Raw genomic sequence first — 144179 nt, 5'->3', positions numbered from 1 at the left:
CACCCTGTAAATTTCATTGTGGCATTTTATTGCCTGAGAGTTTCTGTATGAATGCAAGTTGTTGTTGAGCTCACGTGGGGCTTATGTCTATACCCTGGACATTACTACATGGTGAAATGATTGAGATCAATCACTACAAATGAGAAATCGGAACACTTTGACATGCTTCATTATCTGTAAGAGCAATAAGAGGAGGCAGACAATTAAAATTAATGATTTTGTCCCAATCCTCCACAGCCATATGAGCGCGATTTGGGCTGGAGGAGGGAAACTGACGGGAAAGTACAATATGCTCAAGTGTAAAAATGTGGCTCAACCAGCTCCTTATTTTGTGGTGAGTATGCAAGAGCATTCATTACTGCAGCTGCTGATTTGTCAGGACTGATGTAACGATATATAAATTTCGACATGCTACATTAGAAGACAGCAGGTCACCAGAATGAGGGCACAGCAGAAACTACAAACACGGCTGAACTTGCACGTACACAAACACCCCATAATAAGGCAGGACAATCGAAACAGAAGGCTTTAAGTTTGAGCAATTACATTTTAAACGAGCTGTACATCAAAGTCAGAAATCTCGATAAAAACAGATTAGCCATTAGAATAGTTCTTAAAACGAACGTTGTGTTTGTGCTCCAGTAATTGGCCTGCATTATGCAATTCTCACTCACAACATGGGGGGGGGGAGAAAGTGAGGTGATCAGTCTGGGTTCTAATGCATATGAGTCACTTATTGTCTCTCCAGATGCACTTAATAAAACGAAATGGTAGGGGATTAACCTCTTCCCTCTCCACAGTTTTGCATTCCTCACATTTGCCCAGGATGAAGAAGTTCTGCACAGTCTAAATTACCGGTTTACGAATATATGAGTTAGAAGCAGAAGTAGGCACTAAATTAAGAATGACTCTTAGCTGATTTTAACACACAAATCTATTGTGTAACGTGGAAATCATTCTGCAATTGTTAAGATTAAAAAGAAGACATCAATTTGAAGGTTAAATAAACTCTCTGTTAGCTTGAAACAAAATTGTGTAATTGCTACTTGCAATGTAACTGAGAGAGGTGTAAAAATGAAGCAGAAACTTTTAATTTAACCAGAAAATGGTTGCTGTAAGCAATATGCTGAGTAACTAAGGGGTTTTTCGTTGGGTGAAGTAAAGCACACTGTTAACCCTTTCCTTTTACATCATAATACTTGTCAATGAAAAGTTTAGCTAGATACATTCTTTACTATTGCCAATTTCATGCAGCACCAATCCATATGTTGTTTCCAGTTATGAAGTAATAAAGCTGCAGGAGCCAGAAATTTAAAATAGCAAGGTGGTTGAGTGGGAGAAGGGTGGTTCTGATTGGAATTTTTCAAACCATAGCTTTATACAGTCATAACGTATTCAATACAGAGGAGGCTTATTGTCCATCAAGAGCATTAGATGGATTTTTGATCCCAAGGGATTTGAGGGGTGAAGGAGATCAGTCAGAAATGTAGACTTAAGATCATCGGATCAGCCATGATCTGACTGAATGGCAGAGCGAGCTGGAAGTGATCACTGACTTACTCCTGCTTCTAAGGCATATGTTCCCATGTTATGGCTCTTTTGTATGGCTCTTGGTCCCTACTTTCATAGCCCTATAACTTCTACCATTTTGAATATACATGTAACTCCCTTTCAAAAGTTACTACACTATCCGCTTCCTGGTCTATGTTAAGTATTCAGTATGTATTTCAGGATCATAATGATTTACTCCTTAGAAAACCAATTCTCTCCATCACCCTTTAACAACAGGATACTGTTCTAATCAGCTGTGACCTCAGTGAAAGGTTGCTCCTGATCTATTCTATCAAAACATCTCATAATATTGAAGACCTCTATACCAATTCATTAGTCTTGTTTTTTGCAAATGTTTGCACCACAACTGATCCTTTCAGGTTCAATGATGTTTTGAGTTTTGCATGCTATGTAATCAACCTACAACATTGCCATTTCTGCGTTTTTTTTAAAAACCCACAAGTACGATCAATGCTGTACAACTTTACATGAATTAGTTTCACTCACATTTACATCTGTTTCTCAGGGGAAAGAAAAAATGTTCACTCCAGAGTCATATCTTGAGTCTGGTGAAGAGAACTGTGGTTAAATCAGCTCACAATTATGGTTCGTTCCATTTATAATCTGACAGATTGTACTTGATATTGAGCATGATGTCAAAAACTGGACCTCAAGCAGTTTTGTTAAGCCATTACTGTGTAACTGTGCTGTCCCAGCCCCTGGGAATCTGAAATATTGAACTCTGTTATTTTCAAATGCTGAAAACGACCAAGGGCTAATGTTGTTGCAGTGGAAATGAAACATTCTGGTTTTGCAAGTCCAGTGGGAGCAAAAATTGTTTGGATAATAAGAATCTAGAGAGGGAGATACATTACAATGCAGTGAACCAATGGATATTCAGGGAAATCTGGGACTGCCCTAGAAATAGGTAAAAGTTAAAGAGAACAGAGTAGGATAAATTCTGAAAGTCCTTTCAAGCATTCACAGCGGGGATCACTTACAAGCTTGTTCCAGCTCCGGCTAGATTATTTTTTCTGAAATTCTCCTTGTAGCAATCATTTAAAATACACAGCAATTTTATAGTGCTTGCACTCCACATTTAGCTAGTTTTTGCTGTGCACAGCCCATTTGTTGCACTGCACGGATCCTGTCTGATTGCCATTTGACTGTGCAAATAGCTTAAAGGGTCCACTGCTTGTGCAAGAGCTGTTGGTCCTCGTTGCTGTGGTGCTAGGCATCTGTGCAGCTTTATTTTGATTCATTCACGGGAAATGGGAGTTGCTGACAGGACCAGTATTGATTATCTATTCCTGGTTGCCCTTGAGAATGTCATAGTCAGCTGCCTTCTCAAACTTCTGCTGTCCCTTCATTGTACTCAATACCATGAGGGAGGAAGTTTGAAGATTTTGACTGAGCAACAGTGAAGGAATAGTGATATATTTCCAAGGCAGGATGATGACTTCCTTTGAGGGAAACTTTCAGGTGGTGGTCCCATGTACCTGCTGGCCTTGACCTTCTAGATAGTACTGATCGTGAGTTGGATGATGTTGTCTCAGGAGTCTTGGTGATTTGCTTCACTTCATCTTGCAGCTACACACTGCTGCTGCTACTGAGCATTGTGGTGGAGGGAGCGAATACTGGTGGATGATTTGCTTTGTCCTGGATGATGCCAGGTTTCTTAAGTATTGTTCGAGCTGCACTCATCCGGGAAAATGGGGAGTATTTTATCACACTCCTGACTTGTGACTTTAAGTGGTAGGCAAAAGTGAGGACTGCAGATGCTGGAAATCAGAGTCTAGATTAGAGTGGTGCTGGAAAAGCACAGCCAATCAGGCAGCATCCGAAGAGCAGGAAAATCGACGTTTCGGCAAAAGTCCTTCATCAGGACTGAAGGCAGGAAGCCTCCAGAGTGGAGAGATAAATGGGAGGGGGGTGGGGCTGGGGAGAAGGCAGCAAAGAGTACAATAGGTGGATGGGGGTGGGGATGAATGTGATAGGTCAGAGAGGAGGGTGGGGGAAGATAGCAAAGTGTACAATGAGTGGATGGGGGTGGGGATGAATGTGATATGTCAGAGAGGAGGGTGATTCGGATAGGTGGGAAGGAAGATTGGCAGGTTATGAGGATGGTGCTGAGCTGGAAAGTTGGAACTGGGGTAAGATAGGGGAGGGGAAATGAGGAAACTGGTGAAGTCCACATTGATGCCCTGGAGTTGAAGTGTTCTGAGGCGGAAGATGAGGCATTCTTCCTCCAGGCATCAGATGGTGAGGGAGCGGCGGTAGAGGAGGCCCAGGACCTGCATGTCCTTGGGAGAGTGGGGGGGGGGGAGTTGAAATGTTGGGCCACAGGGCGGTGTGGTTGATTGGTGCGGGTGTCCCGGAGATGTTCCCTAAAGCACTCTGCTATGAGGCATCCAGTCTCTCCAGTGTAGAGGAGATCACATCGGGAGCAACAGATATAATAAATAACATTGGTGGATGTGCAGGTAAAACTTTGATGGATGTAGAAGGCTCCTTTAGGGCCTTGGAGGTGAGGGAGGTGGTGTAGGCGCAGGTTTTGCAATTCCGGCAGTTGCAGGAGAAGGTTTCAGGAGGGGAGGGTGGGTTGTTGGGGGATGTGGACCTGACCAGGTAGTCACAGAGGGAACGGTCTTTGTGGAAAGCGGAAAGGGGTGGGGAGGGAAATATATCCCTGGTGGTGGGGTCCGTTTGGAGATGGCGGAAATGTCAGCGGATAATTTGGTTTATGCGGAGGTTGGTAGGGTGGAAGGTGAGGACCAGGGGGTTCTGTCCTTGTCACGGTTGGAGGGGTGGGGTTTGAGGGCGGAGGTGCGGGATGTGGATGAGCTGCGTTGGAGGGCATCTTCAACCACGTAAGACGTGAAATTGCAGTTTTTAAAGGAGGAGGCCATCTGGTGTGTTCAGTGGTGGAACTGGTCCTTCTGGGAGCAGATACAGCAGAGGTGGAGAAATTGGGAATACGAGATAGCATTTTTGCAGGAGGTAGGGTGGAAAGAGGTGTAATCCAGGGAGCTGTGGGAGTGGATAGGTTTGTTGAAACTGTCAGTGTAAAGTCGGTCGTCATTGATGGAGATGGAGAGGTCCAGGAAGGGGAGGGAGGTGTCAGGGAAGGTCCTGGTGAATTTAAGGTCGGGTTGGAATGTGTTGGTGAAGTTGATGAACTGCTCAACCTTCTCGCTGGAGCATGAGGTGGCGCCGATGCAGTCATCAATGTAACGGAGGAAGAGGTAGGGAGTGGTACTGGTGTAACTACAGAAGATGGACTGTTCGATGTAGCCGACATCAAGACAGGCATAGCTGGGGGCCATGGCTACCCCTTTAGTCTAGAGGAAGTGGGAGGATTCGAAAGAAAAAATTGTTAAGGGTGAGGACCAGTTGAGCCAAGTGAATGAGTGTGTCAGTGGATGGGTACTGTTGGGGATGTCAGGAGAGGAAGAAACGGAAGGCTTGGAGGCCCTGGTCATGGTGGATGGAGGTGTAGAGGAATTGGATGACAGGTTTTGGGCCTCAGGAGGTGAGTTACTCACTATAGAATTTTTATCTCCTCTTGTAACCCAAGTATTTATATGGCTAGCTCAATTCACTTTTTTTTGTCAATGATAACCCACAGGCAGGGGGAAATCATTGATAGTAATGCCATTGAATGTCAAGTGATGATGATTAGGTATTCTCATGTTGGAGTTGGTCATGAAGATGATAGACCAAGAATACGATACTAAGGCACTCCTGTGTGTTGACCTGATATGGTTGACCTCCGAAAAAAACCTTCCTTTATTTCAGGTATGGCAACAAACAATGGATTTTTATCACCTTAATTCCCATTGATTCCAGTTTTGCTGGAGCTAACTCGTTTGATGAGGCTTTGATGTCAAGAGCAGTCATTCTCACCTACCTCTACAATTCACCCTTTTTTCCAAAGATTGAGCAGCCCTGATAGATCGAGAAAGTGAGGACTGCAGATGCTGGAGATCAGAGTCAAGAGTGTGGTGCTGGAAAAGCACATCAGGTCAGGCAGCATCCGAGAAGAAGGAGAGCCCTTATGCCCGAAACGTCGACTCTCTCCTGCTTTTCCGACACTGCCTGACCTGGTGTGCTTTTCCGGTACTGCTCTCTTTAGCCCTGATAGACCCAAATTCAGTGTTAGTGAGTAGGTTATTGCGAAGCTAATTTGCTTTATATCATTGTTGATGCCATGATTTGGAGATGCCGGTGTTGGTCTGGGGTGGGCAAAGTTAAAACTCACACAATACCAGGTTATAGTCCATAAGGTCTATTTGGAAGCATTAGCTTTTGGAGTGCTGCTCCTTCGTCAGTTGTTTGTCATTGTTGATGGCACATTCCATCACATTGCTAAGATAATCTGCCTTTGTTGGATATGCCTGTGCAACTTTTCACATTGTTGAGTCGATGCCAATGTTTACTGGAACAGCTTGACTATCACATAATCATTACAGTGTGGAAACAGATCATTTGGCCCAACAAGTCCACACTAACCCTCCGAAGAGCATCCCACTCAGACCCGATACTTCCCCTGTAACCCTACATTTCCCATGGCTAATGCACCTAACATTATGGGTAATTTAGTATGGCCAATCCACCTAATTTGCATGTCTTTGGTACTGTGGGGAAAAACCAGAGCACCCAGCAGAAACCCACCCAGACACTGGGCGAACGTGCAAACTCCACACAGTCACCAGCAAAGCTGGGTTGCTGATGCTGTGAGGTAGCAGTGCTAACCACTGAGCCCCATGGCACGCCAAGTGGGGCAGTGGCAAATTCTGGAGAGCAAGTCTTCAGGATCATTGCTGTAATGTTGTCAGGGTCTACACTGTATCCAGTGTCATTTCCAAATGTCATGTGAAATGAATCGACTAGCTAAATACTGACATTGTGATGCAGGAGTGCTCCAGAGGAGACCAAGATGAATCATTTACATGGTACTTCTGGTTGAAGATTGTTGTGAATGCTTCAGCCTTATCCTTTGCACTGATATGCTGGGTTCCCTCAACATTGAACATAAAGATATTAAGGCACCTCCTCTTTAGTCAGTCATTTAATTGCCCACCGTCATTCATAATTGGATGCGTCAAAGAGCCGAAAAGCTTAAATCTGCTCCTTCAGTTGGGAAATTGCTTGGTCTTGTCTATTATTTGCTGTTTATGCTGCTGGCATGCAAGTAGTTCTGTTTTGTAGCCAAGTTGACATCCCTTTTTCGGATATTCATGTTTAACAAGTCGTCCTGCACACTTCATTGAAGCAGGGTTGATCCCCTGGCTTGATGGCACTCAAACAGAGGTAATATACGAGACTTTGATTTAACAGATTGTGTTGGAATACAATTCTACTTCTGCTGATCCTCACAGCACCTAATGTCCGGATCTGTCCGAAGATTATCCTATTCAGCACAATCATGTTCCCACACAGCACGCTGGTTGATATTCTTAATGCAAAGACAAGACTTTGTCCCTGTCAGATAGCTTCCCTTACTGATGTTGTCGTGGACAGATCCATCTTTGACAGACATTTTGGCGAGGATGAGATCTTGTGTTTTTTTTTCCCCCCTCTTGTTGGTTTCCTCTGCTGCAGACCCAGCCTAGCAGCTGTGTGCTTTTGCAGTCACCAGCTCTGTCAGTAGTGGCAGCTGGTGTGCCGCTTATGGAATTGCACATTGAAGTCCCCTACCGAGAGTACATTCTGTGTCCTTACCGCCCACAGTGCTTCCTCAAAGTGGTGCCTGAGATAGTGCAGCCCTGATGCATCAGCCAACATGGAGGGGCTATTGATTTGTGGATATCAGCAGATTTCCTTGCCTATGCTTGATCTGAATCCATGAGACTCATCAGAGGGTCTGGAGTCGATGTTGAGGAGTCCTAGAGCAATTCATTTTTGATTGCATGCCACTGTACAGAGACCCCTGATAGGTCTGTCCTGCTAGTGGGTGTGGCATGGTGATGGCATTGTGTGTAGGCTATGATTTTGCTGACTTGTAACTTTTCAGGGTTGACGGGACTGAGTTTGCCTTTGTCAATTCCAATGGCTTAGTTGATTCTGTCATTGCTGTAGATCAGGAGGCCTTTTAGTCCGGTAAGGATGGCAGTTTTTCTATCCTTAAGAGGCATTTCTTTGAGGGAAATCTGCTTGCACCATCTACTCAGAGCAGTGGGATCCAAATGCTGATTCCTGACAAACTACTGCTTCGTAATATCTCTGCTGAGTTGTTCTGATATGCTTGACCTATCCGTTGTTCTTTTGCAATCCTGCGTTCTCGTATTGTTACCCAATTAACCCCCTCAAACCAGAACACTAATCTTACAAGTTTCAGTAATTTAAGAAGTATACATATTGTTGAAAACTTTGATTTTAACTTTGTATGTGGGATGTGTCTCTCTGGTTGCCTTACTAAAGGAAGAATACGTTTACTATAAAGAACGTACAACAAGGATTTACTTGATTTGATTCTTATGATGATTCCTATTAGAAGAGATTGAGCACAAGTGCCCGATTTCTCTGATATTTTGAACAATGGTAAATGAGCATTGAAAGGTAATTGATAAAGCAGATCTGAGATGCTACTTCCCCTGGATGGAAAGTCAAGAAACAGGGGTCATATATGCAGTATAATGTAACATGTATTATGAGTAACAGTGCGGTGAAAAGAAATTTGTTCATTCAGACTGTTAAGAATCTTTGGAACTTTCTAACTCTGGAGAGTTGTGCCTTGCTCAGGGATAAGTATAGTCATTCCGAGGTTGATATATTCTTAGTCGGCAACGAATCACTGAAAAGTTACAGTGCTGAAGAAGGCCAGTCAGTCCCTCATGTCTGCACATCTCATCAAATGAGCATCATTAAGTATTTCCAATCTCCTGCCTTTTCCCCATTCACTTGCACATTATTTCTATCCAAAGAATTCCCCTAATGCCCTCTTGAATGCCTCCATTGAACCTACTTCAATTGTACCTCCTGACAGTGCATTTCAAAGAGACAAGGAATGACAGAATTAGTTAGGAAAATGGAATTAAGATTTTAAAATCAAGTATGTATGAGCTGAAATGTGACACACTGAGTCATTGAATCATACAGTATGGAAATAGACTCTTTGGTCCAATCAGTCCATGCTAACCATAATCCCAAACTAAACTAATCCCACCTGCCTGCACTTGGACTATATCCCTCCAAACATTTCTTCTTATTCATGTATTTATCCAAATGTCCTTTCAATGTTGTAACTGTACCCACATCTACCACTTCTTCTGGAAGTTCATTCCACACATTAACCACTCTGTCTGTAAAAATGTTGTTCCTCATGTCTTTTTTAAATCTGTCTTGTCACCTTAAAAATGTGCCCCAGTCTTGAAATCCCACAGCAGAGAGAAAAGACACCTCCTGTTCACTTCATCTATGCCCCTCATGATTTTATAAAATCTATATAAGGTCACCCCTCAACCTCCTGCACTCCAGTGAAAATAATCTCAGCGTATCCTGTCTCTCCTTATGACTCAAACCCTCCATTCTTGGCAATATTCTGGTAAATTCCGTTCAACTGAATAATATCCTTCCTGTAATAGGGCAACCAGAACTGGACACAGTACTCCAAAGTCCTATACAACCTCAACATGACGTCCCAACTCCGATACTCAAATGTCTGAGCAATGAAGGCAAGCACGCTAATTGCCTTCTTAACCTCTCTGTTACACAAACTTCAAAGAATTATGTACCTGAACACTGCACAACTTACTTCTGCCCCCACTTATTCTGTTCATATGCTCTGTACTCCTATTGCTCAGTGTTGTAGGACTTGATAATAGATGGAATAAGATTAATTTAACATTCAAACAGCCCTATTCCATGTTGTAATTACAACGATAAACCAAATCAATGTATGGATACAGAAAATGAAGTTGAATTTAATACATTTAATCCACTATTTTCAATATTCTTTTTGTTTCTCAGTGTGTGTTGTTACTACTGCTGGACTGTTGCTCCATAAGTGACAATTTTCTCACTAATATATGACGCACATTGGATCAAATTTTCAAAGAATGGAGAGATATGTCTGACAACTAGTTTAAGTTGCTACAACTGGAGCTACATGAGGAATTTAACATGGGTTTTGCATCCAGTGGGATATTTGGCTTGATGTAGGAATGCTTATGTTATCCCTGGTAAAACGTAAGAAACTAGAATGTGGATGATATGGTATTGAAGAATCCAACAGATATTTCTTAGAGTTGCATTCATTTACACATTGGGGTCTTGGTTAAAATAACGCAATTAAGTCATACAGAGCACTGTGGCTCTTGTAGCATATCATAATTCAAGTGTTCCAGGTTTGGATGGAGTCTGCGATCTTTGTACCTTTACGTCACATCTTATGGTACAGTGATGAGGTATATCAAGATATAAGTTGCCAGAGGAGATGATGCAGGCTGGTACAATTACCACATTTAAAAGGCATCTGGCTGGGTGTATCAATATGAAAGGTATAGAGGGATATGGGCCAAATGCTGGCAAATGGGGTTAGATTAATGGGGAATATCTGGTCAGCACAGAGGAGTTGCACTGAAGGGTCTGTGCTGTATATCTCTATGACTCTGTATATTGACATACTGTGCATGAGCACAACAGAACCCTCCTACACTCAGGCCAGCATACCAAGATTAGAAAGGAATCATAAGAAAAGAACGCAAGAAACAGGTTTTGATTATTACGCTGCTGCCATTCAATCCACTCGGAGTCTTCAAATCCTCTTTCCCACCCAACACTCATAATGCAGCCTCCAGCTAAAACATGAAGGCACAGACAGATTTCTACTTGTTTACAACTCATTTTGCTCCAGCCTTTGATGTTGTTTTCCATTCCATGATCATGATGACCAAAATGAAGCTCCATTTGTCCAGTGCATTATGGTTACTTCAGAATGTTTGTAGCTATCTTGTCGCAACTTCTTGTAGCAACTGAGAACCACAGAAAACACCTCAGATTTATGACAGATTGTAATCACCGCTGGTGAAGATGCTGAGCTATATTTCACTTACACTAAAATCCGGAATGGAATGTTAAAGCAATCCCCTCGTGATAACATTGCATGAAGAAGAATAGTCTAGTTGATGGCTCCAGCTGGTTTAACAGGTGTTAGCCTGAGTTTTATTTTCCTGATGACAATTCAGTATTTATTGCTTGCAGACTTTGGGGATATAGTGAGATTTGCCAAGTGATTGCTGCTGGAAGTAATTCTTCTGCTTACATTTTCCCCACCGCTCTCAATAACCCCACAACAAACATACCAGTTTTCAATTACCCTTTGGACCATATCCTTTCATGGATGAATATCCTAGATTTTTACACCGCCTCCTAAGGACTCCATGTAAATTGTCTTGGTTTTACCTTGGAGGAAGTGAGGACTGCAGATGCTGGAGAGTTGGAGTCTAAAAGTGTGGCGCTGGAAAAGCACAGCAGGTCAGGTAGCATCCAAGGAGCAGGAGAATCGACAGTTCTGGGACACTATAGTGGCAGGCCACCAGTTACGTGCTTTACTTGCAGCCATGTGCATTTTCTTTGTAGTTGTCCACTGCTATTAACCATAGAACATAGAACATAGAAAAGTATAGCACAGAACAGGCCCTTTGGCCCACGATGTTGTGCCGAGATTTAATCCTCATGTAAAATATAGTATCTTAACCTACGCACCCCTCAACTCACTGCTATCCACGTGCATGTCCAGCAGTCACTTAAATGACCCCAATGACTCTGCTTCCACCACCACAGCTGGCAACACATTCCATGCATTCACAACTCTCTGCGTAAAGAACCTACTTCTGACATCTCCTTTATACCTTCCTCCTAATATCTTCAAACTATGACTCCTCGTACCAGTCAATCCTGTCCTGGGGAAAAGTCTCTGGCTATTGACTCTATCTATTGCACTCATAATTTTGTACACCTCGATCAGGTCTCCTCTCTTCCTCCTTCTCTCTAGAGAGAAACGTCTGAGCTTATTCAACCTTTCTTCATAAGGCAAGCCCTCCAGTTCAGGCAACACCCTGGTAAACTTTCTTTGCACCCTCTCAAAAGCCTTTGTATCTTTCCTTTAGTAGGGCAACCAAAACTGGACACAATATTCCAAGTGTAGTCTCACCAGGGACTTGTAGAGCTGCAGCAAAACCTCACGGCTCTTAAACTCGATCCCCCTGTTAATTAAAGCCAAAACACCATATGCTTTCTTAACAACCCTATTCACTTGGGTGGCAACTTTGAGGGATCTATGCACTTGCACACCCAGATCCCTCTGTTCCTTCACTCTGCCAAGATTGCATTTATCCAGGTTGAACTCCATCTGCCATTTCTCAGCCCAGCTCTGCAATCTGTCCATGTCGCGCTGCAGCCTGCAGTAGCCCTCTATACTATCGACGGCACCCCCAACCTTTGCGTCATCTGTAAATTTACTAACCCACCCCTCAATCTCCTCATCCAAGTCATTTATGCAAACTACAAAGAGCAGAGGCCCAAGAACAGAGCCCTGTGGTACCCCACTCAACACTGTCCTCCAGGCAGTATGTTTTCCATCTACAACCACTCTCTGCCTTCTGTCAACCAGCCATGATGTAGGTTTTGCCTTCACCAGCATATTTTACCTAATACAGCAATGCTTCTGTTATTATTCAATTATTGCTATGGTCAGCAGTGGACATGAACCCATCAGTATTTGTAACTTAAAATGCATCACCATAAAGCATTGATGTTGGAAACATTAGAATCTACATTTTCTGGGACACAAAATTTTTCAATGCATGAACATAGTTTGGAAGAAGAGTCAAACTGGACTCAAAATGTTAACTTTATTTTTCTCCTTCCACAGATGCTGCCAGATCTGACTTTCTGCAGCATTCTCAATATTATTTCCAGCATCCACAGTCTCTTGCTTTTACTTTAATAGATATTATTCTGTCCATTTATCCAGAAAATCCGAAGAGAACACAACATTTAGGATGCTACTTGGATGGTGCTGTTGCTGGCAGTTACCATTTGAACTATCAGCACGCTCAGAAATTTTCCAGGATTAGCCTAAGATTACTGAAAATGTACCTGTTCATGTTGGCATAGCTGGCAAATTAACAGCCATGGGTAAGACAAGGCATGACAATCACCTTCATTTAGTGATGACTCAAATGCAACAAGGATTGGCATCTAATATATGAAATGCCAGGTCAACATCAACCTCTTTAGGGACATTTACTCTGCCCATGAAATTGTTTTGAATCGAGTAAGATTATGGGTGTTAATCAAATGCTGCCCTTGAAGCACAAAGATGATGTGTGATATTTCCTCAGATTCATAAACTTGCTTTTACTGCTTGCTAACAGTTTCATGGGCCAGGTATCTCTGCTGAGGGATTTGCTTAAAAAGGACATCCCTCACGTAGACCAAGATGGCCACCAATAAATCTTCAAATCTCTGACATCAATATCTTGCCTATTATAATACTACCACACCAAGAGAGAGACACATTTCAAAGGGGACTCATTGCAAAGAGGTCCCAGTGCTTTTTTTTAAAGACAAAAACCCCATTGCCTTCAGTTCCAAACACTGGCCATCTGCATAGGCCAACTACTCCAATCTACAACACAGACTTTAGGTTTGGTTTTCTGCATCATGTGGTTTCACACATATTTATTTGGCCAAAGATTCATGGTTGAAACAAAGCATACAGCATTAGAAATGATTTGCCACAGGCTGCTAATGAATGGGTGGCATGGTGGCTCAGTGGTTAGCAGCACTGTCTTACAGTGCCAGGAACCTGGGTTCAAACCCATCCTCAGGTGACTGCCTGTCCAAAGTTTGCACATTCTCCCCGTGTCTGCATGCATTTCTTCCAAGAGCTCTGGTTTCTTCCCACAGTCTGAAGGTGTGCAGGGTAAGTGGATAGGCCATGCTAAATTGCCCATCGTGCCCAGGGATTTTCAGGCAGGTGGATTAGCTGTGGGAAATATAGGAGGGTTGGCGTGGACTTGATGGGCCAAATGGCCCGCTTCCGTACTGTAGGGACTCTATGTCACCATCTTGTAACTTTTATGTATCAAGATGCAAGGCTATGATTTTGAAGTGCAAAAAAAGGCTGGTATATGGATGATTATATCTGATGTAATCAAGAATTACCCAACTCACACAATGACCAATGTATTCCACTTAATCCACATGTTGTTCCTTTAGCCTATGAAGTTGAAGATGTTTTCTGGTCAATGTCAAAATCCCAAGAAATATTTGGGAGTCTGTGGATGCCCCCAACAGCCAGAAACTAACGGTGCACTCTTTTACTGTTTAGTGAGTGAGTATAAAATTGTGGCTGAGCTACCAGAAGTGAGTGGCCACTGTAATCAATTGAGATTAAAGGTGTGTGTGCCTCAGTTTACAATTTCAGCTGCAACTTTGCTAAAACTGTTTTTCTCAATCATGCCCCAGTCATCCCATTCAGCACAAATTGCGTCAATGGTATGTTTGGCTGTGTCAGTCAAAATACATAGAATGGAACTGAAAAATATGAACTTTTATTGGAAGATATGTAACAGAGACAATGCACTGCACCATTCAGTCCACAGGAAGCAAGCATCCTCGCACTTATACAGAATAAGTCATGCAGTCCTAGGTGTCTCATTCACTGCACAATGATGCAGTTTTTCCAGTTGTTAATAGTTGCAGAGTGACCTATGATGTGAATTGACAGTTTTGTCAGCCTAAGCATTGAAGTCTTAACAAAATAATCAAATAATTCCTTCACTTGTGAAGAAGTTAGTAATTGTGTGGTAACATGATCTTCAGATCCATGCAGTTCTGTTGTCACTGTTAAGTCAACAGGAAATTTGACATTTATTCTCTCTGTTTGTGGACCCTGCATTATCTTTATCATTAATATTTGCAATAGAAATATGGTTAAAAGATGGAAGCTTGGTAAAAGTGAACTAATTCCCACATGACTTTTGTTATGAACTCTTTAATTCCACCAAGCATCAAAGTATGGCATAAATTTTACAAAATTACATACAACAAGGAATATTCCTAAATGTTATTCCTAAGTGTTCACCAATTAAAATTCCCAGTAAACGTATGAGGGATCAGTGTTACACAACTCCTGTTTTAAACCAGTACCGACACATTAAGCTTTGAAGATGGCAGATTCAAGCTACACTGAGCCTCCCACATAGTTTTCTCCTTTCAGAACCTCACTTCTAAAGGTCGGTTGAAGATATGTGTGGTGATCGTGATAGTGATTACACCGGCAATACATTATTGGCACTAAAATGGATTGAAAATAAAGTTGTCAAGAAATTGCCTTCGATTTTTTTTTGCATCTTGGTTTAACAGTGAACTGCAGTTATGCGGCAGGCCGGTACAATTCTAGTTCTAAAAAAGCTACTTCCTGAAAATAAACTAAAACCATCCTTGTGAGCTGTTCACAGAATAGATTGCTAGCCAGAATCCTCAGATTTACAACATTTTTGTTTTGGATCAAAGCAAAGCAGGAACAGTCTAATATTGATGAAAACTATTGGAACTTAAACACTGCTTGAAAAACAAAGACAATAGGTCAAAGTTTTTCAACTTGCCCTCATCAGGTCTGGAAATCAAGAAAGCCAACCAGAAAAAGGAAATAAACTGTGTCCACAAGAGATGAGGGTAATTGTTGGCTGTGCAATGTTGGCGTAAGATACAACAGGCATAGCTGACTGTCTTAGCTGCTAAATTCAAATCAGGTATCTTGACTGATTGGCTGTTAGAAGGCAACACTAATTGGCTGTCTTCAAAGTACTTTCCTCATTGAAAAGCTGCAACTCAGGGAGTCATTCTATTGTTACAATCCAGAAGGACCCATTATGTCTGCACTGGAACGTTAGCTGAGTGTTAATCTCCTGCCTTTTCATTATTACCCTGCACGTTGGTTCTATTCAGATAAACATCTAATGCCCCTTTGATTGCCTCAGTTGAACCTTCCTCCATCATGCTTCAAGCCAGAGAAATCCAAATCTTAGCTACTTGACGTGTGAGCAATCTTTTTATTTCTCATCTCGCATTTACTTCTTATGCAACATACTTTAAATCTGTGACAAAACCAGAAATTACTGGAGAAACTCAGTAGGCCTGGCAGCATCTGCGAAAATAAAGTAGAGTTCATGTTTTAAGACCCTGTGACGATGTTGTCATTTTACTCCATCCTGCTTTTTTTTGCAAAGAGGTTGTCAGCAGGTGTGCTGAGCTGTCTTGAAGCAAGTAAACAGTTCGTGAGGCCTTGGGTTTTTTTAAGTTGGAACAATAGAAGCAACCTGGGTATGGCCAGCACTCTCAGACCTGGATTTCTAGGGTTTTTTCTTTTAGTTTTTAGGTTTAATTTTAAGCAAAAACTGTTTGGTGTCTCAAAGGAGCTGGAAGCTTCAGTGAATGTCTCCTGGCTTCTATTCTCTATGAATCTTCTCTTGATTTTTTTTCCCTCTTGGATAGGAGAACTGCATCTGAGAATCTGTGTCTGAATTTGTCTTTTTGCCAAAGGGCATATTTATCGGACGTTACTACGTTGGACCAGTTAATTAGTAATAGGTATTGCATCTGTTAGTTGGTTAAGTTTTCCAATAATTTAGTTATCCTAAATTCCTCTTTCTTTTGTTTATATTTTAACTATAGTGTTTAAATAAACTGTGTGGAGTGTGTAAGGTGATTTCCGAGATACAGCTGCAGATTTAAATACAACAAATGAGTCATCTCCATTTTAGAGACTTGCAACAAGTAGGAAGTTAGAGAGTAATTCACTCAAGGACAGCTATTGTCCAACAGACCAGCGTTCTTTTCTCATGCTGTGTGATATGTTGTTCACTTTATAAAGTTGGTGCTCTTACTTTGCAGCTCTTATACGATTGTGCAGTTTGCAACTTTTAGACCCAGCAAGTAGTTACAATCTGGGAAAGAGATGGAAGCAAATTCAATTGTGGTTGTACAAAATAAATTGTGGAAGCACATGAAGGGTTAGAAAAACATCAGGGGTACAGGGAATGGACAGGAATCTGAGACAAACTGATTTGCTCTGGCAGAGAGGTGACTTGGTCAAAATGGTCCAAATGGCCCCATTTAGTGCCAAAAACATTCTGTGCCAAATAGCAAACATCAGTTGAAATGCACTGTGTTTTAGGAACAAGCTGTTTAGCATTGCCTTGTATTCATGGTAAATAAGATTCCATTTTCTGCTGTGAAGTGAAGACGCATTGTAGCCAAGTTGAATGTGAAAATTCAGCAGTTAAAAGTATTATTATTGCAGGAATCTTTGAAGGTTAATTTAACCCAAGCTAGCTTGGGGAATTCTGAGAATATAGAACCCTCCCACTGGGAGAAATACTGCAATGAAGTTAAATGCAGAATACAGAGATTAGGAATTAAGCCTTTCCCTTCTGGCCCTATCTCAGAGAGAAAAAATAAAGTATAGGTCACAATGTCCTGGTAGATGCTATGATTAGGTTTGAGGAGGAAAATGGGCATGTGATTGAGCTAGATTTTGAGCCATTGAAATATTAGATAAAGATTCAACTGTGGTAAAATGAAAAATACTCTCAACTTATTAACTATCCTGAATTAAATGACCTTCCAGTGAAAAGTATTTGTTACTCTCTGGAGTAAGTAAACCCTGTCAATTTTATCTCTTTTAGGGGTTAAAATTTCCGTGGAGAAATTGAGGACTGCAGATGCCGGAGGTCAGAGTTGAAGAGTGTGGTGCTAGAAAAGCACAGCCAGCCAGACAGGATCCAAAGAGCAGGCAGTCAACATTTCGAGCATCAGCCCTTCTTGATGAAGGGCTGATGTTCGAAAAGTTGACTCTCCTATTCCGTTAAAAATTCTGCACCAGGATTCATAAATGCAAAATGTAACCAGAGACTGATGACCTCTAATGCAACTGGATGGTTCAGGTTTGGTTCACGTGTTTAATCCTAATTTATACAAATTTGGTTAACCAGGATCTCTAGGAATGCAGCCTCAAAACACATGACCAGGAAGAAGAAAAGCCTCGCTCCTCATTGCTGTGTTAGCATTTTTCCTGAATAATTAAGTCAGGACAATGCGGATTAACTTCTGACGAGCCTGCAGCCAATCAACAATGGGTGTCTCAAGCGAATATTTGGGAAAGGCCCACTTGTGGTATGGTGGCAATGTCCCTATCCCTGGACTGGGAGGCCTGGGTACAAGTCCCACCAGTTCCAGAGGTGTGTAATAACATCTCTGAACAGGTGGATTCAGAAAAATAGGTTCAATAATATAAAAACAAAATCAAGTGCATAGTTACCAGTTATACAAATTACGCAATTATACAAATGCAGCAGGAAGCCAAAGCACAAGAATTCAACAAGTTAAGAAGTTTTTTTTTAATGTATTATTTCATGGCATGTGAGTGTCACTTGCAAAGCTAGCATTTCAGTTCTATTATCCTAATACAGTTCATATAGATCTGCCAATTCTGCATGCAAACATTTTTCACTGTACCTAGGAACTTATGATAATAATAAATCAAATCAAATCAAAAGTTCATTGTCTTTCAACCGACTTGTTTGTCCATTTAAGAAGTCATTTAAGAGTCAACCACATTACTGTAGGTTTGGTGTCACACATAAGTATAAGTATGAATTTTATTTCCATTAGGCCTGCGAATGTTTCTCCGTTGCTAATAAGACGTTCAGGGGCTCCTGTTTCAACTAATTAAAGACAATCGCTCGACCAGATAAGGAAGGCAGGTTTCCTTCATTTGCAGAGGCATTAGCTATAGTCTTCCCAATTCTGTTCACTTCAGGGGTGGAGGATTAGGGAGTTCCAACTATTGCATCTTTGTTCAAATAAAAGGTCTAAAGATAAGCTCAGTTTGACCTGTCAGTTCAAACCTTGGTGAGGGGAAAGCTATTGGAGATGATAATCTGGGAAAATATTAGCAGTCACTTCAGAAATATGGATTCATTAAGGAAAACCAGCATGATTTATTAAAAGCCAACATACGTTTAACTAAATTGATGAGGTTTTTGGCAAAGTCATCGAAAAAGCTAATCGGTTAACATAGTTGATGTACTGGACTTGAACTTCCAAAAGATGCATAATAAAATGCCAAATAACAGTCCCGACAGCAAAGTTGAGCCCATGGGGGAAAAAACTGTGACAACATGAATACAAAAGCAGCTGAGTGACAGAACCCTGATCATAGTGGTGAACTTTGGTTTTTGGGCTAGAGGGAATTGTTGTTAAGGTAATGGTTCTGAAAGGATTAGTACTGAAGACTACATGAAGCTCCAGCTCATCACTTGTTTGGGAAAAAGCAACACATCTTAAAACCTCGCCTGTTATCCTAGCTCTCCCAATAGTCTTTGTGACAATGTTGAACAAACTAAATGCAACTTGTATCTGCTTGGTACCATGCAATAAACTACATCTTGTTTAAAGCAAGAAGTCTTCTTTCATTAGACTATCTAGTTGTTTTCCTCTTCAATACTTGGTTATGTTAGTCTTATAAATCCCAAACCAAGATTAAGGAACTGACAGCAAATCCACTTTATGGTGGGTGAGAGTCCATCTAGTTCAAGCAACACTGTGCCAACAATGGTAATCTGAAGATTTAATTTAGCAACACACTTACAACAGAATGTACATAGTTGTATTCACCGGGATGGGGACTCAGACTGCTGCTTTTATTGATCTGAATTAATGATCTGGACCATTAATAGTGATCTAGACCATTAATAGGGATAGTGATAGATTTAATAAGGATACAGACAGTCTGATAGGATGGATGAAATTTAAGCTGAAAATGTGTTGCTGGAAAAGCGCAGCAGGTCAGGCAGCATCCAAGGAACAGGAGAATCGACATTTCGGGCATAAGCCCTTCTTCAGGAATCCTGAAGAAGGGCTTATGCCCGAAACGTCGATTCTCCTGTTCCTTGGATGCTGCCTGACCTGCTGCGCTTTTCCAGCAACACATTTTCAGCTCTGATCTCCAGCATCTGCAGCCCTCACTTTCTCTCTGGATTAAATTTAACTCCATGAACTATGAAGTGTTACATTTTGGTTGAAAGAAAGGAAAGGCAAGGCAAAATAGAGGAAACAGTTCCAAAGCATGTGCAGGAGCAGAGACAGCAAAGAATATGTTTGCAAAAATCATCAAAAGTAACAGGATTAAGAAAGGGATTAAAACGGCATATGGGATCCTGTGCTTTATGCATCAATGTTTATTGTACAAAAAATGAGAAGATGAAGCTTTATAAACTGTGTCTACAGTATTGTGTTCAATTACACAATCGCACTTCAGGGAGAATGCAAAGCCATTAGAGGTGTAGATGAGATTAACAAGAATGGATCCAGGGATAAGGGGCTTCTGTTATGTGGAGAAATAGCAGAATCTGGTGTTACTCCCTTCAAAGCAATGGAGGTTGAGAAGAGATTTGGTGAAGATGTTTAGCAGCCTGAGCAAACTAAAAAGAAGCAATTGTTCCCTTTGGCACATGGATCAAGGTCTCAGGAACAGATGTTTAAAGTGAATGGCAAAATGGAAAGCAACAGGAGGAGTTTTTCTTTTACCACATCAAGCTTAGTTATGGTCTGGAATGCATGATCTGAGGTTGTGTTAGATGTAGATTCAATTGTAATTTATAAAAGGAATGGGAAAATGTAAAGAATTTGGAGTGTGGGATTAAGTGATTGCTCTTGCCAAGATATCATGGTTTGGATGGCAGCTTCCTGTGTTGTAACTAGTTTCTGACACAAGTTGTCAGATCGTATATTTCAGACAAGGGGCATCAGAAATACATATGGGAGATTCTAGTTAAATAATCTGGAACAGGACTATAAACACAATACCCATTGAAAGTGTCAGTGCAACTAGACATAAACATACAAAACAGGCCAGTAGGTGGTTCGGATTTTGCATGTAAAACAGAGATTCAAGAATGAAAAGGCAATCAAATAATACAATATTGAAGATACAATTAGAGTACATATTGGTCACTCATTACATACAGATGTTTTTGTTAAGAAAACCTAAATAATTCAACATAGAACAACATAGAGAAAGAATGCCAATAGGATGAGTTTTTGGTTATTCTAATAAACAGCTATTACTGACATGCTGGGACAACTAGTTTCTTGTGTTTGAAGTGTTTATAATTCTATTGAGAAGATTACTAATAAAGAGAGAAAGGAAATGTGGAGGAGGAAGGTGTTGAGGACATGGAGCTATGAGCATTATTTTTGTCTCAACTTTGATAATCTGTACAAGTATACTGCCAGTTGTTATCTGTTGAGATACATTTAGCATGAAAACTCCAACTTGATTGTTCAAGAAGAAATCAATATTTGCATACTTTTGCGTTTAGAAAGAATTTTTTTTTTGACTTGGACCGATCTTACATACAAAATAAATGGAGAAATTATATTCCATACAATCAGAAGATGGAAAGTAGATTTCAGAGGCAGTGATGTCTGTGAACAATTTTGAAGAGTTATTACCACAGCAGACTCAAGGCAAAATAAAGTAGCTGTTTAGAATAATCAGGAGTTTAATTAGAATTGCTTTGTTTAAGCCTTCTGTCAAATTTCTGCTTGGTATGCTGATAAAATCTGATGGTCTTTAATTAGTTGGACCAGGAGCCCCTGAGCGTCTTATTAGCAATGGAGAAACATTTGCAGGCCTAATAGAAATGAAATTCATACTTGTACATTAAACACAAGATTTTTTCCTTTTCTCATTACATTTTGCATTTGTACTCCACAGTAATCTCCTGTTATTGTGAATTGGGAGTGAGGCCTTCAGGGTGAGGGGGAAGTTCAGATTTATTTCTAACTTGTATGCTCATTCTACCATCATTTGTACCCTGTGACCTTAATCATTTAGTAATGTCTGTAAATGAACATTGTAAATGCAGTTGTTGGTTACAACATACTCTCCATTGGGAAGTAATGAGGCTTGTGAAATACTGCAGCTTAGACCAGTCAAAGTCTATGAAGATAGACTGAAGGAAAATGTGACCGCAACAAAATTAATAGAAAGAGAAGAGAAATTTAATTATGACAATGTAAATGTAAAGAATGACAGTTAACAGGCTGATTATGAGTCTGCAATTCTCGAAGTTATTCCACATAAACAGCTCTCTTTCTCATAACCCTTCAGACAAAATAGGAAAGTTGTCAGCTAAATATCTCAGACTAGATGAGTTTCATTTTCCTAATGATAATGATTTTTCTGTCTGATCAAGTAATTTAAAGCAGGGCAATGAAAAGTTCGGCTCATAGTGAGCTCATTGTTTCCAGGTGAATTTTTATTTTCAAGCATGCAATGCAGTCAACTTTAAGGATCGCATTTTGAATGAGCTCAAGCACAAATCGACAGAATCAATAGAATAGATAATGTAACCCGAGGGATTCTGATATAATGAAGCCACATCTTTCAGCTTCATTCTAAGACTTTTCTTGCATTCTTAAAGGGAATAATTATGGCCGCTTTATGAAAGATTAGCTTTTTTGACTTGTGTTACTGACAACCTTTTATAGGGCAGTGACACTGGGAATTGGAGTTTGGTTTAAAATCTTCATTGCAAATGACTGCTCACTGTACACACATTGGCAGCTCCAGTCTCCTGGACATGACATGGGATGAATAAGCAGCCATGTCTCTGATGTTCTCATGATTTTCTCATGGGAATTAAACTGTTATTAATCAAGGAACCAGCTAAGTCAAGGGCAGTTATTGTGTGGAATCAACTAAGGACAAGCTGCTTCTTTTTTCCATTGTTGCAAAGGATGCTCTTTTTTTAAAAAAACTTGATGTCTTAAATGGCTATTTAGATAGAGACTTTTAGCTAGGGAATCCTTGCATTTTCCCAGTACTGTAACATTTGCTGTAACACTTTCTCTTACTGATAGCAATGTTAATGCTAGTGTTGTATATGCTACAAAAACAATAACTACTAATTAATAGTGCAGACCAGTTGCTGACACCAATCCTGCTTTTTACAATTTAGTCTTAGAACTTATTGCTTAATTGTGGAGAGAATGAACTATGAGTAAATCTCAACAAGAAGAGAGAATTTTCTCAACAAATTGTAGTTTATTGAACAATAACAATAGATTCAAGTTGCATTGGCTATTAAGACATAATAACTAAGATTATCAGGAGACAATGATGACACCTGATGGCGTGTGGAGCTGAATGCCAAATCAAAAGTTACCACATTGGGAACCATTACCTGATTTAATATCTTCCCCATATTTAACACTTGTTGATTCATGAATATAACAATATTTACAAATTACACTATTTAAACCGTCCTCATGTCTCTGAATTCACAAATTCAGGTGGTTGGAATATTTCAGTTTCCTTTTCAGCACATACTCTCTTCTGACTTGAAAGATTATTGCCCAAAGGACTATTAACCTTGACCCTTGTTTGACCTTTTAAATCATTTCTCCATGGAGGATATTTTATCTCTTTGATATTTTTCATGCAGGATGCCAATCCTGCCAAACTGGTATTTGGTCAATAACTTATTTGGAGATCCCTTAATCACCTGAATTTCCTCACCTTCCTGCTGACTCAGGTATTTACTCCATGACGTTATCTGGGTTACATCATGGAAAATGACTGCTTTGTGGAAACTTGCAGATTTTGCAGCAGCTTTTATTTCTGAGCCAGGTAATTTCTTCTTAACCATGTCCTGAAGCTATGGACATTGATTTGGCTTCCATGCTTGCAGTTTAGGTTTTGTGTAAGCAATCTGCTAACTGATCTGTGGTGAAGTAAATCTATAATTCTTTACTTCAACTTGTTGAATAAGTCTTCATTTGGCCAAAATGGATATTTTCCTGGTGACCTAGGTATTTTAACATCCTCAGACAATCTAATACTGAACATTATGTATTTAAATTTGAAGGATTAAACGATTGAATTTGATGTGTTACCTCATCTTCTGAAATCGAATATAAATCTTCTGTACCAATTTATTAACCATATTGTTTTGCTGCCTAAACAACTTCAGCTAAAGATTCATCAATGAGTTCAAGTGGTTACACTCCTTATTCTTGCTCTTACATCTTCTGGAAAGCTTTGCTGATCTTTGTCATCTGATCGTCTTGAATATTTGCAGAAATGCTTTGCAGTCCTGACAATCCTATTTAATTGCAGATTTCACAATGAATTATGAGATTTTTACTTTATCTTAACATCGTTGGCCACTACACTGGTGACTGAGCCCTGACTATATATTTAGCAATGCGTAAAAATCCTGGTGTATCCTATTATTTTGAAGTACTGTTAGTGCTCAAAGGATATGCTGCCAACCATGTCACTAAACTTCTCATCTGGCCATCCTTCAACACAATACCAGAGAATGGTAGCTTATTCTTAGTCACTGTACAGCACGGATACAGACCCCTCCGTCCAGCTCATCCATGCTGACCAGATATCCTCACTTAATCAAGTCCCATTTTCCAGAATTTGGCCTATATCCCTATTCTTATAACCATCTAGATGCCTTTTAAATGTTGCAATTGTACCAGCCTCCACCATTTCCTCTGGCAGATCATTCCATACACGTACCACCCTCTGCGTGAAAATGTTGCCCCTTTTATATCTTTCCCCTTTCACTTCTGCCCTCTAGTTTTGGACTCCTTTAAGATCTTGCCTATTTACCCTATTCATGCCCTTCATGATTTTATAAATCTCTATATCACTTCTCAACCTCTGACACTCCAGGGAAAATAGCCCCAACCTATTCAGCCCCTCCCTATAGGTCAAGCCCTCAAACCCTGCCAACATCCTTTTAAATCTTCTCTGCACCTTTTTAAGTTTAAAGACCTCTTTCCTTTCATAGGGAGACAATAATTGAATGCAGTATTCCAAAAGTAGCCTAACCAATATCCTGTATAGCCGCAACATGACACACCAACTCCTATACTCAATATATTGAACAATAAAGGCAAGTGGGCCAAATGCCTTCTTCACTATCCTGTCTACATGTGATTCCACTTCCAAGGAGCTATGAACCTGAACTCCAAAGTCTCATTGTTCAGCAACACTCCCTAGGACCTTACCATTAAGTGTGTAAGTCCTGCCCTGATTTACTTTACCAAAATGCAACACCTCAAATTTATCAAAATTAAACTCCTTTTGCCACTCCATGGCCCACTTGGCCCATCTGATCAAGGTCCTGTTATACTCTGAGGAAACTTTCTTCACAGTCCGAAACACCACAATTTTGGTGTAATCTGCGAACGTACTAACTATTCCTCCTGTGTTCACATCTAAATCCTTTAAATCAATGACAAAAAACACTTGCCCCAGCACTGATCCTTGAGGAACAGTGCTGGTCACAGGCCTTCAGTCCAAAAAACAAACCCCCACCATTACCCTCTGTCTCCTAACTTCAAGCCAATTATTTAACTAACTTGCTGGCTCTCCCTGGATTCTGTGATCTAACCTTCCTAACCAGGTGACCATGCAGAACCTTGTGGTATGCCTTATTCCTTTGAATTTGCTTAGCACTTCAGTCCTCCCCTCCTAACACTCCACCCAGCAAAGTGTTTATAACAACATGAATCATCTGATTATGTTGGTTCAACAAAAGCACACATCAGTAAGAACTTTAAAATATTTGTCAATTATTTCATCAATAATGGTTTTTTAAAATAGATGTTTGACAAAGTGATATCTTCAAAAATGACCTGTTCAGTCCTTCAAATTGTCAATTTTCAGATTCCCATTGGTTCCAAATCTCCTGACGTTTTTATCTCCCAGTAGGTTTCAACAAACCTTTTGACCATTTCCAAATAGTTTTCATAATCTGACTCCCTTAGTTTATATTGAAGTTGTTAAGGTTAATGCTATTTAAACCGTACCAGACTTCTAGACTGATAACTTTGCTTTCATGTTTTCTGTATGATTCCGTTCATGTACAATGAAATCTATTGGTTTATGTTGTCTGAGTGAGTGACATTGTAATCTCAAATAACACAAAAACACACACATCTCAGAATTATTCCCAGAGTTTTGAGGAACACATTCTCGGAAAACGACAAACCAGCCTAGTTACTTATGTTCCATCAAAAGACAAGCCTTTCTGATAAAAGGCATAAAATAATCACAACCCAATTTTTAAAAACATTTTGACAAGCAGAGTCTTTAGACACAGATTGAGAGTTATAGGCTATTCGAGGCATTTTAATAACTTGGCTTGTTCCTTTTTAGTGATTGGGGTTGAATCAAGATGATGAGCCAGGAGCTTTATAAAGGTTTATCTTGGGAAAAATAAAATACACACATATCTTACAGATAACATGCTCAAATCTACCCATTTAGGGATCTGAAAATGAAATTCCCCTGATGCTAATCCAAGGTATTTGATACAATTGTCTTTTGTCAGGAAAAAATGTTTAAAGCTATTCAAAATTTGCTATGAATATGAATTCCCTAAAGTTACGCTACCAATCTGCTCCATATGTGTTTGTTTATTGAAAGTTCCATGGAGCTTTTCTTTGAAAGAAAGTTAAAAATAAAATCAATGAAATGATTGATGAAATGCAATTTTTTGTTCAACACTTTTGGTCACTATTGCATTAGATTCTTGACAGCATTTTGATTTATGAAACACTTCAGCATTTTTTTTTCAGGTGGTCTGTCTTTTTGACTTGAAGACAGGCTGTATCCAGAGTATTGAAAAATCTGATTGATTGGGCTGGTGAGCTAGAAGATCAGTGAGTTTGGCAGAATAAAAGCATTACTTGATATCCAGAGGAGTCGATGGTCAACAGCTTAAATCCCGTCAAGAATAAGACCATAAGAAATATAAACCTGAGCAGGCCATCGAGCCTTTCAAACCTGCTCCACTGTTCAAAAGGAAGAGTGGCATCTTTACTTTCATTTCACCTCCCCCTACGATCTGACTATCAATTCCTTCCCTTAGCATCGAAAGACTTTTTTTTTGTTTTGCATGTATGAAACTCATATCTCCTAACTCCCACCCTCTACTTCAAAATAATCAAGGCATCTGATTAAACCTGAATTGATTCAATGTCAATTCTCAGCTCAGCTCAAATCCTCAGTGGTCAGAATGCAGCATTTAGTGAAGGGTTCAAATAACATTATATTTTGAATGTGAAATCTGTAGAATGGGTACTTATCACAATTGTCCACGCAACTATTTTTCAAATGCACTTTTTTTTGGCATAATGCTGAGTAAAATATAGCTTTCATTGGTAAAAATGCTCTTGTAAATACTTTAGTATATGTTTATGTTGATGGTGAATTGATCATAGTGTATATGCTTCTGCCTTTTTCGATCCCCAGTTCTACATGCCAATATTGCAAGAACATTGTATCCATCTTTCACTTAGTTCCAATGCAATTGCTAGTCAGAACTCAATTGGTGGGTCCTGCTCCTTATCAGATTCTTGTGCAACAAATTGCCTGCCTATTGTTACCTCTTGCCTGTGAAAGAAAAAGCTAAAGTAAATTATAGAATTCAGTTTCACAAGCAAACTGAAATTCTGCAACTGGAATGTTGAGAAGCTAGTTTCGTAAACATGATTAAAAAAATGACCAGTTGACAGCATTTCCAGATTTATTATTTATTTTCCACCCTTTGTAACTTCTGGTGGATTGGAGGATAGTTTAAAAATTTGAACCACTGGCCTCCTGTTGCCATCCTGGATAACAGGGAGAGCAGCCGTCATACTTTGAAAGAGGATTTGATGTCTCTGACTGCTGCTTCAATCAGTTCTAAAGCAGCCATTTGAATTGTCAATCCCAACCAGAACACATTGTTTAATCATAAAAAGCAGCATCCTAAAATTACCGCAGTTTACCTGATGACAACACTCAAAAAAAAGTAAACAGAGTAGGTCTCTAGATATTACGAGTGGCCTAGCACTGAGGGGTCCATTAAATAGTATTCAATGCTGAGGTCAATAGATTATTGGATAGTGAGGGAATTAAGGGATATGTTGAGAATGCAGAAAGGTGGAGTTGAGGTAAAGAATCAATCATTACCCAAAATGGTTTGAGGGGCTAACACACTTCTTCCAGCTTCAGATTTGTTTTGGGCTTATGAATTGCCAGAAGCTTCCACAAAAAGTAAGAACTTGTTTTGAGTTTGGAGAAGCAACAGAAGTACAAAGATCTTAGAACCAGCCACTAACATAAGTTGTGCCCCCTGCCACGTTATCCCTTTCCCATATGGATCTTTCTGCAAGCTGCGGTTGGCTAATTCTTCACCATTTAATGTCTGTTTGAACACAGCTCAAGCCAAGTGAAAACAAAGCTGCTCAGTAAACATTCACCATTACACATTCCATTGACATCTAATACGAATGTTTGTGTATGGTAATAGAATATTGAGAGGAACCTGGAGCGAGAAACTTTATTTGATTCTCTCCTACACATTCTCCTAAAAAAAAGACAATAAATGCAATCAGTGTTCAACACAAAAACGTTGTAAAAGAAAAACAAATTAGAGTAGATCCTTATTTTCAACAATTCACCAATTACAGAACCTGATGATACAGCTTGCCTATTTCTTAGAGATCAAAAAACTGCAGATGCTGTAATCCAAGATAGACAAGCAGGAGGCTGGAAGAACACAGCAAGCCAGGCAGCATCAGGAGGTGGAGAAGTGAAAGTTTCGGATGTAACACTTCTTCAGGAGGTCCTGAAGAACGGTTACATCCAAACTGTTGACTTCTCCACTTCCTGATGTTGCCTGGTTTGCTGTGTTCTTCCAGCCTCCTGCTTGTCTACCATGTTTTTACAGAAGCCACCAAAAACGCATTGAAAGCCGAGGAGTGAAAATCAGGCTGATTCTATAAAGGACGTGTCAACCACTCAGCAAAATTACTGCTCTTGCTTGAAATCAAAAACTTCCTGTTTGAAAATTTTTGATTTGAATACTTGTTTCTGTCTTAATTTTCACAATGATTTTACACAGAATTGGCTGCTTCAAAAGTCACACGTTAACTTGTCAGTATTATCGATTTATCTATATTTGATCGGTTTAGAACATCACAGAGGTGATTCCATGATTTGGTACTCATGGTAGGTGTAGCTTTAAGGATAGTTTGCTTGGTTAAATAACCGGTGGTGTATTTGCCTGCTGTTTACACGTGATTAGCTCTGTTGGCTGCCTGTCTGTATGGCAACAGTGTGGTTTCAAATCCCACACCAGCTGAGGTTGCCATGCAGGGCTCTTCCTCTCAATATTTCCTTTTGCCTAAGATGGTAAGGTCCTAGGGAGTGTTGCTGAACAAAGAGACCTTGGAGTGCAAGTTCATAGCTCCTTGAAAGTGGAGTCGCAGGTAGATAGGATAGTGAAGAAGGCATTTGGTATGCTTTCCTTTATTGGTCAGAGTATTGAGTACAGGAGTTGGGAGGTCATGTTGCGGCTGTACAGGACATTGGTTAGGCCACTGTTGGAATATTACGTGCAATTCTGGTCTCCTTCCTATCGGAAAGATGTTGTGAAACTCGAAAGGGTACAGAAAAGATTTACAAGGATGTTGCCAGGGTTGGAGGATTTGAGCTATAGAGAGAGGCTGAACAGGCTGGGATGTTTTCCCTGAAGCGCGGAGGCTGAGGGGTGACCTTATAGAGGTTTACAAAATCATGAGGAGCATGGATAGGGTAAATAGGCAAAGTCTTTTTCCTGGGGTCGGGGAGTCCAGAACTAGAGGGCATAGGTTTAAGGTGAGAGGGGAAAGATATAAATGAGACCTAAGGGACAACTTTTCCACACAGAGTGTGGTATGTGTATGGAATGAGCTGCCAGAGGACGTGGTGGAGGCTTGTATAATTACAGCATTTAAAAGGCATTTGGATGGGTATATGAATAGGAAGGGTTTGGAGGGATATTGGCTGGGTGCTGGCAGGCGGGACTAGATTGGGTTGGGATATCTGGTCGGCATGGGCGAGTTGGACCGAAGGGTCTGTTTCCATGCTGTACATCTCTATGACTCTATGTGATGACCTTCAGGTTAAACCATAACCAGGTGATTCTTTTGAATTTGTGAGTGGAGGTTATGCTGATTTTACCTTCTCCTCACAGAGCTGAGCTCCTGATGAGTGTTGTCCCCAGCTGACCATGATGGATTCCTACTCTAGCCACACAGTAACAATTCTCTATTTACTTTGCATGCAGCTCATCACAGTCTTCTCAAGGGCCAGTAAGGATGAGTGACAAAGGTCTTTCTAAATCCTGTGGAAGAAATAAATTAACTGTTGGATTTTCAATTTCTGATGAATGTACCTCTACACTGTTCCAGCATATTGATTAGACTTCGTCAAATTAATTGCTGTGGAGAGTTACTCAGTGCAATTTTCTTTTTTTGCGCTTTGTTTTGTTTCAGGTCAGTCACACAATATGGAGTTGAGCAGCATGCCAAGATTTCAAGATGTCATTGTTAGTTATGTAGGTTTAGCATCAAATTAGCAATCAACTGACATAACTGTTATTTGTTCTCAAGAGCTGTTACGTCGACAGTATTACATTATTCTTTTAGTCTAATCTTTTTAGCTTTTGGACTGTATGTGAGCCAAGAGTGCTTTTATACCAGCAACATTTTGTTTGCAAAATTCTTTTGGATGGGCATGAGCAGAAAACATTAGTCTGGAAAGTGAATTCAGGTTTGGGATCTCCCTCTTGTTCCCCATCCCTTGATTATTATTTATTGTTGTTTTAGTGAGTACAGTAAGACTCCATTAGATCCTTTTCATCATCATCTTTGAAAACTTTTTCAAATCCATCAACTTTTGACGTGCAGCACACATCATTCATCATATTCGTAACTGACTGCTCAGAAATTCTATCTCTGGATTATTGAAAGCAGATTCATTGCTTTCCTTTTCATATACAGTACAAGCTTGCAGTTATTCAAGAGAGCAGATTTTCCACCTTCTCAAGGGGAAATTATAGGGAATAAACTTTGCCCTTGACTTTGTCTGCCTTTCTAGTCTTGTGTTACCCAAAGTAATGCATGTTTCCATTGGACCTCATGTGTAGAGACAACAACTCCTTTAATGTTTTCTTGTAAAAGAGGCAAGGAAACGACACATCTCTTTGAGTTATTATGATTGATAATGCCCTTCCTGTTGTTTTTCACCTTTGGCTTCTGTAGTTGAAAGAACCATGCCATCTTCTCCTTAATGGGTATATTGACTATCACTTGGCATGCTTTCACGTCCTGCTCCTGGATTGTTACCTCTGGTGTTCCCTGTGGATCAACTGTAGAAAGAGAATGATGTTTGTAAAAGCCTGGGTCTAAGCTCCATAAAGAAGATAGAAATTGTGTGAATCAGTTCACAGTAAGAGTCATGTCAGCAGCAAGTGCTCCCTGACCAGGTGTTAAACAAAATAAATGTAACATAAAACTTCCCTCAATTTAACTCCAACAATGCTCCTTAAGCAGATCATCTGGAGAGTTCTTGTACCATTACAAGATTTCAATAATTCACAGTCAATGTGTGAATTTAATACCAATTTAACTTTGCCAAGGAACAAGAAATGTTTATGACTAGCAGATTTATTTCACTTTAGATATTTTCAGGAGAGAAGTTATTCCCTTCTATCACTCTAGGTTATATTCAATACAAGTTTCACCCAGCTCACTTTACACACTTATTTAAATTACAATAAATGTGAAGAGTGTTTACATGTTTTTATGACTTTCTCCGGGCAAGATATCATTCAGAATATATTATGTTTTTAATTTTTGATTTGATTCATTGTAGTCACACGTAATTAAGTACATTGAAAAGTTTTGTTTTGCAAGTAGTACAGGCAGATCGTAGCAAACAAGGACATACACATCATAAGGTGCTTAGACAGAACTAGGCATTCAAGGTGAGAGCTGCACAGGAGGTACACAAAGCAAGATCAACAACATTAGCAAGAGCAACATTATTTGATGTTAAAGAGGTCCAGCCAGCAGTCTAATAACAGCAGGGAAAAAGCTGTTTTTGAACCTATTGGTGCATGTGTTCAAGTTTCTGTATCTTTTGCCTGATGGAAGGTGTTGGAAGAGAGCATTTTGGAAGCCATCTTTGAATGTATAAATCTTCTCACGAGGAAGATTTTTACATTAATACCACTCCAACTCAAATCTGCTTCACAAAATTTAGTTTTTAACGTTCACGCTGTTCTATAACTTGCATTCCTATAAATGTTAACAAATTTTTCATGAAGCATCAATGATATTTGAGCATTGGAGGTGTTTGTTATCTCCGGAAAAATGCAAGACCAAGTAATTAATTTGAGATTTCAAGACAATAACATTTAAGTGATGTTTAAGTGTATTTTTTTTTAAATTCTCCTTCATTCTATTCAAAATCAGTTATGAGGTGAGGATTCACAGTTTAAAAAAATGTTTTGTCTGACCCCAATAACAACAAATACAGTTAGAGAGTTGATGTATTCCAAAACATGATCTTCAGATAGTTCTGTTTGTAGTTTTCCTGCCATTTACGTAAATAATATTGACCATACTCTATATTCAATATTTCCCTCTAAGAATTCCCCATGTAACAGCACTGTTGGTGTATGTACAGTACAAGCTTGCAGTTATTCAAGAGGGCAGATTTTCCACCTTCTCAAGGGGAAATTATAGGGAATAAACTTTGCCCTTGACAAAAATGCCTGTAACCCATAAGATGTAATACAAAACTCTGACTTTGTTCTCTAACCAACCAGTTGTGTTTTTTGCTCCATCTCCATCTCCCTGGCAGAGACAAGTGTGCAACAGTCATGATATATGTTCATTAGGATATCTTTGTGCAACATCAGGAATTTGTAATTTGAATAATTAAATTAGGATTTACAGTACTTAAGTGTTGAAGTTGGGATGCTATAAATGATGTCAACATTTTCCTATTAAAGAATATAAAGTATCGATTTAATAAACTCATTCATGAATATTTGAAGACTATAATAATTCAGAACTTCAGCACTTGAGCTGGAAAAGAACAATTTTATGGGTGTCAGGAATTTGATATAATTCACCAAAACGCAATGCTTTAATATCAACAGAATTCAATATGCGTGCATAAATTGTAATGAGTGAATGAGAATTTTCACTGAGTTAATAAAAATTACTAAATGCTGACTTTGAAAGTGAACATTTCAGGCTATGTGAGGAAATTCATAATCTAAGTATGGCATTTATTGAAAAACATTGGCATTTTACAACTGATATTTTGTGTCAGAGTTGCAGAGGCAAGGAAGAATTAAAGTGATGTGCTGGGCTTCTTTTGTATATGTGTGCAGAGATCTGTATGCCTGTGTGTGCATGTGTTTGAACAATTACATTCCTCTGAGCTGAAATCTGACACATACGCTGGACAGATACAATTATTTCCTTGTGTGCCTTGGCTGTAAAATGTCTGGCTTTAAACATTCAGTGCCAGAGCAGCAAGCACTGTAGCTGTTGCTAATACAGCAGTAGACCATTTCTCAAGATCAGTATAATGTGCAGTATACAATAAACATGCAGTTTGGTCATAACCAGCAATGCGTGCTGAGCTGTCAGAAAACAACTCCATCTGTAAGCCTCCCCCATATGTCTGGAAGACACAAGGCTCACATTCTTACTTAGACGATCATAGAATCCCTACAGTGCTGATAAAGGCCATTTCGGCACATTGAGCCCTCTGAACAGCTACTCACCCTGACCCCCCTATATTCCCATAACCAAACAAGGGGTTTTGCCCCATTGCGAACCCAGATAGCTTGCACATCCCTGAACATTACGGAACATTCAGCCTGGTCAATGCACCTAATCTGCACATCTTTGGACTGTGGGAGGAAACCAGAGCACCCGGAGGGTACACACACAAACGGAGGGAGAATATACAAACTTCACTGTTATGGACCAGACCAACGCCCCCCTCTGAAAATGTCAAGGAGATAGCTTAGACCCTAATGTTTTCTTATTTTAAACACAACTGCCAGGTGGATGCAATTCAATTGGCCAAACTATCAGGCTTGAAGCAAAACACAATTTATTCATGTCTGATAGTTAAAATGCAGAGAAACAAAAAAGAAAAGAATTGGCTGAACTACACTTCAATTGAAATACTTAACAAAATAATAAATTACTAATTAACTGTTCCAATATATTAACATCACATTAGCACACCCTTGGCAAAGGCAAATTCAGTAAAATAGATCATCTCACATGCAATTCAAACAGCAGGAGGAGAACCCTAGCTTTTAGCTGTGGCAAAGAGATGTAGCAGCTAATACAACCCCAACTGCTACTGAAAGCTAAACTAAAAATCCTGGTTCTGTGAGAGCTTGACCCCATCCATTCAGGCTGCTTCTATTCATCCAACTTTTTAAAAAACTTAAGGCTTCATAAGCTGTTTACTTTACTGATTTAAGCAGACTGCTCACTGCCCCTCTCTCAACCTTTCTTCATTGAAAGACACACAGGCAAAATACATTTCTTACAGCCATAGTATTGTCCCGCTACATGGACTGTCACCCAAAGCTGGGATCGAATTCAGGTCCCTGGCATTGTGAGGCTGCAGTGCTAAACACAGTGCCACTATGCTGCCCTTACTGTGCCACAGTTTGCTAAAAGTATAACGGGATCTTGATTAACTGGACTGGTGGCCGAAGAATGGCAGATGGAGTTTAATTCAGATAAATGCAAGGTGTTACAGTTTGGTAAGACCAACTAGGGCAGAACAGATAATGCAGGGCCCTGGGGAGTGTAGTCAAATAGAAAGACCTAGGGGTACAGGCGCATAATTTCTTGAAAGTGGCATCACACATAGAGAGAGTGTGAAGAAGCCATTTGACATACTTGCCTTATTGAGGAGGAGGAGTTGGAGAACATCCTTTGCAACTGTCTAAGACATTTGTATGTCCAGATTTGAAATACAGGCAGAGCTCTGAAGTAACCTCATAATTACCAGGTTCCCTGCAGACAATCTGGTGTCAGTGTCAACATATGAGGTCTGGTCTTAAAGTTTCCAATATATTTTCTTGTTTGAAAGTCCAGGGCCCTAATTTTAGTTGAGGTCCAGTTTCCAGCCTGTAAGTATTGATGTTCTCGGTGGGGAGTGACCAAAATTTGTAAGTTCCAGAATTTACTCATTTCACTAACATAAGGGACAGTGGTTCAGTGGAATGGTTGTCATAGAAGTGCTGAAGGTCACAAGAGGAGACCATTATGCTTTCACTGTAATTATTCTTTGAATAGTATCCATTCCCCTTCTAGCCCTGGTCCACTCCATTGCTGGTTTGGTCTTGTTGGAATTTCACTCTTATCCATTGTCAAGTGTTGACCGATGACAACTGGTGTTGAGTCACATCGAAAACCAACTCAGAATCAGAAGGGAAAAGTTACACTGGTTCAGTCCCAAGATGGGTAAGTATTCTGGCAATTCTAACTGCCCCATCACTTCTTTCTACAAAATTAAAATCACCCCCGTTATTGCACATAACAGATAGCAACCAACCTGAAAGTGCGGAAGGCTTTGTAGTTTTCAAGGTTCAGGATTCTTCAAATAGAAAATGTCAGGCATTTGGAAATGAGAACATTGAAGACATGAGGTGATCTTAAAAATAGAATTCTTTCTGAAGCTAAATATGAGTATCACATTTAACAGCATTCTTTCTCCAGTCCATGATTTAGTCATTCAGCCATCGGCTCACTCGTACAGTTATGTCCATTTGGAATGCTACTATGGCATGTAATCCTTTCCCTGGAGCCGACCTGATCTATTCTAGCATATAGGAAAGCATTTTTGACACCTTGCACCAAGTCCTTCACCCACAGAAAGTGCCAGTACACATTTCTCGAAACTAATACATTTTGTAGTTTTAGGAGGGTGCGGAAGGTGAATAATTGTGCCTGCGTGAAATAGACTGTATGATGGAGGGAGAGGAGGAGAAACTGATTAACTGGAGGACAATATAAATACACAGAAGGCTCCTTTTCTCAGATTATGTTGCTTTCCTTTGCACAGATTTACCACTCTCATAATCTTCAATTCTGAAAAAAAGTCAAAAAGTCTGTTTCTCTCTCTCCCGAGACATTACCACACTCACTGAGTTTCTCTTCCAATTTTTGTTAACTACTCACATGCATATTGCTGCCTAAGTTAAATTTAATTGAAAGTCTCAAAGAGGTAAACTTAACAGGCAAACTGACAATTTGCAGTCGCAGCACAACTTATAGAAACACCCTTAGTCTATCTTACTGCTGCTCGGACATCGCTGCTTGTCATGTGATGTCATCCTAGCTCTTCACTCATTAATGTAACCAGCTCTTAAAACAGTAATGATATCACTATACCTTTTATTAAATTTCAAAACTATACTTTATTCATAAAAAAGATATCTTTATATATATATATATATATATATATATATACATTGCTGCTATTTGGTTCTGTACAGTAGCACATGAAGAAACAAACATTGAAAGTTGACTCCATCCGACAAACAAACCCAAGGTATTTCTTCATTGTGCAAGATTATATTTACGTATATTTGAGGCACTAGGAGGATGCAATAACTGAACAGACCCCCATTTAACGTTAGCAGAAAGACCTCAGATAGCGGTCTTTCCCCACTGCGCTTTGGCAGCAGCTGCCCCAAGCTTTAGTGCATCCCTCAACACGTAGTCCTGGACTTTGGAATGTGCCGGTCTATAACATCAGCAGAGATGCAAATGCATGAATTAATGAATGCCCCACAGGCTATAGTTATATGCCTTCTTAATTTAATCTAATCTCACATTGCACCACTCTATGGTTGTCAGTTGAGTGCCAATTAAACAGGAATACAGTGATTTGTGGTGTGAAGCAAGAGATATATTCATTTCCTGTTGCATTCAAAGATGAAGCACCAAATTGCAGCACAGCACAGAAAACACAAGTGACCCTCTATAGGGCCAGTGATCATTTCAGGAACATTTACTAATGGGAAAGTAGGAAGGTAGAATTATTTCTTGTCACCCCTGGATTTAAAACTAGCATGTGAGATTATCTGCCTACCATGGAAAGCATGATTGTCATTTTATTAATTGCAATAGAAATTAAAATCAGAGTGTTTTAATAACATTGACCCTTTCAATGCTGCTGTGTGCTAGTTTCACATTCGAATTTAATGCAGAACATTCCATTTGATTTGAGCATTGCCATACGTAAAGAATGATAAATATACATTTCTTTATATAATTTAATATAACATCAGCTTCAGTCCAATTTCAGCGGGAATGTGCAGAAAGCAAGCACTTAAAGCATGGGTTTTGGAACAAATGTAAATAGAACATGCTTAAATGTTGCATATTTTATCATTAATTGCTCTTTAATTAATATGCACAATAACTGATAGCCTTGTTTCGTGAAATGCGAATTACACTAGGGAAGGGAAATGGATCAATTGATAGGAATGTTAATTTTAAATTGCCCATTACACCCTGCTGCTACAATCATGAATCCATAAACAGCACCACAGGAAATCCATTTACAGTGGGCTGTGAGTAGCCTGATATTTCTAAATACTGTCTTGCACGTCCCCAAAGTAATTATGAATCCACTTGATTATGTCGCATATGTTGTCCATGTAAATAAAGCAGCTTTTTCCTTCAAAGACTCACTGCTGTACATTACACAGATAATCTTTCCATTTGATCTTTTAGTCAGCAGATTTTGAACACGTCGGACAGAACATAAAGAAGACTGAATGAACTTAAAGCTGAAATAAAGCTGACTGTTTAAAACCATTTCTGAATTTTTTTGAGTTCTGTCAGCTTGATGCAAAGTTACAAATGACTGCTGGAAATCAAAGGATTTACAGGGCATTCTTTGACTTCAAGGAGCCTCTGGTGAGTACATGTATTTGTCAGCTATCCAGGACTCTTCACATCTGAAACAAAACAAAACAAACATAAGCTGAACTGTGGAGTAAATGAGTATTTGTATCTGACATGATGCGATTTACAGTGATAGTTTTAACAGCTTTTGGAATGAAGTGTTGTTTGTGTTATGAGCTCTGAACAAAGGTTTAAGGTGGGTCAGTTAAATAATGCATTGCAAAAATATAGCTACAAAATTGTTCATTGTAAATTTATATTTTTCCTTAATCACGTTCAAATTTATTAACCTATCTTTAAACTCTGATACCTCGTAATTATGATGTGGCTGGAATAACGATGTGATAAAACTGAACTTGAATTATGAGGGAATTGATTTTTTTTTCAAGTTATTGTTGAGCAGTGTCAAAGTTTATTCCAAATTCTGGATTTGACTTCAACAGGAATAGCAATTCGCTTACCTTATATCAAAGATAGAGTCATAGAGTCATAGAGATGTACACCATGGAACAGACCCTTCGGTCCAACCTCTCTGACCAGATATCCCAACCTAATCTAGTCCCACCTGCCAGCACCTGGCCCATATCCCTCCAAACCCTTCCTATTCATATATCCATCCAAATGCCTCTTAAATGTTGCAATTGTACCAGCCTCCACCACATCCTCTGGCAGCTCATTCCATACACGTACCACCCTCTGCGTGAAAAAGTTGCCCCTTAGGTCTCTTTTATATTTTTCCCCTCTCACCCTAAACCTATGCCCTCTAGTTCTGGACTCCCCAATCCTAGGGAAAAGACTTTGTTTATTTATCCTATCCATGTCCCTCATAATTTTGTAAACCTCTATAAGGTCACTCCTCAGCCTCCGACGCTCCAGGGAAAACAGCCCCAGCCTGTTCAGCCTCTCCCTGTAGCTCAGATCCTCCAACCCTGGCAACATCCTTGTAAATCTTTACGATGTCACAATTAGAGTCAAAGAACAATGTCTAGCCAGTTAGAGAGAGACAGAGAGCGAGAGAGAGAATGTGAGTTTATTTTTGAAGAGAGCTCACATTTATTGTCCACTCCAGGTATCCGTGAGATTGTAATGAGGGCAGGGTTACTGTGTCACTGGAATCCTCATTCATGCTGGGTAGGGAATTTCATCTTTCAATCCAAATGAAAGATTGGAGACAGATTCTTAAGCCAGTGACTTGGAAATGATAGAGTTCTCATGATGTTGCAGCTCTGTTTATTTTAATGTTTGATGTAAAGTTCATAGGTTGCTGTGGTGAATCCTGTAGATGCAGCAGCTACCAAACGCTGGTGGACAACAGATTAGAGATTGTATCCAATATCACCAATCTGTTTGCTTTAGCAGCTTGTTTAGAGTCTCCTGAGGGTTTCATTTGAGCTATGAGCTTTTGATCTGATTCAAGTTTTCACATTTCGAACTGAATAAGAAGGCTTGGACTGAGCAAACGATGAGAGGTTTCTTACAGAGCACTGAAATGATGTCCTCCTTGTGAAGTCAAATTTTGATTTGGCTGGGCCTACTTTAACTATGAGTGAGTAGTGACCACTCTACAATGGTGATATTGGTGGATATAGCCAGGGTAATACTGCTGAAGGTTGGGGCATTGCGGATGGGCTCTGTATTGTTGGAAAAAGGGTTAGGGTGAGGCTAACACTAATCCCAACCCTATCGCAGGTCATTAGCAGAGTCACTTGCATAAAATGAGCATTGTCATTTGTCAATCCAAGCTGGGATGATTTTCAGAGCCAGTGATATGGGCTGCTTTATATCCTCTCCGTGAACTGAACTGTCAACCAACTGTGGATATTAGAAAAGACTAAAAATTGTTTAGCTGTTGAGTATACTTTATTGTCACTTGTACTCAAGTCCAGAAGTACGGTGAAATATTTTTACAATGGCTGCTTTTAATGGTGCCATCATAGGTACAAGTACCTAGCAACAAATCTTACGAGTTAACAAAAAGTATTGGTATATAAAAGAGGATTAAAAGGAAAGCAGTAGCATTATTTATAGTGTCTAAGAATAACTTAGAAATGAGGTTGTTATAACACTACAGTACAGTCCGGTAAGCATTCCAAACAACAGCAGCTCAGCTCATGGAACCACAGGCCCAAGTCCAAAATCACCCCAGTCACCAGTCTGCTCCTAACTGGCACTCGGTAGCAACAAGGGAAGTCACGCTGTGCCGGGACTCACTTCACCTTGCACTGCTCTGGGATTCCGGATTCCCCTCATGCCGCTCTGGCACTCAGTATGCACCACGGAGAACTGTGGGACTCGGTATTCCCCACGCACCGCTCTGGAATTTGGCATCCCCCAGGCACCATTCCGGGATTCAGTATTCACGACACGCGTTGTTCTGTGACTGCTGAGAGAGAGAGAATAGAAGCTAAAAAGAACAAGCAGAGCAGAGGAGCTCCTGTTGGAAATTCCAACTCTGCCACCAGTTTGCCGGGTACTTTTACAGATATTTCTTTGAGGGATTCTTGCTGTCACATTCCAGGGGCTTGGATAATTAACTTTGCTGGGAATAATTCCAACTACTAGAAGATTTTCTCTTTTCCAACAATTAAGAAATTCAAAAAAAGCTTCCCAGCTCCACTCAGTGGTAAGAGTGTGGAACTGCAGCAAGGAACGACCATCACAGAACAATGCATATTGCAGACACACATTGAGGAAACCTACTTTTATAGGACTTCTCGGTATAGTGTAACTGGCCACTTATTAGTATATCAATCATTGTCCTGTAAACATATTTGACGTCAATTGTAGTATTTAGGTGAAGCAAATTTGGATATCAGGGAATAGCTAAAAATCATATTTCATATCCAAATCATTTAGAGTTCTATTATAAATCATGCATCAATATTTACAATGGTAAATGATCATATAACCTTGTTACACTAAAATTACATTGCCCAAGATACAACAGTACAATAAGTCCAGCAACACTGTGTTTGGAACGTGGGAGGAGGTGCCACAGAGACAGTAAGCACTGCAGATGCTGGAATCCAGAGTCAATCGATGTGAAGCTGGAAAATCACAGCAGGTCAGGCAAGGAGCAGGAAAGCTGATGTTTCAGCCTGAAGCATTGCCTTTCCTGCTCCTCGGATGCTGTCTGACCTGCTGTGCTTTTTCCGCTTCACATCTATTGACTCTGGGAGGAGGGGGCAAATGGGAAGTGGTGATGAGGAATATTCCCTTCATACTTAGCTCCTAACTCCAGTCAGAAACCACGGCACAGCTACAGAACTGGCTGACGGTGAAAGCTATACTTCCTGATCCATAGCTCACCAAAAGCTGGAGTGCTTAAGTAATGCTTCTGCAGCCTGGGCTGTTCAGACAAACAGCTGGAGCTTACCCCTGCATGGTATCGAGACTTATGGTAACCGGCTAAAATGCTGCATTAGCTTGCAGTCACGAGGGAATAGTCCTGCTCTGTCTGATGAGAGGATAAGATATGGCACAAAGACAAAAGCTTCAGTCTTGCCAAAATTTATAGAGGAAATGTTTTCTTCTCTGATATTGTAGGTTATTACTCCTACCTCTCCTAGTCTATCAGCCTTACTCTGGATATTGTTAAACTAAAACAGTCCTAATAATGGGGTATCCCTAGCTGTCCTTTATTGAAGCAAAGTGCATATCATCATGCTGCAATGATGGGAATACATCACAAGCTTTCTGAAAAAAATACAAGTGAGCTGTGAACAGAACTGACAATCAGACCAGAAAAAGTGATCAGCCTCCTCCATTCCAATCACTGACTGATGACTCCTGGTTCAGAGATAGATGAATATCGCTTACGAAGCACATTCTGTTAGCCTCCTTTCCATGCATGCTGCCTGTGTGATCAATCCTTCACACTGTCTAGTCTTCAGTGATAGATCAATTGACCACTGACAAAGTCTACCGCATCTACCACGCTCAGTTGACTTTTCACCTGTTAAACCACCTGTTTGTTTTCCCTGGAAGGAGGCTAATCTCTCAGTTTTAACAAAACCAGACCAACCTGCTCACAGTTGCTCATAAAAGCTATTACCTTCCAGTTTTTGTGTCTCCCAAACAACCATTTGGTATCTGCATAGCACAGCCCTGTTGTCACCCATACTTTATTTTGTCAACAAGTTGTCACGAGTTCAGTACATCTCCTAATGAGTTACATCACTAAATTTCAACACACATACATATCCCTTCCAAAAACTACTTAAGAGATGGCATAGCAGCCTTCTAATGATTAGATCACCATCTGACTGACGGTGGCACAGTGGTTAGCACTGCTGCCTCACAGCGCCAGAGACCCGGGTTCAATTCCCGCCTCAGGCGACTGACTGTGTGGAGTTTGCACCTTCTCCCCGTGTCTGCGTGGGTTTTCTCCGGGTGCTCCGGTTTCCTTCCACAGTCCAAAGATGTGCAGGTCAGGTGAATTGGCCATGCTAAATTGCCCGTAGTGTTAGATAAGGGGTAAATGTAGGGGTATGGGTGGGTTGCGCTTCGGCGGGGCGGTGTGGACTTGTTGGGCCGAAGGGCCTGTTTCCACACTGTAAGTAATCTAATCTAATTTTTCCTCATTTTGGCTGACCCAGCAAATCTAGGGAGACTACATTCAATATGAGATGTTGGATCAGTAGTGAGACTTACTAGAGTGGTGGAGGTGTTGAAAGTCGTACTGGTGAAGTAGAGTTGATGCCATCTACATTCAAATAGAATCCGGCATCACGTTTTCAGTTAAATTTGCCAATGTGTAGGTGAGAAATTGGACAGGCAAAAGATAGAGCCTTGTGGTGCTCCAAGTATAAAAGCGCAGGAGCGGGGATCCAAGATGGCGGCGACCCAGCAAGTCTGAGTCTACATGCTCCTCCCAAGACTTGGGCAAAGGGGTCACCCACCCCCACCACACTCAACAAATCATTTAAAATAGTTTTTACTTAATGTAATTAGTTGCTTAGTATTGAATTTAAACAATTTAATCTCCAGTAAAAATGACTAAAGGGAAGGGAGCCCGCAGCTCTCAGCAAGCAGGAACCCCTCCCCACCCTGCCCAGCTACAGCAGAGGCATCCGCAGCCGCCCCGGGGGACTTACCTACGGTGGCGAGCCTTTGGAAATAATCTCCAAACTCGATGCGAAGATCAACGCTTTCATTGAAGAGTCCCGAAGCCGATGGGACTCACTCTCGGCCGCGCTGCAAAAGCACTGGACCTTAGAGAATCACATTGATAACCTCAAGAATTGAGGTCATCGAAAAAATATTTGTTTGCTGCGCTTTCCCGAACGGGAAGAAGAAGGCCAGCTTACATTGTTCCATGAACAGTGGCTTCCACAGCTTTTAAATCTGGAGGCTGGATCAGGCCAGGTAAGGTTTGAATGGGCCTACCGCGTTGCAATATGCAGGCCCGGCTCAAACCAGCGCCCACGCCCGGTCCTGTTCCAGTTGCAGAGCTACAAGGAGAGGCAGATACTCTTAGGAGCTTCCAGAAATCTTGGGAAAGATCCCCAAGCCATGATTTATAAAGGATCCAAGGTTATGTTATTCCAGGACTTTTCCCCAGCTCTGGTCCAAAAATGGAAGGCGTTTGATGAAGCAAAGAAGTGTTTAAGGGACTTAAATATTCAGTACTCCTTGTGCTACCCAGCAACGCTACACTTTAACCATGAAGGATCCGTGTATAACTTTGGATCGCCAGAAAAGGCCAAGGAATTTTTGGACTCTCTTAGATAAATTGTAAGAGTTAAATGATGTTGTTTTGCTTTCCCCCCACTCCAGTTTATATCCTCCTTTTTTTATATATTAATCTTTTTTTTAACCTTACTGTTTAATATTATCTTGGGGGGTGGGGAGAGGGATTTATTTATTTGTTCTCTACTTAACGATTTTTCCCCCTTTTTTTAATTCTATATATAGGCCGGGGGGTATAGTTAATGTTGGTGAGGGGAGGTGGTTACCTTATTCTATTTTATCTCTGTCTTTAGGAGCGGGGTTGTTTTCCCTTGTTATTTTGTATTATTATATTCAATTATTACTTGTCAAGCTGTAATTTTATAGTTATATATGTTTATACATGGTATTAACTTTACCAAATATATCCAGGTGTTGGTGCGGGTGGGGGGGTGGGGTTGACAGGGTGCTCACTGTTAACTCTCGCTCTGTAGTATATTTGAATTTTCTTCATCCTATTGAGGAGCGCCTGGGTCAAGGGTGGGACACTGGTTGGGAGAGGATACAATGGATTTTTGGAAAGGAAGTGATACCCCCTGGGAACAAAGGGGAAAATCTCCATTTAAATACATTTTATTTTTTTTATTTCGAAATAGTTTTTTATTCTTCTGTTGTGAGTGTATTAGAGAGCCTTTATTTTTGTGAATTTTATATGTGCTATGCTCGGGATATTCTGGATAGGGTTTCCCATCCCGAGGGGTCTCGGATTTGCCCGGACGATTATGGTTGATCAATCGGTTAAGTGGTGCACCTGGAATGTCAAGGGGAGTAATTCACCAGTCAAAAGGAAGAAAATATTATCAAACCTCAAGAAAGAAAGGGTTGATATAGCTCTCCTACAGGAGACACACTTGTTGGATAAAGAACACTTGAAATTACGACAGGGTGGATTTGATCAGGCCTTTTTTTCTTCTTTTAGCTCAAAAAGCAGGGGAGTTGTGATTCTTATTCGGAAGAATTTCCCTTTCGAAATCCTAAATCAGATAAAAGATGAATCTGGACAATATATTCTGATTAAAGCCCTTATAAATGGAGAGGAATATGGGGCTTTAAATTTGTATTGTCCCCCCCCCGGCACATCCTTTTAAATTTATAACAGAAGCCTTCTCAAAATTGATGGCTCTCGGTGCTCATCATACAATTATAGGGGGAGACTTTAATTGTATAATGGATCCGGAAATAGATAGGATTCCCAAGAGTACTGCAAGAGTATCTCCCAGATCTAGACAATTGGTGGATTTGAACAAAGAATTAGGACTAGGAGACGTATGGAGACGCCTTCACCCATAGGACAGAGATTTTTCTTTTTATTCCAATCCACATAAATGTCATACCAGAATCGATATGTTTTTTGACCCTTCGATTTTTTTAAGTTCCATATCATCCTGTAAAATAGGCAGGACAGCAATTTCTGATCACGCTGCTGTATATATGGAAATCAAGGCGAGGAACAATGAGACATCCCCCCGGCATTGGCATATGGACCCCTTCCTGATGAAAGATAGTAAATTTGTAAAGTACTTCTCTCAAGAATTTAAAACTTTTTTAGAAATTAATTCAAGCCATCAATGATGTGGGAGACCATCAAAGCTTACGCGCGAGGTTTGATCATCTCATACTCAGCGTCCCAGAAAAAATTAAAGGGAGAACAACAGCGTCTGCTTGAAGCTCGCTTAAAAGTGGCTGAAACAGCATACGCTAACAGACCTTCTATTATCAAATTGCAAAGGATTACGGCCCTTAGGATAGCTCTAAACACCACGCTTACCCAAATGGCTAAGAGGGAAATATTATTTGCAAAACAAAGGTTATATGAATTTGGCGATAAACCTGGTAGATACTTAGCATTTCTTGCAAAGAAAAAGAAGGCCCCTCAAACTATCACGTCTATCAAGGAAAGTACGGGTATTTTGACTCATGATCATTTTTTAAAAACCTGACCTTTCCAGACCCAACTCCGGAACAGGTGTCAGTCTTGAATGTTCCCCCAACAATCCAAGAAATACTTGATGCAATTAGGCAACTTCAGAGCGGTAAGGCACCTGGCCCAGATGGCTTTCAAGCTGAATTCTATAAAAAATTTACAGGAATATTGGCTGGTCCACTTATGGACATGTATAACTATTCATTGATTCCTGAAGAAGGGCTTATGCCCGAAACGTCGATTCTCCTGTTCCCTGGATGCTGCCTGACCTACTGCGCTTTTCCAGCAACACATTTTCAGCTCTGATCTCCAGCATCTGCAGACCTCACTCTCTCCTAACTATTCATACAGTCAGGGCTGTCTCCCACCTTCGCTGAAAGAGGCGAATATCTCTCTTATCCTTAAAAAAGGAAAGGACCCAGAAGATTGTACGTCATACAGACCAATATCCTTGCTAAATGTAAATTTTAAAATCCTTTCTAAAATGTTAGCATTGAGGCTAGAAAGGATATTGCCACATATCATAAAGGAGGATCAGGCGGGGTTTATTAAGGGTCGTATATCATCTAATAATGTCAGAAGGGTTTTGAATGTGATTCAAGCCTGCCATCAGGGAAAGATACCAGGAGTAGTAGTCTCATTAGACGCGGAAAAAGCATTCGATAGGGTTGAATGGTCATATTTGTTTTACACATTGGAAAGGTTTGACATTGGAAAGGTGTTTACCAAATGGGTCTCAACATTATATAGTAATCCCAAGGCAGTTGTGATTAACAATGGATTAGGCTCGGATAGCTTCAGTGTGGATAGGGGCTGCCGTCAGGGATGTCCTCTCTCGCATTGCTATTTACGCTAATAATTGAGCCACTAGCAGAAGCTATGCGGGCTGACCCTAATATAACGGCCCCGGGGATTGGTACAGGTAAACATAAAATTACCCTTTATGCAGATGATGTTCTTCTATTTCTCAGTAATCCTTTGATGTCCGTGCCTCCCTTAATCCAAGTTATTAATACATTCAGTGTATTTTCAGGCTACAAAATTAATTTCTCAAAATCGGAGGCTATGCCAATGGGTGGCCTCACTAGTATACCCAACTTATTGGACGGATCCCACTTGCCCTTTCGGTGGTCCCTGGAGGGTTTCTTATATTTAGGCATTTTTATTACCCCAGTATTTGGTCAGTTATACAAGGCTAACTTTGTGCATTTACTGGAAGGGATGATGGAAGACCTCCAGCGATGGGGAGACCTTCCAATTTCCTGGTTAGGTAGAATAGCACTAATTAAAATGAAAGCCCTGCCCCGTCTCCTATACCCTATGAGAATGCTTCCGGTGATGCTGCCGAGGCTGGCACTACATAAATTATATGACTGGTTGGGTTCCTTTATCTGGAATCATAGACGGCCCCTCATTAAGCTGAAGAAGTTACAGCTTCCACAGGCAAGGGGAGGATTGGATTTCCCAGATTTTAGGAAGTATCAGTTAAGTTCCCTATTAAGTTACATAGCTGATTGGGTCTTGTCTGACCCGCAATCAATCTGGCTGGACATCGAGGCTTCTCAAGTAAAATGCTCACTTATTAACCTTTTATTTTCAGACAAGACAAAAATCATTACGGATCACTGTAAAAACCCTACAATACTAAACACAATTAAAGCTTGGAATATAATGCGGCAAAATGAGGGCAACTCACATAAAACATCCCCTAAGCTCCGATAGTGGGAGCATAGGATTTCAACTGGGGCTTACAGATGCCATTTTCAAACTCTGGAGATCCAGGGGTATCTCCTGTTTAGGCGATCTGTTTAAAGAAGGGGTCCTGATGTCTTTTGAACAGCTGCGTCAGAAATTTGGATTACCTAATGGAGACCTCTTTCGATACTTCCAAATTCGAGATTACATACAGAAGAAGACTATGTTAATAGATAGTCTTTATAAATCAGATAGAGAACGTAGAGTGCTATGGCCAATGGGGGTATCTTCCGTTAGTACTATTTATCATTTATTACATGATGAAGTATCGGGAGATTTCGACAATCTGCTTAAAACATGGGATCAGGATTTGGGACTAGAAATCTCTATAGAAATATGGAATGACATTTAGGAAAACACCAGAAGAATCATCATCTGTAACAGAACTCAGGCTATTCAGTTGAAGATACCTCATAGGGCACATATAGCACTGGATCGATTGGCAAATTTTAAGGCAAGAACACCTCCAATGTGTCCCAAATGTAAAATAGAGGTGGGCAGTCTTGTACATTGCTTATGGACCAGTTATAAGATCCGTAGATATTGGACTAAAGTAGCAAGTGCTCTGACAGAAATCTTCGGAACGGAAATTAGAGTGGACCCTGTATCTCTCCTTTTGGGCTTTTTGAGCTTACTCTCCTTGGATATACACGGGAAGAGATTATTTTCTATTCTCTCTTTCTGTGCAAGGAAAAATATTTTGTTAACTGGGTGGCTGAGGGCCCCCTGGACTTTCACATTGGCACAGATTAATTATGGAATGTATTCCCTTGACTTCCTTACAAATATGGTGCACCAAAAGACCGCATTATTCCATAAAATATGGCAGCCCTTCTTGAATTGTATAAGTACAGATATTTCGGCCATCCTAACAAGGGCTTTTATTTAATTAAGATTGCGAACCTGGCTGGTCCAGGGCCCCTTGGGAGAGGAATCCCACACGAATACAGATTTTGTTACATTTGATGTTAATACATTCCAAGCATGTATCTCACTACCCAATTTCTGTGTTATCCGTTTTTTTTTTCTCTTATTTGAATAATGTAAGAGACTTAATTATACACTCTGGTTAGTTATAGGTTAGATTAGTAGTTAGTTGAGTTTTGTTTTTTTCTCTCTCTATTTTTCTTTTTTTAAATTTTGATTATTATTTATTTAAGAGTTAATTGTATATCAATGTTTATACTTGGGTTTTTTTTTATTTGTAAACTTGTAAAAATATGTTAAATTTTTAATAAAAATATCCATTAAAAAAGCGCAGGAGCAGATCAATAAGTAACAGCAGATGATTTGCTGCCTACGGCAGGACAATAACAACATAACCAGAATTGAGATCAATGATTGTCAAATAGATAATGGAGGTTGAGGTGTTTGTGGAGGCTGGTGCAACAGGTAATTAAGAAGACAAATGGAATTTTGTCCTTCATTGCTAAAGAGATTGAGTTTAAAAGCAGAGAGGTTATGTTGCAGCTGTATAGGGTGCTGGTGAGGCCAAATGCAGTTTTGGTCTCCTTATGTGAGAAAGGATATACTGGCACAAGAGGGGTGCAGAGGAGGTTCACTAGGTTAATTCTGGAGTTGAGGGGGTTGTTTTACAAGGAGAGACTGAGTAGACTGGGATGATATTCATTGGAATTTAGAAGAATGAGGGGGAATCTTACAGAAACATAAAATTATGAAGGGAATAAATAAGAAAGAAGTAGAGAGGATTTTCCACTAGCATGTGAAACTAGGACAAGAGGGCATAGCCTCAAAATTAGAGGGAGCAGGTTTAGGACTGAATTGAGGAGGAACTTCTTCACCCAGAGGAGAGTGAATCCGTGAATTCCCTGACCACTGAAGTAGTTGAGGCTTCCTCGGTTAGTGTTTTTATAGCTAAGATAGATAAATTTTTGAACCGTAAAGGAATTAAGGGATACGGTGAGAAGGTGGGTGAGTGGAGCTGAGTCCACTAAAAGATTAGTCATGATCTTATTGAATGGTAGAGCAGGCTCGATGGGCCAGGTGGCCTACTCCTAATTAGATTAGATTAGATTAGATTCCCTACAGTGTGGAAACAGGCCCTTCGGCCCAACAAGTCCACACCCACCCTCCAAAAAATAATCCACCCAGACCCATTCCCTTACCCTACATTTACCCCTGCCTAACACTGTGGGCAATTGAACATGGCCAATCCACCTAACCTGCATATCTTTGGATTGTGGGAGGAAACCGGAGCACCCGGAGGAAACCCACTCAGACATGGGGAGAATGTGTAAACTCCACACAGACAGTTGCCTGAGGCTGGAATCATACTCGGGTCCCTGGTGCTGTGAGGTAACAGTGCTCACCACTGAGCCACCGTGCTGCCACAGCTTTTATGTTCTTATTTTTAAACACATTAAAAGTCAGAGACAGTTCCAGAAGATTGGGAATCAATAATGTATTTTAGCCATAGTCATATAGGAGCAATGTTCCTTCTAATCTGTGTGACTAGATGGATGTTGGGAAACCCCACACACATTGATCATCATTCTATTCACAGGAGAAAGAAAAATTAGAAGAAACGGTGCATGGGAGATGAATTGTACGCTTGATAGGAACAATCATTTTTATCAGCAAATGCACCTCCATTACAGGCAGCACTGTTCTGATCTTGCAACTGACCATATTGTCCCTGCTGGATAGAATTTTCTGTTGCTTTGAGTACTGCCCTGACATTTGTTAGACTTTAAGCATTCCATGCTCTGTGCTATTCTGCAGTGTCATTGGCAGGATGTCTTTCTGGATGTATGATCACTAGCCGTCTCTGATTCCCTGGTCTCTTGACTGCAGCATCTGACCTCTCTGTATAAGACCATCTCTGTAATCTTACTTTCCGGGATCCTGACTCCTGCCCTAGCTCCGACACACTTTGACCTAGTTTACTAGCCATAGTAAGATATAAAGCAGCCATTTTTGACTTCCAACATTGGATTTCAATTCTCATGGACTAAAATAGTTTTACAGAAGGAAAGGCTCTGACTTAAGATGCCTGTAGTGATCACCTGATCACAGGTTGAATTAACTCATGAAATCATCACTGAACAAGAACCAGTCTAAGATGAGATTAACATCAGGCCAAATTTTAAATTCTTTTAATAGAGTGCCAGTTGGGTTGAGTTTGTTGCAAGCTTTCTTGCTGAGACCTGGTGGAATTTCTCACCCTATCTTACCAAACTTACCTTAGTAACTACTTGCCCCATCTCTATAGCAACCCTGTAGCCTGATTTTAGTCCATCTTACCACACACCATTTCTGGAATAACTTGTCATTCACCGGATGTCTGCCAAAAGAATCATGGAATCACTACAATGTGGAAGCAGGTCATTTGGCCCATTGAGTCCACAGCAACTTTCTGAACAGCATCCCACCCAGACTGACCCCACCCCCCCCATTCCCGTAACCCTACATTTTCCATGGCTACCCTGCATATCTTTGGACTGTGAGAGGAAACCAGGGCACCTGGAGGAATCCCACACAGACATGGGGAGAATGTGCAAACTCCACACAGACAGTCGCCTGAGGCTGGAATCAAACCTGGGTCCCTGGTGTTGTGAAGTAGCAGTGCTAACCATTGAGCCACCTGAAAAGACTGGAATCACTTGCAGCTTTACCAACTTTGAAAGGTGGTCGTGCAGTTGGACAAGTGTTGGCAATCCACCATTGGAGTGTCTCACCAGTAATGTAATGGCGTAGCAGTCCAGTGACTCAGCCAAATACTTTGGGGACCTGAATTCAAATCCTGCCATGGTAGATGGAGGAATTTAAAATCAATGACAAAGGGTCTAATGATGACTGTGAAACCATTGTCAGTTATTGGGGGAAAAAATGAATGCCCTCTAGGGGAGGAAGATACTGTCCTTACTTGGTTGAGTCTTTATGTGATTCCAGATCCACAGCAGGGATGGTCAATAAATGCAGGCCTGCCAGTGACTCCCACTAAAAGAAAACTCTCCTGTGTCCCTAAGGCCTTTACTCTAGTACTCCCTCCCTTCAGTAATGTTGTACAGTGGCAGTGATGTGTTCCACATGATGTGGCGCAGTAACTCACCAAGGCTACTCTGACAGCACCTTCTGAACTCACAATCTTGATGATGTGGAAGGACAAATGGCAGCAAATGCATGGGTACACGGAAAGGTGTACATCAATGTCACACGCAATCCTGACTTGGACCTATATCACTGTTCCTTCACTGTCATTGGGACAAAATCTTGGAACTGCTTTGCTAACAGCTCTGCGAGAGTCCTTACACCCTATGAAATATCAACACTTTAAGAAAACAGGTCATTTTTCTTAGCAATTAGGGATGCACAACGAATGCTGGACTGGTTGATCAATAATGCCTACATCCCATAAACAAATCTGGAAAAACAACTGTTTTCTGTCTGGGCAGAGAAGAGAGAGGGGAGAAAAATGATTTGCAATGATAGAACTGGAGAGTATTGTCTCCCTGCTTTTACTTTCAGCCTCTCTGAAGAAAATGTCCACAGAAGAACAAATCAGACACGTCCATTCACTCTGACCTCAAAGATGCTTACAAACAACAAATTTTACTACTGCTGAGGACACAAAACATCAATTAATAATTGTAGTGTCAGGTTAAAACCTACCACCTCAAGGATGATAAAATCCTTTCAACTGTAATTCCTTTTGTCTGTACTGAGCACTCTCTCCTTTTAAAACTTCACTGCTGTGTTTGTATTTTTGTTTGATATCATGTTTTATTGTTCATTTCCAGGGTTAGTAAGTAATAAATTTCTTTTTTTTGCACTCAAGAAAATCTTGAACTTGGCTGCTTAACTTTTGAACGAGGGAACCGAGTTTCGATTATTCGCTTGGGAACTCTACAGCCTTAGAACATAGAACATAGAACAGTACAGCACAGAATAGGCCCTTCAGCCCATGATGTTGCGCCGACCACTGATCCTCATGTATGCACCCTCAAATTTCTGTGACCATATGTATGTCGAGGAGTCTCTTAAATGTCCCCAATGACCCTGCCTCCACAACTGCTGCTGGCAACGCATTCCATGTTCTCACAACTCTCTGTGTAAAGAACCCGCCTCTGACATCCCCTCTATACTTTCCTCCAACCAGCTTAAAACTATGACCCCTCGTGTTAGTCATTTCTGCCCTGGGAAATAGTCTCTGGTTATCGACTCTATCTATGCCTCTCATTATCTTGTATACCTCAATTAGGTCCCCTCTTCTCCTCCTTTTCTCCAGTGAAAAAAGTCCGAGCTCAGTCAACCTCTTCTTATAAGATAAGCCCTCCATTCCAGGCAGCATCCTGGTAAACCTCCTCTGAACCCACTCCAAAGCATCCACATCTTTCTTATAATAGGGTGACCAGAACTGGACGCAGTATTCCAAGTGCGGTCTAAACAAAGTTTTATAGAGCTGCAACAAGATCTCACGACTCTTAAACTCAATACCCCTGTTAATGAAAGCCAAAACACCATATGCTTTCTTAACAACCCTGTCCACTTGGGTGGCCATTTTAAGGGATCTATGTACTTGCACACCAAGATCCCTCTGTTCCTCCACACTACCAAGAATCCTATCCTTAATCCTGTACTCAGCTTTCAAATTCGACCTTCCAAAATGCATCACCTCGCATTTATCCAGGTTGAACTCCATCTGCCACCTCTCAGCCCATCTCTGCATCCTGTCAATGTCCCACTGCAGCCTACAACAGCCCTCTATACTGTCAACAACACCTCCAACGTTTGTGTCATCTGCAAACTTGCTGACCCATCCTTCAATCCCCTCATCCAAGTCATTAAAAAAAATTATAAACAATAGAGGCCCAAGGACAGAGCCCTGTGGAACACCACTCACCACAGACTTCTAGGCAGAATATTTTCCTTCTACTACCACTCGCTGTCTTCTGTTGGCCAGCCAATTCTGTATCCAGACAGCTATGTTCCCCTGAATCCCATTCCTCCTGACCTTCTGAATGAGCCTACCATGGGGAACCTTATCAAATGCCTTGCTAAAGTCCATATACACCACATCCACAGCTCGACCCTCATCAACTTTTCTAGTCACATCCTCAAAGAACTCGATAAGGTTTGTGAGGCATGACTTGCCCTTCACAAAGCTCTGTTGACTGCATTTAATCAAGCCATGCTCTTCCAGATGGTCATAAATCCTATCCCTCAGAATCCTTTCTAACACCTTGCAGATGACAGACGTGATTGCTGGAGATTTCCCTATTTCCTTTCTTGAAGAGAGGAATTATATTTGCCTCTCTCTAGTCCTCAGGTATGACTCCAGTGGAGAGCGAGGATGAAAAGATCTTTGCAAGTGGCGAAGCAATTGCATTTCTCGTTTCCCAAAGAAGCTGAGGACAAATCTGATCCGAGCCTGGCGACTTGTCAATCTTAATGTTTTACAAAATTTTCAGCACATCAGCTTCCTCTATCTCTATCCATTTCAGCATGCACACCTGCTCTTCAAAGGTTTCATTCACTACAAAGTTTGTTTCTTTCGTAAAGACAGAAGCAAAAAACTCATTTAGGGCTTCCCCTACCTCCTCAGACTCCACACACAAATTCCCTATGCTATCCCTGATCGGGCCTACTCTTTCTTTGACCATTCTCTTATTCCTCACATAAGTGTAAAATGCCTTTGTATTCTCCCTAATCCGTTCTGTCAAGCCTTTCTCGTGCCCCCTCCTGGCTCTCCTCAGACCATTTTTGAGCTCCTTCCTTGCCTGCCTGTAATCCTCTAGAGCTGAGCTTGACCCGAGATTCCTCCACCTTATGTAAGCTACCTTTTTCCTTTTATCGAGAAGCTCCACCGCTCTCGTCATCCAAGGTTCCTTTATCTTACCACTTCTTGCCTGTCTCAGAGAGACATATTTATTCATCACTTGCAACAACTCTTCCTTAAACAGTCTCCACATGTCTATAGTGCCTTTACCATGGAACAATTTCTCCCAATCCATGCTTCCTAACTCATGTCTAATTGCATCATAGTTTCCTCTTCCCCAATTAAATATCCTCTCATTTTGCCTAATTAACTCCTTCTCCATAGCTATGTAGAATGTGAGGCAGTTGTGGTCACTATCACCAAAATGCTCTCCCACCACAAGATCTGACACCTGCCCCGGCTCATTGCCGAGTACCAAGTCCAGAATGGCCTCTCCCCTCGTCGGCCTGTCAACGTACTGAGTTAGGAAACCCTCCTGAACATTCCTTACAAAAACAGCTCCATTCAAATCTTCTGCTCGAAGGAGGTGCCAATCAATATTGGGAAAGTTAAAGTCACCCATTACAACAACCCTACTACGTCGACACTTTTCCAAAATCTGCCGACCTATGCTTTCTTCAATCTCCCTGTTGTTATTAGGGGGCCTGTAGTAAACCCCTAAAGAGGTGACTGCTCCCTTGCTGTTCCTAATTTCCACCCATACTGACTCGGTAGGCAGATCTTCCACGACAATGGAAGCTTCTGTAGCTGTGATACCCTCTCTGACTAGTAGTGCTACACCCCTTCCTCTTTTTCCCCCCCTCCCTATTCTTTTTAAATGCTCTAAACCGTGGAACATCCAGCAACCATTCCTGCCCCTGAGAAACCCATGTCTCTGTTATGGCCACAACATCATAGCACCAGGTACTGATCCATGCTCTAAGTTCGTCACTTTTATTCCTGATACTCCTTGCGTTAAAGCAAACACACTTTAACTGATCCCTTGGTTCCTTGCCAGGAAAATCCTTCCCACTAGCTGGTCTACCTCTTGCTATTGCCTCATCTGCATCAACTCTCACCTCCGGTATACAGCTCAGGTTCCCACCCCCCTGCCATACTAGTTTAAACCCTCTCGAACTACTTGTGCAAACCTTCCACCCAGGACATTGGTCCCCTTCCAGTTCAGATGCAACCCGTCCTTCTTGTACAGGTCCCACTTTCCCCAGAAGGCATCCCAATTATCTACATATCTGAAGCCCTCCCTCCTACACCAGCTGCGCAGCCACGTATTAAGCTGCGCCCTCTCCCTGTTCCTCGCCTCGCTATCTCGTGGCACCGGTAGTAAACTAGAGAACACTACTCTGTTCATCCTGCTTTGCAGCTTCCATCCTAACTCCCTGAAATCACTTTTTATATCTTCGATCCTTTTCCTGGCTATATCATTAGTGCCAATATGTAACACGATTTCTGGCTGTTCGCCCTCCCCTTTTAGAACCTTATACACCCGATTGGAGATGTCCCGGACCCTGGCATCAGGGAGGCAACATACCTTCCGGGAATCCCGATCCTGACCACAAAATCTCCTGTCGATTCCCCAAACTATCGAGTCCCCTACCACAAGTACTTTTCTATTCTGCCCCCTTCCCTTCTTTGCGACAGTGTCAGGCTCAGTACCAGAGAACTGACTGCTATGGCTTTCCTCTGGTAGATCATCCCCCCCAGCAGTATCCAAAATGGTATACTTATTGCTGAGGGGAATGTCCACAGGGGATCTCTGCACTGTCTGACTGTCCCCTTTCCTCCCCCTAACTGTAACCCATTTATCCTTGTCCTGAGCCTTAGGAGTGACCAACTCCCGGTAACTCTTCTTAATTACCAGCTCCAGCTCCAATTCCCTAACACGGTTTTCAAGGAGCTGGAGTTGGGTGCACTTCCCACAGACGTAGCCAGCAGAGACATGTGCCACGTCTTCCACCTGCCACATTAGCCGCCTTGCTGATATATATACTCACTGCTTTCCTTCCCAGCTGTCCCTCTGGTTCTCGTCACTTCCTCCGCTGCTCCCGCTCCTTCTGTGAAAGTGAAAACACTGCTGTCCGCTACTGGTAAGTAATTTTAAAAAAAACTGCCTTACCTTAGCTGCAGTCTTCCGGGTTCGTCTTATCTCCGCTGCTGCTCGCACTCAAAAATCAATATTGGACTCAACAGTTCAACAGTTCAACAGTTTTGAGTTCAACAGTTTTAAGGCTTGAGGCATCTTCTCCCATATCCTTACCCCAACTCTCACACACCAGGCCTTGCTATCACATGGTCCCCAATTACACACAACTCATTGTTACACACTAAACGTCCCCATTTGCTGCTATTCACTCTCCCGGGTCACATTTTAACCACTCCTTTTTCTGTCCAACTGTCCTCTTTTTTTGGGCTCTGATTCTACCAATTGTTCACTCCTTACCCCCTCCTTCACCGTGTACTCTGTACAAAAACAACCTTTTCCTAGCTACCATCGGTACTGAGGAAGGGTCACTGGACCTGAAACATTAACTTTGATTTCTCTCCACAGATACTGCCAAATCTTCTGAGCTTTTATAGCAATTTCTGTTTTTGTTTCTCATTTCCAGGATCTGTAGTTCTTCAGGATTTTATGTTTCAATTAACATTGTTATAGCTGCAAGCTAAAATTAAAAAAAAAACAACGATCTTGTGATGCAGTGGTATTGTCCATACCTCTGAGCCAGGAGGTCTAGGTTAAAGTCCCAGTACTAACACCTCTGAACAGCTTGATGAGAACAGAATCTCCATCCTGGTAATCAGAGACTTTGTCCGTGCACGCAGGGACGAACAGGGGCAGCAGATTGGTATGTGGGAGGCAATGGTCTTCATAACCCAGACACTTCCATGAATCATGTGACTATCTGGATACCTCCATGAATAGGCTGCAGGCTGCCATGGAGACCCTCGGGTCTGCTGTTCATTCTCATCCACCTGCATGCAAGACTTCAGGCATGGCAACAGAGGAAAATAGGAGATATGGAAGTCATTCCAGATGGCCCTTCCACAAGGAGACTGTGAGGGTGGGGAGGGAGGAGGTTAGGTACCAGGTATCCAGCCTAAAGAGGAACTAATCTCCTCTCGAGACTCTCTGGAGCTTTGCAGGCCCTCCACATTCACCCTGCCAGCCCCATTCCAACCCTTGGGAGTTCAAATCAAGGCGGCTTGAGCAGCTGATGGGCCAATGGTAGTGTCTGCTAATTCAGAGACTCACATAATGTTCTGGGGACCTGGGTTCGAATCCAGCCACGGCAAATGGCAAAATTTCTATTCAATGAAAATAAGAGTCTAATGTAGATTCCCTACAGTGTGGAAACAGGCCATTCGGCCCAACAAGTCCACACTGACCCTCCAAAGAGCAACCCACCCATTCCCCTACATTTACCCATGACTAATCACCTAACACTATGGGCAATTTAGCATGGCCAATTCACCCAACCTGCACATCATTGGATTGTGGGAGGAAACCGGAGCAAACCCATGCAGACACAGGGAGAATGTGCAACCTCCACACAGACAGTTATCTGAGCCAGGACTCGAACCCGGGTCCCTGGTGCTGTGAGGCAGCAGTACTATCCACTGAGCCACTAGATAGGGAACACCTATCCAGTTCATAATCTCCTTTAGGGAAGGAAACTGCCATCCTTACTTGGTCTGGTTTACATGTGACTCCAGACCTACAGTAATGTGGTTGACTCTTAACTGCCCCCTGGGCAATTAGGGATGGGCAATAAATGCTGGCCAAGCCAGAAACTCCCTTATTCTGTGAATGAATTTTGTTGTCTCATAGGAAGGTCTTTAGCGTGTTGGGGCCTCCCAGAGATAAATGCTCTCGCGGATACCCAAACAAACTTCCAGAGCCAATGTCCTCATTGCTGAGAGGGCTGCTTCTGCCTCAAATGGGAAAGCTGAGACAACACTAAACCATTGCAGGTGAGAAAGAACAAAACACACACCATCTGAGGTTGATGCCATAGCACAAGTGACAGTACACTGTGTGTGGAGTATCACAGATATAGACAGTTGATAGGTTTTGCACAACACCTATTGTGTAGGTCCAATTGTAACCATGTCAGTATGAAAGCACCAACACCATGCTATTCCTTGGATGAACCCTAATGCAGATCTAACTCTAAGATATCTTATAACCATTCTCTCATCTAGTGCACGGCCTGTGCAATGTAATCTGTGTGTCTCCGTCTAAGTCTTTTTGATCTATACATCCTTGCAGACTATGGTCTGCCTGAACTGCTCACAAACAAAGCTCTCACTGTACTTTGGTACACGTGACAATCAATCAATCAATTAACTTTATGCCCACACAGGATGTCGCATGAATTGATACTTGCTGCTACAGATGAATGTGATGCATATAGGGCAATGGGTTTCCCCTAATAGTCAAATATCATTGTTCATTCCCTAGCCTCCATGTGCACATGTATTAATAATAATTTAGTGGTCAGTCATGTGTGGATCAGGGAGGTGTAAAGCACATAAAGTGCCAATGCATTTGGATTGGGAGGTATTACAAGGCAATAGTTCAACATGATGTTTATTTGATGTCCACAATAAACCTGCTATTTTCCTCATCATTGTTCGTTGATTACAGCTTCAGATAGCAGGGTATGGACCAGAATAAGTATAACATTGATTTCTGAATAAACTTGTCCTATATTGCAAAGTCTGTCAAAAGAATTGCGAACATCAAGCATTAACTCTGTTTTTTCCAAAGTCCCAGCCCATTCAACCCCTCCTTATAGCTCAAACCTTCCAATCCTAACAACATCCTTGTACATCATTTCTGAACCCTTTCAAGTTTAACAACACCTTCCCCATAGCAGGGAGAACACAGTATTCTAATACTGGCCTCACCAATAACCTGTACAACCGCAACATGACAGCTGAATTCCTGTAGGCAATCCACTAACCAATGAAGGCAAACATAGCAAACGTTTTCTTCACTATCCTGTCCATCTGCGACTCCACTTTCAAGGAATTATGAACCTGCACCTCTAGATCCCTTTGTTCATTAATAATCACCAGGATCTTACCAATAAGTGTAAATCCTGCCCTGATTTGCCTTTCCAAAATACAACAGCTCGCATTTACCTAAATTAAACTCCACTTGCCACGCCTCAAGCCATTAGTCCATCTAATCAAGATCCCATTGTATTCTGAAATAACCTTCTTCAATGTCCACTGCACCACCAATTTCAATGTCATCTGCAAACTTACTAACCATTCTCCCTATATTCACATAAAAATCATTTATATGAATGATGAAAAGCAGTGGGACCCTACACTGGTCTCTACAGCATAGCACCTGGTCATTGGCCTCCAGTCTGAAAAACTGCCCTCCACCATCCCTACTATCTCCTACCTTCAAGCCAATTTTGTATCTAAATGGCTAGGTCCCCTGGATTCCATGAGATCTAATCTTGCTAATGAAATCCATATAGACAACATCTACTGCTCTGCCCCCATCAATCTTCTTTGTTGTTTCTTCAAAAGAACTCAGTCAAGTTAGTGAAATATGATTTCTCACACACAAAGCCATGTTGGCTCTCCCTAATCAGCCCTTGCCTTTCCAAATACATGTAAATCCAGCAAGTTAGCCATCACTGATGTCAGCTCTTTGGTCCAAAGTTCCCTGGCTTTCCCTTACCAACTTTCTTAAATAGTGGCACCACATTAGACAACTTCCAGTTTTCCAACACCTTACCTTGTGCCTATCAATGATGCAAATATCTCAGCAAGGGGCTGAGCAATCTCTTCCCTAGATTCCCACAAAGTCTGGGATACATCTGATCAGGTACGAGAGATTTATCTACATTTATGTGATTTAAGCCGTCGAGCACCTTCCCCTCTGCAATTTGGATATTTTTAAAGGTATCACTAATTATTTCCCCAAGTTCTCTAACTTCCATATGTTTCTCCACAGTAAATACTGACATGATAGACTCATTTAGTATCTCATCCATCTCCTGTGGTTCCACATATAGAGAGCTGTTGATCTTTAAGAGGCCCTATTCTCTGCCTAGTTACTCTTTTATCCTTAATGTATTTTAGGATCTCTTCGGATTCGCCTTAACTCTATTTGCCAAAGATATCTCGTGCCCTCTTAACTATACTCCCACTGCACTTATACTCCTCTAGGGAATCACTCAATCCCAGCTGTTTAGATCTGCCATACGCCTCCTCCTTTTCTAGTCATGCAACATTCCCTACACCAACCAGCATTGCCCTTCGCATTAATAGATACATGCTGTCTCTGAAATCTTGTTCTCTCATTTTTAAAGGCCATCCATTTTCCATAAGACATAGGAGCTGAAAATAGGTTGTTTGGCCCATCGAGACATTTCCATCATTCAATCATAGCTGATAGGTTTTTCAATCCCATTTTCCCGCTTTCTCCCCGTAACCTTTGATTCCCTTGACAATCAAGAACTTACCTGTCTCTGTTTTAAATATACTCAATGACCTGCCTCCATAGCCTTCTGTGGCAAAGTATTCCACAGATTCACCACTCTCTGGTTAAAGCCGTTTCTCCGTTCTAAAGGGTCTTCCCTTTACTCTGAGGCTATGCCCTTGGATCCTCATCTCTCCTGCTAAGGGAAACATCTTCCTAACGTCCACTTTGTCTAGGCCGTTCAGTATTCTGTAAGTTTCATTCAGATTCCCTCCTCATCCTTCAAAACTTCATTGAGTATAGTCCCAGAGTCTTCAAACATTTCACATATGTTAAATCTTTCACTGCTGTGATCGTGAATCTCCTCTGGACCTGCTCCAGGGCCAATATGTGCTTCCTGAGGTATGGGACCCAAAATTGCACAAAATACTCAAAATATGGTCTGACCAGAGCCTGATAAAGCCTCAGAAGTACATCCCTACTTTTATATTCTCGTCCTCTTGAGATGAATGACAACATTGCTTTTGCCTTCCTAACTACCGACTCAACCTGCAAGTTTACCTGAAGAGAAACCTGGACTAGGAGTACTAAGTCTCTTTCCACTTCAGATTTATGAATTTTCTACCCATTAAGAAAATAGTCCATGCCTCTATTCTTCCTACCAAAGTGCATGACCTCACACTTTCCCACGTTGTATTTCATCTGCCACTTCTTTGCCCACTCTCCTAACCTCTCTAAATCTTTCTGCAGTCTCCCTGCCTCCTCCATACTACCTGCCCCTCCACCTATCTTTGTATCATCTGCAAACTTAGCCAATATGCCCTTAGTTCCTTCATCCATATCATTAATGCAAAAAGTGAAAAGTTGTGGTCCTAACACTGACCCTTGTGGAACACCACTAATCACTGGTTTCCATCCTGAAAAGGATCTTTGTATCTGCTTTCTGCCAGGCAGCCAATCTTCTATCCATGCCAGTATCTTGCCTCTAACACTATGAGCCGCTATCCTACTCAGCAGCCTTCAATGTGGCACATTATCAAAGGCCTTCTGGAACTCGAGATAGGTAACATCCATTGGCTTTCCTTGGTTTCACCTATTCCTTTACCTGCAAATAGCCTCTCCCAATCAACTTTTGAAATTTCTTGCCTAATACTGTCAAAATTAACCTTACTCCAACTTAGAACTTTAACTTTTAGATCTGGTCTATCCTTTTCCATAATATTTTAAAACTAATAAAATTAAGGTCACTGGCCACAAAGTGCTCCCTCACTGACACCTCAGTCACCTGCCCTGTCTTATCTTCTCTAGTAGGTACATCCACAAAGAGATGAAGAACATTTTCTTGAACACACTTAACAAATTCTTCTCCATCCAAACCTTTAACACTGTGGCAATTCTTAAAGATATCTGAGATCACCTTACATATTTGCTTCTCAATTTCCCACTGACTACTGAGCGTCCTGTAGTACAATCCCAAAAAGTTGATCATCTTTTTGATATTTCTCAGTTCCACCCATATAATTTCACTGGATGTTCTCCAGGAATATCTTCCCTACATACATAATGTTATCCTTAACAAAAATGCTACACTCCCTCCTCTCTTGCCCCCTTTTCTAGCCTTCCTGTAGCATATATACCCTGGAACTTAAACTGCCAGTCTTGTACATTCCTGGGCTGTGATTCTGTAATAGCTGTGATATTCCTGAGTTCATCTGCTTACCTGTCAGGCCTATTGATTTGAAATAAATGCAGTTATACTTATCAATCTTATCTCATTCTCTGCCTTGCTGTTGTCTGTCTTGACTATTTAACCTACTCCTCTTCTCTACTGTACCAGCCTCAGACATATCCCTTTACTGACTATTTCTTTGGGTCCTGACCTCTCCCTTTATAGTTTAAATCCTCCTGAGCAGCTCTAACAAATCTTCCTGTCAGGATATTGGTCACCTTCCAATTCAGGTGCAAACCATCCTTCTTATGCAGGTCACTAGAAGAGATCACAATGGTCCAAAAATGTGAGCCTTTGTCCGTTATACTATCTCCTTAGCCAAGCATTCATCTGCCTTATTTCTACTCTCACTTGCACATGGCACTGGGTGTAATCCAGATATCACTACCTTAGAGGACTAACTTTTTAACCTCTTACCTAATTTCCTGTATTCCGATGTCATTGGTACCAAAGTGTACAATGACTTTCTGCTGGTAACTCTCTCCTTTGAGAATATTCTGCACCCTTCCAAGAGATCCTTGACCTTGGTACCAGGGAGGTAACACACCATTCAAATGTTGACCACAGAAACATCTGCCTATGCCCCTGACTCGAGAGTGCCCTATCACAACTGATCACTTGGAATTTGATATACTCATCATTACAGTAGAATCAGTCTTGGTCCATTGCTTAACAGAGACAGACAAGTTCTTGACTGCCAACGGGATCAAAGGTTACAGCAAGAAAGCGAGAAAATGGGAGCGAGAAAGCGAGAAAATGGGATCGAAAACCTATCAGCCATGATTAAATGGCGGAGCAGACTCGATGGGTCGAATGGCCTAATTTCTGCTCCTATGTCTTATGGTCTTCTGGTACCATAAACCTAGCTGCCAGTGCTACATTCCCCTGACAGCCACGGTCTTATCCAAAACAGCATACTTGATTGAGGTGAGGATAGTCTAAAGAGACTCCTGCACCACCTGGCTCCCTCTTCTACTCTTCCCAGTGGTAACCCATCTACTTGACTGAATCTATGGATTTTCTACCTTCATGAAACTATTATCCATCACGCACTCGGGTCCTATCAATGAAGGAGGTGCTCTCATTGTTTGATTAGATTAGATTACCTACAGTGTGGAAACAGGCCCTTCGGCCCAACAAGTCCACACCGACCGGCCGAAGCGCAACCCACCCATACCCCTTCACCTAACACTACGGGCAATTCAGCATGGCCAATTCACCTGACCTGCACATCTTTGGACTGTGGGAGGAAACCGGAGCACCTGGAGGAAATCCACGTCGACACAGGGAGAATGTGCAAACTCCACACAGTCAGTCGCCTGAGGTGGGATTTGAACCGGGGTCTCTGGCGCTGTGAGGCAGCAGTGCTGGCAGCAGTGCTAACCACTGTGCAGCCGTGCCGCCCACTGGTGCTTAATATTTTTACTCACTTGAGAATGGTATATTTGCAGTTCATAGTATAGAAGTGTTCACAAGCATAAGGGAAAAAAAACTGCTTGTAGATAGAGACTGCTCTGATTTGCGTGTTTAATTCAAGCCATTGTTTCCTTGACAACAGGTGTCAGTTATAATTGACTACAGTGGCACCAAGTCATGAACAAATTACAAAGATGGATAAGAAATTGATTTTTAATGAGCACTTCACAAATGGAAAGAATTACACTAATGATGAAATCATGTGCTGACCTAGAGATCTAATTTCCTGGACACCTAAAAAGCTCTGATCATCATTTTTGCATTCTGTCATTGCATGTAGCACATTATTGTGAACTGTTTGAGCTTATTCCAGTTGAGGTGTGCTTTGTAAATGTTGTACTGCTCTTTAAAAAGAAATTAAATTTTGTGCCACACATCTAAGAGAATTTACTACCTCAAGGCTTGTAGAGCAGGATAATAATGGGCCAGATTTTGTTGCAGCGAGACATTGTGCAACATATGCTATTTGTTAAACATGTTTTTTTTCCTCATTATCATTTCTCTACTCTATTGCTGGACTTGTGAACTGGTAATGGTGCAGTAAGAGAAACAAGGCATCTGGGACATGAGGGAATAGGACAACCAAATGGGTATATCCTTATGCAATGAGACTGAAAAATTGGTTATCAAGCAGCAGATGGACTGGGAAAGATGATGAACTGAAAGAATAAGGGTTTGAATTCCATCATCGTGGATGATGAAACTTGAAGTCAGTTAAGAAATCAGGAACTGAAAGCCAGTGCAATGGTACAAAACTATTGTTATTAACAAAAACACACTTTGTGCATCCCAAAACTACTTTATTGAATCAGGTTGAACAGAAATCTTACCTTTCCTGTGATAAATTAATCCATACCGTCATTCAATAGCTATGTCATAACTTGCTAATCATCTGCAATACAACCAGTAATTTGCCAAGAGAACAACAGAATTCCCTCCAGGGATGTGGGGATTAAAGGAAGTACTACAGAGTCTTAGCAGATGCACTGGTCACAATCTCCCACGAAGTGTTAAATTCTGCAAAAGACCCAAAGGATAGGAAAACTGCAAATGTTACAACTTTATTTAAAATGTAAATGAGATTTTAAAAAGACAGAAACACCAGCTAGTCTATTATTGGGAAAATGTTAGTCTATTGGTAAGCTTATAAGAGCATATTATTTAGAAATACATAATATGCTGAAAAATGTGATGCTGGAAAAGCGCAGCAGGTCAGGCAGCAAAGGAGCAGGAGATTCGATGTTTCGGGCATAAGCCCTTCTTCAGGAATGAGGAAGGTGTGCCAAGCAGGCTAAGATGAAAGATAGGGAGGAGGGACTTGGGGGAGGGGCATTGGGAATGCGATAGGTGGAAGGAGGTTAAGATGAGGGTGATAGGCCGTAGAGGGGTTGGGGGCGGAGAGGTCGGGAAGAAGATTGCAGGTCAAGAAGGCGGTGCTGAGTCCGGGGGTTGGGACTGAGAAAAGGTGGGGGGAGGGGAAATGAGGAAGGTGGAGAAATCTGAGTTCATCCCTTATGGTTGGAGGGTTCCTAAGCGGAAGATTAGGCGCTCTTCCTCCAGGCGTTGTGTTGCCATGGTCTGGCGATGGAGGAGGCCAAGGACCTGCATGTCCTTGGTGGAGTGGGAGAGGGTGTTAAGGTGTTCAGCCACGAGGCGGTTGGGTTGGTTGCGGAACGTTTCAGAGAACACCTGGAGGAAGAGCGCCTCATCTTCCGCTTAGGAACCCACCAACCACAAGGGATCACTGACTGACCCCGCATGGACTCCGGACTATGTTCAGACCAACAAAATTTGGACCCAACCAGGACAACCAGTATCGACAACAAATCCGAAGCCTCCAACAACAGACCTCCCTCCGGATCCTCCGATCCACACTTGCAGGATGCGTAGCTACCTACATTCCCTACAGTCAGTCCTTCCCTAGCTCAGGACACTACTCTCACAGGACCTCTACTGTTCTTCATCCACAGAAGAATCCACACACTAAACAAACAGTTCTTCCTAGCCATATCGGAAATTAAAGACAGTAAGTACTAAAAACTTACATGTACTTACCCCCACACTCCGGATTCCTCAACCGTTCCAGAATCTTCCATCAACCTCCGGAACTGTTCGGGCACCATTAACCACGTGGCCGCTGCAGCAATCGCCGCTGGGAACCATGACATCACTTCCGCCCCCACCGACCATACAGCCTCCACGATCGCCAGGAAGACCATCACCGACAGACTCGCGGCCTCCGCGGGGTCCACAACCACTGGGAACAACACCGTTTTTGCATTCGCTGCAGCCACTTCCGCCCCTGGAGTTGCCGTCGCCGCATCTACTTTCGCCCCCGGTGACGTCACTCGCCTGCACAACAACCATGCCGCATGCGTCTCCACCCCCGTGCTGATCTCCGCCCCCACACCTAACCCCGCCTCCACGCCAATCTCCGCCCCCATGCCGATCTCTGCCCCACACCGATCTCCGCCGCCACGCCTAACCCCGCCCACACTCCCAGGTCCAACCCCTCACCAGGTCCTAGCTCCCAGCCCTGCCATATTTTCACATCCCTCCAGACCTCCCCCTCTCTGAGGATGAAAGATCAGTGCTCAGCAGAGACCTCACCATCATCCCCCTACGCTCACGGATCAACACACGATGAGACATCGAACAATTCTTTCGCCACCTTCGGCTCCGCGCTTACTTCTCCAACCAGGATTCTCGTCCACCTTCTGATGATCCCTTCTCCCACCTCCAACACACCCATCGACCTGGACACCCTGTGCTGGCCTCTTACCCGCCCTCAATCTCTTCATAGCCAACAGCCGCCGCGACATTGACCGCCTCAACCTGTTCACCCCTCTCACCCACTCCAACCTCTCACCCTCACAACGCGCAGCCCTCTACTTCCTCCGCTCCAACCCCAACCTCACTATCAAACTGGCAGACAAAGGAGGCGCGGTGGTAGTTTGGCGCACCGACTTTTACATTGCTGAGGCTAAACGCCAGCTTGCGGACACCTCCTCCTACTGCCCCCTTGACCATGACCCCACATCCCACCACCAAACCATCATCTCCCAGACCATCCATAACCTCATCACCTCAGGGGATCTCCCATCCACTGCCTCCAACCTCATAATCCCACAACCCCGCACCACCCGTTTCTTCCTCCTGCCCAAAATCCACAAACCTGACTGCCCCAGCCGACCCTCTGCCTCAGCCTGCTCCTGCCCCACCGAACTCATCTCTGCATACCTTGACATGGTCCTGTCCCCCTTAGTCCAAGAACTCCCCACCTACGTTTGGGACACCACCCACACTCTCCACCTCCTCCATGATTTTCGCTTCCCCAGCCCCCAATGCCTTATCTTCACCATGGACATCCAGTCCCTGTGCACCTCCATCCCCCATCACGAAGGCCTCAAAGCCCTCCGATTCTTCCTTTCCTGCCGAACCAACCAGTACCCTTCCACTGACACCCTCCTTCGAATGACTGAACTGGTCCTCACACTGAACAACTTCTCTTTCCAATCCTCCCACTTCCTCCAAACCAAAGGAGTAGCCATGGGCACCCGCATGGGCCCCAGCTATTTTTGCCTCTTCGTCGGATATATGGAACAGTCCATCTTCCACAGCTACACTGGCACCCCCCCCCACCTTTTCCTCCGCTACATCAATGACTGTATCAGCGCTACCTCGTGCTCTCACGAGGAGGTTGAACAGTTCATCCACTTTACTAACACCTTCCACCCGGACCTCAAATTTACCTGGACCATCTCAGACTCCTCCCTCCCCTTCCTAGACCTCTCCATTTCTATCTCGGAAGACCGACTCAACACGGACGTTTATTATAAACCGACTGACTCCCACAGCTACCTAGATTACACCTCCTCCCACCCTGCCCCCTGTAAAAATGCCATCCCATATTCCCAATTCCTTCGCCTCCACCACGTCTGCTCCCGGGAGGACCAATTCCAATACCGAACAACCCAGATGGCCTCCTTCTTCAAAGACCACAATTTCCCCTCAGACGTGGTTGACGATGCTATCCACTGCATCTCCTCCACTTCCCGCTCCTCCGCCCTTGAACCCCGCCCCTCCAATTGCCACCAGGACAGAACCCCACTTGTCCTTACCTACCACCCCACCAACCTCCAGATACATCGCATCATCCTTCATAATTTCCGCCACCTCCAAACAGACCCCACCACCAAGGATATATATCCCTCCCCTCCCCTATCAGCGTTCCGGAAAGACCACTCCCTCCATGACTCCCTCGTCAGGTCCACACCCCCCCCCCCACCAATCCCACCTCCACTGCTGGCACCTTCCGCTGCAACCGCAAAATGCAAAACTTGCGCCCACGCCTCCCCCCTCACTTCCCTCCAAGGCCCCAAGGGATCCTTTCATATCCATCACAAATTCACCGGCACCTCCACACACATAATTTACTGCATCCGCTGCACCCGATGTGGCCTCCTATACATTGGGGAGACAGGCCACCTACTTGCGGAACGTTTCAGAGAACACCTCTGGGACACCCGCACCAACCAACCCAACTGCCCCGTAGCTGAACACTTTAACTCCCCCTCCCACTCCGCCAAGGACATGCAGGTCCTTGGCCTCCTCCATCGCCAGACCATGGCAATACGACGCCTGGAGGAAGAGCGCCTCATCTTCCGCTTAGGAACCCTCCAACCACAAGAGATGAATGCAGATTTCTCTACCTTCCTCATTTCCCCTCCCCCCACCTTTTCTCAGTCCCAACCCTCGGACTCAGCACCGCCTTCTTGACCTGCAATCTTCTTCCCGACCTCTCCGCCCCAACCCTTCTCCGGTCTATCACCCTCACCTTAACCTCCTTCCACCTATCGCATTCCCAATGCCCCTCCCCCAAGTCCCTCCTCCCTTACATCATAGCCTGCTTGGCACACCCTCCTCATTCCTGAAGAAGGGCTTATGCCCGAAACGTCGATTCTCCTGTTCCTTTGATGCTGCCTGACCTGCTGCGCTTTTCCAGCAACACATTTTTCAGTCTGATCTCCAGCATCTGCAGTCCTCACTTTCTCCAAATACATAATATGACCAAGTAGAGTCAGCATGACTACAGGTAACAAGCAGGATAGATAAAGGGGAAGCAGTGGTTGTAATATATTTGGATTTTGAGAACACAATTAATAAAGTACCACACTTCAAGCTACTTAATAAAATAAGATTACTTGACATCAGTGGGAGCACATTAGCATGGGTGAAGGATTAACTAACTAAGAGAAGACAGAGAGTTGGGATAAGGGATCATTTTCAGGATGGCAACCTATAACTAGTGGTATGCCAAAGGATTCAGTGCTGATGCCACAATTATTTGCAATATGCGCTAAAGATTCAGATGAAGAAAGTGAATGTGCTGTAGCCAATTTTCCAGATGTCCCAAAAATACATGGGAGGCAAAAGGTTGGGAAGACATAAAAAGCCTGCAAAGGAATATAGACAATTTAAGAGAGTGGGCAAAACTTGGCAAATGAAATATAACATGGAGAAATGTGATGTGCATTGATAGGAAGAATAGAAGAGTTGAATATTATTTAAATGGGGAAAGACTGCAGAAAGCTACAGAACAGAGGGATTCATCCATGAATTACAAAAAGCTAATATACAAGTTCAGGGGACAATCAGGAAGGCAAATGCAATGTTGATCTTTATCACAAAGGGAATGGAGTATAAACGTAGGAAAGTCTTCTTAAAACTATACAAAGCATTAGTCAGACCACAGCTGGAATGTGGTGAACAGTCTTAGGACTCTTACCTCAGGAAAGATATACTGTCATTTCAGGCAGTCCACAGAAGGTTCACTAAGCCGATACCAAATCATAATGAAATGTCTTCTGAGGAGATGTTGAGTAGGTTGGCACTGTACTCATTGTAATGTGGAAGATGTGACCTTTATGAACCATACAAGATTGTTAGGTAACTTGAGATGAGAGATGAGGAAAGATTATTTCCCCATGTGAGAGAGCATATTATCTCAGAATAAGGGGACACAGATAGAACTTAGAACAATACAGCGTAGAATAGGCCCTTCAGCCCTTAATGTTGCACCGACCTGTGGACTTTTCTCAGCTCGGCCCCCTACACTATCCCAAAATCATCCATGAGCTTATCTAAGGATTGTTTAAATCTCCCTAATGTGGCTGAGTTGACTACCTTAGCAGGTAGGGCATTCCATACTCTCTGTGTAAAGAACTTGCCTCTGACATCAGTCTTAAATCTATCACCCCTCAATTTGTAGTAATGACCTCTCGTACAAGCTGACGTCATCATCCTAGGAAAACGTCTTTCTCTGTCTCCCCTATCTAATCCTAAAATCATCTTATATTTAAGACAGAGGTGTCTCAGGGTGTAGTGAATCTATAGAATCCTTTACTTCAGTGGGCTAATAAATTTGGGTTGTTAAGTGTTTTCAAAGATGAGATTGACAGATGTTTAACAGGAAGAGAATCAAGGGTTATGGGGAAAAGGCAAGAAAGTGGAGTTGAGGATTATCAGATAAAACATAATCCTTTTGAATGGCAGAGTAGACTCGATTGGCTGAATGGACTATTTCTGCTCCGACATCTTATTGCCTTATGATCTGCTGGACACATTTAGAATAAATAATATAAGCAAGTAACCCTGGACATTATTGGGAATGTTAGTCTATTAATAAGCTTATAACACAACTCCTTAAGCAAGATAAAAGTGGCATGGAATACAGCTAGAACAGAGTTGAAACCTTTGAGTTTGCTTAGCAAGAATGTGAATCATAAAGGTTACTCTCTTTTACAAAATATAGTATCTGTTGCTTGTAATTAGCATTTTACATAATTTTATTGTTTTAAGTTTTACTTTTCTTGATTCATTAACAAGATTCTGGATCCTATCAGCAGGGATGAACTGACTGTCAAGAGCTGCTAAACTTTTTACTGTTAAACCTTTTAAAAAACAGTGCTGTAGCTAGAGGTCTGAGAGCCATAGGTCCATCTTAAGGGCCCACTCAGTTTCAGCACATGTATATCAATGACGTTTCTGATGTCCTGGGGAGGTCTGGAAAGCAGGTGAGATTGAGATGTACAAAATAATGAGAGGAATAGATAGAGTCAATAGCCAGAGACTTTTCCCCTGGGCAGGATTGACTGGTACAAGAAGACATAGTTTGAAGATATTAGGAGGAAGGTATAAAGAAGACATCAGAGGTAGGTTCTTTATGCAGAGAGTTGTGAATGCATGGAATGCGTTGCCAGCTGAGATGGTGGAAATGAAGTCATTGGGGACATTTAGGCAACTGCTGGACATGCACATGGATAGCAGTGAGTTGAGGGGTGCATAGGTTAAGCTATTATATTTTACATTAGGATTAAGTCTCAGCACAACATCGTGGGTCAAAGGGCCTGTCCTGTACTGTACTTTTCTATGGTCTGTGTTCTATTAGCAAATAACTCTTCTAATTTAGAGCTGTAAAGAGCTCATAGATCTAAATCTCAGTAGTATAAATAAGGAGGACTAGAGTGTAAGTCTGTACATTTCGTGAGTAAGAAAGTATGGTAAGGAGGTGAGAGATGCTGCTTTATTTCTAACCTAACCTAACCTTCAGGAGAATAGGCATTGAATATCTACATTAGAGGGGACAGAGAGTCAGTGGGTGTTCAGCTGGACACTTCATTCCAGAAGATAGGCACACCCCTTAGGATAGGACCTTCTGATTTGGTCTGTTGGTGAGGATAGTAAGATGTGACTGTATAGTAATTAGAATCAAAGAGTCATAGAGCATGAGAAAATCCCTTTGGTCCAATTCATCCACATTAACCATGTTTCCGAACCAAACTAGTCCCACTTTCTGTGTTTGGCTCATATCCCTCCAAACCTTTCCTCATCATGTACTTATCCAAACGTCTTTTAAATGTTGTAACTGTACCTGCTTTCGGCACTTTCTCTGGCAGTTCATTCCAGATATGAGCCACTCTCTGCGCAAAAAGGTTGCCTTTCATGTCCTTTTTATACCTTTGTCCTCTCTCCTGAAAAAATGCCCTTGAGTTTTGAACTCTCCCACCCCAGTGAAAAGACCTTTGCCATTCATTTTATCTGTGCCCTTCATGATTTTAGAAATCTCTAAGGTCACCCATCAGGAGGTTTATCATCTACGCCTCTTTTGTCCCTTCAGGGGATGGGATTTTAGGTTTTCCCCTTTAATAGTTCCTGAGAGGATTCCAGTCTGTCCCCTTTAGCAGTCATCTCAAATGGTTCCAGTCCGTCCCCTTTAACAGTTCCCAGGGAGGGTTCCAGTCTATCCTCTTTAATAGTCCTCCCCTGGAGAGTTCCAATCCATTTTCTTTAGCAGTACCCCACCCACAGCCCCTCTTTGAGGAGGGGGTCCTAACTTTGGTTCCTTATTATTTGGTGTTAAAATACAATGGTGCTAATGGCACTCACATTCGGGTTCAGTAATGTCCTTTTATGAAGGAAATCTTCCATCCTAACCTCTTATAGTCAACATGTGACACTAGAATTGCATCAATGTGGCAAACTATAATCTTAAAAGCTCTTCAAAATGACCTAGCAAGCCACATAGTTCCATCAAAAGCTAAATAAGTCTGATATTAAAAGTAAGGCATCAATGGCACACATAACCCGTAAAACCATCCCTGACATATGGGGCTGTGACAAAATTGGGCTAGCTGACCCACAGTCAAGTCAGTCAACAGCCTGATATTTGAAAATGATTACATCACATACACCAATTTGAACAATTTGATTTTTTGGATATCCAACAAGACAGCTGTGGCAGGCACAGAAGTCTGTGGTTAGCAAGTGGTTTCCTTCAGAGTCCTCAATTTTGAACTGTGCACCCCAGGAAATCTCATGGCATCAGGTCAAACATGGGCAAGTAAACTACCTACTGATTATTAACTCATGCACCAAGTTAGCTATGAACGAACATTCCTCTCTGCTGAACACCACTTGGAGGAAGCACTGAGAATGGCAAGGGCATAGAATTAATTATCCTTTGCTAAGTGTGATTCAACAGCGCCACTTCTCACAGAGCTGGTCAAGTGCTAAAGGATATTGCTGCTTGACTGGGTCAGTGATTATTTCAGGGTTCCATCAAAAACCTTTTTTTAAAAATGAATGGTCTTTGAGAAGACTATAGTTTTTTCATGGATGGCCTTCAAGGTGTCAAAAACTTTTCGTCAGCTAGGTATCTGTGAATTGATAAAGATCTTAAAGCATAAGTGAAAGGGAAGACAAGCATAAAAGGTTTTGCTTCATTAGGTGAGGAAAGTGATCACACATGCATGAAGAAAGTGGTAGCGTTGACAGTTTTCAAACTGTGTTCATCTCGGACAAGTGACAAGAAAGATTTGTGTAGTTTCTCCCATTTACTTGACCAAGTCTGACAGAGGTCAGAGTGCAGCACAGAATCTGATAGAGGAGCAAAAGGAATGGAACCCCAACTGCGTGGACTGTGTAGTGATGATATTATGAAGTTTCACAATTCCACCTTGTTAATCTTTCCAGCAGCATGACCTTCACAGCTGAGGGAAAATGTATTTACAACTAACATAAACTGCAACCTTGTGCAGTTGTACCAATGTACAGAAAAGCAATTACACCTCCTGCAGTAACTCTTCACTGCATTTTGGTCAGCAATGACAGATTCAATTTCAATCATGCCTGTGTTGTGTTCATCACATTCGATTATTTTCACACATGGAATCAAACTAATTCTGTGTCAATTATGCAGGGTAAGCGCTATCTCATGAAACTAGCAACACAATGGACATTGATACAAGCTGCCATTTGTCATTTATTAATTATAATGTAATTGTCCAGATAATAAATGTAACAGATGCGAATAAAATCACTTCATCATTGAACTACAATTGTTTGAGGCATCTGTTCTGTATTTTTGAACTTCCCCTGTTGTGACATTCATAACATTGGGCTTGTTTTCAGTTTCCCTTCTGTTGCACAGCTGTACTTGAGCTGTGAGGTGCTTATGAATTCCTAAATTGACAGGTGGAGGTGTTAATTTGTGCACTGACTTGTCTTGTTTAATCGCTGTAATGATCATCATTTTGATCTCTTCAACCCGTGTTTTTTCTTCTATTTGGGGCTTTCTTAAGTGGATTGATAATCTTTCTTATGTTTTATTTTTTGACTTGGCAGATACTCCGTCCGGCATTTAGATCGTTGTTGTTTTCCTGTGATGTTTAAACTCACACATTTATTTCTCTTCTTGTTCTTTTCTTTTGCTTGAACTTTGATGTTCATTTGGTACTGAGCTCTCGACCAACTATTCACATGCTCAGCTTGGAAAAGAAAAGTTACTTCCAGGGACAGATGGGTGTTGTTGATATAACCACTAATTATTGCCCATCTCAAACTCTATATAAGAAGAGAGTTGTATTTCAGTATGACAAATTGCTCTTCTTGAGGGAAAACTCAGCTATACTGTATTTACCAAAAGCTTAAATGATCATTGTGGAATATCTTCTTTTGTAAATTCTAAAGTGTAGGTTTTGAGTTTGCTATATGTTAATATAGAAGTGTAATCTTAAAGGGAAAAACATGTCAAACATAGGACAGCTATTGATCCGCTGCAATTATTTACAGTGATTATAAATATCCTGAGATTGCTTTCAAAATTATGGCATGGAAGAAGAATAGGAATATTAAGAATTGACTTTCACTCTTCCCTTTGTTGCAGATCTGTTATTTTAACCATTTTCTAGTATATTTGATTTATTTTTCTGAAGAAGTTTAAAACTTAATAGTATTAATCATTCCCAATCATGTTTTAAAATCAGTATGTGTCAAGAGTGCAGATGCCTACAAAGCTTCTTGAAGTGTTAGTGGACATTCTAGCTGTGATTACCATGAAGGTCCTGCTGGAGATGGTACAATGCATCAATGATTAGCACTGCTGCCTCACAGTGTCAGGGACCTGGGTTCAATTCCACTTTCAGGTGACTGTCAATTTGTACATTCTCCCTCTATGTGGGTTTGCACTGGATGCTCTGGTTTCCTCCCCCAATCCAAAGATTTGCAGTTTGGTGGATTGGCTATGCTAAATTGTCCTTAGTTTTCAGGGATGTGCAGGTGAGGTGGATTAACCATGGGAAATGCAGGGTTACTGGGATTGGCTAAATGGCCTGGTTCCGCACTGTATGGATTCTATGTCGAGAGTGTGGTGCTGAAAAAAGCACAGCAAGTCAGCCAGCATCCGAGGAGCAGGAGAATCGATGCTTCAGGCATAAGCCCTTCATCAAGAATGGGGCTTGTGGGCTGGGGCTGCTGAGAGATAAATGGGCGGGGGAGGTGGGGTTGAAGGGGAGGTAGCTGAGAATGTGATAGATAGATGAAGGTGAGGGAGAAGGTGATAGGTTGGAGAGGAGGGTGGAGCGGATAGATGGGAAAGACAGGTCAGGATGGCAGTGCCAAGTTGGGGACTGGGATAAGGTGGGAGGAGGGGAAATGAGGAAACTGTTGAAAACTGCATTGATCCCATGTGGTTGCAGGTTCCAAAGGCGGAATATGAGGCATTCTTCCTCCAGGTGTCGATGTTAAAGGTTTGGCGATGGAGGAGGTCCAGGACCTGCATCTCCTTGAAGGGGAGTTGAAGTGTTCAGCAGGCATCGGGTGGTAAGTTATGAATTTTATGAATCTCAACCTTGTCCCTCTTACTATAATCACTACCAGTTGTCTCTCTCTGCTGACAGTGCAGAAACTGGGAACTTTATCTCCCTTTTAAAGAGTAGCAAAAGGCACTTCTGCAAACTTTACAGGTTTTGTAGGAAACAAGCCAGCAATCACAGGATTCTAAATTTCTGATACCCATTGCCCTTGCATAGAAATGCTTGGGTACTGCTCAACATATCTTCCATAAAACATTAACCACATTCAGAAAAATTAGGACAGTGTTGAATATAAACTCACTTGCCTGTTTTCTGCCATTCAATTAAGTATCAAGTTTGTGCTGAAATACCCATGAGCACTTTACCTCTCTAAGATAAACGATTCAGTTTTGAAGAACCATCATGGAAAAGCAATATGCCTTAGACACATCTTATCTCATCAATTATTTAACCAGAGCCCAAGATTGTCAGCTGTGGCATGCAGTTCTTAATTCAAACCAGTATTACACTTTTACTGACCTCAAAGTCTTCAGACTGAAAGGGAAGGTCTATAGTCTATCTGCGCTCAGAGATTAAGTTCATTCTTTATTAATGATGAGTCAATCAGGGTAAAAGTCATTCTCAAGTATGTTCTTCACTATTTTTGCAATTAGAAGTGAAAGGTTTGATTCCTTTGTGTTTAGCTTTACTGCAAGCAGAAGAGATTGCATTACTGCTCTGCTTGAGAAGCTGTTATAGAAATTCTGGTATCAATTGCTGTCTTATGGTACACTATGGGATACAATGTAACTGGAAGTAGATCAGGTTCAGTGGTTAATAACTTGACAGCGATGTGAAGGAAGTAATGGTTCAGGAAGGCAGCTCACCATCACCTTCTCAAGGGTATCTAGTGATTGGCACAAATGCTGGCTGAGCCAAAGTTCTGTATTTCATCTTATGGTTTAAGATTATGTGGACCACACGTTTGATTCCAAGTATATGTTGAGTTAGTTCACAACAAAGTGAAAGACTTTCATTTACATTGTACCATTCAAAGCTTGGTTTGTTTAAAAGCAATTTACAGTCAATGAAGGAAATATAAGTTTGTAGGAAATATATAAGAAAATTTTCTGCACAGCAAGTTCACAAAAGCAGGTATATGATGATGACCCAATAGTCTGTTCCTGCTTTATTAAATGGAGGCAAGGAGGGTGAGTTAGTCTAGTTGGCAGGACAGCCGGTATCTGATACAAGAGTGATACTAACTGCACGGGTATCTGACACACGAGTAATACTGACTGCATGGGTATCTGATTCAGGAGTGATATTAACTGCATGGATATCTGATACAGGAGTAATACTAACTGCGTGGGTATTGTTAGGAAGATGTCGGTGTACTGTGCCTTTAAGAGAGTTAAAAATTAGCAGTGACAGCACCAAGTGTTCTCAATAAGATACATTATAGACATGCTGTCTATCTACTGATGTATCTAGTTGCCTGGAGACAAAAAAGAAACAGATTTGAATATACCCCAAAACAAATACCAAATTCCAATTCAGTTTAAATTGAATATATTGATAATCTTAAAAGCCATTGACACAATTCAATGTTCTTTTGGGGTAGAAGACTGGGAAAATTGAGTAGTTGAGGTGAGAACTGCCAAGCCAATGACATTGCACACTGCCCAGAAAAATAGCTCTCTTAAATCAGTATATTGATCAGTAACCTGTGTAGCAGAATCCCAAATAAGAAGAAAAGAAGACAGGAATACAGAGAAAACTGAAAGCTCTCTGGTTTTGAGATAATAAGTTTTGTTTTGTAAATATTAATTGGGGCTTTTATTGGATCAGTGTTGTGGAAGGGCAAGGTAAAAGATAGGTTAGAGGAAGCAGTTGTAAATAGTTGTTAGTTAATTATTCTCTGTCACATTTTAAGAAATAAAGTTGTTAATTTTACTTTAAATAGTTCTTGGCTTCTCAAATTTTCACAGATTACTGCACAGGATAAATCTTTTCTGTGTTGCTGTTTTAAATTACCCCATTGCATCACAGTATCTAATACAGGAGTGATATCATCTGCATGGGTCCAGTTCCCATTCCAGTGAACATTACTCTGAAGGACTGTCCTTCTCAACCTCTCCTTCCATCTGAGGTATGGTGACCCTCAGGTTAAATCACCTGCAAACGTTTCTTCCTCTGTTTCTAATAAGAAAAGTGCAATAGTCTGTTAAAGACTTTGACAACCTTATTTTTTAGTAGAACTGCATGCAGTACTTCTGGCTATTGTTTTTCTCTACTCATATTTGCATTTTTGCCTTTTCTTGTATGTGTGGGAGTTTTACAATGGTTAAAGTTTAAGAGGCATAGAACATAGAACATAGAACATAGAAGAATACAGCGCAGTACAGGCCCTTTGGCCCTCAATGTTGCGCCGATCCAAGCCCACCTAACCTACACTAGCCCACTATCCTCCATATGCCTATCCAATGCACATTTAAATGCCCATAATGAAGGAGAGTCCACCACTGCTACTGGCAGGGCATTCCATGAACTCACGACTCGCTGAGTAAAGAATCTACCCCTAACATCTGTCCTATACCTACCCCCCCTTAATTTAAAGCTATGCCCCCTTGTAATAGCTGACTCCATACGTGGAAAAAGATTCTCACTGTCGACCCTATCTAAACCCCTAATCATCTTGTACACCTCTATCAAGTCACCCCTAAACCTTCTTTTCTCCAATGAAAACAGCCCCAAGTGCCTCAGCCTTTCCTCATACGATCTTCCTACCATACCAGGCAACATCCTGGTAAACCTCCTCTGCACCCGTTCCAGTGCCTCCACATCCTTCCTATAGTATGGGGACCAAAACTGCACACAATACTCCAGATGCGGCCGCACCAGAGTCTTATACAACTGCAACATTACCTCAGTACTCCGGAACTCAATTCCTCTACCAATAAAAGCCAGTATGCCATATGCCTTCTTCACCGCACTATTTACCTGGGTGGCAACTTTCAAAGATTTGTGAACATGGACACCAAGATCTTTCTGCTCGTCCACACTACCAAGTATCCGACCGTTAGCCCAGTACCCCATCTTTTTATTACTCTTACCAAAATGAATCACCTCACACTTAGCTACATTGAACTCCATTTGCCACCTTTCTGCCCAGTTCTGCAGCTTATCAATATCCCGCTGTAACCTGCCACATCCTTCCTCACTGTCTACCACTCCTCCGACTTTCGTATCATCCGCAAACTTGCTCACCCAACCTTCTAACCCCTCCTCCAGGTCATTTATAAAAATGACAAACAGCAATGGTCCCAAAACAGATCCTTGCGGAACACTGCTAGTGACAGCACTCCAAGATGAACCTTTGCCATCCACTACTACCCTCTGTCTTCTTCCAGCCAGCCAACTCCTAATCCAAACCTCCAACTCACCCTCAATGCCATACCTCCGTATTTTTTGCAGTAGTCTACCATGGGGAACCTTATCAAACGCCTTACTAAAATCCATATACACCACATCTACTGCTTTCCCCTCGTCCACCTCCTTAGTCACCTTCTCAAAGAATTCAATAAGGTTTGTGAGGCACGACCTGCCCTTCACAAAACCATGCTGACTATCCTTGATCACATTATTCTTATCCAGATGTTCATAAATCCTATCCATTACAATTCTCTCTAAGATTTTACCCACAACAGAAGTGAGACTCACCGGCCTATAGTTACTAGGGTTATCCCTACTCCCCTTCTTAAACAAGGGAACCACATTTGCTAGCCTCCAATCTTCTGGCACTACTCCTATAGACAACGAGGACATAAAAATTAAGGCCAATGGCTCTGCAATCTCCTCCCTTGCTTCCCAGAGAATCCTAGGATAAATGCCATCAGGCCCAGGGGACTTATCTATTTTCACCCTTTCCAGGATTTCCAACACCTCTTCTCTACATACCTCAAAGCCATCCATTCTACTTAATTGTGACTCGGTACTCACATCGACAACAATGTCCTGTTCCTGAGTGAATACTAACGAAAAGTATTCATTCAGTGTCTCCTCAATCTCTTCAGCCTCCACACGCAACTTCCCACTACTATCCTTGACTGGACCTATTCCTACCCTAGTCATTCTTTTATTCCTGACATACCTATAGAAAGCCTTAGGGTTTTCCCTAATCCTACCAACTAAGGACCTTTCATGTCCCCTCCTTGCTGCTCTTAGCTCTCTCTTCAGGTCCTTCCTGGCTACCTTATAACTCTCAATCGCCCCAATTGAACCTTCACGCCTCATCTTTACATAGGCCGCCCTCTTCCATTTAACAAGGGATTCCAATTCCTTATTAAACCACGGCTCCCTCACACGACCCTTTCCTCCCTGCCTGACGGGTACATACTTATCAAGGACACAAGCTCCACATATCATTTACACTCTTGCCTTGAAGCTTACTTTTCCAGGCCACACATCCTAAGTCATGCCTCACCGCATCATAATTTCCCTGCCCCCAGCTATAACTCTTGCCCTGTAGTGCACTCTTATCCCTCTCCATCACTAGAGTAAAATTCACCGAATTGTGGTCACTGTCCCCAAAGTGCTCACCTACCTCTAATTCTAACACCTGGCCTGGTTCATTACCCAGAACCAAATCCAGTATGGCCTCACCTCTTGTTGGCCTATCTACATATTGTGTCAGGAAACCCTCCTGCACACATTGGACAAACACTGACCCATCTAACGAACTTGAGCTATAGCTTTCCCAATCAATATCAGGAAAGTTAAAGTCCCCCATAACAACCACCCTATTACTTTCACTCTTCTCTTGAATCATAGATGGGAATTCCTGTTATTTTGCATGTTGTTGTTAAAGTTAAGCATGTCACAATAGGTAGCTATTTTTCTTTGGTACTGAAAGAACCTCAAAGGATTGTTTTTAACCTAAGAGATGGTCAGTGAAATAACTCCACAGGGGATGGTAGTCAGTCACCAAGCCATCCCTTATTTGCACATTGGCAAAAGTGAAAACTGCAGACGCTGGAAACCAGAGTTTAGATCAGAGTGGTGCTGGAAAAGCACAGCAGGTCAGGCAGCATCCGAGGACCAGGACAATAGACAATAGACAATAGGTGCAGGAGTAGGCCATTCTGCCCTTCGAGCCTGCATCACCATTCAATATGATCATGGCTGATCATTCTTAATCAGTATCCTGTTCCTGCCTTATCTCCATAACCCTTGATTCCACAATCCTTGAGAGCTCTATCCAACTCTTTCGTAAATGAATCCAGAGACTGGGCCTCCACTGCCCTCTGGGACAGAGCATTCCACACAGCCACCACTCTCTGGGTGAAGAAGTTTCTCCTCATCTCTGTCCTAAATGGTCTACCCCGTATTTTTAAGCTGTGTCCTCTGGTTCGGCACTCACCATCAGCGGAAATACTGCCTGCAGAGTGTCCAATCCTTTAATAATCTTATATGTCTCAATCAGATCCCCTCCCAGTCTTCTAAACTCAAGGGTATACAAGCCCAGTCGCTCCTGTCTTTCAGCGTAAGGTAGTCCCGCCGTTCCAGGAATTGACCTCGTGAACCTACGCTGCACTCCCTTAATAGCCAGAATGTCTTTCCTCAAATTTGGAGACCAGAACTGCACACAATACTCCAGGTGTGGTCTCACCAGAGCCCTGTACAGCTGCAGAAGAACCTCTTTGCTTCTATACTCAATCCCTCTTGTTATGAAGGCCAGCATGCTATTAGCCTTCTTCACTACCTGCTGTACCTGCATGCTTACCTTCACTGACTGGTGTACAAGAACACCCAGATCTCTCTGTACTGCCCCTTTACCTAAATTGATTCCATTTAGGTGGTAATCTGCCTTCCTGTTCTTGCCACCAAAGTGGATAACTATACATTTATCCACATTAAACTGTATCTGCCATGCATCTGACCACTCACCTAACCTGTCCAGGTCACCCTGTAATCTCCTAACATCGTCCTCACATTTCACCCTGCCACCCAGCTTAGTATCATCAGCAAATTTGCTAATGTTATTACTAATACCATCTTCTATATCATTAATATATCTTGTAAAAAGCTGCGGTCCCAGCACTGATCCCTGCGGTACCCCACTGGTCACTGCCTGCCATTCCGAAATGGAGCCGTTTATCACTACTCTTTGTTTCCTGTCAGCCAACCAACTTTCAATCCAAGTTAGTACTTTGCCCCCAATATCATTGAAATCAACGTTTCAGGCAAACACCCTGCATCAGGAAGAGAGGCAGGAAGCCTCCAGGGTGGAGAGATAATGGAATCTGGACAGCCAGATCAAAACCAGTCTCTAGAATCAAGACACTCTCTGAGACTCCTGTTAATTTTTTTTCTTTTTTTTAACACCCAGGTGGCCAGTGACAAACACTGCCCTTCACATCAAAGGGCAGTGCTATGTGATCAAAACAGTGAAGGGGAGGGTAGGGACTAAATCAAAATAGAGTTGGAGGGAGAAATAATGCACTCCACTCCCTGCAGCGCCCACCTCTCCCTGAACAACTCCAGGGTGTTGGTCGACACCGCGTGCTCCTTCTCCAAGGACACCCGGGCTCTGACGTAACCGCGGAAAAGACTCCTGTTAATATCTGTCAACATGGGCTCCCTGATTGGCCCAGGTTAACACTGCAATCAAGGATGTCATTATCAACGAAATCCACTTTGTTCTCATTCCAATCACTGCAGTCAATCAGAGGCATTTTGGGATATTTTGTTATTTCATTAAATAAAATATAAACATAGAACAGTATAGCGCAGGACAGGCCCTTTGGCACTCAATGTTGTACCGACCTTTTATTGACTCTAAGATCAAACTAACCCATCATTTTACTATCACCCATGAGTCTATCCAAGAGTCGCTTAAATGTCCCTAATGTATCTAACTCTACTACCACCACTCCAGTCCAGGCTGCAACCTGGTAAATCTCCTCTGCACTCTTGCTAAGGCTTCTTCATTCTTCCTATAATGAGGTTGCCAGACATGAACACAATATGCCAAGTGTGGTCTAACCAGGGCTCTGCAGAGCTGCAGCATAACCTCACGGCTCTTAAACCCAATCCCCCTGCTAATGAAAGGGAACACACCATACACCTTCTTAACAACCCTCTCAATTTGGATGGTAACTTTGAGGGATCTATGGACATGAACCCTAAGATTCCTCTGTTCCTCCACGCTGCCAAGAATCCTGCCTTTAATCCTGTATTCTGCATTCAAATTCAACCTTCCAAAATGAATCACCTGACATTTTTCCAGGTTGAACTCCATCTGCCACTTCTCAGCCCAGCTCTACATCCTGTCAATAACTCCTTGCAACCTACAATGGCCCTCCACACTATCCACAACTCCGCCAACCTTTGTTTCATTGGCAAACTTACTAATCCATCCTTCCATTTCCTCATCCAAGTCATTTGTAGTGTGGAGTCATGGGGCACACTTTCCAATGTGTTACCCCAGTGAGTCATGACACAAGGAACAAAAACAGAAATTGCTGGGAAAACTCAGCAGGTCTGACAGCATCTGTGGAGACAAAGCAGGGGTAACATTTCTCTCCACAGATACTACCAGACCTGCTGAATTTTCCCAGCAATTTTTTTTATTTTTGGTTTTGATTTGCAGCATCTGCAGATCTTGTTCTATTTTGAGTTATGATATTAGTTTATGTAATGTACCTTTATTTTAATATTGAATATATTTAAACCTACAATAAATAATAAAGCTGCTTTGTCATAGTGAAAGTGTAATATTTACAGTGCAATATGAGAAGTTTGAATTTAAGGAGCTGTTACGACTTAAGCTGGAACACAGTCAAAGCAATCAAAGTGTTAAGGGAGAGTAAGATAATCAGTTGCTTTCTATTGATTCCTTCTGATTTCTCAATCGACAAACTCCTTGCACTGGTAGCTAATGTCAAATTAATCCCAGTATCGACCACAGCAATTAGGCTTTGTGAGCTTGAAGAGACAGACTATTTAGATGCATCGGTATTTTAGTTAGAAAATTGACAAATGCATCTCCATTGCCATCTCAAGACATCACATCACCTGAGTTATGATAATTCTGTGGTTGACCCACCCTTAGCAGGAAAATGAGATTAGAAAGAACTCAGTGGAATATACTGTATATATTTGAGAAATTGAGGACAAGATATAATTGGTTGTATTTTATCATTCCATCAAAATTATACAGAGTGAATGTGATAATGGCATTGGTATTCACCTTGACAAAGAACAGTAGAGCATTGGTAGTTTTGTTAAAATGTTAAATACAAAAAATGTGACCCCAACATGCCATGCTCACTTTACTGCAGTGAATATATGTGTATTTAAATTTCCTGATGGACAGAGATGAGACACTGCATTAACACACTTGTGTTCTGCTCCGAATTTGCTAATTAGCTGCTACATACTTACCCTGTGGTCGAGATATATACCAGTGAAGACAAGGTGGGAGTTGTCAAGTGCACAAGGACTGAATGTTTTATTTCATGGTTAAAAATCACACAACACCAGGTTATAGTCCAACAGGTTTATTTGGAAGCACTAGCTTTCAAAATGCTGCTCCTTCATCAGGAAATTAGTGGGGCAGGATTAGAAGACACAGAATTTATAGAATCCTAGCATCCCTACAGTGTGGAAACAGGCCCTTCAACTCAACAAGTCCACACTGACTCTCCAAAGAGTCACCCACCCAGACCCCCTCCCCTACCCTATTACTTTAGATTTACCCTTGACTAATGCACCTAACCTACACATCTCTGAAAATTATAGGCAATTTGGCTTGGCCAATTCAACTAACCAGCACATCTTTGGACAGTGGGAGTAAACTGGAGCACCTATAGGAAACCCACGCAGACACAGAGAGAATGTGCAAAATCCACACAGACAGTTGCCAAAGGCTGGGATCAAACCCAGGTCCCTAGTGCTGTGAGGCAGCAGTGCTGACCACTGAGCTACCCGAGGTGGCAATAGATCACAGTGTCATGCAATTAAAATGATATATTTAACAAACCTAGATTGCTATTAAGTCTTTCATCTTTTAGAATGGGTTGCAGGTTTTGGTTCATTAATATGTAATATGTTTATTTCATGGCATCTTGTGGCCCAAATGGAGTTCTCCAGCATGACGAAACTGTCACTTTAACAAGGTTATTTTGTTACTGGGTTATTTTAAAAGTGTGGTTGTAGAGGCAGAGGTGTCAAGGAGTCTAGAAAGAGCCTAAGGAGAGCCAATGGCAAGGCAGTGGCCAATTAGGCTCAGGTTTTTTCTAGTTCAGGTTTTTTCTAGTTTGGTTTAGCTGTGGAGGTCACAAGATGCTGGAGTCCAGGGAAGGTTGCAAGCTTCAGTGAATGTTTCCAGGCTGACTTTCTCTCTGAAATCGCATTGGAAGTTATTCCCTCCTATCTGTAAGAACTTGTGTTTGAATTTATCTTTTTGTCAAGGGGCATGTTTATGGGATGTTACTGAATTGGAACAGCTCCTTAGTTAAGTTGCTGTATCGGGTCTGATCATTTGTCCAATGATTAGGTTATTCTAAATTCCGTTTTCTTTTGTTTGTGTTTCAACTGTAGCGTTTAAGTAAATTCTGTCTTGCTTCAAGCTGAGTGGTTTGACCAGCTGCATCACACCTGAAATATCCAGTTCACATCTACCTTTAAAATAAGGAAAGGTTAGGGTCTAACCTACCTTCTTAAAATATTTTTGAGGTGTTCTGGCCTTGTCCAGATAACATGTTGCTCCTCAGGGTAACTGTTGATTTTACCGCCAGCCTTTACCTTCCCCAATCCCTCTCAGCTATGCCCTTTGACAACCTTCTTTCATCCACCCCTATATTTGCAGATGAGATTCATGTCATGACTGCTAGCACAATTGCTGAGGGTTTCCCATCCATCTGGAACCAGTCATGAGGTGGAAATAACACATTTTGTTGAGATCCTGCCATCCAGTTCAGAAGAACCTTGATATCCCCAGACTTTGCTATGTTCTTCGAATTTTTTCAGCCTTCTCCCGTGCTTCACCTTGCTCATAAATCCTGCGTTTAACAGAATTAAACCTGGAGGTGAGGTTTTCAAATTCTCATTCTTGTTTCCAAAGCATTCCATGTCATTGCCCTTCCCTATGTCTGAACTCTCCTCCTGCTCCACAACAATCTCGACAGCTTCTTCTCTAATGTGTTCGGGATTTATATAATTTCTTCATCAGTGGCTGTGTCTTCAGCTGCTGAGGCCTTGAATACCAAAACATCCCCCTAAATCTCTTCTCATCGAGCTTCATCGGGTTTAAGGGCAAGTTTAACGCAGCAAGTTCAATTGCTCTTTTAAAGCAATTTTGGAAATGTTTTATTTTGTTAAAAGCACCAGTTGTTTTTTTTTTTAACTGAAATAGTGTTTAAATAACACCAAGGTTGAAAAGATCGAAAAACTAATACTAATTTTAAAAGAGAGTACCAGTTGCTCTTGGCGCAATTGAAGAAGATGGAGATGTAATAAAAATAAACATAACCTCAGATGTTTCCATATTTTTGGCAACTATAAGAAAGCTCAAGAAATTGCATCCACTGTTGCTAGTGAAAGAGGTGACACAATGGGATTATGTACAATATTGAAGGCAATCGATAAGGTGGATGTAGCAAAATCTTTTAAATAGAAGTGGACAGGTAACCTGAAGTCATGATTAGATGCTCAAGAAGCCTGGAGCCAAACTACACTTGACAAATAACTACAAACTACGAGTTGTCAGATTCTGTAATAGGTTGTCATCAAATGGAGTAAGTAATGGCTCATTTGAAGCTTTTGAGGGGGAATTGAATCAATTCTTGATTGAACAGGTTGCAGACAGATGCAGGTTTTACAGTGGAGGAAAGGAAAAGTAAGTGTCAGATGGGCTTGTGAAGCTGATTTGAATGGTGCTTTCTTGTTCCTGCCTTCTTGTGCTTTTGTATTTTAAATTCAGAGCAGACATCAAGGTGAAAGTGTGAAATGAAAGGCTTGTGAAGAATGTGGTGTTCCTGCTGGAATGGTTGCAGCATATTGCTGCAAACTGCTACATTGTACATTGGTCTGTGTGCACAGAGAGGGTTGGCTCTCAAACACTGGCTTGATGAAGTACTTTCCTGTAGTGGACTGAAACGCAAAAGAAGTTGAAACATTGGGGATAGGAAAAAGGCCATTTTGCTCATTCTGTATCATCATGTAAAGGTGCTGAGCTGTGAACATGTATTCGCCCACACTGACCACACAAATGTGGGCATTAACCACCTTGTGGCCCCGGTCCCTGATTGTCTGATCCAGTTTATGGCAGTTTGCCTTCCATACCACTTGCTCCCACTCCTTTCTGAAAGTCATCTTTGAAATCATTGCTCTTGCACCCACCTCCAACTAAAAACCGTGGAATCATGGAATTTCCTCTCCAACAAGAGGAGCAGGCTGTCTGGATCATGTGGTCTACTCTTAATAACGACTGGCCCTCTTGAAGGTGGCAGAGGCTGCAGACAGCATGTATAATTGGAGAGAGCAATTTTGGCCAAGACTATAGCCATTCTTTGAAACAGATGCACTGTCTTTTTGTACGGCCCATCATGATATGAGCAGGTGTGAAGAGATGCCAAGAGTTCCACAGCTAAAAGAAAATGAGGGCATTCAATTCTCAGCCTGGAAAACATTACTCTTAAGTTGCTTTCCAAGTATCACTAAGTTCTATTCATATTACAATTAATCCCACTTTGAATTTAGCTAACATGCAATACTTAACAAAAATCTGTGTTGAGTTTCATCTATCATTTATCTTTCCACTTGTAGAATTGATCTACATCATTTTATAATTTGACCAGATTATTGCAAAAAAGTATGCAGTGGAAATTTATCAAGAGGCACAGCCTAATAGCGTTATTTACTTAGCTATTCTTTCGGCCAATATGATGGCTATCATAATCTTCCACTATCGCGTTTTCTCTAATTATTTTCAAGTTTAATGCCTGCCTGCTTTTGTTGTTTGCCATTAAGCTTTTAATATCTTTGCAATCATTGAAGCAAACATTACCCTGCTTTATTGGTAAGATAATCTATCACTAGCTTGGAACATTAAAAGCATATTTTAAGGAACTGCATAGATGCGTTGGGCACTACTGCTTTTGAAAGTCAGTACTGAATCTGCTTCACTATCTGTTCAGCCAGAGCATTGCGTATGGTTGACAACTGAATGTATACATCTTAAATAATCCCATAGCTTTCTCTACTTTTTGGAGAATGCCCTAAGTTCCTCTTGCCTTTCCAAATAACTGAAGTCCCTGGTTGCCAGTACCATTCCAGTAATTCTCCTCTGCACACTTAGAATTGACTGCCATACTCTAGCTGAGGCTTAAGAAGTAACATATAAAGGTTCGCATGACATTTCATTAGCTTTGGGATTATCCTTCACAGAGTGGAAGGAAAAATAATTGAAGAGAAATATCTTGGTGGTCACATGCACTTGGTGTTGGAAAGTGATCAGGGATGTCGAAAAGAGAAGAAGAAGGACATTCATCCTATCAGGTTGATATATTTAGTACCTTGATACTATATCTAAGAAGCTTGAATTCAATTTCACTGATTAACCAATGTATGAGCACATATATTAAGATTAACACAACCTTTTTGGTCCTAATATTCTGCAGAGTCGGCAAAGACAGTCCAAATTCACTCTGCTCTTACGCTTTTCCATTCAGGCTGACCTCTACATTTCTCAGTAGGAAATCTGACCATGGATCCTCCAGAACCGGAAACACAGCTCTAATCCAACAGTTCCCCTTTACAGCAGGATAGTCAAGTGAAATCAGACCACAACCCCTTTTTCAAAATTAACAAGTGCCACAATCTGTGATTTAACTGTCTGACAGTGAGAGGATATATATAAAACTAAGTAGGGGATTTGGCTAGCCGTTAGTTAAGCGATTGAGCCATCAAGTTGGCAGGGTGGCAGTATACTAAGTAAAGTGCTAAGGTAATAGTTGGATAGGATGCCAATTAAATAGTGGAGTGTCTAGGGTGGGTTGGGGTGGGCTAAGATGTTTGATCTAGTGGGATAAGTGGTGACGGTGTGTTAGGACAGATAAGGAGGAGTGGAATCAGGTCCAGTTAATTAAAAAGTTAGTGTAACTCTTGGATAGCTGCTAAACTGACTACCCAACTCACCAAACATACAGCCCTCCCCCATATCCTGACAACGAACTACCACTACCACCCAGCCAGACCCCTGAAATAAATAAAATTTCACTCACTTCAAGCCTTTACACCTACCACCCCTACTGCTGCCTTGAACCCCTGGGACATAGCTCGCAGCCCTTTTCCTGCAGGATCTGTCACCTCTCCCCATCCCCTCCCCACCTTCTGAACAGACCCGATACCCCTCCCCTCTCCCCCTACCGTCTCTCACCTGCACACCTGGCACTATAACGCTTTACCCATTTGGCACCCCAACTCCACACTTATCTTACGTACTTACCTTGTGAAGCGGGAGGGATTGGTATCATCAGCTTGAAATGCAAAACTAATGGCAAAGAAAAAGTTGGACCAGATGGCAATTTGACTGTTGATGCCATTCCTCAGAATATTCAGAGATAGCTTTTCAATCCATTAACGTTTCATGGATAAATATGAGCTTAACGGAAGCGGGACCCTCCAAATACGCTGGCTTCAATGTAGTCTTTCAGAGGGTTCGAGATCAGGGCAGTTGCCCATCCACAGTTTCCCAGATAATTCCCACAGAATCTGTTTCATTTGGGATATGCACAATTCTGACATTCACCTCCAGTCTGCAAAGCTCCAGCAACTATCTGGCTACTGGGACATCAGGACTGTCATGTCATCTGACTGAAACTGTAATAGTTTTCTTTTATTTACAGGGTGTAGACATTACTGACAAGCTCAAATTTACTGCCCGTCCCTACCCCCCTCAAAGGTGATGGTGAACCACCTTCTGAACAATTGAATAACTTCCTATGCTATTTAATAAGGTAGTTAAAAAACAGCCATATTGCTGGCGATTTGGGGATACATATAGGCCAGTCCAGTGTAAGGATGGTAGATTTTCTCCCCTAAAGAACATTAGTGAACCTGATGGGCTGTATATGGAAAAGCAATCATTCCATGCTTTCCTGCTTACAAGCGTTTTATTCCCCATATATTTAATTTTCTGAATTTAAAGTCGCAAGCTGTTTCAGTGGGATTGGAACTTGTGTCTCTGGGATAATTATTCCATGTCTCTGGATTACTAGACACATCACACAACTACCATGTTAGTCTTCTCAAAATGTAATATAACATCGAGAATTCAAACACAACAAAATGTATTCATGTGATGAAAGTCCTATGGAAATCATTTACAAGGTTTAATATTTCTCAATTGTCGACATTGAATCTAACACATTATAACTGAAATAATTGCCAAATATTTGAGCATATTTTGTGTTTTTTTACGGTAATATAGTTATTGGAGGTGCAACCTTTATAGAAATTGTATTGCTGTAAAAGGATGCCCTCCTATTCTTTGTGTGTATTAAGTCATTACAGATCAAGATGCTTCTAGGTATAATAGTCAATGACAGTGAGGTACAATCGTTGACCAAAGCACTCCTGGACTAAAAGAGATTTCTGGTCAAATCTATTAATTCGAAACTGAAGTACAAATACATAGCTGTCAGGTGAGGACAACAGTTTTTTTTCAGTCTTGGTCATCTGTTTGGAATGCTCAATAGTTACTTGAGTAAGGTAATGGGGTTGGAAATGTGTTGCTGGAAAAGCGCAGCAGGTCAGGCAGCATCCAGGGAACAGGAGAATCGACGTTTCGGGCATAAGCCCTTCTTCAGGAATGAGGAAAGTTTGTCCAGCAGGCTAAGATAAAAGGTAGGGAGGAGGGACTTGGGGGAGGGGCGTCGGAAATGTGATAGGTGGAAAGAGGTCAAGGTGAGGGTGATAGGTCAGACTGGGGTGGGGGCGGAGAGGTCGGGAAGAAGATCTCAGGTTAGGAAGGCGGTGCTGAATTTGATGGACTTGACTGAGACAGGATGGGGGGAGGGGAAATGAGGAAACTGGTGAAATCCGAGTTCATCCCTTGTGGTTGGAGGGTTCCTAGCCGGAAGATGAGGCGTTCTTTCTCCAACCGTCGTTTTGTTGTGGTCTGACGATGGAGGTAATGGGGGTTTTCTTGTACTTGTGAAAGATTACCCCAGCAAGGAATGAATGCTTTCAGGTCAGAATAGCACGGGTGAGAAAAGATTTTCAAAGGAAAATTATGGCAATTCTTGAAAAATAAAAATCTGGAATAATTTGAAAGGGATCATGTGTATTGTTATTTGTTCAATTATAAAAGACCCTTTGACACAATCAAACAAAAGCACCCCCGAGCAAAGCCAACAGACAGAAATTCTGAGCATTTAAAATCAAACGTCACAACAATTCATTACATCTTTAATTAGGAAATATAACTCATAGGATAAAAACCAGGAATGTCCTGGTTTTGTACGCTTTCACCTTTTGCAATGTAACAAACCCTAATTGGAGACTCCCGTTCACACTGTTTTTGAGCTGTCTGTCCCAGTTAGTTTGTTCTGTGTAACCCAGCACAGAAAACATTTTCTAAGTGTTAATGGTTCACACACACAGAGCTATGGCTACATTACTGGCCGTGAAATGGGTTTGTGAAGGGAATTACAAGAAGCAGATTGACTAGAAAAGCGAACAGTGTGATTAACTAACTACATCTGAGAGCTGTAAACATAGTTAGCACAAATGAGCTGTATCTGAAAATCTGTTGATGATGAGAAAGACAAGTTGACTGGGACTGAAACTGTTCTGAGGTATGCAGAACAGACTGAGTGGGACTGACAGCCTGAAAATAACATGAGTTGGAGACTGTTTGCGATTAGGACTGACGAACAGATTGAAAGTGAGAGAACAGTATGCCTGGGATTGAGAGCACATTGTTGATGAGAGACTGCTTGGAACGGAGACAATGCAAACAGGAGGCATGATATCAAGTTGATGCCAAGATACAAAATAGCTGGTGTGAGGAACAGAGTTAGAGTGACTGATAGCCTGAAGAAAACATGAGTGGCAGACATACTGGGAATAAATGCAGATGGTCAAAGGACTGAGTGATTGGAACCGAGTTCATGTTGGCAATGAGTCATAACTGAAAGACTTTGGAGAGAACATTGACTTGATGTTTGAGGAAGAGAATACTCAGGAAAATGGACAGTTGATAGTAGAAAAGATTGTTTTTGAGTTGAAGCATACTTTCAAGTTGTGCAGAAAAGGAACAGATTATTGCATCACATAACTGCTATCAAATTGTAAAGACTAATACTAAGGCATAATATAAAATTTTCGAATTTGAGTGAAATTCTAATGCCTTCAGGTCAAAGTGATGAGGATGGGAAAAGATTTTCATCCATTTTGGCTTTTCTGCTTCAAAGTACAAACCATTCTGTAGTAATGGGAAAAAGCTTAGTTTGGGGATATAGCACTAGCTCAGTGGAACACAATGTGTTTCAATCATTTCACCTTCCTCAGAGGTATGCAAAATTTAACAGTGAAGTTAATCTCAGGAGTTTCACACTTTGGCTGTTTGTGACACAGCATTACTCTTCAGCTTTTCACTTTACATCCTCACTTCCTTTTCTGTCAGTTACTTCAATTCCTGCTCAGTTTATACTACATTAGAGCACTTATGATCTTAAGATGGTATCAATTTTATGGGCTACTGATAATGGAATGTTTTACAACCAAATCTGGTCATGGGCATTATTGAAGTTCAGAGAAGCCCACTTTCCTGACACAGGCAAAGAAATCAATTGCAGCATAAATTCCATTTCACCTGGCTCAGCTAATGTGGCATTGACCTCACTTTCTCTCAGAAACTGAACCAGTGTCCTAACTCCCTGTGTTGCTTAATAGTACTTCTCATAGATGGTATTTTGGGTAATTGCTGTCAGCAAACCTGATCAGATGGGAGTGTTGTGTCATTAGTTATGCATTACCTTAATATGGAAGATAAAACATCTTGAATCAGAAGTGTGAGGTTATAAAAAAATCAATTGAACTGAATGTTAGACTGTTCATTCAATAACGGATCAGGTTTCCTGAGGATTGGCAATCACATGTAGCTTGCCACTCTGCTCCCTCTTTTATATGTGAACAGAAAGTTCCACATTTCTGACAGGAGATTTCGATCAGGACTCCTCCAGAAGGGCAGCTTGTACGTTAAACCTGACAGGTCTCATGAAGTGGAGGATAGCTGGGAGCAGGCAAATTACACACCACCTACAGCTGTCGCTGTGACAACTGATGTAAAGGTCCAACATCACAGACAGTCACTATGACAGCTCCTGTGAAAGGGTCAATATAGAAGATAAATATAAGGGTAGGGTATCTGTTGCCAGATTGGTAGCATACCATGGTACAAGCATAAAGGCGCCCAAGTGATGGACTGTTTAGGGAAGGCCAGAGTGGTCAGAGGAGATCAGCTGGGTTGGTGGCTGGGATGTATGGGGCATCAGTTAGACTAGATTTCAATAGTTTAACCTTTCCTGGGGTGACTACTTTCTAAATTGCGTGGAAAGCCTCCAAACTCTCTGGTTTAAATTGATACTTTCGAAGGGTTACAAGCAAAAGACAACTGCCCATTAGAATCTTCAATACCCCAGATAATTTCCTTGGAGTCTGCTACGTTAAATAATTAATTCAATCTACACTGGAATAATGATTATGTGGCCAATGGAATATCCAGACCAATGTTGGGATTAAATATGCTGGTGCATTTTTCAGTTCTGCTGAGGTCTGTATGTATTCATTAGCAGAATATACTGAGATATAATGATTTTAGGTTGAATAACCAAAACGTCAAATGACTTGGAGGGAAGTTTGAATGTGATGGTTTTCTCATATGTCTACTGCGTTTGTTCTTCTAGGCAAACAAGTCCCTAACTTTGGAAGACACTGTCAAAGAAACCTTGGCAAGTTGATGTGGTAAATTGTAGATGGTACACACAGCACCCACAATGCACCAGTGATGGCGGGAGTGATGTTCAATGTGATGTTTGGTGTGCCAATTAAGAAGGTTGCTTTGTCCTAGGCAGCTTTGTCTCTTCAGTATTGTTTGATCTCACTCATCGAATCGTGTGGAGTTTATTTAATCACACTCCTGACTTGTGCTCTGAAAATGTTAAAAAGGCTTCAGTGTATCAGTGAATGACTTACTATCAAACCTTTGACCTGATATTGTAGCCACAATATTTATGTGGCTGGTTGTATTAATTTTAGGTGATTGAAATGCTATTGAATGTCAGGGACAGGTCATTAGATAGTCTCTTGTTGGATATTTTCATTGTCTGGCACTTGTGTGGCCCATATGTTACTTGCCATTTATCAGCCAAAAGTTGGATGCTGTCCAGGTCTTGCAGAATGTGTGCATGGTCTGATTTAGTATCAGAGGAGTAGCAAATGATACTGAACACGACACAATCGATAGCAACATAACCACTGCAGGCTGGATGATGGATGGAGGGTCATTAATGAAGCAGCTGAAGATATTTGTGCATAAGGCGCTACCTTGAGAAATTTCCCATAGTGATGTCCAGAAACTAAAATCGTTGGCCTCCAGAAACAAAAAGCATCTTCCTTTGTGTGATGTACAACTCAAGTCATGCTTGGTCAAATGCTGCCTTTTGTTAAGGGAAAGGCTAGTCATTCCTTCTTTACTTCAAATTTCAGTACTGAGTGTAAGTAAGCTGAGACGTCCTGAAGAAAGCCAAACCATCTACTGGTGAAAGATTTGTTAGTAACAAAGTGCCACATAATAGGACAATCAAAGGTAACTTCCATCCATGTGTTGATAATTGAGAGTGTATTGGTGAGCTGGATGGGATTTCTGTTTCTGGATGGGCACTGACTGCACTCCATGCTCGCAGATCCAATTCTGACTTTGTAACTAAGCCTGCCAAGAATGGTGGTGCCATTGTAGTCTAGTGTACTGTTCTCCACATGATAAAGGCTGAAAGCAGCTTTCAGATACCTCCTCCTATCTCCCCCGGATCATGACCTCACCCTGGAACATCAGGCTACTGTGTTCACAACTGTCACGAATCTCTTTTCATCTGGTCATTTCCCCCTCCACCCACCACTGCCTCTGAGCTCACAGTCTCCCAACCACGCACAACTCGCCTTTACCTCCTTCCCAAAATCCACAAATAGGACTGCCTGTTTATGTAGGTTTCATAATTTCCAGTTCACGGGCTCCAGCTGCCTCCTTTTCACAATGGATGTGCAGTCTTTTTACACATCTATCCACCATCAGGATGATCTCAGAGTTCACCACTTCTTCCTGGAAGAAAGGCCTAAATCATCCTCATCCTCAGCCTGAACAACTTCTCTTTTAACTCCTCCATCTTTCTCTCGGTCACGGGGTAGCCATGGATACTCACATGGGTCCCAGTTCTGCCTGTCTGATTGTCAGGTACATGGAATTTTGCTTGTTCCAGTCCTGTTCCGTCCCCCATCCACAACTCTTTCTCCGGTATATCAGTTATATCATTGGTGCTCGTCCGGAATTGGAAAAGTTTATCAATTTTGTTTCCAATTTCAATCCCGCCCTCACTTTCATTTGGTCCATCTCTCACTCCTCCTTTCCCTTCCTCGACATCTCTGTTTCCATTTCTGGGGATAGGCTGGCCACCAATATCCACGATAAACCCACCAACCCACAGATACCTTGATGATATATCCTCACATCTTGCTTCCTTTAAAGATTCCATTCCATTCTCCCAGTTTCTCCATCTCCATTATATCTGTTCTGATTATTCCAACTTCAACAACGGGACCTCTGAAACATCCACCTTCTACCTCAAACAAGGATTCCCCAGTACTATAGTTGACAGGGCCCTCAGCTGGGTCCAACTGATCTCCTACACGTCAGCCCTCATCCCCTCTCTTCCCTTCCACAGCAGCAAAAGGGTTCCCTTTGTCCTTACCTAACATCCCACCAACATCCACATTCAGAAGATCATCAGTCACCATTTCTGCCACCTCCAATAAGGTGCCACCATCAGACACATATTCCCCTTCCCCTCCCTTGTCAGCATTCTGCTAGGACCATTCCCTCTGGGACACCCTGGTACACTCCTCTTTCACTCCAAACACCCTCTCCATAGCCCTATGGCACTTTCCCCTGCAATAGCAGAAGATATAACACCTGCCTGTTTACTTCCTCCCTCTCCGGTATCCAAGAGCCATTGCACACATTCCAGGTCAAACAGTGCTTTCCTGCACTTCACCCAGTTTAGACTACTGCACTCGTTGCTCACCATGTTGTCTGCTTTGCTTTGGGGAAACGAAGCACAGGCTGGGTGCCCGCGTCACAGAACACCTATGTTCTGTCTGCAAAAGAGTCCCTGAGCTTCTAGTTGCCTGCCACTTTGAAACACCACCATGTTCCCTGCCCCACATTTCTGTCTCAGGCTTGCTGCAGTGCTCCAGTGAAGCTCAGCACAAGCTGGAAGAACAACACCTCATTTTTCACTTGCAAACTCTTTTATACTCTGGAGTTCAATAATTTTAGGGTTTGAGGCACCTTTTTCTATGTCCTAGCCCTAATCCCCACACACCATGCCTTTTATTACATGGTCTGCTATTACACACTGCCCATTGTTAGTCACTAATAGAGCTCATTAGCAGCCATTCATTCACCTAAACTAATACTTATCCACTCCTTCATCTTTCCAACTGTTTCCTCTCTCTTTGAGCTCTATCTACATCTATCATTTACTCCTTACTCCGTCTTTCCACCCTAGATTCTGCATAAAAGAAAACAACTTTTTCCTAGCTACCCTCAGTTCTGAAGAAGGGTCTCAGGACCTGAAACGTTAACTCTGATTTCTCTCCACAGCTGCTGCCAGACCTGCTGAGATATTGCAGCAATTTCGGTATTTTGTGAGAGAGACCTAGGGTTTCAGGTGCATAGTTTCTTCAAAGTGGCATCACAGGTAGAGAGGGTGGTGAAGATGGGGTTTGGCACGTTTGCATTCATCGGTTAGAGCATTGAAAACAGGAGTTGGGTCATAATGTTGCAGCTGTACAGGACATTGGTGAGGTCACTTTTGGAGTACTGTGGACAGTTCTGGTCACCCTGCTATAGGAAAGACATCATAAAATTGGAAAGGGTGTAGAAAAGATTTACCAGGATGTTATTGGGACTGGAGGCTTTGAGTTATAAGGAGAGGATGGATAGGCTAGGACTTTTCTTTCCTCCAAGTTTAGAAGATTGAGGATGACCTTATAGACGTTTATTCAATCATAAAAGATTAGATTAGATTCCCTACAGTGTGGAAACAGGCCCTTCAGCCCAACCAGTCCACACTGCCCCTTCGAAGAGTAACCCACCCAGACCCATTTACCTCTGACTAATGCACCTAACACTATGAGCAATTTAGCATGACCAGTTCACCTAACCTGCACATCTTTGGACTGTGGGAGGAAACCGGAGCACCAGAGGAAACCCACGCAGACACGGGTTGTGACGATTTGCCACGGCACATTCGCTGCCGCCGATTAGCCACTGCCGGTTCACCACTAGCGTTTCTCCACTGGGGTCGTTTGACCTCTGGAGAATATTCATCACCGAAAATATATATATGTACTGATTGTTTTCCCTCCCGCCTGTTCTTTCATACTTCTCAGTTCCCTTTATTTATGCAACAACATAGTACATATTGATAAAAGAAGAGGTGAAATACATATCATTTTATTGGTTTATACATAAAAATGAGTTACAAACACTTGCGGTGGCGAATCATCCTCAGCGGCCAATGGGCGGTGGCGAAGCGTCCTCGGTGGTGAAAGGGCAGTGGCTAATCTGCAGTAGACATGGAGAGAATGTGCAAACGCCACACAGACTGTCACCCGAGGCTGGAATCGAACCTGGGACCCTGGTGCTGTGAGGCAGCAGTGCTAACCAGGCATAGATAAGGTGAATCATAAAGGTCTTTTCCCTAGGGTAGAGGAATTAAAAACCAGAGGGCACAATTTTAAAGTGAGGGGGGAAGATTTAAAAAGGGGCAACAGAGAGCATAGTCCGTATATAGAATGAACTGCCAGTGGAAGTGGTACACGCAGGTACAGTTACAACATTTAAACAGCATTTGGACAGGTACATGAATTGTAGAGGTTTAGAGGGACATTGGACAAACTTAGGCAAATGGGACCAGTTTAGTTTGGCAAACCTAGTCGCATGGACGAGCTAGACTGAAGCCTCTGTTCCCCGTCCTGTACAACTCTATGATTCTGTGAGGCAGCAGTGCTAACCATTGAACCACCAATCACATCACTATGCCACTGTCATCTTAGAGATTCACCAACAGAAAGTAAGGTCCAGCAACCAGCCATATGCCAATGTGCAGAGATAGGAATTAGCAAGACCCTTCATGAGACTTGTTAAAATGAAGCCAAATGCACACCAGATGAGGTAAGAATGGCAGATTTCCTTTTCTGAAGTACACAAATGAACCAGTTGAGCTTATACAATAATCAGGCAGCTTCATGATTTTGTTTTACAGATAAGTTTTATTACCAATCTTTCAGACTGCCTTAGTGGAATTTGAAGTTATATTTACTTGATTCTTAATCTAGCTCTCTTGCTTATCTGTCCTGTAGTGTGAACCCCCACATACTGGACCATTACTAGTTTTCGGAACACTTGCTAAAAAAGAATTGAATAAAGTCAGCTATTCAGAATTTAGTGATTGCTGTGATATCTTAAAGCATTATAACAATTATCTGTTTCACTCTTTGAAACTAGTGCTGTCAACATAGCTCTCGAATACGGAGAATACAGAGCACGATGCACACTGATACTTGGCACATTTTGGGCAAGGTTGAGGGTTGGAATAGAAATTCAGCTTGAATCAACCCAAGTCAATCAGCAAAATGCTTTCTGATTATCCCAGCTCCATAGTGCTCACAGAAATAGCAGAAAGAAGCATCAATTAAAAATTAGGATATGATCGATTCAATTAAGTGACCAATTAAACTGATTTGTCTGCATACTTATTCATTCAGAAAGTTTGATCTATGAACTCCCCCATCCCTCTTTTCAAGTATGATTCAAGGTTGGATCAACATCAAGCATAAAAATAAATTTCTCTTTGTTTGAACACCGTGCTTAAGGACACTTAGTTTCATAAGGGATTTGTGTGTAATTCAATCTATCAGATCAACTGTCTCAAGTTGGAATGATTTTAACCTGCTGTGAATGCTGATGTGCATCTTTTTTTGTTCCCATTTTCTAAGGTCAGCAGATGTGTATATTTACTAACCTGACAGGGGTAGTGGAATTTGATTAATTCAGCGTTAGCATAAGTTGAGGAGCAATTGAAAAATGTCTATTCACCAAACACAGAAAAATGTAACTATTGAAGGAAATTGAAGGGGCAGCACATTGGCCCAGTGGTTAGCACTGCTGCCTCACAGCACCAGGGAACTGGGTTCGAATCCACCCTCATCTGACTGGCTGTGTGGAGTTTGTACATACTCCCATGTCTGCATGGGTTTCTGCTGGATGTTCCGGTTTCCTCCCACAATCCAAAGAGGAACAGGCTAGGATTAGCCAGGGTAAATACAGGAATTGGATAGGGGGTTGGGTCTGGTTGGGATGCTGTTCGGAGGGCTGGTGTGGACTCACAGGGCTGAGTGGCCTGTTTCCACACTGTAGGGATTCTGTGACAATACTCTCCTAAGCTATAAGATTCGGATTAACATTTAGTGCATTGTCACAGTTGTCCTGTTCCCACTGATACACTAATAACTCTGGACAGCTGACCAACAACCTGAAGGACTAGATATGAATTCTTGCATAACTTCTGATGAAGCTTGCTCAGAAGGTTAGCAAAGATTTGAAGACATTATGCGCTGTCAAACTGTTTTAATTGACAGATAGTTGGTGATCAAAGCTCAGAGATTTGAGGTACTAGGCAAAAGAGCCAAGGTGAGATGAGCATTTTTCCTTTTGCACATTACGTTACTCTGATACAGAGTGGTGCTAGAAATCTCGGGTTAAATTCTTGCACTAGCTGAGAATACCAAGAAAGACTCTCCTCCTTAACTTCTCACCTTATTTCAGGTGTGATGACCCTCAGGTTAAACCACCACCAGACATCTCTCTCTGTCTCTGCCACTGTCTCTCACTATCTCTCTCTCTCTCTCTAACTGAGATAAGACTATGGTGATTTTACCACTGTCAGGGGAACTGTACATCAAACATCTGGGAAACTTCCGAAAGATGAATGGGATGAACTTGACAATATGCACACAATTGGAGATAACCAATGAAAGTAATTGTGTTATGATTTTCAGTGCCACATGAAGCAAACGTTGTCAGAAAGAACTTACATTTGTATTGCACCATTTCCGATCTTTAAAGATTCTTTGTGGTCCATTAGTTGTCAAGTGTCATCACTTTGGTTACTCAAGCAAACATAGCAACTAGTTTGTGCATATCAAGTCTCATAATGTTGCTATTGTTTTATCATAGAGCTGTTCTGTCATTAGAGGGAGATGACTATTAGAGATTTAACCTGAAGCTCACCATGCCTGAGGTGAGGGGAGAGGTTGAGAAAGAGAGTCCTTCATGGTAACTTAGCCAGTGCGGAAATTAAATCCATGCTGTTTGTATCAATCTGCATCACAAGCCAGTTGTCCAGCCAACTGAACTAAACCACCCCTCAAACTCCCACAATCAATTCTTAGCGAAAAGAGCTGTTAGTACATTTTGGTACTATAGTTTCAGAGCAACTGTTGACCAGTGTCACACGGACTTCAGATACAAGATCTTCCTCAGACATATTGGAATTAGCACAGCCTTCTTTCAATAGCTGGTGTGAAAAGGCAGCATCTCCAAACAAACAGGACAGTGCTGCAATGTCAGTTTAATTGTTTACTCAAGTTCTGCAAGGAGATTTGCATAATTTGAGTCCAAGATATAACAGTCCAATCAATAAGCCAAGGTTGGCACTAAGACAGAACATCTGTACAAAGCAAGTCACAAAATGACAATTCAAATCTAAGATTTTAAATCCTGCAAGTTGATGACCTGAATTCTTATCTATATATGCTGTTAATTTATTTGCGATTAACTTTTAAAATAATGTGAGGGCCAAATGTAAATCTACTCATTGAGGATATGGAAAAGGTTAAGATGGTGTTAATGCTTTAATTAAGTCATTGATAAATACAAGTTCTCAAGATGTACTGCCTGTAGACTTCTACAAAAAGGTGACTAAATTCCATTGGAAGAGTCAACTTTAATAATTAATGTTAATAATGAATCACATAAAACCTTGACTTAATATAAGAAGATAAATTAGTGACATTTAACGTTATGCATGAATTCTACCCAAAACACCTCCCAGCAGAAAATTGGTAGGATCTGGAAGAAGCAGTTTGTTCAACAATCTTTCTGAATGCTCAATGCTTGTTTGTTAAAAATGCTTGTTTGTTGGGTGTCCTCAATGGCAGGTCAGGCTCACCAGCATCTGGCCTTTTGTTAGTCTTACCTCTGAACTAAATGCATCAAAGGGGTTTAACCTCAGTACGGCCAGGACCAACTGTCTCTAGTGAATTCATTTATAAAGACAGCAGGTGCTTAACAGATGTTAAGCAAGAAAACAATGTACATTTGTGGGGAGAGAAATGGAATTAACACTTCAGATTTAGGACTTTTCAGCAGAATTGAATGCAACAGACAATTCTTATTTCTTCCTGTTTAGCAGCATACCACAACATTGTGTGTGTGTCTGTGTCGGTGTGTGTCTGTGTCAGTGTGTGTATCTGTGTGTCTGTCTGTGTTCAGCGGGCGGGGTGGTGGGGGATATGTGTGTTCTTTTACATCATTTATCGATTTATTTGCTCCTTTCAATACTAGGAACCTCTCCAGAATAATTCGACTGTACCAAAATATGTATGAAACAAATTTTGATGCAATTAAGTACTTTTTGTGGCTTCATAGAATCATTATCTCATACTACACAGGAGACCATTCAGCCCAATGCACCTATGTCAGCTCTTTGAAAGAGTTAATCATTCACCTTGCTCCCCTGTCCTTCCCTGTATTTCTGCAAATTTTTCCTTTTTAAATAAATACCAATTCCCTTTTAAATGCTACTATTCAACTTGCTGCCTGGTAGTGCATGTTACATCATAAAACTTCTAATGGAAATAACTTAGACTAGCGACTGTATTTAAGGGACTTTTTTTTCAAATGAACAAAGCTTGTTCACTTTACGAAATTGGAATTGAGCTGTGGAATTGTTCTATATAAGGACTCTACGAAGCAAAACCAATTCTTACTGGGGCCAGGACATAACAAGAAAAGAAAATTGATAAAGATTCATAATCTGCCTATTATCTGGTTTCCTGTTATAAATTTATCCAACATAGATATCTCCATGAATGAAAGCTTTCGCACCTTAATGTCAAAGCATTAACAATGCTAACTGACTGCAGTTCAGTCGAGTTCTGCTATAACATGAGTTTCTTGAATGTGGATTAGCTTTAACACGATTGAAGAATTTTGACAGATATTTGTAGAACCTGAATTTTCCTTATCTGGATTGGCTATAATGCAATTCTGGCCCCATTAGTTTAAATGGCGGGGCTTTTGCACGATTTTCTTATAATGCGAGACTGCACGAGAATGGAACTATCGCATTATATCAGAAGTGACTGTTTTTCTATCTTTAATTGCTCAGATTTGAACTTTTCCCCTTCCTACTTTTCTTTGGTATATCTTTAAAATTACTTTAGACTATATTCATGCCATGGCAAGTTTTCTTTTACCAATTTTATGATTTTTACACCTATGGCATGATTTTCACTTGAGCAAATTCTCAATTGGCATTTGGTTCAATTGGTGAAGTTGTAGAATGAAGCTTTCTTAAAATGTTTAGAACAATAAAAGTAAACTTATGTTCCTCATAAATAATGCACTAGATGTCATTTCATGATTGGAATTGTTAACATTGGGCAAATCCAGAACATGAAATTTCCAGAAATTACAGCTCCAACAATGATACAGAAAGAACTGCTGAGTGGGATAATACTATGGCTTTAAAAGCTGTATTTTATCCTTTTTCTTGAAGAGAGATTTTAAGACAAAGGTGCTGAACTACCTATGTAAAGCCAATAAAGCAAACAGCTTGTGAAGTCTTAGGTTTCTTTTTTAAAGTTGGAACAATAGAAGCAGCCTGAATAGATGGTGTCAAATTCCCACCGTCCCAGAATTTTTAGTTTTTCAGTAGCGGTTTTTGCTGGAGTCTTGAAGTTGAGTTTAGAAGCTACTGTACATCTCTCCTGCTACTCTCTCTCTCTCAGAGTTTTCTCTTGATGTTTTCCTCCTGGACTGCAAGGTTCTTTGAGAGACAATCTGATTTACTCAATTTGCCTTTGCATAGGGTGTGTTTATGGGATGTTACTATATTGGAACAGTTACTGTTCAGTAGTTAATTAATCTGTTATTCTGTTAAGATTTCCAATAGAATTAAATTATTCCAAATTCTTCTTTCATTTGTTGTATTTTAACTGAACAAAGTGTGTTTTGCTTAACTTTATGTAGATTAAAATCTTTGAGGAGAAAGTGAGGTCTGCAGATGCTGGAGATCAGAGCTGAAAATGTGTTGCTGGAGAAGCGCAGCAGGTCAGGCAGCATCCAGGGAACAGGAGAATCGACGTTTCGGGCATAAACCGAAGAAGGGCTTATGCCCGAAACATCGATTCTCCTGTTCCCTGGATGCTGCCTGACCTGCTGCGCTTCTCCAGCAACACATTTTCAGCTTCATGTAGATTAACCAATCAAATTGCATCTGGAACACAACACAAGGTTTATTAAGTTTATTAAGTTAAAATACAAAAAAATTTTAAAAAGTCAGGGTCTAGACTATCTTCTGAATATAGTTTCAGGTGTTTGGTCTGGTCTATATTACAATCGCAATTAATATTGCCCTTTTTTCCCTCCTGCTCCCCCATTTTCCTCCGTCTGACTGTAGGATTTGCAATGTAGCATTTTCTTTCCTGTAATTTATTGTAACAAACATGAACACATTGCCATTGTGCTGAAACAGACGCGCACGTGACTTTACTGCAAAATTCTGGAATTTGGTGGACCTACATTTACATCCCTTGAACTGACTGACTGGGAGAAGGAGATTTGGGTATCAAAGTGTCTTCCAGCAGACAAAAAAATAATAATGGCTATGTGGTATGTGATTTTCCATCCAGGATTTCAAAAAAAAAATCATCAATCTGATGGTGTGAAAATTTATGTTAATTTTGCCAACAATTCTTGGATGAAGTTTAGCTGCATTAAAAATGATGACTTGTTGACAGTCAAAATGGCACAGCATTAAAATTTTTAACACTGTGTTTTAATGTTGCATGTGTTATACAAAATGACACCTGTTTTTATTGGCATAAAAGTGGAGAATTTTATTATGCTGCCAAGTTCCAGTTCATCATAGTTATTTGCATGGTTTAGGCATACATTAGTATTTTACTTTCATCCAACTTTATTTCTGCTTTCTTGAGTGCTCCTAGATTTTTATTTTTGCCATTTCACCTATGTTATTCGAATCATTTTGCTCAGAATTGTTCAGCTTAACATTGGAAAGGTTGGGAACTATGATGATTAACCTCAATACTAACCAGTTTAAGTGCAAAGTCACTCAGTATAAATACACTGAGCTCACAAAGAAAGCAGAGCTACCTTATATGTCAAGGAGGTAAAAGAAGTAACTTATATGGAAAGTACGCAGCAACAAAATGACCTATTCCTGCTGGAAATTGCAGTGTTCAGCTATGGCTCAGTAGGTATATTCCCCCCTGAGTCACAAGATCTGAATTCAAATCCCATACCAGAAACTGGAGCTTAGAATCTCCATTGATTCTCCACGAGTGTACTTCAGGAGTGCTGCACTGTCAGAGGTAGCGTCATGTGAATGAGACTTTAAACCAAATGACTTTCTGCTCTCTCAGGTTGGCTATAAAAATCCCACCACCCTATTTTGGAAAAGGGTACGATATGTTGTCCAATATTTATCTCTCAAGTGACATCACAAAAAGCAACTTATCTCTTGATTATCGCTTTGACTTTTTTGTTGGAAAGTTTTGTCTGAAAATTCATCTTACATTTCAAAAGATTTACCATCGACTGTAAAAGAAAACTTTGGAACATCAAAGATTGTGAGAAGTGCTATATAAATGCAATCTCTTGATTTTGAAATGGTCATATTTATATCAGAGATACATTACTGATCGGCGTAAGAAGGACATTTTATTCTGTGCAAATGTGTGTGAAATCAGGAAATTATTCTCATGCGAGATTCCTCCCTATCATTTGCAAAGATGAAAGCCCCGCATTGTTTCAAGACGGACCTACTTGATGTAGCGCATACAACTTCTTAAGTCAGTATGTGAAAGACCTCATTTAAAACAATGTTCATCACAGCCCAGAAATTATATTGGAAATGGAAGGGAGCCTTGGAGACAGATCAGAGAATGGTAAACCTTACATCATCCATCAGATATACTGAAATTTAAGAGCAGGGGAATTTCTAATAGGAACAGAATCTTAAAAATAAAACAATTAATTCCTGACAAAGGGCAACAAAGGCTAATTATGAGAGTAAAAAGAAAATAAAACTTGTTCAGTACAATAACTGCACAAAATAAGTTACTGGAGTATTCCGTACCATTCTGATGCCACATTATAAGAAAGATGTGAGTGCATTGGGGCGGTGAAGAAGTGATATACAAGAATGTATCTGGGAATGAGAAATTTCAGTTACTAGGAAGACCGAAGACTTTGGGACTGTTATCCTTGGAGAGAAGGGGTTGGAGAGAATATTTAATAGAAGTTTATACATTTAGGAGAGGGCTGGATTGATTAGGTTCAGAGAAGCTGTTTCCACTCATAAAAAGAGCAAGAATGAAACTTAAAGTGATGTGCAAAATAAGTAAAGGTGAGGAGTGTAGTTAGGATATGGAATGCATTGCCTGGAAATGTAGTAGAGGCTGGTTCAGTTGAGGATTTACAGAGAACAATGGATGAGTATTTGGATAGAAATGGTGGGCAAAAAAATGGAGGAAAAGCAGGAGAATAACATTGGGTAATGTTGCTCCTTCAACAAGCCAGTGTAAGTCCAATGGGCTGAATGCACCCCCCCCCCACCCACACCTTAACAATTCTATGGTTCCATGAACAAGTCAAGAAGAGATGAAAGATATCGAAGACTTGGGTAAGTTTGAAACTGTGGATAAGCATAATAGATGAAATATTCTGGCTACAAACTTCAATATTCATCAGGGAAATCCCTTTCCTTCGAAAGCATTGTCCAAGTAAAGTGAATGATGTTATTTTGAGTTGGAAATGCTTGACAAGTTAAAGGGGTTCAAAACTGCTAGAGAACACTTGTGGGCGGCACGGTGGCACAGTGGTTAGCACTGCTGCCTCACAGCGCCTGAGACCCGGGTTCAATTCCCGCCTCAGACGACTGACTGTGTGGAGTTTGCACGTTCTCCCCGTGTCTGCGTGGGTTTCCTCCGGGTGCTCCGGTTTCCTCCCACAGTCCAAAAGATGTGCAGGGTCAGGTGAATTGGCCATGCTAAATTGCCCGTACTGTTAGGTAAGGGGTAAATGTAGGGGTATGGGTGGGTTTCGCTTCGGCGGGTCGGTGTGGACTTGTTGGGCCGAAGGGCCTGTTTCCACACTGTAATGTAATCTAAAAACATACAATGTGTTGAAGATTGATGAGAAACCAGAAAACTGGGAAGCCTTTAAAAACCAGCAGAAGATAACTATGACAAAAAGGTGGGATAAGATAAAATATGAGAGTAATCTAACTAGGAACGCAATTTTTGTTTTCGATATCTAAAAGGGAAGAGAGTGGCAAATGTTGATATTGAACCATTGGATAATGAGGCGAGAGAAGTAGTAATGGGGAACAAAGAAGTTTTAAAGTAACTGAATAGGTACTTTGCATCAGTTTTCACATTGGAAGACACCAGCAGCAAACCAGAATTTTAAGAGAGTCAGGGGCAGAGGTAAGTGTAGTGGCTAGAACTAAGGTAAAGGTGCTGGAGAAACTGAAAGACTCAAAGGTGGATAAATAACCTGGACCAGATGGCCTATATCCCAGAGTTCTGAAGGAGGTAGCTGAGGAGATTGAAGGGGTGATGATCTTTCAGGAATCACTGGAGTCAGAGAGGATCCCAGAGAATGAAAAAGTGGCTCATGTAATACCCCTATTTAAGGGAGGGTAGCAGAAGACAGGAAACTAAAGGCCAGTTAGCCTGACCTCGGTTTTTGATAAGATTTTAGAGTCCATTACTAAGGATGAGATTGCAGAATACATGGAAATGATTGATAAAATAGGCCTGAGTCAGAACAGCTTCATCAAGGAAAGATCATGCTGAAAAATTTGGTAGAATTCTTTGAGGAGATAATGAGCAAATTAGACAAAGGAGAGCCAATGGGTTGTGAGCTATTTGGATTTCCAGAAGGTGCCATACAGGAGACTGCTAAATATGATGAGCATCCATGATATTTTAAGGCAAGATATTGGCATTGAAAGAGGACAGGCAGAAAGCAGAGTGTAAGGATAAAGCGGTGTTTTTTAGGATGGCAGCTGGTGATTAGTGGAGTTCTGCAGGGTTCAGTGTTAGGGCCACAGCTATTCACGTTATATGTTAATGATCTGGACAAAAGGAACTGAGGGCATTGTTGCCAAGTTTACAGATGACAAAGATTTAGGTGGGGGGATAAGTAGTGTTGCGGAAGCTGGGAGGTTGCAGAAGGACTTGGACAAGCTAGGTGAGTGGGCAAACAAGTGGCAGATGGAGTATATTGTGGAAAAGTGTGAGGCTGTGCACTTCGGCAAGTAGAATAGAGACATGTACTATTTTCCAAATGGGGAAAGGCTTCAGAAATCTAAAGCACAAAGGGATTCAGGAGTCTCTTAAGGTTTAGGTTTTGCTCATAAGACAACCCCCAAGAATCGCTTGGCTGGTGGTGGTGTGAGATCCTTACTGTATGTCTGGTCTGTCAGTGTCTCACCACATTCAGCCCTCGAAGCAACTGCAGGGACTTAGAAACTGTCACACATCTCCTTCTGGAATGTGCCTTTGCAAAGAAAGTCTGGAGAAAGATGCAGTGGTTTTTGTCAAGGTTCATCCCAAGCAGTTTTGTGACACAGGATTCTGCTCTACAGACTGTTCCAGGGACGCACACCAAAATAAAAGATAAAAGATGCTCTTTGGTCTGCGCAAAAATTTTTTGTTTTCCAGAAGAAGGAGTTGACCCCGACCGAGTGTTGCAGACTGATGCGTTCCAAGGTCCAGGACTAAATGCTCAGGGACACACTAAAGCTTGGAGCAGCCACTGCTAGGAAAGACCACTGTCGGAGGTCCTCCTTCTGAAGTTAAATGGGAGTTAGTCCACTGACTGGGACTCTCCCAGTGCCTCAAATGCATGTAAATATAGTCTTGTACATGCAAGAAATGCCTTTTGGTTTGTTTGTTGGATAGAGTCAAACTCCAATGTTTTGTTGTTTCTTCATATGTTACGGGGGTACCCGCACGGGGAGAAGGTACAGAAGCCTGAACACACGCACCAGCCGGTTTCCGAACAGTTTCTACCCTACTGTTGTTAGAATACTGAATGGACTCACAAACTCTTAACATTCACCTGGACCTGTGTTTGTTTTTGGTTTTGCCGCTGTTTACCTATTATTTACTATCTATGCTACTTAACTCTGTGATCTGCCTGTATTACTCGCAAGACAAAGTTCTTCACTGTGCCTCGATACACGTGACAATAAATTTAATTCAACTCAATTCAGTTCAGTACTGAACAGAACCAAACTGTTTTCATGACTTTTTATGTGTACATTTGTTTTATGAATAAAATATATGCTTAAAATGAAAATAGTTACAAGCCAAGTGTTTTGTGTCGGAGAGCTGTTGATCAGATGTTCAGGCTTCTTGACTGCCTGAGTACTTTATATCTCCCAGCATGGTAACAGTGAATGGTGTTTGTGTAACCTCATTGGATGATTTGAACCCAGCTCATGCCCCCATTGGCCAAAGGCCACAAACATTCTGGAAGTTTCAAGGGCAACAGAGGAAAATAATACACATCTGGACACCACCCCATCAGTGAAGAATCAGCAAAGACTTGCATGGAAGACTCACAGCAAGACTCAGGCTACAGAACATTCTGGAAATTCTCGGTGTGAGATATTGCGTAATGTGATATTATGTTATAGGGTATTTTTACTAACTCACTGACCAGCTCGCTATATTCATTAATTCCTGTTCAATCATTCATAACCCTTTACTAACCCATTTTTACTATAATACTTTCATCCATTCATTCTTAAAACCACGGATCTGTAGTATCTAAATTTAAAAACAATCCTCTTAAACCCATTACTACATTTCCACATTTTATCAGCAAACAGAACAATACCATCCCCATCAAGTCTCCATAAAATAATAATATTAATCAGCTCTTGCCAACCATCTCTTGGACCTGAATAGATTAAATACCTGTTAAGATTAGATTATCTACAGTATGGAAACACATCCTTCAGTCCAACAAGTCCACACCAACCCCCCGATGAGTAACCCGCCAGACCCATTCACCTCCATTTACCCCTGAATAATGAACCAACACTATGGGCAATTCACCTGACCTGCACATCTTTGGATTGTGGGAGGACACCCATGCAGACCCAGGAAGAATGTGCAAACTCCCCACAGACAGTCACCCGAGGCAGGAATCAAGCCCAGGTACCTGGCGCTGTGAGGCAGCAGTGCTAACCATTAAGCCACCGTGCCACCATTTTCACATACCTTTTAACTGGGCCATTATCCCTTTAAGAAACTAACTGACAAAACAGCGCTTGCATGAGTGGATGAAACTCATACTGCCAAACAGTAAATAAATCTCACCACACCGCTGGAGTAATCGATTTAATATCCTTTATTCTCTGATTACGATTTCTAACTTATTTAGGATATATAGGCCGAGTGGTTTTACTAACATTTACTAATTTAAAAGACAAACGGACTAACACTTCCTAATTATGCAGGCAGACCAGATAGGCAGACCACCAGAAGTAGCAGCCATATTTAGCACATATTAACCCATCTCCTGTCTCCCAGGACAGAAGTCTTTCAAACCTTTGTGTACTATAGAGGAAAAATGTAACATTATAGTCATGAGATTAATATATGTAAGAACTGTACCTAAAGGGACTCTGGTAAGAACCGTATTTCGGGATTCTGTTGCTGCTTCGAGCTTATGCTGTGTTTTCTGAATAAAAGAGGATATATTTGCCACTCACTGATTCCGGTCATTATTTGAACACGATCCCACAAGGGTGAGGGGGGATTAAAAACATAACCTAGAAGCCAATCCCTCAGTGAAGAGTCACAGTAAGACTCATGGTGGAAGACTGTGTGGCAACTCAAGAAGACCCAGTACACAATCCTCCTTGACCTGCAAGACTCCCCATCGTGGAAGAGAGCCAACTTCATGTGAGAGAGGAGATTCCCATGGCTAAGCTCAAACACATAGATCAATGTGGGTAATATCCTTTCTCAGTCGGATAGAGCTAGGGAGAAAAAAAACTTTGTGGGAATTTAGGAAATACTCATATGATGTTTTTAAATAACAAATATTTTTTTAAGAGCAGTGAGTTGAAACACAAACCGAATTCTGTGTCACTTTGTCAGTCTCACCAAGAAGAGTGCTTGGATAAAGTATTTTTTGTACATAAATATTTGAAAGTGTCCATAGCACAGGCAACAATATGCAAACCCGAGAGAACTACTGAAGAGGTAATTCTGAAATTGAATTGGATCAAATATGTAAGTGAATTCATTTCATGTAGATTAATGCAGCATACAGTGCTGTGCAAATCTGTAAAGAAAACAAATGCCCTGCGTACTTTGTGTATGAAATCGAAAGAGCTAGGTAGGAGTCTTATTGGACTTCACACCAAACAATACCAAACCAATACAGACCAATAATCAACAAAACTAATATGATTTTGAGCTAGAGTTAAACCTGTAACATAAACATGAGAGAAGGTTATAAGTACACTTTATAGTACTCTAGCCAGAAGACCACACTGTGTTCTCATGCAGTTTTAACTTAAAATTGAGACAAGGAGATACATATCTGAAATAGAAAACTGATGACACAAGAAGTGAATTATTTGTGGTCCAGTTATCCTTTGCCTTGTAGCCTCTCTTCATCTGAAGATTATGCTTGGCTTTTATGTTGCAGATGAGAAATCGACTCATATCTTTAAAAAAAAATAAGAAACAGAACAGTCAATAAATAACACTTATAAGCACATACATTGGGGAAATCTGTACTGGGTCCATTACTCTTCTTAACAATGACCTGCAATTGACTTTCAGAGTATAGAAAATTTATTGAGAAAAGTTTTGTTCTGCAGAGAAAAATTGGCATCGTCATTTCCCTGTCACAAATAACATATTGTAAACCGTTCCTCTGACAGGATTGACAATCATTCTTAAGGGAAATGACTTCAGTTTAAGCAGTGGCGTCAATTGGGCAGAATCACATGAGCTACCCATTATACGCATTGCCTGACATTTACCTACATTGTCTGATATTACTTGTTTTGTTACACTGTCCAAGATTAATTTCTCCATCTCCATGTATTAGTTGCCGAATATAGAACAAAGAAATAAGAAGAACAATATCGCACAGGAAGGCTCTTTGGCCCACCAAGTATACTCCACCATATGATGCCTTTCTAAACATAAAACTTTTTGCCTCCATGTATTCAATATCCCTGTATTCCCTGCCTATTAATGTATCTTTCAAGGTACCTCTTGAACATTGCTGTTGTTGCCTCCACCACCTTCTCTGGCAGCACATTCCAGGTACTTTATATCCCTCTGTGAAAAACAAACCTGCCTGTCATGTCTCCTTTAAGCTTCTCTTCTCTTACCTTAAACCTATGTCCTCCAGTAATTGACATTTGTAACCTGGGGAAAAGACTCCAACTGTCCAATCTATCCATGCCACTCATAATTTTGTAAACTTCTATCAGGTTCCTCCTCATCCTTCGACATTCAAGTGAAAATAAACCAATTTTTTTCAGTCTCTTTTTACAAGTAATACTCTCAGAACCAGGCAACATCCTGGTAAACTGTTTCTGTACCCTCTCTAAAGCTTCCACATTCTTCTGGTAGTGTGATGACCAGAACTGTACACAATATTTCAATTATAACTGTACACAATATTCCAATTGTGGATAACTAAAGTTTTATAGAGCTGCAACATGATTTGTCCATTTTTATATCTATGCCCCGACTAATGAAGAGAAGAATGCCTCAAGTTTAGATTAGAGTGGTGCTGGAAAAACACAGCAGGTCAGGCAGCGTCTGAGGAGCAGGAAAATTGACGTTTCAAGCAAAAGCACTTTATCAAGAATGCCTTAAGCCTACTTGAACACCTTATTCACTTGTGTTGCCGATCTCAGGGAACTATGGATCTATATACCGAGAGCCCCCTATATATTGATGCTGTAGAAGATTCTACCATTTACTGTTTACTTTCCTCCTACATTAGATCCTCCAAAATGCATCAGGTAGACAGGATGGTGAAGAAAGTGTTTGGTACACTCATCTGTATTAGTCGTGCATTGAGTTTATGAGTTGGGATGTCATGTTGCATTAGTATTGCTTAGGATACTGTTTAGGCCCTTTTTGGAATACCACATACAGTTCTGGTCTCCCTGCTATAGGAAGGCTGTTGTTAAGCTTGAAAGGGTTCAGAAAGGATTTACAAGGATGTTGCCAGGGTTGGAGCATTTGAGCTATAGAGAGAGGCTGAATAGTCTGGGGCTATTTTCTCTGGAGCGTCAGAGGCTGAGGGGTGACTTCATAGAGGTTTATAAAATCATGAGGGGCTGGATAGCGTAAACAGTCAAGGTCTTTTCTTCGCTTGGCATGGATGATTCCACAACGAGAGGGCATAGACTTAAGGTGACTGGGGAAAGATTTAAAAGGGACCTAAGGGGCAACTTTTTCACACAGAGGGTGATGTGTGGATGGAATGAGCTGCCAGAGGAAGTGGTAGAGACTGGTACAATTACAGTATTTAAAAGGCATCTGGATAGTTACATGAATAGGAAGGGTCGAGAGGGATATGGGCCAAATTCTGGCAAATGGGACTAGATTAATTTAGGATATTTGGTTGGCAGAGATGAGTTGGACGCAAGGGTCTATTTCCATGCTGTACAACTCTATGACTCCTTGACTGGTTTATACTCCATTTGGTATTTCTCTGCCTATTTACATCCTGTTGTATCCTGAGGCAATCCTCCTCACTATCTGCAGATGCCCCAGTCTTTGTATTCCGACAACTCACTAATCAGAACACTTACATTCTGTTCCAAATAACTTTTATCTCTGCAGAACACCACTGGTCACACATGTCCAGTCAGAACAACACCCTTCCACTGTTACTCTCAGTTTTCTATGAACAAATCAATTCTGTATCCATTTTACCAGCTTATCGCAGATCCAATTTGACTTCACAAGGATTAGCAAGTCCATAAAGACAACATCTACCACCCTGCCCTCATCAATCATCTTTGTTATTTCCTCAAAAAACTCAATCAGGTTTGTGAGACATAACCTTCCATGCACAAAGCCATGCTGACTATCACTAATAAGTCCATGTATTTACAATATGAGTAAATCCTATTCCTCAGAATCTTCTTCAATAATTCCCCTACCACTGTAAGGCTCACTGGTCTGTAATTTCTCAGATTTTCCCCGTTGCTCTTCTTAAAAAAAACAAACATCATTAGTTATTCTCCAGTGCTCTGGGTCTTCTGCTGTGATTAAAGAGGATACAAAGATTTCACACCAGTTCCCAGCAAATTCCTCACCTGTCTCCCTCAGTATTCTGGGATAGATCCTGGGAACTTTTCCACTGTAATGCTTTTTAAAAATACCCAACACCTCTGCCTTCTGTATATTGACATGCCCCAGAATATCAATATACCCCTCCAGAGACTCCCCATCCACAATGTCCTTCACCTTTATTAAGGACCTCATTCATGTTGTTCAACTCCACTCCTTTGTCCTAGAGTGGACCTACTCTTTCCCTAGCTAGCCTTGTACTCCTTATATGTGGATATATAAGGCTTGGGATTTTCCTTAATCCAGTCTGTCAAAGACATGTCATGGCTCCTTTTAGACCTCCTAATTCCTTGTTTGAGTTCTTTGTTGAGTTCAAGATCTCTATCTGTCTTCAGTTTCATAAACCTTACATAAATGTCATTTTTCTTTTTGACTAAGTAAGTCAAAAATATACTCGAGTAATGGTCAATCGTGTACACTCCACCTGAAGTTTGGCCAAAAAATCTTTTGTGGTCATTTTGCGATGAATGTTGGCAGGAACACACGGGTGAATATTGTTTTGGAGATGCTGGTGTTGGACTGGGGTGTACAAAGTTAAAAATCACACAACACCAGGTTATAGTCCAACAGCTTTAATTGGAAGCACACTAGCTTTGGGATAACTATTCCCTGCCAAATTCCACATCCTTTCAACCACCCCTGGAATATCATAATTATCAGAGTTGTACTTCAAATCCTTGAAACTATTACTTGTGTGAAATTAATTCCCTGCATTTTACCTGAAATATTGGTCTCAAGCTATTGACTTTTATGCAAGTATAGAGAAAGCATAACTTGTTTCCATTTCTTACTTTAATCTAGGTGCTGTCAGAGCAAAGATACCTTGATGTAGAGATTTGCAAAACCTCATACATATTAATAATTAGCAGTAGCAATCAGATGACACGAATAGAAACTATAAACATTTCACACATTGATGTTTAAGGCACAAATCCTGATAACAGAACAAACTAGTGACTTCCAACAAAACATCAGCAGAGCTAATTAAATCAAGGAAGCAATCTGATCCGTATGTAAACAAAATGTGAAATTTAAATTTTGCTGCAGTTGCCATGTTAAAACGAAAGATTATTTAAAGACAGCAATCAACTCACAATCAATTAATTGTCCTTAACTATGTCTAAAAACACAATATTTTGTTCTCCAAAAGACTGTTCTAATTTATTTTTGATTTATAGGCTAGCATGCTAATACATTTACTGTGAATCCATTGTCAGTATTTTTTCACATGGGAAGCAGAAGGCAGGTGTACTGATTTCATGCCTCATCTGGGCAGGTGCATAGAGTTGGACATGTTTGTTGGCTAGGCAACTCATGCAGTCTGCTGTCTCAGGCTTCAATTGATAGGGATAAAGAAAGACAAGTCAATTGGAAGTCTTTTCATTTGAGTTATTGTCTTTAGGTTGATTACTTATTTTTTATTAATTTATGGGAATAAGGCATTACTGACTAGGCCAGCATTTACTCGAGATAAAAAAAAAACTACAGATGCTGGAATCCAAAATAGACAGACAGGAGGCTGAAAGAACACAGCATTTATTTCCAATTCTGAATTGCCCAGATGGCAGTTAAGAGTCCACCACATTGTTGTGGGACTGAAGTCACATGTAGGCCAGACCAGGTAAGGATGGCAGTTTCTTTCCCTAAAGGATATCAGTGAACCAGATGGGATTTTCCGACAATCGGTAATGGATTCATGGTCATCATTAGACTCTTAATTCCAGATTTTGATTTGAATTCAAATTCCACATCTGCTGTGGCAAGATTCGAACCCAGGTCCCCAGTACATTACCTGAATCTCTGGAACAACAGAGAGAAAGTAAGATGTTGGAGAGTCAGAGTTGAAATGTGTGGTGCTGGAAAAGCACAGCAGGTCAGGCAGCATCCGAGGAGCAAGAGAGCCAACGTTTCAGGCAAAAGCCCTTCATCAGGAATGTGGAGGGAGAAAGGGGCTGAGAGATAAATAGTGGTGGATTGGAGCTGGGAGAAGGTAGGTGGGAAGGTGATAGGTGGATGCAGGTGGGAGGAAAATGTGATAGATCGGAGGGGAAGGTGGACCAGATAGGTGGGAAGGAAGATGGACAGCTAGGACAGGTCAAGAGGGAGGTGCAGAGTTAGAAGGTTGGATCTGACATGAGGTGGGGGTAGGGTAGATTTGGAAACTGGTATAGTCAATGTTGATGCTGTGTATTTTAGGGTCCAGATGTGGAAGATGAGTTGTTCTGCATCCAGTTGGCAGGTGGCTTTGATTTGGCAGTGGAGGAGGCCCAGGACTTGCATGTCCTTGGGGAAGTGCGAGGGGGAATTGAAGTGGTTGGCTACAAGGGCAGGGGGTTAGTTGGTGCATGCATCCCAGAGATGTTCCCCAACTGCACCATGAGTTGTCATCTTGTCTCCCCGATGTAGAGGAGACCATATTAAGAGCAATGGACACAGTGGATGAGGTAGGTGGATGTGCAGGAAAATTTCCGTTGGATTTGAAATTATCTTTAAGGGCCTTGGACGGAGGTGGGGGGAGGCGTGGGTGCAGTTTTTACACCTCTTGCCGTGGAAAGGGAAGGTGGCAGGCGTGGAGGGTGGGTTGGTTGGGTGCGTGGACCTAACAAGGGATTCACGGAGGGAATGGTCACTGCAGAACACAGATAGCTGAGGGAAATATATCTTCGGTGGTGGAGTCTCACTCTAGGTGGTGGAAATGGCACAGAAGAATACTCTATCATCCTTTCTCCCCCAAATCTCAACAACCCCCACCATGATACTTGATGTCACCTCTGATGAAGAGCAATTGAGATTGCAAAATGTTAGCTCGCTGTCTTTCCACAGATGCTGCCTGATCCACTGTGATCTGCAGCATTTGTTGTTTTCAGTACAGATTCCAGCATCTGCAGTAATCTGCTCCTACATTGTGTTTATTGAATCTTATGAGCTGACTGGGCTTGGATCAACAGTTCATCTGAAAGATGGCATCAGTTACAGGATTGCAGTCTCTCAAAGATGCACTGAGGAATCTGCCAGGATTCCATGCTCTAGTCCCTGGCAGATTCCCCTGTCTCATGTCCAATGAAGTATATTGCCTTCAAAAGTCAAATGCAAGATATTATTTTTCTGACCAATGTTCTCTCAGTCTTGATCCAACATCCGCACATTGATCATTAGGTGGTCACCATCATCAAGTCCAGATTCAATAACTCAATTTAAATCTCAGTAATATGAACCTATGGTCCCAAAGCTTATAGTCGAGATCTATATATTGCCATTTACTAATATGCCACTGAAAAACTCTTCAGAGGCTGGTATCCCAAGTCACCCTTTAGTTGGACATGTATAATACTGATCCAGTAACTTCTTCAGAGTTAGCTCTCAGAGTGAGCAGAAGCTCTGACAGTCCTCTTTACATCTATTAGCCAGGTCTCCCTGATTGGACCAGATTAACAGCCCCAATCAGAGAACTCACATTCCATGAGATCCACCTGGCTGATCCTGTTACAGTCACACCTGCCACTTCCTCCCCAGTATTTATTTCTGATATGGGACCTGGTTATTTCAGTTGGCTGATTTGCAATATTGAGCAATGTCAACAGTATGGAGTCAATTTCTGTACCAGCTGAGTCACTGTGAAGGACCTGCCTTCTCAAACCTGATCATTTACCCTCTTGTCTGAGAAGTGTTGACCCTCAGCTTTAACCACCACCAGTTTTTTTTTCTTTCCCTCATGAGTGAGCAACCCTCAGGGACTATGGTGGCTTTATTTTTATCTCTGATCCACACGTATATTTCCAGCAATAACATATAGTCTTGAGGAAAGGAAAGAAAGACGGAATTTTCTGCAGAATATTCTGCAGTGCAGAGTAAAAGTCAAAGCAGAATGGAGACGGAACATAGGACCTTGTTAGTTTTACACAGCAGAGTGAATCCTGGAGAAGCTCATTTGGCTACAAAATAATCTTTAAACCTGCCAAGTGTTAAAAAAAAATTAAATATATTTGCTTTGCTTTGAAAAGGTAAAACTGGTGGGCAAAATAACTAATTTCTACTTTTTAACCTGATGCATTATTTTCACAAAAAATAAAAGAATATTTCTTTGGTACCTTTTTGCTACTAGAATAGCAGATTCAACCTTTCCACTGACATTTCAAATTGTATCATCACACCAGAATTTGGAACACAGCTTCTTGTCTGATTTTTAAATTAATAAGATACAGGTTTCACTTAATTACAGAACGAGGCAAAATAAGATCAAACCGAAGACATAAATTGAAAGTCAAAGAGCAAATTACATCAACTCTTCACTGCCTGCAGTTTATTAATATGTTCATATGAAAAAATGCACACAAAGCTTTAGGTTTCATTTCAGTCTCATCTTCTGTTTCGTGACTGAACTCCTGTAAGTTTCTCGAAATATTCATGACCTTAGTCACTTTGTGGCTGTGTTTCTGCTCTCTGCTTTAGTCATGTAGACCCTGAGGATGCCTTTCTCCCCCCCATCTTTTTATACTTTCCAAATAACCATCATTTACTGACCTAAATCCTCACTGAAATGATGGAGGTTTGAATCAGCAAATGGTCACTTGACCAATTGCTTTTAATGCAACTGTCTGAAATCTTTTAAAATGTGGAAAAAATGCAGTTTTCAAGTTAGTAACTCCTTCATTTCCGCTCATGATCTGGCTGTATTGGTTTTGTAAAGTTTTTTCAATCTTCAGTGCCAAATTGTCAACCTCAGATCTTAAAAAAATTTCATATCTTTATTTCAACTCTTATCCAGTGTGGATAAAGCTATTGCGTTTTTTTTTGCCAGGACACAAGAAACATTTCTCTTTTGCATTGGGAAAAAGACAGAAATCTTCCTTTAGTATAATCAGACAGCATACCCCTGAGAAAATTGTCCTCTTTAAAGTCCCATGGACTGACTGTAATACTGCACCCCAATGAGCAATGCTCATGAATTATAGATTTTTGAACTCATAAAATAAACATACTGCTCTGGATGTTCTACGGATTATTGAATAGGAATTGGATTGCATTCCTATTGTCCTGGCATTGATTTTGTTTATTTCTGTAGAAAATGGCTTATCTTAAATTTTCAATACAAGACGTCTGTCATCTGCCTAATAGCAGGAAAGCAAAAAGGAAGGTAGTCTAATCAATTTAGGATGGTTCAAGATTGCTCTAAATAGAATTAGATTGTTTTATGTGATGGATAAATAACAAAACATGTTTCATCTGAAGAATATTAATATCTCCTATTCCGCATAATAAATTATTCATTGCAAATGCTGTATTTTCCTGATTATCGTTCCCTTTTCTGGTTTTGTTCATGCCATAACTCAGCAGCCAACTGTGTTCAATAATGTCTGTGTATAAATATTAATTGTCTTTTCTGTCAGCATTACTTTTGACAATTACAAGGCTGGGGAATGCATATTCAGCTGTATCCTAATTATTCGCTGTTGACAGGATTTGAAGCTTCACTTGTTTTGAGATTCTGTAATAAATTAAAAATTCAGAAGTCACTATGTTCAAGCTTCCTCAGCACTAAAGGAATTTGCAGCTTTCCCAATGTGGAAATGTTTTCTGTCTTGGGTTATTTTGAAACATAGCATTTAACATTTCCAATCATGAATTTCATGCAAGCTGGAAGGTTTAGATTTTAGATAAGGAGGGTACTTTTTGCATATATTTTATCACTGCAAGTGTAAATTGCCATAGTTCCAGAGCAGTATTGGTTGTTTTCTTGTTAGAGAGAGATGACTGGCAGTGAAGTTAACCTGAGGGTCACCATATTATTAGTGTTGCCACTGAGGTAGCTGTACATGACGAACCTTGAGGTTTGCTTCATGGGAATTGTCAAGAGTTCTCCAGCGACAAAACCTTAGCAGCTAACTCAGATGACACTGGATAGCCCAGATTCTAGTTTTGTCAAGTCAGCAAAATGCTGGAAAGTTAGGTTCATTTCTTTGCTGACGAATTAATGGAAACATTCTGCTAATCGCCAACTGATTCAAATATTTCAGAGAAGTTGTGTGCCACACACTGTGATGATATGAAGCAAGGGTTATTCAAAATGAATGCTTGGTGCTGCAAATGAACACAGATATGTAATGGGAAATGAAATATCAGCAGATTCCGATTACATTCCCATTTGCACATGTCAGTAGTGTTGTGAAATCTATTTTCTTACAGTGGAATAATTACATTTTATTTACAAAAATGATTTTATTACAATGGCTCATTAGTTCATTGACGTTCATGTTAGCACATTTTCCTGTATGTACTTTTGGTTACTTACTTGTCGTTGTTCACCGAAGTGAGACTGATGTTTTCCCTGGGTGAGCTCTATCTATCATGTTTATTTTCCTTTCCTTCATGAATATTTCTCTAATGAAAATTAATAGTATTAAAAAGCTTTCTTCACTGGATTTTTCTTTAAAAATTCTTTGTTGCTTTTCCTTCAGTTTGAATTATTTTTCTTCTATTCTACCTTCCTATGTCTTTCTCTGACTCTCATTTCCTTTGGCTTCCCCACACTCTTTCTCTCTCTTTCACTCTCATGGTTGCTCCCAGACATTCCTTCCACTCTTTTCCTTCCTTTCCTGTCAGATCTTTTCAAAATTTATATTTTTGTTTGCTTTACTTAACTCAATCTATGATTTTCACGTTTGATCAGAAGATAAATATCTCCCGAGACAAGCTAGGTCTTTTTTGTTTTCAGTTGGAGAAAGGTAAAGTTCTGATAGTCTTTCAAGACTACAGGCCTGTTCTCTCTGACTAGATACAGACAAACTCTGAGCCACTCCTCCCCCTACACGCCATACCCATGTAGCTGATCCTTGATGTCCTGACCCATAGACCGCAACCAGTAAGCGTAAGTGACAACACCTCCTCCACTATAACTCTCTAACCAATCCCTGCAAGGCTGTCTGCTCAGCCACCTAATATACTCCTGATACACTGTGCGGCCAAATTCTGTCCCAACTCCATTACAAGTTTGCTGACAACACCACCATTGTAGGTTGATTTCAAACAACGAAGAGTCAGAGCACAGGGAAGAATTGAGTGCTTAGCGGCATTCTGTAAAGACAACAATCTTCTTCATCAACGTCAGCAAAACAAAGGAGCTGATCGTTGACTTCAGGAAGCAGAGTGGAGGGCACGTCCTTGTCTCCATCAGTGGTTCTAAGAAGGAAATGGTCAAGACTGTCAAGTTCCTGGGAGTGATGATCACCAACAATCTGTCCTGGTCCACCCATGTCAATGCAATGGTCAACAATGCACAACAACATTTTTTTCCTCAGGAGGCTAAGGAAATTGAGCATATCCACAAAGACTCTTCCCAGTTTTTATAGATGAACCACAGAAAGCATCCTATCTGGATGCATCACGGCTTGGTATGGCAATTGGTCTTCCCACGATTGCAAGAAACTACAGAGAGTCATAAGCACAATCTAGTCCATTGTCTCCATCTGTACTTCCCACTGCCTCGGGAAAACAACCAAAATAATAAAAGACCCCTCCCATCCTGGCTAAACCGTCTTCTACCCTCTTCCATTTGGGCAGAAGATATAAATGTTTGTATACACATATAAATAGATTAAAGAACAGCTTCTTCCTCACTGTTATCAGACTCTTGAACAGACGTCTCAAATTAGAGTTGATCTTTCTCTGCACCTTTGCTGTGGTTGTAACACTGTATTCTGCACTCTGTTCTGCTATTCTGATGCTCTTTTTATGGTACGATCTGGCTGTACAGCAGACAAACAAACACTTTTCACTGTGTTTGGTACTATGGAAAATAAAGAACATGAAAGCCTGGGAAGGGTTAAAGCATGGAGGAGAAAGTAAGGCTGCAGATGCTGGAGATCAGAGCTGAAAATGTGTTGCTGGAAAAGCGCAGCAGGTCAGGCAGCATCAAAGGAACAGGAGAATCGACGTTCCGGGCATAAGCCCTTCTTAAGTTTAGCCAGGTTTAGCCAGGATGGGAGGGGTCTTTTATTATTTTGGTTGTTTTCCCGAGGTAGTGGGAAGTACAGATGGAGAAGGGTTAAAGCATGAAGACCACTGGCGATCTGTGGTCTGTGGAAGGCAGGATGGGATAAGAATAGTGGAATGCTCTTACACCAATTAGCAGAGTAAGGTTAAGGCTGAAAGGTCACTATGGCGAGATGAGATAACGCAAGTAATAAAGCAAGTTTCTCTGTTAGGTGTTAGTATGACACGATTAGGACAATAAATATTTGGGACATGACATTAAAATATCTAATTAATAGTTAGTAGAGTCAGCTTGAGACAGGAGACTATTGTAATAGATGGAATAGCTAAGTATCTCTCATGACAGGTTAGTCTGGATTTGAAGATCACTGTAGCAGAGTTAGCAATAAATATCCATCCGTGACGTTAGAATAACATTAAGTAGAATGTACAATTAAAGAGATAATGGGAACTAACATCACCGATTTATTGTGTAGTTAGATTGAAGTACTTTGATTAATATAGTTGGACATGCTGATAAGCTAACAGAAACATGATAAAAAAGATATAAAAATCCTCGGACCCTGAGGTTTGGGGGCATTCGAGAATCTGCTTTCTAGGTGTCACGGTTTTTTGTTTGCAAATAAAAGACCTACTTCTTGAAGAACTTTCTGCGTTTCTTGGTGATTCTCTATATTTTCTCCACAACAGTACCTGTGACAACAACAAGTCAATCAATCAATCAGTTGGTGGTGGTTTAATCTCAGGGTCACCATGCATCAGATCAAGGGAGAGGTTGAGAAGAAGAATCATTCATGGTAACCTCAGCCATTAAACTCAAATTGTTAATCTTATCCTTGTGACGAACCTGTTCCTTTGACAAGGTTAGATTGTTCTTGGTTTTTTTCAGAGAAGTTGTAAACAGCCCAGACTCCAAAAAGTCTGAGAGTTTGGATACATTATTGGACCTGTTTGTTTACACCTAACAGATACTGCCTCAGGCAAAAGAGTTTCATGTTTTAAAATAACTTGTATAATGAAAGGGAATGGCCAGTCCTGGCAGGTCAGATTTTTGATTTAGTTCAGTAGCTGTGTGTGTGAAGAAAGGCTGCCTGGTACTCTCCCTCCTTCTGACTTTGTAAGCTGTAAGCTTTTTTGCGCCATTTTCACTCTTTGTGCAGAGGGCTTTGTTTATTGGGATTGTTGCAAGTATTTTGGAACAGTATCATTAAGTCAGGATACTGACTTCCATAAAATATCACAGACAGTACACAGAATGAACTTATGCTGCACTGTATCATCTTACACCACACTCTCACCAACTGAGCTCACTGACCACGATATCATACAAGATGTTGGTTTTGGGCTCACTCAATCAAGTTAATGGATTTGCCACTTGTATTGTGAACGTGTACCAGCTGTTATTGCTTTTGAATTTGTCGACAGCCTGTCAAAACCTTCATTACCATTTATATCAGCTCTAAACATTACATTTGTGCTGTTTCTTCCTGCTACAAAGAAGTGGAGTAGATCAACATTCAATTTCCTTTACGATCTCATGTGAGACTGCATGACAGTTACCGGTACTTGTTTTGTTGGGGCTACTAAATGTTTCAAAGTGAAGTTATTATCCTAGTCTTTGATCTGTTCTTAACATGTATTTGTGGGCATTTTTTCATGTCTTACGGGATATTTTTCCAAATCCTGGGGACTAAAGATTTGTAACTACCCCCTTACAGACTCTCCTGTCCTTTCTGTTTCAAATTAGCAAACACTTTGTTATCTTTGCCAAGGTTGTCTATAATTGCAATAGGGTTGCACTCTGAAGCATTTTGCCTGGATATCAACTTTGCTAAGGATTACATGTTTATGCCAATTTGTATATTTAGATCTGCCTGGACAGTACAGTAAATTGGTTGCTGACTCTCCACAATATTTTGAGCTATTAGATCTACGTTCGGCTTTGTCTGAGAATTTTTTTTAAAAATGCCAACGCTAAGATTTGTTTTGTACCAGCTTTATGGAATAGTTCTTAACAGCTTTATGGAATAGTTCTTTCAAGCTGGTTGTTTGCTGGAAGCACATTAAAAACTAAAAACTCTAGTTGCCACGCACAATTTTATTTAAACTTTAACATCTAAGGAAAATTGGAAATCCATACTTCAGAATGTGAACATCAATGAGAGTTTATGATAATTCAACGTTTGTCGTTCAATCACGTCAAGTCTGTCCGTGAAGATGGTGGAAATGCATGTCAGGTTTTTGTAAAATATCACTCTGTTATTTCAGCAGAGACATTAACCAAGTCAGAATAAATAGGTGAATGCCTCCAGTGAAATTTCAAAGAGAGAAATTCAGACAAGCATTGCCTTATGCCCCTATCCTGCGCATTAAGAAATTAAAATGTTCGATCGTAAGCGAAGGAGATAGAAAGAGACTGAAATGCATGTTTTAATTTTGAGGTAATGTATATAAAAAAATCTTATCAATTGAATGAGTAATAGTTAATCTTCACTGTGTGGTAGGACTGACATGTGGGACACAGTCTATACAAGAAGTTGAGGAAACAAAAAAGGTGATTAAAAGAGGGACTGAAGATTGAAATTGAGTAGGATTTGCTACCAATGAACAATATGGAGCTAAATACTTCCATTAAAAGCCACTTGGCATTAATTAACTCTACTTATTTGTAAGTGGAAACATGTTTCAGGATTATGGGATGGATCTAAGATTTTTTGGTGAAATGCAAATTGCATCAGGTATCTTTGAAGTGCATTTCACCATGAGGCCTAATGAGTTTTCTCACTGTATCTTACCAATCTCATCTCATTAACCACTTGCCGTGTCTTACCAGGCACCATTCCTGCAACAATGTGCCAGTCATAGAGTCATAGCGTCATGCAGAATGGAAACAGGCCCTTTAGTCCAGTGTGTCCACACTGACTAGGTTTCCAAAACTAAGCTCATCCCATTTGCTAATACTTGGCCCATATCCTTCCCAACTGTTCCATTCAGGTACCTGTCCAAAAGTCTTTTAAAATGTTGTAACTGTACCTACATCTACAACTTTTTCTGGCAGTTCATTCCACATACAGACCACCCTCTGTGTTGAAAAGTTGCCTCTCAGGTCCCTTTTCAATCTTTTCCCTCTCACCTTAAACTTATTGTCCTCTAGTTTTGAACTACCTTACCTTACGGAAAAGACTTTTACCATTCAACTTATTTATGCTAGTCATGATTTTTATAAACTTCTATGTGGTCACCCTTCAACCACCTATGCTTCAATGGAAAAAGTCTCAGCCTATCCAGCCTCTCCTTATAACTCAAACCCTTCAGTTCCAGTAGCATCCTTTTAAATCTCTTCTGCACCCTTCCTAATTTAATAATATCTTTCTGAAACTGAAATAACTGACCTTCAATAATTCCAGCCACCTTAGATTGATCACTCCAACCAGAGGAAAGCTTTCCCCCTGATTCCCATTGACTTTGCTAGATCTCCTTGATGCCACACTTGGTGAGTCACTGAATATCCCAGAATTTACTGGCATTTCTGGTACTGGTGCTACATTAAAGGCCATTGCGCACCTGGATAAGCACTGGCATTCTGGAACAGCCCCACATATTTCCTAACATTTACCATCCTAACATGACAGACAAGAGGAAATGTAAGCCCCTCTTTGCATGAGAGGTCTTAGAGATCACGTCAGATACCAATGTCTATGGAGATGAGTTGTTTTCAGCCAGTGCCCATGACTTGCTACTCAGTGCCAACATGGAGGTCCTTTGGGGCAAGCTTGAGATAATGTCACCAGTACCCACTTTGACTTCATAGAATTCCTACAGTGTTTAAGTATCCATTCAGCCATCAAGTCGATACCAACGCCCTGAAGAGAATTCCACAATGATCCAGCCCTCTACCCTTTCCCTGTATCCTACATTTAGCATGGCCACTCCACGAAGCCTGCAGATCTCTGAATACTATGGGCAATTTAGCATGCCCTATCCACCTAACCTGCACATTGTTGGACTGTGGGAGGAAACTGGAGCACCCAGAGAAATCCACACACACATGGGGAGAATGTGCAAACTCCACAGATTGTCACCTGAGGCTGGAATCAAACCTGAGTCCCTGGGACTGTGAGTGCGACAGTGCCCACCATACAGTCAAAGAGTCATAGAGATGTATAGCATGGAAACAGACCCTTCAGTCCACCTTGTCCATGCCGACCAGATATCCCAACCTAATCTAGTCCCACCTGCCTGCACCAGGCCCATATCCCTCAAAACCCTTCTTATTCATATACCCATCCAGATGCCTTTTAAACGTTGCCATTGTACTAGTCTCCACCACTTCCTCTGGCAGCCCATTCCACACATGCACCATCCCCTGCAAGAAAGGTTGCCTCTTAGGTATCTTTTATATATTTCCCCTCTCACTCTGGATCTCTGCCCTCTAGTTCTGGACTCCCCCACCCTATGGAAAAGACCTTGCCTATTTATCCTATCCATGCCCCTCATGATTTTATAAATCTCCATAAGATCACCCCTCAGCCTCCAACCTCCAGGAAAAACAGCCCCAGCCTATTCAACCTCTCCCTATAGCTCAAATCCTCCAAACCTGGCAACATCCTTGTAAATCTTTTCTGAACTCTTTCAGGTTTCCCAACAGGAGAAAGTGAGGTCTGCAGATGCTGGAGATCAGAGCTGGAAATGTGTTGCTGGAAAAGCGCAGCAGGTCAGACAGCATCCAGGGAACAGGAGAATCGACGTTTCGGGCATAAGCCCTTCTTCCCAACATCCTTCCGATGGGAAGGAGACCAGCACTTAATACTGTGCTGCCTGACTTCTATGTCGAGAACTGTAAATGTCCAAAATATTTTATGCATTTTTTATCTGAACATTAATAAGGTGAATTGTGCCCTAATAAGGCTTTTAACAAGCTATAATTCTCCTTAATTGTCACATTATCATTGCCTAGTGAGAAACCTGCCTCACCATTTGGCAATTGCACCAAAGAAGCAGCGAGTTACCGGTGGGTTCAACAGAGGCCTCACAACTTCTCATGTGATTCTGCCTCAAATTTATCCGTAGTCAACGTCATTCAGGTCTCCTATAAGATTCTGCCCTTCAGCCTTTTCCTGCTGTGTAAATGTCTTCAGATCTTGATCTCAGCAAGTTATATGCTGAGATATATGGAAAACTCATCGTTAGCATTGGAGCGCTCATTATCAGGGCACCTTGTGGAATATTTTTTCTCTGCTCTGTAACCAATTTAGACAAATCCTTACTTGTTCACTAATAATCCTGCTGCACTCCGCTGAAACTAAATGCAAATTTCCATAGACATGGGACTCAGCTTTCCAAATTTTCAGCCATTATCTGACAATCTCCACTTTGTGACAAAGACTGGTAATGATCTCTCCAGAGCACACGAAAGTCTATTGACAGCTAAGTGGAAAGTCGCTGCACAGAAAGGTGTACCTATTACTTCACAGATAATGTGATCTCCATGAAATAAACAATGTGAACTCCACTCTAACAGAATTTCATTTGTTGGTGATGAGCACACTGCTGTTGCAGATCAAACTCTGCGAATTCACTAACATAGTCAACAGCGTAGCTCCCTTTAGGACTTCATGTAAAACTGACAATTGCTTCTACTCTTCACAGCCTGTGAAATCTCCCACGTTATCTCCAGATCTGCTGAGCTTACTGCATTCTCAAATCCTCCCGACTCGGATACTGGCCTGCAACTTCAAACACTGATGAAGTCGCATCATATTAACTGTACCAAGGAAATTGAAGATTCTGCTGGGCAATAACTTTGGAGTATGCTACGTAGGGTCCCCATCCACAACTCCCATCTACGCTGGAATAATGACCGTCAGGCCATCAGAAAATCTAGGCTGCTGGTTTCCTCTCTAAAAATGTTGCTGGATCTACTGAGCATTACTGTTTAATATCGGTAATGCTGCAAATGCAAGAATAACAATTATGCATTCAATATTATTAACCGGAAAAACTGTTATTGTTCATATTATGTTCCGATTTATTTCATTTGGCAAGTAGATAATTAAACACAAATAGGCCAAATTGACTATTTATGTGTTCTATTGTGTAGAGTGGCATATTGGGTGCATGTTAGAATGTCAGGCACAAGGATTTGGAGCCCATCAATGCTGTTCCACTGATTTCCCATCTGATATTCTGACATGCAGTCCAAAAGTACAGGTGTATATCCAGCACTGCAAATGTCAATAATTATCCACAATATTCACAATATTATGCAAAATTGGCACCAAACAACAAATCGTGTAACTCATGACATCACCTTTTAGGCTGGAATTTAGATAGCTTTTCTTCTTGGGGCTTCAATATACTCAGCTTTAAATAACCTCTTCAGGGTTTTATTCTAACTCTTCTGGCCTGAGACTAACACTAACTCTTCATTCTGCAGTTAGCTAATTTACTATATATCCTTGCCTACTAGGAGCATGAGTCGATAGCCATCCCATCACAAGTACTTCACAGGACTGCCCCATTCAAAGCAAAACCTGAAACCCAAAGGTCTCCCTCTTGTAGCTGCAGGTGTTTTCCTTAAGTGTATAAAATGAGTGAGCTCCAGTCGTTTCCAACAAGCCTTAAAGCCCCATTATTTATCTTGCTGGGTTGTAAAACAATCTAAAAGTCCATTAGTGGTACATGCAAACTAATTCAATTAAAAGGGCACATAAAATGTTTTGAAATAAATCACAATGTTACAGATCTTCTTACAAGTTATTTATTAACTTTAGACACATTGAAAATCCATCAGTTACTAATTCAAAAATCAGAAACCCAAACTTGGAATCAAAAATAAACAGATGTGTATCTATGTATAGGTATATAAATGCCACAATTTATATCACATCATACTTACTCACGTTGTTCAACATTTACCAAAATTTTGCTCATTCACTTCAGCCAACTAAATCAGGAAACCTTTAGAATATTCTCCCAGGACAAAAGCTTTGTGCCTGTAATAACTGTTAGCACTTTTGGCAAACATTACTTGATGTGCACGGCCTGTGGTCTGCACTTAATCACAGATAATGCATATTGACAAAGGAAAATATATGCAGTGAATGAAGGTTCATTGTCAAAAGAAAAGGCTGTTCCTATTGATTGTTTGCTGAAACCCCTCAGTCAACATGAAGCTGTATTGACAGAGCTAATGACACTTCATGTGTATCTTGAGAACACTGGACTTTACCTCAAAACCTGACACTCTATGCTTATTTAAATCATAGATAATATCACACTTGCAACATTTTGTGAATGTTTGTGCATTTTTCTCCACAATTGCCATGAGATGAGATAATTGACATATCTGCAACTATGAATTGAAATTGTTTCATTTTTAGAGTGAAGACGACTGATTGTGATATGATTTGGCTCTCAAGATCTAAGATGTGCAGGTAATGTTGAATTAAGCAAACTATTTTGTAAGGTCTCTGTAAAACCTCAATTAAAACATCAAGATAAAACAAATAATTTATTTCCTCCAATCAATTTGGAACAGACTCTGCCGGGAACTTGGGATTCAATTTTAAAAACCAGGGAACAAAAGAAAAGATCAACATTTAAAAAGCACCACTCACATCATTCAGTGATTCATTGCCAGCTAAATAGTTTTGAAGCCTTATCAAAATGTAACATGGCTTATGCAGCAGCCGATTTGTGGGCGATAACTCCCTCAAACAACATTGTGACAATGTTCAGATTATCTGGTTTTGTGAAGCATATTAAAGAATAAACATCAGCCAGGACCCTATGGGTGATTTCCTTCATGTTCTCCAAAATGAACCATGGGATCTTCCACTTGAGAAGACCTTAGTTTATTATCTTATCAAATGATACCAGCCTAAAGCTTCCAGTCTTGGTCAGAATCCCAATTTATGACAAATAACAGGCAAAAGGTTACCTATTTGCTGTTCTGTGAATTGATGGTTCTGAAAGGGTCAATGTTGCAGACTGCCTATTAAGCTCCACATGATCTGATGATATCATATTGGCTTGGATAAGGCATAGCACTTTTAACCTCATGTTGTCTAGACCTATATCCATGAGGCACCTCAGAGAATTGATAACAATGGTTATTATACTAACATAACTGATATCCCATCCCAACCTGCAATAATCTACAGCGTGTTTAAGTGATGAGCCTTTTCTTTTTAAAGCTGACTTAATGGGAGCAAACTGCTCCAAACACGAATAGGTTTGCATCCCAAATCACGCAACACCTAACTTTCCAGAACTTTACAGATGAAAATTCTGATGCAGGATCCATCCCTATAGATGTAATCCAGCAAACTGAATAGGCAGCAATAGAGTGAACTTTTCCAAAAACCATGCCCTCTTTACATGATAAAAGCTACTATATTCCAGTAAACACACAGTAGTCAAAGGTTGCAAAGCCTCATTGGCAGTTATCGTGGAGAGGTAAATGTGTGAGGTAAATCAGTGACAGGTTAGGGTGGGTAAGGTGCCTAGGTGGCTCATGAATGAATGATAGGGTGCCAAAGTGGGTGAGAAATAGGGTGAGGGGAGGAGGTAAATCAATTTACAGCAGGTGGGTGGATGAGGAAAGTAAGGTTGCATGTGGGTAAGAGTAAAGGGTAACAGCTAAGTGAGTGGGAAGAGTGGCAAAGGATGGCAGGTGGGTGAGTTGGTAAGTGGCAGGTAAGCAAGTGAGAGCTGGTGTGGGTCAGATAGCACTGATTAGATCTGGCACCTAAAAGGGGGTCACATGTCTGGGGTGTGCAGGAAGAGATATAATCAGGTGTTTGGGGAGAGGAGGTTTGGATATCTATATAATCAGTGGCGTATGTGTAGAATGGAGAGTCGTGTATTGGGTCTTCAGATGACAGTTGAATATGATGTCTGAGGATGGAGTTTGGGCATTGTGTGTTTGGGAGGTGTTAAGATGAGTAATTGGTGGATGGTTAGCTTTATGCTGAGACAGGAGATACACCTAATTGTTATTCCTCTAACCTTTTCTGGATAAACGCTAAATCAAAAAGGTTGGGACCCTGAAAGCTCTCCAGTTCCAACTTGGATGCTGGATAGTTGTCCATAGTAACTTTATTTTTTTTTTAAGGTAACAGATGTGCATTGAAATGATAGTATACTCTTCACAGGCATCTTGATGGAGTTGGAGGATAAGGATGAGGCTATAGAGAGTGGGTGCATTGGGGAGAAAAAATGGTTTGGAGAAACTCGATCAAATGTCAATCATGTAGATATTGGAATAAATAAATGTTCTGCGGTCTTCCCTAATTACATTTGACAATCAGAGGGTGCTTGAACAAAAACATTCCTTGAGAAATGAAATGGATGAGTTCGAGACAATGCTTGTGCAAATGTGTGATGCAAAACAAAACTTAGAAGGCCAATGAGCTGTTTCTTTCTTTGTGAATTTCCTTTGCATTTGTAAACAATCACAATTCCATTGTAAGATCAGATCTTGACAAAATAATTCACCCATGATCACTTTAATAGCAAAAGATCAATTTTGCCAGTTAGTTTCCGATTATTAAAACTGTAATTCATAAAACCTGAATGGCACTAAAAGACTGTGATAGAACAAAATAATTTAAAATGAGATTGGGATTGAAGTTAAAAATATATTTTCCTTCCTGTATTAATATTAAAATGGACTAGCAGTAAACAAAAAATCATTCCCAAACTTGATCACAACTTTCTAATAAAAAATCTCTCTTTCAATGCTTTAAAAACTTAACCTCTTAAGATTGTATTGTTGTGACCATGTGGGAAGAAGGAATCAGCTCTTCTCTATTACACCTCCTCTTGGTCAGTTGCAACATTTTTTAAAAACATCGTTTTAGCATATATCTATTACACTTCAATCAAAAGTTAGTTGACAAAATCAAAACAATGGAGCCAGTGGCAGGGTTTACTTCAGTGAAAAAAAATTATTACTTGGTACCTCACACAAAAAGATAAAAACAGAGCCTCAAACAAACACATCCTCACAAACACAGGTAGTAATTTTAAAAATGGAGGGTATCTGATATGAATAAGAAAGTAGGTGCAATTTAAAATTCTTAGAGTCCTACAGCTGTGAGAGTTGAGTTCAAATCTGTTAAGATCTTGTCTTAAAGAGTTATACAATACTCAGTTTTTTTATTGAATGGTTGTTTTAAAAAGGTTGTTTACCGAGTACTTCTTTCAAGAAATGAAAAGTACAGAGATAAAGTGTCCAGGACTTGTCATGAATTCATGTAATTTTTTTTTCTCTGCTTTCCCAAATAAACTCCTGTAATATGTTCATTTGCATATTCCTGAAACTAGCTCTATTGTCTTTTCAAGTTTAGTACCCTGCAGACAATCTTTCTTCTTTCATTATAAGGACTTACTGTGCAACGGTGAATTAAACAAAATATGCAAATTACATGCTGCTGATTTAATTTTCTGTGACTTTACTTGAAGTGATAATTTCAGTGCTGACATGTTTTGTATATCTCATACAACTTTCACAAAGCCTGCCTACAATCTCTGGACAGATAATCACAGCAGCCATTTTAGGTAAATTTAAAAACAATTTTAGTCCAGGTAGGTGAAGATCTCAGGTATTAAATATCATTTGATAGAAGTTGAATTAGAATAATGCATGTTTACCATTATCTTAACAATATTTTGTTCATGAATGGATACATTGACAACAACAATACCTTAAACTTACATAAATAATATAACATAGCAAACCATCCCAATATGCTTCTCAGGAACTTTATTAAGAAAAATGTAGTATTGAACTATTAAAATAAATGTTAGAACAGATGATCTAAGGTTTTTCTTGTAAAGCATTTTATAAACCGGAGAGAAATGTACGGTGGTAAAGAGGTTTGGGAAAGAAATTCAAAGACCAAAACATCTGCAGTAGAAGGATACCACCACCTATGTTATGGACCAGACCACACACCCTCAAAATATATTAGGAAGGTAGCCTAGACCTTAACGTCTTTCTTATTTCAAAGGTAAATGTGAGGTGTTGTGTTCCAGATGTAATCCAGTTGGACCAACTACTCAATGTTAAACCAAACACAATTTATTCAAACACTATAGTTAGAATATAATAAAAGAAAGAAGAACTTGGAATAGCTCATCTCTATTGGAAAACATAATAATAGATACAGTAACTATTACAAATTAACTGTTCCACAATAGTAACATCCTATAAATACACCCCTTGGCAAAAAAAGCAAATTCATAAAACCAATTGTCTTCCATGCAATTTTCAAATCCAGGAGGAAAGAACATCAAAAGATCATTCTGAAAAAAAGTTCAGAGAGAGAGTATAGCAGCCAGGAAAGCCTTCCAACTTTGCTAAGACACCAGCAACAACTGCCGAATGCTAACTAAGAATCTTGGATCTCAGCCTGCTTCTATTGTTGCAACTTTAAAAAAAAATCAATGGCCTCACAAATCGTTTGTCTTCTCACTGTCTGCTTATCACCTGCCCTCCAATCTCTCTCTGAAGAAAACCAGGACAAAACACACCTCTTAAAGCCATAGCTTTGTCACAAATGACAGTAGTCTGGACATTGGGAATGTTCAACAGATCAGAATTGGATGAGCAAGGATATCTGAGAGGATTGTCAGGGCAAGGAATGTGAAAATGCTGCAAATTCCAATTGTTGCAACTTTAAAATATACTCAATGCAAGACAACATATGTTAGTTTAAAATTATATTGAATCATGATGGTAATAATGGCCATGGCAAATTCGGATCAAAAGCTTTGATGCAAGGTAACTTTTCCAATACAAAATGAACACAATATTCCCTGTTTGTTCACAGGCAAGCTTACTGTGCATGATCTGCCCTTTCATATTATTATTTCACATCAGTTCGCTTTATTAAGCCAGGCTCACCCAATGCAGTAGGTGGAATCCAGAAAACCTTTTCGTAAAACCTTTGCGTGGCTGTTTTAAAACTGGATTAAATTTTACATGATATTGACCTGTTTTCACATCAGCTGCAGCTTAAAGTCAAGTCCAATTTCCATTGGAATTTGGTGTTTCACAAGTAAATCTGCCTCCCTTTGTGGCAGCTTAACATTATTATCTATATAGTACTGGCCATTGTTTGTTGGTGTTTAATTAACTTTCTGTTCAAAATGTCATTTGAGATGTTTCTTGAATTAAATCCGATGAATCACATTAAACTATTTTAAGGTTTATTGTTGACATAATTTTACAGCTTAAACAATCCTATTCTGTTTTGTTATTTTGATGCTGACAGTTAAATGAGCATAAATCTCTCTGTACTGCAATCTAAGACAAATGTAATCATGCCTAGAAAGTATGAGAAATTGCTAATGATGAATATTGAGGTTCATTAGATTTGGAGCTTTGGGAATCACTGTGTTGTTTCCATCGTATATTGTAATGCATAATCCTATTCCTGCAAAGCCTCATAACCACTTTACCCAAGCTTGCTAGTACATAAGCACAAAGGAAATGAGATAATGGTATACGTATACTCAGAGATGACCTGTTCTTGGCAGATACCATGCAATGAACAAAGAATGGTGATGTATTTGTGAGGGATTTGGTGAATCTCTAGAATTACTCTTTGCTAATCTGTTGTAGTCATTGGAAATATTGTATAAATACTAGTTTAAGCTATATCACGTTAATTACTGCAAATAGGAATACTTGTACTTAGCTGCTGCACTAATTCATTAGAAGATTTAATTTCTCGCTCTCTCTCTCTCCTTCTTTCTCTCTCTTTCTCTCTGTGAATTTGATGCAGTGGTTGGTGCATTTGTGTTTAATTCTGACATGTTCTTTTTGACCACTAATCATCCACAAAGAATAATAGAGTTTGAAGCGATGAGTGAGCTGAAGATTGGTGTCGCTTTTGTGCCAATGTGAAGTGATTTCAGGTACTTATTCTTCTAAATTCCTACTATCGTTAGAGAATGAAAGCACAATACTCTGGATGCTGAAGATCTGAAATAAAATCAGAAAGTGCTGAAAAAAAAATGTTTCGATAGGACTTGTAAAAATAGCTCTGTTTCTGTCTTCACAGATGCTGCCAGACCTGCTAAGTTTCTTGCACTTTCTTTATAACACATTAGCGAGTCAATTTGGGCAAAGTTTTCACCAAAAAATGAGACAATACAATAGTATTCACAGAATAGAAAAGGGCAATTCGGTTTAACTGGGTCCATTTAAACACTTATTTTCCAAGCAATTTAAGATCTTATTTATTCTTAAGTATTCTTCCTCCAAATTATTCAACTATTTATTTATGTTGAAGCTAATTTAACAATGACAAGTTCATTCTGAATCTGTATTCATGCTTTACTGTACATATTTACTGTTCTATATATGATCTACATTTTCAGTAACAAATTTATAAGTTATATTTCTGATTCCTCTATCCAAAGCTACTATATAAATGGTGAGTCATAATGTACTTAGTATCCTGTGGAACATCATTTGCTAGTTTTGATGACGACTTTTAGGTCCTACTCTCTGTTTTCTGCTTTGTAACCCATTCACTTTCCATTGCATAAACAGAGATTGCTAGAGAAACTCAGCAGTTTCGGCAGCACCAGTGAAGAGAAAGCAGAGTTAACATTTCGAGTCCCATGACCCTTCTTTAGAATGTTTTGATGTGGCAGTGTGGTGTTGGACTGGGGTGGACAAAGTCAGAAGTCACATGACACCAGTTTATAGTCCAACAGGTTCAGTTGAAAACACAAGCTTTCGGAGTGCTGCTCCTTCATCAGGTGAAAATACTCACTTGGTGTTGTTTGATTTCTGACAATGTTCTGATTATCTTTAGCAATTTCTGCTATTGTTTCAGGTTTCCAGTAATTGCAGGTCATTGTTTTATTTTACTATTTGTTATTGTCCCTTCTTTTACCGTTATCACCTTAGTCATGTCATACCATATGGCATCTTATCAAAGTATTTTTTGTGTGAAGTTTATATGGAGGTAATGATCCCACTCCCCTGACTTAAACACTGCTGTATTGCAGCAATAGTTAAACCATAAATAGGATTGGGACATGACTTCTGCTTCTGTCCAAATCCATTTCCAAGATCTGGTACCTAACCAAATGTCCAAAAGTTCTCCAATCTTAGCTGCACCATCAGGAATGGTGGCAATGACTGGGACAACAGGCAATCCCCACTGAAGATGAGCCAGGCCTGAAACTAAAGACATGATTTTGCAGAGACGAGGTTGACTGGCCCTAGAAAGGGGAATGAAGTGATCAGGTTTGGCTGGACAGTGGGTTGGTGGGATGGGAAGGGGGAGGGTGCAGGGAAGGGGGTTGGAGGTATTCTAATGGAGGGAGAAAGCTCTCCTTCAGGGTTACAGATCTGATTTGAGCACGTAGTTCCCCAGGAGGAGGGTTCTATCAGAACACAAAAAGACTGTAGATATGGACACCTCCAAGACCATTCTAAAGTCTCAATTGGCCAAAGGGAGATGGGCTACCCAACACCTTCCCGTCCTTATAAGATTTTTATAAGGTTCTTATAAGATCCTTGGTTTTATAATTACAGGCAGAGAGTATAAAAGCAAGGAAGTGATGCTGCACTTCTACAAATCACGGGTCAGACCACAATTGGAGTACGGTGTACAGTTCTTGGCCCCTTGTTAAAGGAAGGATGTTAAGGCCCTGCAGAGAGTGCAAAAGAGATTTCCTAAAATGATACCAAAAATGAGGAATTTTAGATGCAAAGAAAAATTAGAGAAATTGAGCTTATTCTCCTTGAAGCAGAGAAGGTTAAGGGGTGACTTTATTGCGGTGTTCAAAATTATGAACAATTTTGACAGGAAAAAGAAGGATATTCTGTTTCCACTAGTTGGTCTGTCAGTAACTAAGGGTAAAACTTTCAAGACTGACAGCAAGAGAGCTCGGAGTGAGATGAGGAAAAAAGTTCTTTACTCAGAGAATTGTCAGGATTTGGAATGATGTGGCAGAACCAGTGCTGGACTGGGGTGGACAAAGTTAAAAATCAGGTTAAAATACTCACTCTCTGTCTCATGCGTGCGAGTGCGCACGCATGCACACACACACACACACACACACACCATAGAGTCACAGAGATATACAGCACAGAAACAGACCCTTCAGTCCAACCTGTCCATGCCGACCAGATATCCCAATCCAGCGTTTATCCCTCCAAACTCTTCCTATTCATATACCCATCCAAATGCCTTTTAAATGTTGCAATTGTAGGAGCCTCCACCACTTCCTCTGGCAGCTCATTCCACACACTTACCACCCTCTACGTGAAACCCGTCCCATATCCCTCCAAACCCTTCCTATTCATATACTCATCCAAATGCCTTTTAAATGTTGCAATTGTAGGAGCCTCCACCACTTCCTCTGGCAGCTTATTCCCCACACTTACCACCCTCTACGTGAAACAATTGCCCCTTAGGTCTCTTTTATATCTTTCCCCTCTCACCCTAAACCTATGGGCGGCACGGTGGCACAGTGGTTAGCACTGCTGCCTCACAGCGCCAGAGATCCGGGTTCAATTCCCGACTCAGGCGACTGACTGTGTGGAGTTTGCACATTCTCCCCGTGTCTGCGTGGGTTTCCTCCGGGTGCTCCGGTTTCCTCCCACAGTCCAAAGATGTGCAGGTCAGGTGAATTGGCCCTGCCAAATTGCCCGTAGTGTTAGGTAAGGGGTAAATGTAGGGGTATGGGTGGGTTGCGCTTCGGCGGGGCGGTGTGGACTTGTTGGGCCGAAGGGCCTGTTTCCACACTGTAACTAATCTAATCTAATCTAATCTAATCTATGCCCTCTAGTTCTTGACTCCCCCACCTCAAGAAAAAAGACTTTGTCTATTTACCCTATCCATGCCCCTCATAATTTTGTAAATGTCTATGATGTCACTCCTCAGCCTCCGATGCTCCAGGGAAAACAGCCCCAGCCTGTTCAGCCTCTCCCTATAGCTCAAATCCTCCAACCCTGGCAAAATCCTTGTAAATCTTTTCTGAACCCTTTCAAGTTTCACAACATCTTTCTGATAGGAAGGAGACCAGAATTGCATGCAATATTCCAACAGTGGCCTAACCAATGTCCTGTACAGTCGCAACATGACCTCCCAACTTCTGTACTCTATATTCTGACTAATAAAGGAAAACATACCAAATGCCTTCTTCACTATCCTATCTACCTGTGACTCCACTTTCAAGGAGCTATGAACCTGTACTCCAAGGTCTCTTAGTTCAGCAACACTCCCTAGGACCTTACCATTAAGTGTATAAGTCTTGCTAAGATTTGCTTTACCAAAATGCAGCACTTCGCATTTATCTAAAATAAACTCCATCTGCCACTTCTCAGCCCATTGGCCCATCTGATCAAGATCCTGTTGTAATCTGAGGTAATCTTCACTGTCTATTGCACCTCCAATTTTGGTGCCATCTGTAAACTTACTAACTATGCCTCTCATGCTCACATCCAAATCATTTATGTAAATGACAAAACGTAGTGGACGCAGCACCGATCCTTGTGGCACTCCACTGGTCACAGGCCTCCAGTCTGAAAAACAATCCTCAACCACCACCCTCAGTCTTCTACCTTTGAGCCAGTTCTGTATCCAAATGGTTAGTTCTCCCTGTATTCTGTGAGATCTAACCTTGCTAACTAGCCTCTCACGGGAAACCTTGTCGAACACCTTACTGAAGTCCATATAGATCACATCTACTGCTCTGCCCCCATCAATCCTCTTTGTTACTTCTTCAAAAAACTCAATCAAGTTTGTGAGACATGATTTCCCATGCACAAAGCCATATTGACTATCCCTAATTAGTCCTTGCCTTTCCAAATACCTGTATATCCCGTCCCTCAGGATTCCCTCCAACAACTTGCCCATCACCAACATCTGGCTCACTGGACTATACTTCCCTGGCTTGTCCTTACCACCCTTCTTAAACAGTGGCATCATGTTAGCCAACCTCCAGTCTTTCGGCACCTCACCTGTGACTATCGATGATACAAATATCTCAGCAAGAGGCCCAGCAATCACTTCCCTAGCTTCCCACAGAGTTCTAGGGTACACCTGATTAGGTCCTGGGGATTTATCCACCTTTATGCATTTCAAGACATCCAGCACTTCCTCCTCTGTAATATGGACACTTTTCAAGATCTCACCATCTATTTCCCTACATTCTATATCTTCCATGTCCTTTTCCACAGTAAATACTGATGTAAAACACTCGTTTGGTATCTCCCCCATTTTCTGCAGCTCCACACAAAGGCTGCCTTGCTGATCTTTGAGGGGCCCTATTCTCTCCCTAGTTACTCTTTTGTCCTTAATATATTTGTAAAAACCCTTTGGATTCTCCTTAACTCCAGTTGCCAAAGCTATCTCATGTCCCCTTTTTGCCCTCCTGATTTCTCTCTTAAGTATACTCCTACTTATACTCTTCTAAGGAATATACTTTCTCTGGATTCTTGTTATCTCATTTCTGAAGGCTTCCCGTTTTCCAGCCATCCCTTTACCTGCAAACATCTGCCTCCAATCAGTTTTTGAAAGTTCTTGTCTAATACCCTCAAAATTGACCTTTCTCCAATTTAGAACTTCAACGTTTAGATCTGGTCTATCCTTTTCCAACATTATTTTAAATTAAATAGAATTATGGTCGCTGGCCCCAAAGTGCTCCCCCACTGACACCTCAGTCACCTACCCTGCCTTATTTCCCAAGAGTAGATCACCTTCTCTAGTAGGTACATCCACATACTGAATCAGAAACTTTTCTTGTACACACTTAACAAATTCCACTCCATCTAAACCCTTAACACTATGGCAGCCCCAGTCGATGTTTGGAAAGTTAAAATCCCTTACCATAACCACTCTATTATTCTTACAGATAGCTGAGGTCTCCTTACAAATTTGTTTCTCAATTTCCCTCTGACATTAGGGGGCCCATAATACAATCCCAATAAGGTGATCATCCCTTTCTTGTTTCTCAGTTCCACCCAAATAACTTCCCTGGATGTATTTCCGGGAATATCCTCCCTAAGTACAACTGTAATGCTATCCCTTATCAAAAATGCCACTCCCCCTCCTCTCTCGCCTCTGTCCTTCCTGTAGCATTTGTATCCTGGAACATTAAGCTGCCAGTCCTGTCCATCCCTGAGCCATGTTTCTGTAATTGCTATGATATCCCAGTCCCATGTTCCTAACCATGCCCTGAGTTCATCTGCCTTCCCTGTTAGGCCCCTTGCACTGAAATAAATGCACTTTAATTTATTAGTCCTACCTTGTCTCTGCCTGCCCTGACTCTTTGACTCACTTCTGTTCTCAACTGTACCAGTCTCAGATTGATCTCTTTCCTCACTATCTCACAGGGCCCCCTCCCCACCCCCACCTTACTAATTTAAATCTTCCCACGCAGCTTTAGGAAATCTCCCTGCCAGTATATTAGGAGAAAGTGAGGACTGCAGATGCTGGAGATCAGAGCTGAGAATGTTGCTGGAAAAGCGCAGCAGGTCAGGCAGCATCCAAGGAGCAGGAGAATCAATGTTTCGGGCATAAGCCCTTCTTCAGGATTCCTGAATTTAGGTGCAATCGTCCTTCTTGTACAGGTCACTTCTACCCAAAAAAGATACCAATGATCCAAAAAATGAGAATCCTTCTCCCATACACCAGCTCCTCAGCCATGCATTCATCTGCTCTAACCTCCTATTCCTGCCCTCACTAGCTCGTAGCACCCGGTGTAATCCAGATATTACTACTCTCGAAGACCTCCTTTTTAAATGCCTCCTAACTCTTTGTAATCTCTCTTCAGAGTCTCAACTTTTCCCTTCCTATGTTGTTGGTTCCAATGTAGACAATGACCTTTTGCTGTCTGTTCACCCCCTTGACAACATTCTGCACCCTCTCTGAGACATCCTTGATCCTGGCACCAGGGAAGCAACACACCATTCTGATTTTTTGCTGCTGGCCACAGAAACGCCTGTCTGTACTTCAGACTACAGAGTCCACTAACACAATTGATCTCTAGAGCCAGTCTCAATAGCAGAAACTTGGCCGTTCGTGCTAAGTTCCCCTGACACCTGCACTACCTGCCTACCTCTCTTACCCTTCCTGGAGTTAGCCCATTTATGTGACTGTATCTGTGACTTTTCCCCCTTCCTATAACTGCCATCCATCACATACTGTTGCTATTGCAAATTCCTCATTGCGCCTAATTGTCTCTCCAACCGATTCATTCAATCTGATAGGATTCACAACCAACAGCATTTATTGCAGTTATAATCCATAGTAACCTGTAAACTCTCCTGAAACTCCCACATCTGACAAGAAGCGCATATCATTCTACTAAAGACCATTTTTGCTCCCTTCACAATCTATAGATCCAGAAAATAACACTGTCTTATTCCTCTACAAAACACTGCTCCAAGTTAAATTAATAGTTATGGCTGATATTTTAAGTTTAATCAAGTGACATATCTCAAATAATATATTATCAAGAAAGAACCCACTCTACTCACTAATGCAGAGCTTCTGTAGGCCATACTTAAAACTATTCACTTATCTGTTTCTGTGCTGTAACTTCGCCCAAACAGTTCCTCCAATATCAGTTGTGAATTTCACTGTTTAATTTTCCCAGACGCACTCCGATCTCCAGCGATACATGAATTCAAACAGGAAAGGAAGTAACTGTGCAGGTACACTATTGTGTCCGTTTCTTTCTCTCTCTGGGGTTAGCACTGCTGCGTCACAGCGCCAGGGACCCTGGTTCAATTCCTGCCTCAGGCAACTGTCTGTGTGGAGTTTGCACATTCTCCTCATGTCTGCGTGGGTTTCCTCCCACAGTCCAAAGATGTGCAGGTCAGGTGAATTGGCCATGCTAAATTGTCCGTAGTGTTAAGTGCATTAGGCAGGGGTAAATGTAGCAGAATGGGTCTGGGTCGGTTGCTCTTCAGAGGTTGTGTGAACTTATTAGGCCAAAGGGCCTGTTTCCACACTGTAGGGAATCCAAACTAATCTGCTGCACTGACCTCACCATGTGTTTCCTTTGTCTGTACCTCGCCCTTTTTAAAACTGCTGTTGTTTTGCTATTTTCTTCTCTGAATGTTTCAAAACATTGCAACAACATATGAAACAGCAATTGCTGCACCTATAATTCAAGGACATCACCTCTAACACCTAAAATATCTCAAAAACGAAGCAGGTATTACAGCCTGAAATTTTTTCCTGTCCTCCATCTTGGATTACCCAGAAAGTATGAACACATTCAGCTTCTGAAGGAACATGTTGCAGCACTGAAGAAAGAACTAGATGGCCTCAGGCTCATCCAAGAGAACGAGAAACGTCTGGACAGGACCTTCAGCGAGGTCATCACACCGAGCATACCAGAAGAGAGAAGGGAGATGATGATGAGGACGGAAGAGATGATTCAAGCACAAGAGACCCCAGAGAAAGTACATCTTGTGAACAGGTTGACTCTGTTGGAAAGTGAAGATGACACTACGAGTCCGAGAGACAGACAATTGAAAATTGGCATGGAGGCAGAGCCAAGGAGTCAGACATCATGCAGAGTCGTGGTAATAGGGCACTCCATAGTGAGAGGGACTGAAAGGGGTTTCTCTGGCAACAGGCGGAATTTGAGGATGGTGTGTTGCCTTCCTGGTGCCAGGATCCAGGACATCACCGACAGAGTGCAGAGAGTCCTCAAGGGCGAAGGTGAAGAGCCAGAGGTGGTGCTGCCTGTCGGCACAAATGATGTCAGGAAGAAGAGGGGGGCATTCTACAGCAGGACCTCAGAGAACTCGGAAGAAGGCTGAAAAGCAGGACTTCCAGGGTGATTATCTCTGGTTTGCTTCCAGTTCCTCGAGCTGGAGAGGGCAGGAACAGGAAGATAATGGACTTAAATGTGTGGCGGAGGAACTGGTACAGGGAGCAAGGATTGAAATTCTTTGATCACTGGGGTATGTTTTGCGGTAAGGATGAATTATACAAGAGGGACGGGTTGCACCTTAATAGGTGGGGGACCAGCATTCTGGCAAGCAGGTTTGCCACTGCAACATAGGTGGGTTTAAACTAAGCAGTTGAGGGGGGGGGGGGGGGGGTACACTGGAAATTCAAGAAGGAAATTAAAGGGAAAATGAAAATAAGAAAAGTTAAGAAAGACAACAGAATCAACGGAGCAGAAAGCTCAAGACAGGATCATACAGTATGGTCAAGTGAAATAGAGTTTGATAAGAAGGGTGAGGGGAGTAACAAATTTAAAAATAGTATATATGAATGCACGAAGCATAAGAAATAAGGTGGATGACCTTGAGGTTCAGTTGGAAATTGATAGGTACGATATTGTGGGGATAACTGAGACATAGCTTCAAGTGGACAGGGGCTCTATGGTACTTTCTCCCCACCCCCACCCTCCTCTCATTTATCTCTCCACCCTTCAGGCACTCTGCCTGTATTCCTAATGAAGGGCTTTTGACCGAAACGCGATTTTCCTGCTCCTTGGATGCTGCCTGCTGTGCTTTTCCAGCACCACTCTATTCCAGAAGCTGGTTTCAGCATCTGCAGTCATTGATTTTACATAAACGAATATTCAAGGCTATACGTGCTATCGAAAGGACAGACTGATGGACAGAGGGGCTGGGGTGGTCCTGTTGGTGAGGAATGATATCCAGTACCTTGCAAGGGGGGCCATAGAATCAGGAGGTGTGGAGTCAGTATGGATAGAGCTGAGAAATTTTAAGGGTACGAAGACCCTAATGGGAGTTATCTACAAGCCCCCAAACAGTAGTCTGGATGTAGGGTGTAAATTGAATAAGGAGCTGAAATTGGCCTGACGCAAAGGTATTACTACAGTTGTTATGGGGGATTTCAACATGCAGGTGGACTGGGAGAATTAGGATGGTACTGGACCCCAAGAAAGGGAGTTTGTAGAGTGCCTCCACAAACTACAAGGTGGATTCTTAGAACAGCTTGTACTGGATCCTACCAGGGAGAAGTCAATTCTGGATCTGGTGTTGTGCAATGAACTGGATTTGATCAGGAGTGTTGAAGTAAAGGAGCCATTAGGAGATAGTGACCAAAATATGATAAGTTTTAATCTGCAATTTGAGGGGGAGAAGGGAGCATCGGAAGTGTCAGTATTGCAGTTGAACAAAGGGAACTATGGGGCTATGCAGGTTCAATACCCTAGCATGGATGGCAGTGGAACAACAATGGCAGGTATTTCTGGGTATAATGCAGAATCAGTTCATTCCAAAGAGGAAGAAAGAACCTAAGGGGACGCAGGGGCGGCCGTGGCTGACGGGGGAAGTTAAGGACTGTATAAAGATAAAAGAGAAGTATAATATAGCAAAGATGAGCAGGAAGCCAGGGGACTGGGAAACCTTTAAAGAGCAACAGAGGATCACTAAAAAGGCAATACTCAGTGAAAAATGAGGTACGAAGGCAAACTGGCCAAAAATATAAAAGGAGGATAGCAAAAGCATTTTTAGGTATGTGAAAAGAAATGGTTACGACTAAAATTGGGCCCTTGAAGACAGAAACAAGTGAATTTATTATGAGGAACAAGGAAATGGCAGAAGAGTTGAAATAAGCACTTTGGATCTATCTTCACTGGGGAAGACACAAGCAATCTCCCAGATGTAATAGTGGCTGAATGACCTCAGGTAATGGATGAACTGGAGGGAATTTATATTAGGTAGGAAATGGTGATGGATAGACTGTGAGATCTGCAAACTGATATGACCCCGGGACCTAATGGTCTGCATCCCAGGGTACTTAAGGAGGTGGCTCTAGAAATCGTAGATGCATTGATAATCATTTTCCAATGTTCTATAGATTCAGGATCAGTTCCTGCGGATTGGAATGTGGCTAATGTTGCCTCCCTTTTCAAGAAAGGAGGGAGAGATAAACAGAGAATTATAGACTGGTTAGCCTGATGTCAGTGGTGGGAAAGATGCTGGAGTCAATTATAAAAGATGAAATTATGACTCGTTTGGATAGCAGTAACAGGATGGGTCAGAGTCAGCATGGATTTACGAAGGGGAAATTGTGCTCGACTAATCTTCTGGAATGTTTTGAGGATGTGACTATGAAGATGGACAAGGGAGAGCCAGTAGATGTAGTCTACTTGGACTTTCAGAAAGCCTTTGATAAAGTTCCATGTAGGAGATTAGTGAACAAAATTAGGGCACGTGGTATTGGGGGCAAAATACTGACTTGGATTGAAAATTGGCTGGCTGACAG

At 41.2% G+C, this 144179-nt stretch overlaps 2 long non-coding RNA genes across 2 annotated transcripts in view; both read left to right on the top strand.

Moving 5' to 3' along the window:
* LOC148146135 (uncharacterized) overlaps window positions 1–17343 on the top strand; it is a 23260-nt gene extending 5917 nt beyond the window's left edge. Inside the window, exons 2-3 of the long non-coding RNA XR_015760787.1 lie at window positions 238–334; window positions 17253–17343. This is a non-coding gene — a long non-coding RNA (uncharacterized LOC148146135). The remainder of the gene's footprint in view (window positions 1–237; window positions 335–17252) is intronic.
* Window positions 17344–37296: 19953 nt separating this feature from the next.
* LOC148146134 (uncharacterized) lies at window positions 37297–126980 on the top strand. Its single transcript, XR_015760786.1, has 3 exons — window positions 37297–37449; window positions 74770–74893; window positions 126586–126980. It is a non-coding gene; the product is annotated as an uncharacterized LOC148146134 (long non-coding RNA).
* The last annotated feature ends 17199 nt before the right edge of the window (window positions 126981–144179 follow it).

The sequence above is a fragment of the Chiloscyllium plagiosum genome, unplaced genomic scaffold, assembly GCF_037043375.1.
Source record: "Chiloscyllium plagiosum isolate Xiang-an unplaced genomic scaffold, Cpla_swu_hap1 HiC_scaffold_21, whole genome shotgun sequence".
NCBI lineage: Eukaryota > Metazoa > Chordata > Chondrichthyes > Orectolobiformes > Hemiscylliidae > Chiloscyllium > Chiloscyllium plagiosum.
This window is presented reverse-complemented; position numbering and strand designations above follow the sequence as displayed.